At 43.2% G+C, this 122,402-nt stretch overlaps 1 protein-coding gene and 1 pseudogene across 2 annotated transcripts; both read right to left on the bottom strand.

The window, feature by feature from the left end:
• Window positions 1-2,323: 2,323 nt before the first annotated feature.
• LOC147453997 (putative inactive patatin-like protein 9) lies at window positions 2,324-74,528 on the bottom strand. Of its 2 annotated transcripts, none has more exons than XM_086516017.1 (4): window positions 73,281-74,526; window positions 67,630-68,059; window positions 20,722-20,853; window positions 2,324-3,033 (listed from the first exon to the last, which is right to left on the bottom strand). In XM_086516017.1, the coding sequence occupies exons 1-4, from the start codon at window positions 73,862-73,864 to the stop codon at window positions 2,806-2,808; spliced, it is 1,374 nt and encodes a 457-aa protein (XP_086372143.1). In that variant the 5' UTR covers window positions 73,865-74,526; the 3' UTR covers window positions 2,324-2,805. The 2 variants fall into 2 exon arrangements, with proteins under 2 accessions (XP_086372143.1, XP_086372144.1); XM_086516018.1 differs by lacking the exon at window positions 2,324-3,033 and adding an exon at window positions 19,491-20,135 and having other exon boundaries at window positions 73,281-74,528.
• A 29,176-nt stretch (window positions 74,529-103,704) lies between these two features.
• Window positions 103,705-104,724, bottom strand: LOC147453996 (uncharacterized; annotated as a pseudogene).
• Between the last annotated feature and the right edge of the window lie 17,678 nt (window positions 104,725-122,402).

The raw sequence follows: 122,402 nt of genomic DNA, 5'->3' as shown, positions 1-122,402 counted from the left end.
TGTGGGAGGACCTTTGTTCAAGGTACCATTCCGATATGCAATGTGTGGGAGAGCTTTCATTTGGCCATTTTTTTTAGTTTTTTGAAAGCTCCTCTAGGATTGTTCCTATGATGGTCTCCATTGGCAAACGCGATTGGACTGATCAATTTGGCGTTGGAAAGTGCATGGACCAGTACCCAGTTAGCTTCCTCGGCTCTCTTGAAGTCCTCAAGAAAGATATGGCTCCGATTGTCTTGGGAGCGCAAATCCGAAGGCAAGGGCAAGAGCTTGCAAAAGGACAAAGGCAAAGAAAAGCTTGAAAAGGATAGCGGTGATAAATTTTTGACAGAGGAGATCAACATGGTACATCTAACGACAGCTACATCAGCAAATGATGCCACATTTCTTGTCAGGTGGTCATTGCCATCTTTTGCTTCAGCCAGAGAGAGGCTTGTGAGCTACAAAGAGGGGCAAACAGTGCTCCTTGCAAATGATTTGGACCCATATGCTACAATTCAAGTTATCAGTGTTGGAACCCATGGCAAGGAACCAACTCGACGTATACAAAACACTATGGATGTGCTACAGACAATCCATTGTTCTTGGCCGGATTATAAATAGGATGTGTTCCAAAAGTTCATTGTCTAGGAAAGTGTTGTGTTCACAGTTCACGAATGGGGATTCTTGGACATAGGTAGTGTGGTCTACAATTCAATTTTCTATGAGGCAACTAGTGCTCAAGATGGCATCCTTCTAAGGTAAAAAATTGGTGGTAGCATAACCAAGGTATATCTAGTATCCCAGTCGGTGCTAGGGTGTCCATGGTAGATACTTCATCGACTTGGTCTTCCTACATATGTCTACTATGAGCTGCAAAGAGGGTGTTCTAGTTATGACATCTCAAGTGAATAGCCCAATATGATCCCAATATTTATTTTGGCTTGAGGTATTTATTTTACTTATTTGTCAAAGTATTGGGTAAGGCAATTTGTTGAGGGGAGTATATGAGCACACCCAATCCCGATTTGTATAATCACCTATTTCATTGTCCAACTGGTTGCTCGCTCTCTCTCTCTCTCTCTCTCTCTCTCTCTCTCTCTCTCTCTCTCTCTCTCTCTCTCTCTCGCGTATTCTCCCATATTGTGTGCTTCCTCATCGTCCACATTTTCAAATCCCTCCCCCCCCCCCCCCCCCCCCCCCCCACCCCCCCCCCCCCCCAAAAAAAAGAAACACATGCACACCCCTCCCTCCCTCTCGTCCACTTTTCCAATGATCCCCTTATTCCTTGTCCTGCAACCCCTTGTCTATCCACCTTTTTGTATCCCCTTCTCTCTCCCTTCTCCTACAACCCCTTATCTATCCACCTTCCACCACAAACCCATATCCATCCTCTCCTCCTCCCCTCATCACTATTTACTTCATCCTTTCCCCTTCTTTGTCCTTGAGAGCTACTTTGCCTCTTTTAGAGCTTTGAACTACATTGTTTTGGCATCATAGATCCAAGAAGCTTGCTTTAATAATCAAAAGGGAATTTTTAAATCATGCTTAAAGATCAAAGCTATTATGACTTACAAATCCATGAAACTGCAAGAGTTGCAATCAATCATTCTTATGCATGGTGGGCCATGGATAGGATCACCAACTTGACGTTCAACCATCACTTTTCCCAAGACACTCTTTTAAAGCTTGCGAATGTCGGTCCTTTCAAAAAGTGGTATCCTTAGGCTTTCTTGATAGAGACACCAATATAATCTATTGCGCCTTGTGATGATAAAGATCCACAAGGTTTTTAATATCACAAGGTGGCAGAAAAATTCATGTGAACTAGCCTTAGCAAACAAAGCATAGATGTCCTTTTCCATGACTATAACCATGTCTACTTGAGCTACAAGAAAGAAATGCATATACAAAGCATTCACAAAGTATCGTCCTGACTTGTGATGTCTATAGACATCACAAAATCGTGAGTGATGTCTAGAGACGGATAGACAAAATTCTTTGTGGTTTAGCACCATTTTAGCCTTGGCTGTAAGTTCTTCAAAATGTCTTTGGACTACTAATTTGCATGGTGCCTTGGATATAAGCTTGTTTCTTTCTAAACCTTTCATAGTTCTTGAAGCACATTTAGATGATCAATACAAATTTAAGAGTAACCGTTACTTTGGAGATGGCCAGCTGAAAACCACTTTTGCTTATCTCAAAAACATGACACATCCGAAGCATGACAAAAGTAGGTTAGGACTCGAACAAACTTCCTCAATGATGCAACACACTTGGTAGCCAGGCTGTGCGTGAACGTTCACCGCACAACAGGATATCATAACTCGTAAGCCTGAGAATCAAATTGACAAGCATTGTTTCATTGAAATAAACCTTCAAAGAAGGCCAAGAATTTGCACTTCTAAACAAGGAAAGCAAGGTCTTTTGGTGTAGAGGCCTTGTGCATTGGGCTAAAATAATAAATCAGTATCACATTTGCATGGTATAATCTCTTTACATACAGTTTAATGGTGAGGCATATGTCAGGAATTTACATACGTTTCTCTTTGATTGGAAAAGCATCTGCAAGTTGGCCTTCAATGATGTTATCGACATGTGATGTGCCTACTAATTTTTGTACTCATCTGTACTTTGAACACGGAAGAGGAAAATTACAATCAATGAATTTGGATACATGAAGAGAGAAAATTGGAGCTTTTGGGCTGTGTGTATACATGGCCCCCTCCCACAACCCTCCTCCCTCTCTCTTATCTCTGTCTCCCAGTAAGGGAACAAGAAGACCATGCCATATCCTCCTCGTTCTTTTTAAGTCATAGCTTGCTGCATCTAATCGGTCACACTGCTTACCCTGGACTTCCGTTCTGCAATGAGAAGGTCAACAAATGCATCCAAGCGCTTTTGATTGCTTATCTCAAGCTGTTGTTTACCCCCAAAAGGAACATGCTCCAAGCCAGGCTGGTTAAGCATGTCATCTGCAATCTTGGTCAACCGCCTCACATTAGAGGTGCTGGAATTATCCATCTCAGTTAGGCATCTGCTTGGTATTTTTGACACCTACCAAAAGCAACCTCGAGTCAACAAAATGCTTGTGCGATAAATGAGCATCACTATACAGAACACCCCACCCACCCCCCCCCCCCCCCCCCCCCCCAAAAAAAAAAAAAAAAAAAAAAACCCAACAAGCACGCTTGCACGCACCCATGTACCTTACGTCATATTGATACAATTTTTATAATTTTTCTGATAGATGCCTCCCAACATAAGTACAATTCAAAGCCTTGAATGGTTGGCTTGATGCTATCAAAACTTTGTAAATTGCACTGTTCCTGCATCTCTCATACCTTGAAAATCACTCCTTATAGTTAAGTAGCCCTCACTAAATCCTCGTCGTTAATCTCGCTCTCTGCACAGAGAGACAAGCACAGGTCCATTTATACCAACTGCAAAACTGTCAGCCCCTGTACAAGCTTCATAAACAATTCCCAATCCCCTGGCAGGTAGTGAGAGTGTTAGCAAACCAGGCCACCTTGGCATGCATCGCGCCTAGGAACAAAGAAAGTTCTTGATAAGCAGTTGAGTCTAGACCTATGCTGGAACTCAAGGAGATCCGACAGAAGGGATTGTGATTGTTTCTCCTTCGGAGAAAGGTTGCTATAGGGTTCACTTTGAGACACCAGATGAGGCTAGACTAGCATTGGCACAAAGTCCTTAAGCTTCAACAGAGCTTATTGTAACAGTTAAATTTCCACACCTATTCTCAGAGTTTCAGCTGCATATTACACAGATGAGCAATAATCTAGGTGTTATTTTGGAGTTAGGGGACAAGTCAATGAAGTGGCACCACCAAGTTCCAACCAATGGAGTAGATCCCGACCGTGGGGCCTAAAACCTACAAGAAGAAGAAGAAACAGAAGAAATCCCAACTTACGAAATCCGATCGAGTGGGCCTAAGTAATAAATAAGTTAGGATTAAAAAACGTAACCCCCAACAACTTACAATACCTTGGCCAATGGGCCCTAAAGAGTAAAATAAAGCGCACGTCCGCGCGCACACAGAGGAAATTGCGTAAAGTACTTGAGATCAAATGGAGCGGGAGAATACTTCACAAATGGTTCAATAGTTTTATGAAAAAGAATGGAATTCAAAGGCAATTTTCATGCAAGTATGCTCTAGACGAGATGAAATGGCTAGATTGAATGCTTGAAACAAAACGTTCAGTGTGAACTAAGTGTGTGATTCGTAAACTGCACTGTCTTGTGGAGTCTAGTACATGGGTACATAGAGTCGGGGTCTACTGAAGAAAGTTTCCGTCCTTTGGCTATTTTTCAGGTGCAATCGAGGACGATTACACGTCTTTAAGACATAACAAGTCAATGATGTGAAGAGTAACAAGAAGAGTAATCGAGGAGGATTACTCTTCTTTAAGAGATAAGAAGTCAGTGATGTGACACCACCAAGTTCCAACCAATGGAATAAATCCCGACCGTGGGGCCTAAAGCCTAGAATAAGAAGAAGAAACAGAAGAAATCCCAACTTATGAAGTTTGGCTGAGTAGGTCCAAATAATAAATGGATTAGGATTAAAAATCCTAACCCCCAACAAACTACAATAGCCCGGCCAATGAAGCCTAAAGAGTAATAAAGCTCGTGCACACACACTGGAAACTGCGTAGAGGAGAAGATGCCATGGAAATTGTACGGATGGCCCACGTTTTGCGGAGGTTGTTCCACGTGGCAACAACGTACGACCAGCCCCTTGGGCGCTTGATTTTGGGACCCTCAGCTTTTGGAGCCATGCTTTTCATGTACTACTTTTGAGTTAGGCCAAGGGCCTTTAAAGATGTATTGTAAGCTCTCACTAGCTAGACATGTTCCACCTACTTATGAGCAGAGATGAAGCCATTCCCTAGGAATGCCCCTCGCATGCCCACTCCCATGAGGACCCACTAGGATGGCACAATTGTTAGGCTCTACCATGCATCTCAAAAGCCACCGATACCAGAGGCACTAGAGCCACAAAGAAGCCCTCCCTCCCTAGATCTAGGTGGAACCTAGGAGATGACCTCCAAAACTCTATAGTTGTTTGGGCACTCGGACTGACGGCCTCACGATGGACGCGGAATGAGAGGCCACAGATTATGTAATGTCACGGATTATCCGAAATAAACCCTCAGTCCCACATAGTATTATCAGAGAAGCCACCCCACCGGGCCCTTTTCCAAACAGCATCGGATGAGAAAGTTACTGCATGATAGACTCTGATAGAGAGCCATGGAGCACACCCTCTCAGCCCCTGTAGTTGTTCTCCATGGACTTTTCACTCCTTACCCACCCCTGCATGATATCCTACACCCTCAGTTTGGTATGGGATAGAGCTAGCTGGATATGTGCAAATCATGATTATAATGATTATAATCCGCTCCAGCCCCTCATCACCCGCACACACGTATGTCCTACGCACCATGTAGTTCATTTTATTTTGTAGTACTTTTTTTCAGTACCTCTGTCCTTTTTGTGAATAGCCAGAGGGCCTGCCCATAATCTCCTTTTGGTGCAGAAGCAATACACCATTCTGTCCACCAATGGGAGCATTTTCAGCATTAATACAGCTGCCATAGATTCCCTATTTTCAACAAATATCAGCCCATAACCAACCGACCCCCCCAACCCCCCCCCCCCCCCCCCCCCCCCCCCCCCCCCCCCCCCCCCCCCCCAACACACAACAAAGGAGGCTGATTTCTATTACTTGGAAAGTCCCTCAGAATGCCGAAATGGTACCGATTCTGAGGGCGAGTACATCACTGATTACAAAGCAGACCCGAAGGAAATAATCTGGAAACTGTAAAAACTAGAATAACTAGCCACATGGAAACTGTAAAAACTGAAATCCGGGGTTAAAACCTCTCCTAAAAAGAGTAGAAAGTGTCCTGGCAAGCTAAGTGGCGAGAGGATGAAGGGGTCTCTGAAAGATGGGCACTTCCACCAAGAGCAACTCCTCTGATGCAAATCAAAAATTGGAACCATCAGAAGCCACTAGCTATGAAAAGGACAAGGAACATTTGCAATGGCAAGAGCTCGAACGTCGGGCATTGCCCGCCAACGTGGTCTGTACGATGAGTGTAAAACGAACCATTGTGGGGGTGCATAATGCCATGTGATGTTGGCATGATCCCGACTGAAAAGAACTAAAGACCTCGCCCATGTGTGAAGAAAGATGCATCGATGTTGCTCTGCAGCCGGATGAGCCGGCTCAAGAGTCCCACTAACAGCAATGAATATGCAGCAACTCAGTCCAAATGGCTGTCAAAAATATGTCAGGTGCAGTGGAATTGAACATGGTGAAGATCTAGGTTTTACACTTCCACAAATCTTTACTTCTTTCCTTGCGTTAATAATTGCTTTTAGCATGAATGATGGTTCCTTTTACTTTCCCTGAGGAGAGGGAATGAGAGAGAGCGGTAGAGATGTATGTGTGTGTATGTGGGTGTGGGAGGGAGAGAGAGAGAGAGAGAGAGAGAGAGAGAGAGAGAGAGAGAGAGAGAGAGAGAATGACACTCAACGGGGTCCCAACCAACCCTCTCGAGGCCCCCCACACCGTTGTTGATGTGGTATTTGCTTTACATTGTGTAAATGGAATGTACACACATGCAATACCTCAAGTGCAGACTCTACTGACTCGAACGGGGAACGTCACCACGGTAACTCCTCAAGACGAGGCACTTCCGGGGCTGATTTGATGCACCTTTGGATCCTTCTCAATGTGGGATTGCGGATGGCAACCAAGGGGTAGATCTAGGGATGATTTGCACTCCCGATGTGAGGAATGAACTGAAAACACAAATCTTGACGTTGCCGATGCGGGACAGCAATGGAGCACTTGATGCCGACGAGGGAATGGCCGAGGTGAGGCTCGATGGGCTGCCAAAGTACCAGACCGCAACGAGGATGCTAGCAAGCACAGATCCAAGCCGATCCGGCGAGGGAAGGGCTGAAAACTGAAAATGCTAGGATTTATTAATAAATTTGACCATGGGGTCAATTTCTGGGTGAAACTATCGCACATCTGCCCACCCGAGAATCCGATCAACGCGGGAAATGGCTCGGAGGATTCCTCTACCCTAGGACTACGTGCATGTCATGTCGGATGCCCACTGTAGTGTAACAACATCTATCAAAACGCGAGTACAAACCATTTATGCAAAAGAGGGTTCCAAAACTGAAAAACCTAATCTAATGGACTCATCCGGACATGCATGCCCTACGAACGGGCTCACAAAATTGCCAGTACTAATTGTTAGCAATGGGATCGTGCTAGCTAGGGTGGATGACAAAGAAACATAGTGCAAGTGTGTGAGTGTGTGTAAGCAAGATTATCACTCAAGTGAATTAGGTTCCAAGATAAATTAGCTTGGACTCATAAACACAATCTTGAGTATTGACTTAGCTTAGCACAGGCTCACCATAGACAAGCATGTAGTGCAAAATAGAGTTCTGTTTATTCATGAAATGAAATGAGCTTCAAGTAGCTCTACAGTCTTGCTCTACAGCATGTGGGATAACTCCATTTCTTCTCTCCTTGACTGACACTTTAGGACAAAGCTCACACTTTACAATCCTCCCCTTGAGGTTTGGACTAAGACAAAATACTGAAGATGCAATATCCACACAGGATGATAAGTTGGTATCCACACAGGATGGTAATATCCACACAGGCTGACGATATCCACATACGATGATAATAGTCCTCCCCTACAAGTAGAGAGGCTGCATCTTCAAAGTATGTCTTCATAAAATACAAGGTTGTTCTCGCCTTCGTCTTTTTCGTCTTCTACCATGTGAGCTGATCCTTTGTAGCTTCTGCTGTTGCTTCTACTACTGCTACTGCCTCCATTTGAGTAGCATCGAGAAGGAGGGTGTCCCTTCTTACCGCATTTGTTGCAAGGATTGTTTGTGTAGCAGTCTTTCGCTACGTGTCCCATTCTTCCACATTCATAACACTTTCTTCCAACTGATGATGTTGATGCTGAATATCTTCCCCTTGAGGATGTCGTGAAAAAAGCCCCTCCTTAAGAGGTTAATGTGTCACAAACTGCTGACGTGTCAAAGCCCTGAAGAATGGGGCCAACTTACATATGCCGGCCGAGGGGCCTAAACCCTAAAAAGAACAAGTAACAGAAGAAGAAGTCCTACCAACTTATGGGACCCCGTCCGATGGGGCCCCAAGAGACATCAAGGAATTAAAATAAAGCAGGACCCACACACACACAAAGGCTTACGCCAAAAATTGATGACGTGGTATCTGTACAGAGGTTCTGGAAATTCCGCTGACTGCTCACGTGGCAGAATTGTACGAATTTCCGATTTTTACGCTGGCAATGCTGATGTGGTAGGGCTGTACAGATTTTCGTGATTTACGTTGGCAGCTTTTTGGCATTGCTTTTGGACCAGAAGCTTTTGAGTTTTAAAGGCTTTTCACTGTACCTGCTTTTTAGGACAAGGGCCTTTAAATATGAGGCTAGGGCTCATTCTTTGGCATGCTTCAATACGAAGGTGCACAGTCTGGAGTACCGGCTTGTATTGTGTTGATGCAATATAAAGAAATACCAAAAGGGGCGCCAAGGTTTGGGGTACTCTTTGGGGTGGAATTCCGCCACTCCGTGTCACGTGTCGTCTCTCTCTTTCAATTAAGTTGTTATTGAAGTGCTAAAAGTTTGTTCAGTCTGTTCTTTTCTATTGGCACGTGGTGCCCCTCTTGTGATAGTGGTATCAGAGCATTAGGCATGTGCTTTTCTGAAAGCACACTGGTCCTACAAAAGAGCAGACAGAGCTATTGGAATTTTATTTGAGGTATCTTCGGCCTCCGCCCCCGGACTTATTAGCCACTTCCACCCTTACTTCATCGCGCATCGGGCGCGCTCCCGTCTTCATCGTTCTATCTTACAAGGCATAAGCCATAAAGAACCCAAGACTTGGAATTCATGGATTCAACAGAATATTTGCAGTTTCTGCTCAACGAACTTCACGACATTCTTTCGCAGCATCCTCAACAGAATCTTCCGATGCTGCAAAGTTTTCAACAATTTTTGAGCTACGTGTTACCCCCTCTGATGCCCCATGTGGTACCTCCTCCTCCGGCATCAGAAAGTACGAGAGCTTCCAACCGACAACCTACTCAGCCGTATGTTCCAATCGGGGGAGTTTTCAAGAATATGGTGCAGCCATATGACCCTGATCTAGTACGACCGCCTTTGCCACCGCCATTGCCCCCACCTCCACCACCACCGCCGCCACCAGGCTACAATGGTTGGAGCCTATATGGATACCCTTATTATCCATACCCGGGATATGCGCCTAACCAACCCAAAGATTTCAAAGATGGCGGCACGACAGTCAAATTTTTCACTTTTTCCGGGGTGAAAGATCGCAAGAAAGCATTGCAATTCCTTCAGCAATTCGACCACATCTATGCTTTAGGGAACTATACACAAGCATCCAAGAATTCTCGAGCAGCGGGAATTCTTAAAGATAATGCTATGCAATGGTGGAGTTCAATCGCGACACAACCGCATGCTCCAAGGACCTGGCAAGCTTTCAAGACGGTTTTTGCACGTAGTTACATGACTTCTATGTTTGAAGTCCGGAATTTGGCAGAGTGGGGCAACTTGAAAATGCTTGCCACCAAAACCATGGACGAATATAACCAAAGGTTTCTCGACGTGTACCTTTCGGTGTCCTTCTTTAGATCTATTCCCTTGGAGGCCCAATGCGAGCGATACACCATTGGACTACCATCACCATTGCAGGAATATTGTCTATCCAAGCAAGTCTCTACCATGCAAGAACTTATGGACCATGCCGCGGTCAGCTACAAACTGATGAAGGGAAAGCTAGAGTTTACCACAGAAGAATCTCCGGTCACTAACCACAACTCTCGGCAACAACGAACAAATTCTCGAGAATCTCGTGAAAATCAACCGCAAAGGCCTCGTTTGACGCCTCAACAACGAGACACCTTACTACAAGAAGGCCGATGCTTTGGATGCTTTCAAAAATCATTCTAATTGTCCCAAACGCACTGATAGACCAGAGGAGCCGATGCCCGCACTAACGGTCGGCAGAACCCCAGCGCCACCTCTTGCTAAGAGAGCTAGACCCGCTATTGGACTAGTTCCTGATATTTATGGCATACGCCTTGAGAGTACAAATGAATTGTGTCGAGCATATGGCAAAGTCAATGGCTTCAAAGCCCTTATTTTCTTTGATCCCAAAGCTACAAAGAACTTCATCCATCCATAATTTTTAAAGCAGATGTACTTTGATATGATGCAGAGGGTGGAGAAATTGAAGCCGAGCTAGCCACGGGGCAAACTCAGAAAGTAGTACCGCTCATTGGTGCTCTTCGAGCAGTCACTATTCAAGATTATCATGGAAAAGCTGATTTCCACATCATGAAGTTGGGCAATTGCGACGTTCTCTTGGGCATGCCTTGGCACGACAAGAATAATGCGACTCTAATGGTTCGGAATCGAACCATCACCGTGATTCAGAAGGACAAACCAGTCGTCCTCAAAGTTCGGTTATCCGAACAAAACCTCGAATGAACTCTCTCTATTTGTTTTTCTTTATAGCTAGAAAGTATTGTTTGAAAATTTGTTTGAAATGGAAAGTATCTGTTTTGGTGCCGATTTGAGATGTTCGACTCTGGTTTTAATACTGGTTTCAGTGATTGGTGATTTTACTCCCAGTGGAGTAGTGAGAAATGATGATTGAAAAGTGTTGTTTTTGACTCCCGGCCCGGACCTGGATGGTTATGCGGGAGGAGTATTAAGAAGTCTGAGCAGTGGTTACTCTCACCACCTCCAAATGACGCAGGCTGCGGTTTGGGGGGCGTTTGGTTGTAAAAGGCCTCTATATCTCCCGGCCCGGACCTTTTTAGGTTATGCGGGAGGAGTGATGAGGGAGTCGTTGAAAATCTCCCGGCCCGGACCTTGTTAAGTTATGCGGGAGAAGTGTTCATCGGTGACTTTATGTTTCTATGTCTTATAACATGCATATGTGAGCATTTGTTTTGCATTGTGATGTGCCAACCACTGAATATTCCTAATTGGATGAGATGGCCTGGGTATGTAATTTTAGTACGTCAAGACACCCGTGGAAGATCAGTACAGTCTCGGTATGATGGCTAATTGTACTACACCGGAATATCAAGAGTTTCGATCTGGACAAAAGGAGAAGCTAACTCCTTGATCAAAAGAGCCGACAGGAGAAGTTAACTCCTTAACAAAAAGAGCAAACTGATTATCCCTCGGAATGTCCCTCAGATTTGAGCTAACTTGAGTTGTTTGCAGATACCCTGTAATCGCGGACGATTACTCTCTTTCAAGAAGGGGAGATGTCACAAACTGCTCACGTGTGACGTGTCAAAGCCCTTGAAGAATGGGGCCAACTTACATATGCCGGCTGAGGGGCCTAAACCCTAAGAAGAACAAGTAACAGAAGAAGAAGTCCCACCAACTTATGGGACCCCGTCCGGTGGGGCCCCAAGAGACATCAAGGAATTAAAATAAAGCAGGACCCACACACACACACACACAAAGGCTTGCACGAAAAATTGATGACGTGGCAGCTGTACGGAGATTCCGGAAATTCCGCTGACTGCTCACGTGGCAGAACTGTACGGATTTCCGATTTTTACGCTGGCAGTGCTGACGTAGCAAGGCTATACGGATTTTCATGATTTACGCTAGCAGTTTTTTGGCATTGCTTTTGGACCAGAAGCTTTTGAGTTTTAAAGGCTTTTCACTGTAACTGCTTTTTTAGGCCAAGGGCCTTTAAATATGAGGTTAGGGCTCATTCTTTGGCATGCTTCCTGGAGAAGGTGCACAGTTTGGAGTACCGGCTTGTATTGTGTTGATGCAATATAAAGAAATACCGAAAGGTGCGCCAAGGTTTGGGGCCAATACTCTCTGGGGTGGAATTCCGCCACTCGGTGTCGTGTGTCGTCTCTCTCTTTCAGTTTAGTTGTTATTGAAGTGCTAAAAGTCTGTTCAGTCTGTTCTTTTCTATTGGCACGTGGTGCCCGTCTTGTGACATAATGAACCTTTTTGGTTTCTTTCTTCTGCTTGGATTGAGTTGATGACATCTTGGAAAGGTGGAGCCGGTTCTTTTTCTTCAAGAATTGTGACTAGGTGGTCATAGGAAGGTGGAAGTGCACTTAATAGTACGGCCACTTTGTCGTCTTTTGGTACTTCGACCTGGATGTAAGTAAGCTGCGTGACAATGCTCTTAAGCCTATTTACTAGGCTAGCAATGTCCTCCCCTTCAGTCATAATGATTTTGTAAAGTTGTCTTTTGAGACTAACTTTACTTCTTTTGGCCCTGGCCCCAAAATTGTTTTCTAGGACATGCCAGGCTTCATGTGCATGCTTAAATTCGTCTATGAAATGCACATAGTTGTCATGCAAGGAGGTGATGATGATTCCTAACCCTTGTTCATCTTTGGCCAAATTCTGTGCACTTGCTATGAGTGTGGATGTCCTAGTGTGCACTCCATCGGGTTCGGCTTGTTGCTTTAAGGCAATGCTGATGACAGACCACAAACTTTTTTTCATAAGGTATCCTCTTAATTTCGTTTGCCAGGTATGAAACCCTTCCCCATTGAATTTTTCTATTCCCTTGTCCCCCATTTGTGCTAATAGAGGGGTCTTAGCTTAGGAGACTCTCTCTACCTCTTTACACGAGCATAATTTCCTCTTCGAAGATGATAGAAAATTTATTTGCAAACTTTTAATCTTGGCTGCAAATGTTTAGGGTTCATTGCAAGATAGATAGAGAGAGAGAGAGAGAGAGAGAGAGAGAGAGAGAGAGATCCCCTTTTGTGAAGCTCCTCTTCACTAGAGTGAAGCCCCTCTTCACAATAGGTAGTGCTCTTTGAAGTTTTTTTGAAATTTGTGCTTGGAGAAGTTCTTTTGAATTTCGATGAGATCTTGAGGTCCGCCTTTGAATGCCTTTTGGAAGGCTCCCTTTTGAGGGCTCAATGGTTCGCTTTTGAGTGCTCTAAACCCCTTTTGATTGGCTTTGTTGAAGCTCAGTGGGATTAGGTGTTTAGGATTCTTTCTTTCTTTGAATTCTCTTTGAATCCCTTGAAGTTTTGATACACCTTACTGAGAGCAGGAATGCCCCTTTACTGCTTAGGTTGATGGGAACAAGTCTTTAGGTGCTTTGGAGGGTAGCACTTGATGGGAACGAGGTTTAGGTGATTTGGCAGGTAGCAGCGGGGCGTGGGAAGGGGGGGCCCGTAGGGGCGGACCCGAAAAAGGAATTCGATGCGGCTCACTGCTTATAGAGCCCGTCGGAGAGAGACGGTCGGTCGGTGTGAGGCTTTAAGCTAGCGGAGTAGCAACCACCAGACGCGCGAGGTTGGGGGGGTTTTCATCGATCGGTCCTAGTCCAGTCGGACCCAAAATCCTCTTGCAAAAGGGTTTACCGCCTCCTTCAAATCCACCCCATGGGCAATTGCTTGTGTGTGAGCGCCCCTTTTGGTGGCCTTTGTTTATCCTTTTATGGGTTCCACCAAAGTGGGGCCGTCCTTGGACTTAGTTGGAGCTCAAGTACACAGTGGGCATTGAATGCACACACACACACACACACACACACACACACACACATATACACACACAAGTTGAAGTTCTGCACAGCAAAGATTCTAGAGCGTAAGTTCGATTAGGCACAACTTAATTTGGGGTATTACTTCTTGAGACCTAACTCAAATTTGGCATGCATAGGCTCAAATGAGAGCTCTCGGGACAGGCTACACACACACACACACACACACACATCAATGGTAAATGCCACTTTTGCTAAAACAAGGGACAGATTTTGAATGCAAAATGCAAGTTCCTAATGGCAGATTAATGAACTCTGACGCTAATTAAGCTTCCAATTAGCCAATGAGTAGTGGCCCAAGAGTCTTTAGCTCAAGAACATGCTCATGCTAGCCAATGGAATACTAATTAGGCATGCATTATGCAATAAAAGAGCAAACCTAATGGATCTAGCTAATGATGATTAATGAATGCTAATTGTACAAACATGCAAATGCATAATAGCATACCTGAGCTCTGATACCACTTGTTAGGAATGGGATAGTGCTAGCTAGGGTGGATGAAAGAGAAACATAGTGCAAGTGTGTGAGTGTGTGTGTAAGCAAGATTATCACTCAAGTGAATAAGGTTCCAAGATAGAATTAGCTTGGACTCATAAACACAATCTTGAGTATCGACTTGCTTAGCACAGGCTCACCATAGACAAGCATGTAGTGCAAAATAGAGTTGTGTTTATTCATTCATGAAATGAGCTTTAAGTAGCTCTACAGCCTTGCTCCACAGCATGTGGGATAATTCCACTCTTCTCTCCTCGATTGACACTTTGAGACAAAGCTCACACTTTACACTAATCCTCCTAAGATTCTAGACATTCCTGTCTAGACTATCTCTGGAAGTCGATGAAGCATGTCCACGTGGCACACAGAGCCATGTGCACGTGACAACATACGGGAGGATTGTGAGTGTCGCAAACTGCTTACGTGCCAAACCATTGAAGACCAAAGACGACTTGCAAATCCCATTCAAGAGGCCTGAATCCTAGAATAATTAGAAGAAGTAGAAGTTCTCACCAACTTACAAATCCTCGACGAGTGGGTCAGATCATTAAAGTTTTAAGTCTCTAGAATTAAAACCAGCACCCACATAAACAAAAATCTTGCATAGAAACGCGATGGCGTGGCAGTAGTATGGACGTCCGCGATTTGCGCTAATGACTTGGCAGGCTTTATAAGAATTGCGATGGCAGATGGTAACGCGGCAAATTGTACTGATAGCCCTCTGTGCAAGCTTTTGGAGATCAGATGCTTTTAAAAGTTGGTACTGTTGTTGGACAAGCCCACGCGTGGCCTTTAAAAATGTGCCATGGCCTCATTCTTTGGCATGCTCCCCCATAGAGGTGCAGAGGATGGAGTACTGACGTACTACTATGTTGATGCAATATAAAGAAATACCGAAAGGGGCGCCAAGGTTTGGGGCCAGTGCTCTCTTGGGGTGGAACTCCGCCACTGCCCATCTCATGTGTTGTGCACTCTCTCTCTCTCTCAGTTCAATTGTTATTTGAAGTACTTAAAGTTGTCTCATCTGTTCTTTTCCATTGGCACGTGGTGCTCTCTCATTATAGTGAGCCTAGAATGTGGGCACCTCAAGCCTTCCACATGGTCCAAAGCATATCGTGGTGAAAATTGTTTCGTTGGCAGAAATCCAACCGGTGACCTATATCTAGGATCATTTGTAAAGTTCCCGGTCTATATCCTAAGGGAGACTCGATCTATCAGCAAGGCTCTCTCTCTCTCTCTCTCTCTCTCTCTCTCTCTCTCTCTCTCTCTCTCTCTCTCTCTCTCTCTCTCTCTCTCTCCACAAACAATGGTTGTATATTGCATACAAAGAGATTGCTAAGAATGCTCGAAGGCCTATCACCCAGAGGATGTACAAGACGGCAAGTACAAAGTGAGTGCTATGTATACATCAAGATGGCATGTAGAAAGAACGTAAAATGAACCATTGGGGAGATGCATAGTGCCATGTCATGTGTCCATGGTCCAAGTGAAGAGAACTGAAGATCCCGCCCATGTCTTGAGGACTCAGGAAAGAGTATCTACGTCTCTCCGCTTCCTTGGAGAAGCCCCCTGAAGTATACCACTGGCTACGAAGAGTATGCAGCGGCACACTCCAAATAGGTGTGTGGTCAATGTTGGGGAAGACTGACAGCCCAAAATGTGAACACAGCAAACCTTCCACATGCTCCATAAAGTGATGTTGCAAATTGTAGTAAAACCTGCATCCCTTGGAGAGAAATCCAGCTGATGGACAATATCTGGAACCATCTATACAGTACCTAATCTATATCCTAATGATGTAAGTATGAGGGCCCGATCTATCGAAAAGCCCCAAAAAAGAGTGTGTGACCTCGGAACTTGCAAAAGCCATGCAACTGCCCCTCGAGTCACAAATCCATCACGAACTCCCACTCTGATCAGCAAACAACAAACCGCACTCCACACTTGCTGAGCATACAGACAAACCCAACCTTAAGGACTCATGCTGCTCTCTCTCTCTCTCTCTCTCTCTCTCTCTCTCAAAAAGTGCTTGTATATTGTGTACTATAAGGTCTAGCAGAAGTGAATGTTGAACTTTGCTCAAAATGAGTGCTCCGAACTGTGCTCAAGGGTTCCTTTTACTTACGGAAGGGAGAGCCTTCCGTTTCTTAGTGAGAGAGTGCAAATGATCACAAACAAAGTAGACAACACTGTGAATAAAGGTACTAAGACTGAGAGGTAGAGAGGGAAGAATACGACACCAGAAAAAGTTGTCAAACCCTCCTCCAAGGGCCCCTCTCTCTATGGCGAGAGAGGTCTATGCTATTGATTGCACAAATCTCGTACAATGGTCTAAATGCAATGGACTTTCCGACGATGTCAACGACAATGAGGACGACGACGAGACGTCTGAAATCTGAAAACACTAAGGGCTGAAATTTGCAAACCTTGTATTTGCTGAATTCTGACTCTATGTCAGTGATGACGGCGATGACGACGATGCGACAATGGCGTGCTGAAAACGCAGATGCTGAAAACTGCAAATAGCGGGCTGAATCTGCAAACGCTGACTGATCTGACTATGCGGCGAGGATCTGCTGCGGGAAGGTGAGATCTGCGAGGTTTGGGGCTGCAGTACGGAGGCTAACTGCTGAAAATGCAAAACGCTGGTGCAATGATGCTGAACTGTCGCCGCAAACTGCAAACGCTAGGGCTGGTCTGCTGTTCCCAAAACGCTAGGGCTGAAAATGTATCTACTGTAGAAAATGCTAGGAGATCTGCCATCGCCAGGCTGATCTGCAAGTTGCAAACGCTGGGGCTGATCTACACTTGTAGAAAAACGCTGGTCCTTGGTGGCTGAAAACGCTAGGTTGCCTGCCGGGGGGGTCTTGCTGAGAAGGTGCATTGTCAGACTTGTGGTCTTTGTTGCCTCTTCTGCCAGAAAGTGCTAGCGCTAGCTTTCTTATATATTAACTTGCCAAAGTTGCCCTACCCAGTTTCCCAACAAAGTCACTTAATAATAATAAGTGAAAAATAGCTAAAATAGGGAAAATGGGTTCTATGCACTGTAAAATGCTCCTGATGGGTACTAACTGTAATCTGATGATCAAGATGTGTGCAACCAGAGGATACACAACTACTCTAAGTGCTTGGACATGCACGGCCTGCGCACATGCCAAGGTTGGATCAAAACGTACGTATTGATCCGTTCCGTACCGTGCCAACGTTATGTACGGATCCGTACCGTACGGAACGATCCGTACGCCTTTTTTTTTTTTTGGGTGTGGGAAGGCCGTACACTGCTGATTTAAAATAAAAATCCAAATCTCTTGCAATAGTTACATAGTATATGGTTGTCTTGTAAAACATGTCTTTGAATGTCTCTATAAGTTGTTGGCTTCTCTCTTGTTTTTTATTGGAAATGTCCTAGAAAATTTAGTACTTTGCGGTTTTTTTACAAAAGTACGTATTTTTTACGTACATAAAAAATTTTCCTGTACGGAACAACGTACAGTACGTACATATACGCCACGTACAGTACGTTTGGTACCACCTAGACACATGCTCACAAAGGTGGCAGAACACTTCCTAAGCTGACCTGAACCCTGGTCATGAAGTAGCTTGTCCACCTGCACATAGGGTTAGAAGTGCACGTGACATGTAAAAAGAGACCGTTGAGGAGGCTGAAAAGCTTATCACCCAGAGGATATACAAGACGGGGACGTACAATGTTAGGGCTATGTCCATATCAAGGTGGCCTTCACTAGAAATGCAAAATGAACCACTGGGGAAGTGCGTAGTGCCATGTGATGAAAAGAACTGAACAACTTGCCCATGTCTGAAGAAAAGAGTATCTACGCCTCTCAGGTGCCCTGGAGGAGACTGTTGAAGTATCCCACTAGCTGCGAAGAGTATGCAGCACCTCAATCCAAATAGTTGTCAAAGTGGCCGATGCAGGGGAAGACTACGAGCCTAGAATGTGAGCACAACAAGCCTTCCACATGGTCCATAAGAGTGATGCTACAAGTCATAGTAAAAATTGTATCCCTCTAATAGAGGTCCAACTAATGAATAATATCTGGAATTATCTGTATAGTGCCCATACTATATCCCAATTATGTTCCAGAGCCTTGCGTTCCCGTTCCGTGTAACTATGTGGAGAGGCCCTTGGTATCTCCAATTCACAAGGGATAGAGGCGCTTACCAGATCAATCTCCTTTATGCACAACTTATGGGATACTACCACAGATATGCCAGATCGACACGAGTTGGGCACGAAGATGGCCTTCTATAGGGAGCATCTTCTCCAATTCACAAGGGATGGATTTGTGATTCGACCCAATATATGGATTTGTGATTCAACACAAGGGATGGATTTGTGATTCGACCCAATATCTTCTTCAATTCACACCAGCTTGAGATTGAGACTGGTAGATTTAGAAGGATACCAGCAACTAACAGGATATGTCGCCTATGCCATACAACGCCAGAGACAGAGATGCATTATATATGTCAGTGCACGGTGTATTACGAGACACGGGGTCGCTTCCACTATTTATACAAAGAAGGCTTCAGACCCTTCTCCAGAGTCATGAGCTATTAGGACCAGAGATGTCTTGGATTGTATCTACTTGAGTTACACAGACAGAGATAGTTTACTGAGGAGATCTGGAGAGAGACAATCCCAGAGACAAAGTATTGATTTCTTCACACCAGACACCGGACAGATAGAGAAGCAGCCACCACTACAAAGCTCAGCTCATATTCACACCCACGGTACTCTCATTGACCGAGCACTCGAGCTAGGGAGATCGAGACGCCCACGACTAAGGAGAGGAGCTTGACCGCATCGACGGAGACTACAACAAACGATTCGAGCCATACTATCTCGACATCCAGAGTACAGATGAGGATGGATTCGTCACCCATTGTATCTTTCTCTTGTATTTGGGCACCCATTGTATCAATCATCACACGTAACCCACACAGTTCCAACTAGTAGCACTTCTAGATTCAATTTAGTATCTCTTTTTGTTTTGTACTCAGACATGGTATCAGATTCACCAGTTTGTAACAGATTGGTCTCATAGGTCATTTTGGCTTTTGATATTTCCTCTCTCTCTCTCTCTCTCTCTCTCTCTCTCTCTCTCTCTCTCTCTCTCTCTCTCTCTCTCTCTCTCTCTCTCTCTCTCTCTCTCTCTCTCTCTCTGTGTGCGTGTGCGTGTGCGTGTGCGTGTGCGTGTGCGTGTGCGTGTGCGTGTGCGTGTGCGTGTGCGTGTGCGTGTGCGTGTGTGTGTGTGTGTGTGTGTGTTTGTGAGAGAGAGAAAAGTGGCTATGTACTATGTACAAAAGAGATTTTTGGAGATGCTCAATGGCCTATTACCCAGAGGATGTACAAAACAGGGATAACAATGTGAGGGCTATGTACATATCAAGGTGGCCTGTATGAGGAATGCAAAATGAACCAGTAGGGAGGTGCATAGTGCCATGTGATGTGACCATGATCCCGACTGAGAAGAACTGAAGATCTCGCCCATGTGTGAAGAAAGGAACAGCTATGCCTCTCTGCTGCCCTTGAGGAGCCTGCTGAAGTATCCCGCTGGCTGCAAAGTGTATGTAGTTGCTCAGTCCAAATAGCTGTCAAAGTGGTGGATGTAGGATAAAACTCTGAGCCTAGAATGTGAGCACAATGAGCCTTCCACATGGTCCAAAAAGTGATGCTACAGATCCTAGTAAAAGCTCTCTCGTGCTGGTAGAAGTCCAATTGATGACCTGTATCTAGAATTATCTGTAGAGTGCCTACTCTATATCCCAGTTAAGTAAGCATGAAGAAGCAATGCCACTTAATGTGCACCTCAGCATTAATATATTCCATCTGCCCAATGTATAATACTCTCTTCCACATATGTACCGACATGCCTCGCACCGCCCCCTTGCCCTTTTTGAGAACCAGCTTTCTTGTCTAGACTCCTGCCTACAATTCATGTCACCGCAAAGGCCCACAATTCACAAATATCTGCAGCAAGGTTATACATAAATGATGTCCTGCTAATCACCAAGGCACAAATTTAACGAAAATCTACTCCTGATATTTTTTGTAAAATGTTTTGGGTGCTAGTTGCTCTTTCAAAAGTCCATTAAGTGGAGAGTGTTAAGAGTCTTTTGAAAACCTTGAGACCTAATTATCGGTTTCACACTACGAAAAGGTATGGTAAAAAGCTGATGGATGTCCAAAAATGTTCACATAACCATTCGTAAGTAAAACAAGGTGAAAGTTCAAGCTGGCGTTCTAAATTATTTAAAATAAAAGGGCAATAAAGTCATGTATCTATGTAAAGCTGTGTAAAATGAAAGGACCCATTGACAAACTAAAGGAGAGACATGAAAACAAAGGTCCAATCAGAGTAGGAAGTAATAAAAATTTGAATGTTCCCCTAGCTCTCTCCTCCTTCAAGGCTTGATATAAGACTCAACATGGGGCCTGATATAAGACTCAAATGGCAACAGATTACATTAAAATAGGATGTTTGAAAAAAATAGCTGTGAACGAAATTTTTATTTTCCTTAATTGTCACAATATGTTTATAAGCTCTAAGAATTACCTGAATACGGATGTAGTTGGCACGGTGGCTGGAGAATGCCATGCTCATAGAGTGATCAACCATATCAGAGATACCATCCAACACGATTTTTGCAATTGGCTTTGCCCATTGAAAGGCTCCCCACCTCCTCACCTGCTTCCCAGTAATCAGTTTATTGACAAGTATTTGGTTATGCTCAATACGTGACATGACCTACGCAAGAAGTAACATTTCTACTAAACGAAAAGAGACAACATCAATGTCTATTTTCTAATGTCATAAGGCCTACCACCCACATACAACCACCACAAATAACCGTTTTCTCTGAGCATCCTGATGACCATTCTCCCTTAAGCTGTTCATAACACATCCATCATGTCCAGAAATGCATGCAACCTGCTATCCAATATCCAATTAGGACCATGCCCATGTGAGCTGCAATATCCAGAACTGTGGCTGAGTGTGCAGACGTATAAACCCTGAATTGTTGTAATAAACAAAGGGTTTGTCATAACAAGACTCCATCGCATTGAAAAAGCAAGGCATGAGTACTACCCAGAAGAAATGGAAAAGAGGCATTCTTTGCCATTACTCTCCTACAATCCATAGGAGGATGAATCAGTTACTCTCCTACAATCCAGAGAGGAAAATTGTCCAATGTCCATCATCCTTCTAGAAAAGCAGGCAAACGAGAAGACTTGGAAGTTAGAAGATATCAGCCCTCCTCTCGTAACTCATTACCTACCACACAAATCTCCTCTTGCACTGACCATCTTATTTGGAGCCAAACTCCCAAGAAGAAGATCAATACTGCGGTCTTCAAGACACTCTAGAGGTAACTCTCCTGGTAAAGATTCAAAAAAGCAGTCAGCATACTCATGTCGAACATCACATCTTTTCTTATCTATGTGGCTTGCATTAGAGGCTTTCTTCTTTTTGTCGGAGAAAGACAAGTCTATTACTGAGTATTGTGGATCCTTGACCATTAATCTAGAGATGGTTATGGCCAATGCAAGAGAAAATTATTCTCCCTTGAACTTCACATACAAAATGAGCATCCTACCCCAATGTTCCAATGTGATCTTGTTAAACAAATCAATAAGTGCCCTTGGTCTTGTAGCACCAAGGAACGCCAAGAAAACATCATAATCATCAAGGGGCATAATGAAGAGCTACTACCAATCCACATAACCATGCACATGGAATCGCAGCTTGCCAATGAAAGGAGACATTGAAACCTTGTACCCTAGACAAGCAAGAGGCGATGTAGCATGAGCCCATCTCCTCAATGTAACCCAAACTTCTGGGCCAACTCTAAGCAAATACAGTTAAGAACATCCCCTTGCACCAGAAAGACCAAAAATAGATGATCTTGGATCTTACCCATGCCTTGAATAACTGACAACTCTTGGCACTCCCAAGAAATCTCGTAGCAGTATTGCCAATGGCTTTGGTTGTGTGAGGATTAGTGGTGCTAATCCTATAATAAAGACTTAAACTTCATACTTAAGATCAAACTGAGACTCAAGAGACTGAATGTGTGTTTGATTGATTGAATGAATGCTTGAAAACTGAGTACAATAGGCTCCTTATATAGAAGACGAAGATACACAAATGAAAAGACACGTCTCATGGTGAAGAGACACAATCTCAGTTGTGTTCTCGAGATGCGGAATGGGCACTCAGGTATGGGCGTCTTCCATGGCCGTGTACAGTACACAGGCAGAGGGAGACAAGAGGCCAACGCTGGGTGAGGGGATAAGAGCAACGTGCGGCAGTTTAAATCGCTCGCTTTTTTTGGCCCTTTTTTAATGTATAAGGGTGTTCACATGGGATTTATTATATGAGGGCTAACCGGCCAATTTTTTAAAAAAAAACCTTTGGCTGATTTTTAAAAGTTTCCACACGATGGACAATTGGGCCGGCCAAAGTGAATATTTTATAATAAGGTAAATCGTAAGTGGCTGGCTGCTAGCGTAGGAAAATCACCAGCGCAAAAGTGACCAACGTAAAGGCTTTGCCGTTTGGGTATTGTTGCCGCTTGCAAATTCAGCCAGCGCAAGTGCTTAGTCAAGCGATTCCAGCAATCCACCGCAAGGGGCATGCCGCCTGGGGAAGGGTGCGAGCGTGGAAGAAAAGGTGTGGCTGCCTGCCTGCCTGCCGGGTTCGTGCCCTTTCACATGATTGGGTGGGAGTGTGGGTTCGAAGAGGTATCACCCGAGGGAAGGGACACGTGAAGAGTCACCAGCACACATTCACCGGTACGCCATACAGACATATCTATGTTCTGTCTTTTATCTATAGAATTGGAGTGATAAAATTCAAGGTACCTCATATGTTGGTATGTACCATCTTTCTTCTGCTTCCATGCAACTCCGGGAAGGGGAGAGAGGGTAGCAGCGAGGGTGAGAGGCTCACAACCTTCGGGTCCGGGGAAAAAAATTTGCTCTGATACCACTGTGAGGATTAGTGGTGATTATCCTATAATTAAGACTTAAACTTTATACTTAAGATCAAACTGAAACTCAAGAGACTAAATGTGTGTTTGATTGATTGAATAAATGCTTGAAAACCGAGTACAATAAGCTCCTTATATAGGAGACGAAGAGACACAAATGAAAAGACGCTTCTCATGGTGAAGAGACCCGACTTTAAACGTAAAGACACATCCTTTCGACGAAGAGCTGCAACCATTGGACGAAGAGTCGCAACAGTAGAGCGAAGGGGTGTGACTAATCGTCGAAGAAGTGTGGCTTTTGGCAAAGAGGCATGTCTCTTGAGCGAAGGGTCATGACCATCCAAGCGTAGGGGTTCTCCTTGGCATTGCACTTTGCGCTAGAGAAAGATATGGATTGGCCTCCAAGGGGACAAAATAATCATACAAGTTGTAGGATATTATAAAAAAGGAGACGTTTCTCTCGGGGGATGTGATCTTTGATGAGAATGCAAGTTGGAAATTAGCCCCAAATTCATCTTTAGAGGCCAGTACTTCAACGCTCCTCAAGCGACAAGTACGCTCAAGCATACAAGACGGGATTCTCAGTGGATTCCCCTCAAGACTCTATAATACAAAAATATATAGAAAGAGAGAGACTTAAGGGGAGGTGTAATACACCAGTATGATAATTCATTTTTTTTATATCTTCATGGAGTTAATGAGAGGCCTTAGGTCAAGGAACCAGACGCTCCTCCCAACCATCCTTGTCTATCTTTATAGGTAGGCCCGTATCTGCAACTAGGAGTAGATGTAATATTGCAACATAGTCACAATCGTGACAGCTTGCTTGCCCTTAGGCTCCTCTTTTGCTTGAGTACTCGTCTCCTACTTGGCTCCTACTCTCTCTAGACACTCTACAATTCTCTTCCTTTCTAGTACTTAGAGCATATGTTCAAAGTCATTCTCTTTTTCTTTGAATTGCAACCTTCCCCTACAAAGACCGTCTCCTCTAGCCCTCAACACATACTTTGAAGGTGGCCTTGTCCAAAAGTGATGACGTGGCATGCCCAAACTTAAAGATGTTTGCCCAAGAGGACACTTGGGGATTAGGAATTAAAAACCTAACCCAAACAACTTGCAGATTCTGACCAAGTGGCCCGATGAGGGCTAGGGTTAAAAACCTAACCCTACCCAACTAACAGAACCCAGTCGAGGGGCCTAAAACCGTTAAAAATAATGCAGAACCATGATGATGTGGCAACACTGTACGGATTTTCGTGCTTTGCGCTAACTACTGACGTGGCACAATGCATGGCTTTCCACATTTTACGAAACAACCCTCATGGCGCAAGCTTTTGGGGCAAGAGCTTTTGGACTCCGTGCTTTTGGAACATAGCTTTTCATGTTACTGCTTTTGGCCAGGGGCCTTTATAAGTGTGTATGGATATGACTACTAAATAAGTTACAATGATCATGATTCTCATCTAAGATCTTGACGGAGATAATGATGTTAATGTGATATGAATATTCAATGATTGTCGTCTTTATGCAATTGCTAGATAAGTGTGGTCTAGTGCGTCGGTACTAAGAGCCAGTGTCTATTGAGCTAGTTTTTGTCCTATGGCTAGTTTGCAAGCATAATCAAGGACGATTACGATTCTTTCAATAGGGGGGTATGTCACAAAGTGATGACGTGGCAAGCCCAAACTTAAAGATGTTTGGCCAAGAGGACACTTGGGGGTTAGGGATTAAAAACGTAGCCTAAGCAACTTGCAAATTCCGGCCAAGTGGCCCAAAGAGGGTTAGGGTTGAAAACCTAACCCTACCCAACTGACAAAACCCAACCGAGGGGCCTAAACCCTTAAAACTAAAGCAACCCCAACTTGCGTAAATCGTGATGAGTGGCAGCGTTGTATAGATTTTTGTGTTTTGCGCTCACTGCTGACGTGGCATAGCATACAGATTTCCGCATTTTACGAAGTAGCCCTCAAGGAGCAACCCTTTGGGGTAGGATCTTTTGGACGTAGTGCTTTTGAAACAGAGCTTTCATGTAATTGCTTTTGGCCACGGGCTTTATAAGTGTACCAAGGCCTCTCTTCTCGACAGATTAGCTTGGGAGCACTGTGAGAGAGAGGACCCTCGAACATTGTACTCTTGCAAAGTAATAATAAAGAAATACCGGAAGGGGCGCCAGTCTTTGGGGCCAGTGTATCTTGGCTCGGAACTCTGCCGTGCCATGTCAACCCTCCTCTTCTCTCTCTCCCTCTTATTCAATTGTTTGCAGTTTTCTTGCGTATGTTGCTATAGATCTTTGGCTTGGTGTGTCCAACTCTATTACAAGCTGCCTTCAATGAGTAACCTAACCACCACATCATTGCATTCTCATTGAAAAGAAGCCGCTTGGGTGATTTTCATCGCGTTTTGATATGCTGCCAAAATATGCTTTTTAAAATGCTACCAGAATCTACCTTTTGATAAGCTACCACAAACTGCGTTTTGATATGCTGCCGAAATCTGCTTGCGGGTAGTCTGTTGAAGGTCGTTTTGAAACCCTAGCAGTGAATGAGGGCTTCCATTGAAGCGAGTTCAAAGACGTCTTGAGATGCAAGTTGGAGGCATTTTTAGATAGTGTAGAAAGTGGAGACGGGCAGGGCACCTTGTGGCATTGTATCTTGAAATGCTTTGCAAAGGCTTGGCTCCATCAAAAAGGTGAACCAAAAACAACCATCGGCTAAGGAAAGGGATTCGACCAGCACTCAGTTAGCAGCCTATGCACGAGAAAAGTTCTCAAGGAAGCCGTCAATCTGTTTGGCTGAGGATTATGAAGCCAAAAGGCAACAGCTTGAGCTCAGATTTCAGCCATCTTCATCTTCGGCGTTTTCAGTTTTCAGCCCATCGCTATCCTCGGTGATAGATCAGCCCACAGCCTCATCGTCGTCGTCGCAGTACCAAGCATCTCCAGCAGTACCCATTAGCACCTCAGCAGCACCGCGTACAAGTACCCCACATCGTCATCGTCGTCGTCGACGCGATACCCTAGCATCTAGCACCCCTTGCGTTTTGGCTTGGCTCCTGCCTAGCTCAACGTAGGGATCATCACGACCTCCGTGTCCTTAGCACCCAAGTACCTTCAGTACCCAGCACTACCAAGTACCAAGAACATGCACTACCAATCACCAAGTATCTGCAGTACCCTTCAGTATCTCAGTAATACCAAGCATCCAGATCAAGTACCCATTAGCATCTCAACATCTAGTCATTGTATCAGCATTGTGCAAGTAATAAAGCAAGTACTTGCTTTGGCAACAGAGCAAGGGGACCCTTGAGGGTGGTTGGGACCCGACATGCGGTGTCGTCTCTCTATCTCTCTCGTTCATTGTGTTCAGTTCAGTTTCTCTTTCAAGTGAAGTAAAGTAACAATGTGTTTGTGAAGAGTACTAGATCCGAGCTAAATCCTTAAAACCCTTCCGTTGAACCTGACATTGGTATCAGCGCTTTGTGCGTGCATCGGCTTCGCGAACTCAAGGGAAGGACCACCAAGAACCCAAGCAAAACCTAGAGAACCCAAGCAGAACCAAGAAACCAAAGAACCTCTCCCAGCTTTTTTTTCCTAAAAGAATCTTCGTGCCCCGATCCTGAACTTAAATAGGCACTCCCACCCTTAGTCCATCGCGCATCAGGTGCGCTCCCGTCTTCATCGCTATGCCTTTGAAGGAAGATCGACATCGGATACACGAAAACCCAGATCTTGAGTACCAAGATCTGCTTGGTACTCAAGATCTGCTTGCCTCCTATGCGGATATGAAAGGAGTTGGAGAATCCCTAATCCTCTTCTGCATTCGCATTCGCATGTAGCGTGCATCCACTTCCGTCAACAAGAAACCCTTGAAAATACCTCCGAGCACCCTTACCTTTCATCTTCACCAACAATGTTTTCACGACAGGACTATTCGCGTGGTAGTACTTGCTCGCAAGGTAGAGTCAGCACCAAGGTTGGTATTCTGCGACAATAGTAAGGCTACCTAGTAACTCAATTGGTCGATGGTTACATCACAACAATACCTCATTCCACAAGTTTGGAGGTGTTTTCATCAGTTTATGCATCCACAAGTGTCACAAAGTGATGACGTGGCGGACAGCAGAAACCCTAATTTCTGCCAAAAACCCTAAAATTCCTGCAAACCCTAATTTCTGCCAGAAACCCTAATTTTTCCGGAAATCGCGGAGGCTGAAAAAATTATATATATATATATATATATATATATAATGACGAGCGACGCGAATCTTGCTTTTTCTCTACGCCATGAGAAAGAGAGAGAACTTGCTTTTTTTTTAAAAAAAAGAGACTCTAAGAGAGAGAGAGAGAGAACTGATGCTTTTTTATTTTTAAAAGCTTTTGGGGCTCTGCTTTTGGGCATCCCTTGTAACCTAAATTAGTGGTGAGGACCTCACTCCTCGGAGTATTTGGACGCAGAGTCTGAGAGTGAAACCCTAGCCACTCTCTTGTACTTTGAACTGATTAATATAAAAAGAAATACCGAAAGGGGCGCGAGTCTTTGGGGCCAATATCTCTAGGCACAGAACTCCGCCGGGCTAGTGCAAATCTATTGTGATCTGTGAATTGTTTTGAAGTGGTTATTTGGTGCTGTCGCGATTGATTTTTGACTTGGAGTGTCCAAGTCTGTTACAGTGGTATCAGAGCACGGCCGATTTCTCTTCTACGGGAAATCCAATCCCTGATTATTTTTTTTTTCCGCGGTACCTATGGCTTCAGGCAATGATCAGTCGACTCCCTCTGCATCCGGAGATGCGGGCAAGGATCACAACGAAGATTCCGGCAGAGTATGGCCCACCTCGGCCTACTCAGGCGGAGCAAAGAGAGATGGAGCGTCGTCAATTGATTGGCGATGCAACAAAGATGATGCTCAATTTTGCCAAGGACCCGAAGATGGCAAAATATATGAACCAGACCTCTTTGGAAGAGGTACAGATGGAGTGGCAAAGAACCACAACACCACTCCCGAAACCCGCTCTCAAGAAACCTTCTGCCTCCAAAAAATATACGGAGAAGGAACTGGAGAACGTGGTTGATGCACGGATTGCTCAGCTTTTCGACGTGCAAAAGAAAGGCAAAAAGCACGACAAAAAGCAGAAGAAAGGCATTGACTTCCCGGGACATTTGGGTCGTCGGTCGACATTCGACAAGGCAAAGAAACAGAAGAAGCGTGTTCCATTTGAAGGGGTACCCAGTTCTTCTTCTTCTTCTTCTTCTTCTTCTTCTACCGACAGTTCTTCTCGCTCCTCGGATTCGAGCGAAGAAGACAGAAAAGATAAAAAGCGAAGCAAGAAGCAACGCTTCGGAAAGGGCAAGAGAAAGGCAAAGAAGACTAAATCTCGCCCAGAGACTGACAATTCTACTGAGGACTCGTCTACGGACAGCTCAGATTCCGATGACGGAAAGTTTTATGCGAACAAGAAGAATTTTTACAAAGCCAACCAGTATGACTTTCTCGAAGATAAAAGCAAGAAAGTCCGAGAGTTTAAGTAAGGTGGCCACTCGATCAAGTTTGATACTTTTCAGGATACTCATATGCTTTGAAGGCTTTGTCTTTTATACAGCAGTTTGACATCGCTTTCGTGGGAGGACGCTATTCAGAGCACTCCAAGATTCGGAGAGCTACCTCTTACCTTAAGGGGAATGCTCGTACTTGGTGGTCCACGCTTCTTTTAACAAGAGTGCGCGAGTTAAATGGCTGAAATTTAAGAAGCTTTTTATTTCTTCTTGGTTGACGCAAGAATATGAACGAGATGTACGAGCTGCTTGGAACCATCTTCGGATGACCAAGAAAGATACAATCAATGCAATAAGTGAAAGATTCTGGAGCTCTTTTCTACCCGCCTCTTCATTCAAGAAGATCTCGTTCAGAGAACAGATTGAGCGGTTTACCTTGGGTCTACCTACAGAGATCCGAGATCACTGCTTGGAACAGAAGTCAGCTTCTATTCAAGAGTTGATGAGTCATGCGAAGCGGGGCTTTGCCATTCACTCTGGCAGTCTAACCTACCCCACAGATGAGGCCATGACACAACGAGCCGAACAGACTTCTGGGAATGAAAGTAGAAAGAAAAAGAGCAACCCAAAGAAAAAATGATGCACGACCCAAGCTTACTCCTGAGGAGAGAGCTCGCTTCATTAGAGAGGGGAAGTGCTTTGGATGCGGGGAACAAGGACATATCTCCGCGAAGTGCCCTAATAAGGCACAGAAAGAACAGAATGATAAAGACCACGATAGGTCTGAGAGTTCGAGAGCAGCTGAGGAATGTGGCAAAAAAGGCAGATAGAAAAGCAGAACTGGTACCACATGGCGTGGGACCTGCATCGAATCTAATGAATGAAACTACAAACTTTGCCGCTTTTGGGGCAAAGTGAAGGATCAGGAAGCCAAGGCCAACTTCTTTTCACTTGGAATTGGCGGCTCGATTTGGAATTACGCCCAACAGACTGACGCCACAGGCAGAGGTAGTTCGACTGGCACCCGCATGGGATGTTGCCATTACACCGAGCATTGGCAAACTTTGTTCGCAATGACAGGGGTATTCAAGGCACGCGAGTGACGTTCTACTCAGGATCCCTTGGTACCACAAGAACTACGCCGTGGTTGACTACGGGCCGAGAAAGCGACTTTGATAAATGAAGGGCTTAGAGATTGTACTTGATGAACTTCAGTTTCTTACTCATTCTTTTGGGAGAGAACTGAACGCTGGATAAAGGTTGAATATGTTTTGACCTGATCAAAAGAACGCCAAGATTTTTCTCCGCACTCATGCCCATTGCTTTTCAGAGGGCCTGAAGATCAAACCAATGATCTAATACCTGGAAGCACGCCACCGAATCGGCCACCTTATCGTGTGAGCCGAGTACAGAATGAAAAGATTATGAACCCAATGAAAGACCTCTTGGAAAAGGGTCTTGTCCAGCCTATTACTTCACCGTACTGCTCTCCAGTGTTGTTGGTTTTGAAGAAAGACGGATCTTGGAGAATGTGCATCGATTATAGCGCTCTCAACAAAATCACCATCAAGAACAGATTTCCGATTCCTAGGATCGATGATATACTTGACAGGTTACAGGGATCCTCGTGCTTTAGCATGATTGACTTGAAGAGTGGATATCATCAGATCAGGATAGCGCCAGGAGATGTCTACAAGACAGCTTTTCGAACGACTTTTGGGTTATTTGAGTTTTTGCTGATGCCTTTTGGCTCTCTTTCGACATTTAACCGGATGATGGACAAGATTTTTCGAGAGTACAGGCTACTTTCTTTGACGACATCATTGTTTTCTCCAAGAATGAGGCAGAACACAGAGATCATCTGCTTCAAGTCTTTCAGGCATTACGAGATCACACGTTAGTGATTAATGCAAAGAAAAGTGAATTTTTCCTACCAGAGATACACTTTTTGGGACACATTGTGTCAGCAGCAGAGGAGTGCAAATGGACCCGGTCAAGATAGAGACTATCCGTGATTGGCCCGATTTGAGGAATGTCCATGAAGTTAGAAGCTTCTTGGGACTGTGTTCGTGCTACAGGCGGTTCATACAAAAGTTTGCAGAGGTTGCTTCCCCTTTGCATACCTTGACACAGAAAGGAGTACCTTTTTCGTGGGGACCCACAGAGGTGATTGCCTTTCGGACATTGAAAGAGAAATTGACTACGGGACCTATTTTGACTTTGCCGGACTTGCAGAAGTCATTTGAAGTATATTGTGATGCTTGTGGTCGTAGTCTGGGTGCGGTCTTGATGCAAGAAGGCCATGTCATAGCTTACGAGAGTCGTTTGTTCTCTAGGCCGGAGATGACAGCACAGATCTATGAGAAAGAGCTTTTGGCCGTTATCCATGCTCTTACTCAGTGGCGGCATTACCTACTCAGAGCGGATTTTACTGTCTTTACAGACCATCAGAGTTTGCGCTACTTCTTGTCACAGAAGCAGCTTTCGGAAAAGTAGATGCGGTGGGCGAACATCTTGTCACAGTTCCACTTCCATATTGTCCATGTGCAGGGACAAAAGAATGTGGTGGTAGATGCTTTGTCTCGGAAACCGTTGGTTCTGGCTGTTTCCGCGATACATCATAGGAGCTTCGAGGATATGGTCGATCAGTATGCCACAGATACAGATTTTGCAGATATTTTCACACGGATACGCGATGGGGAGACAGTAGCTGGATACTCCCTTCGGGAAGGCTACTTGATGAAAAAGACTATGTTGTGCGTTACACAGCCGTTGAGGGATAAGGTTATGACTGAATGCCACTGTCCACCTTTTACGGGTCACCGCAACATTGCTATCACCATGAAGGGGGTAGAGAGATACTTCTTTGGGCCGAGACTCAAAAAGGATGTGGAAGAGTTTGTGCGCAGTTGCTTGGTATGCCAGAAGGTCAAGTTTGACAGGCATAAGGCACAGGGATTGTTACACCCTTTACCCATACCCACCCGCCCACGGGAAAATATTGAAATGGATTTCATTTTTGATCTCCCGAGAACACAGAATGATCACGATGATTTTCCGATTACATGGCACGTCTGAGATGATTGTCTCTGACAGAGACCCCAGATTTATGAGTTTGTTTTGGAAGGCAATTTGGGAGAACATTGGCACGCAGTTGCAGTTCTCGTCATCGTTCCACTTGCAGACTGACGGGCAATTTGAGATTGACAATTCAGTGATTTTAGATTTATTGAAGTCTTGTATCTCGGATCAAAAGACTCAATGGGAAAAGAACTTACCTTTGGTGAAATTTGCCAACAATAACACAATACACTCTTCGACGGGGAAGACGCCAAGTGAGATTGTTGAAAGTGCTCCAAAGGTTCCATCCTTCCTGAGCACGAAAGATTAGATATTTCAAGCGGATGAATATTCGCGAGATTTGGATACAGCTTTTGCCAAGGTTCGCGAGACTTTGCAGGAGTCTCAAGAACGACAGAAAAAGGCAGCGGATCACCATCGTCGCGACTTGAAATTGAAGGAGGATGATTGGGTGCTCTTACTCTTGAGAAGGCACGCCTACGAAAGAAAAAGGGAAAGGAGAGGCTTTTTCCAAAGCTTAGTATGCGATACTACGGACCTTTCCAGATTACTGAAAAGATAAATGATGTCTCCTTCCGATTGAAACTGTCAGATACTTGGAGGATTCATAATGCATTGCATGTGAGTCTCTTGAACCCTGTTAAGGGTGATGTGCCTGATGATGGGGAGCCTGATGAGCAACCCGAAGTGGAAGAAAACGAGGAGATCCTTGTTCCTGAACAGATTTTGGCACATAACGATACGAAGAAAGGTAAAGTCCGAAGGCGGTTCTTGGTTTAGTTCAAGAACTTTCCTGCATTTGATGCGAAGTGGATGGAGGAGGAGGACCTAGCAGATACTCCTCGGATTGTGAAACTTTACCTCGATGTTTTGGTTTAGCATAGTCTACTCCAAACGGAACCCAAAAACTCAGCTTGGCCGAAGATCTGGTGCAGTGGGATGCACAAGAGGGGAGTTACTCCGCTCCTTTGTCAACAGATGCCTCGATTTTGATACTAAAGTCACTGATGTCTCTTTGAGCTTCACGGATACTGAGAGCTGACAGTATTCTCCTCGATGACTTTATGAAATGGAATTCTTGATAATGATACTGATTTGTTCTTGACTTCTTTTGAGTGTAGGAACTGATAGCCGAAATGACTGCAGCATTTTGGTCTGATTGATCTCGAATAGACATGGTTGCAATAGGGGTTAGTCAATCGGACATCGATGAGGTCTCGATTGGACCTAGATGTGATTGCTAGCTACATTGCCGATAAATCATGGTCTAAGATCCGAATGAATGTTGAATGTCATGTGATGTCCTGTGATGCCTGGTGATGTCCTGTGATGTCGTGTGATGTGGCTGTCGATTTTGTACATGTGCTAGATGTGTGTTCCTAGTACGTAGGTACTAACAGTCAGTGTCTGCTAAGACGGTTTATGGCTCTTGTCGGTTTTGCAGGCGTAATCGTGGTCGACTACAATGCTTTCAAGAGGGGGGATATGTCACAAAGTGATGACGTGGCGGACGACAGAAACCCTAAAATTCCTGCAAACCCTAATTTTTGCCAGAAACCCTAATTTCCGAAAATCACAGAGGCTGGAAAAAATAAATAAATAAATAAATAAATATATATATATATATATATATATATATATATATATATATATATATATATATATATATATATATATATATATATATATATATATATATATATATATATATATATATATATATATATATATAATGACGAGCGACGCGAATCTTGCTTTTTCTCTACGCCATGAGAAAGAGAAAGAACTTGCCTTTTTTTTTAAAAAAGAGACTCTCTAAGAGAGAGAGAGAACTGATGCTTTTTATTTTTAAAAGCTTTTGGGGCTCTGCTTTTGGGCATCCCTTGTAACCTTTAAATTAGTGGTGAGGGCCTCACTTCTCAGAGCATCTGGACGTAGAGTCTGAGAGTGAAACCCTAGCCACTCTCTTGTACTTTGAACTGATTAATATAAAAAGAAATACCGAAAGGGGCGCGAGTCTTTGGGGCCAATATCTCTAGGCACGGAACTCCGCCGGGCCAGTGCAAATCTATTGTGATCTGTGAATTGTTTTGAAGTGGTTATTTGGTGCTGTTGCGATTGATTTTTTATTTGGAGTGTCCAAGTCTGTTACAACAAGCATCAGAAGCATTCAGCATTAGAAGTCCAAAAAGCATCCACAGGTAAAAGTGCGGTAGTTGTGCCTCACCTTTAACGGGGGGGATGTCACGTGCGCATTGCACTTGCGTCACGTGGACAAGCTTCTGCTACAGTCTAGCGTCAGTCCTAGTTAGCACCAGTGCTTGGGCAACCATCAGATAGCGTTTTCTCCAACAACCATGAGCGTTTTCAGCCCTATGATCGCCATTAGATTTCAGCCCTCAGCGTTTTCAGCATAGCCTCGTCGCGGCTACAATCCGTGCCGCATTACCACCAGCGTTTTCCGATTTCAGCCATCTTCATCTTCAACGTTTTCAGTTTGAAGCCCATCGTCGTCCCCAGCTATAGCAGATCTGTGTTTGCATTGCATCTATGCCTAAGAACTACATCTGGGGATGCCTGGAATGTGACTGCATAGCATCAATTTTCAGCTCACTCAGTTTTATTGAGTTTAAGAAGCCAGAGGGTACCGGAACAACTCAAGTATCTCACGCCGAGCCAACTACAGACCTTCAAAGAGCAACGAAGGTGCTTCTACTGTGGTGAGAAAACACACATGAAGCCTGACTGCCCTGTTCGGTAGCAACGGCAGGAACAAGCATCTTCGAAGAAGGAACCAACTCCACCGAGCTTGAAATCCATTCCTGACGTGCAAGGGAATACAGAAACCGAAAAAGGAAAGCCTCAGTTCCTTAAAGGCTCGGGATCCGTGAATAACCAGCAGATGTTGATCCTCTACGACCCTGGATCGACAGACGACTTCATTTCACTGGAAACTCAAGAACGCTTGGCCTCACACCGGCTCAGCTTGGAACTCCAGTCACTTCCGGACCGGTATTCGAGGGGTTGACCACCAATGCAACTCCCGTGCAAGGACAACTCAATCTTCGGATTGGCAAGTACAAGGACCGCGAATGCTTTTTGATGGCACCCATCGAGGAATGTGATATCATCTTGGGTATGTCATGGCACTACCATATGCAATCGGTCGGTCCTTGATTATGTAGAAAAGACCCTCGCTTTTGAGCATGAGGACAAGATCATTAAAATTGTTTATGATGCAGGGGATTGGCTATTCCCTATTGTAAGTCATATCTCCATTAAAAAGGAAATAAAGAAGTGCGTTTCTGCTTACTTGATTTTTGCACGTTAAAAAGATAAAACTAATGAGGGTTCGCTCTTTAGTTTGGAAATTAAACGTTATCAATTTCTTGAAAAGTGTAAAGATTGTTTCACGGATACTCTACCGGACAAGCTACCTCCGAAACGTCCGGTAGATCATCGCATTGATCTCGTACCCGGTAGCTCTTCCACAAACCGACCCTCTTACAGGGTTAGTCTTGCTGAGCAAAAGAAAATTTTGAAGCAAGCCAGTTCTATTGGTGAAGAAAAAAAATGGCATGTTTCGAATGTGCATAGAATATCGATCTTTAGACAAGATCACTATCCAGAATCGCTCTCCAATTTCTCAGCTTGATGATATTCTCGATAAGTTGCAGAGTGCAAGCATCTTTAGTCGCATTGGCTTAAAGAGCAGGTATCATTAGATACGCATAGCCCCTGAGGATGTCCATAAGATTGCCTTTCGCACAACCCTTGGACTTTATGAATTTATGGTAATGCATTTCAGCTTGACCAATGCTCCTGCCACATTCAATCGAATGATGGATCAAATTTTCAACCCACACCGAGTTCTTACAAGAGTGTTCTTTGATGACATACTCGTCTTTTTGAAGACTAAGGAGGAACATCGGAAGCACTTGGACAGAGTGTTTCAGAAATTGCGAAAGCATGAGTTGCATGCGAATGCAAAAAGAAGAGTGAGTTCTTTCTCACTAAGATACACTATCTCGGCCATATAGTCTCACACAACCAAGTGAGTATGAATCAACGTAACCGCAAAACATTTCAAGGCCGAAACGTTTCACCCTGAAACGTGGTGTTTCAACATGAAATGTTTCGGTCCAAGAGTAGAGCACAATGAAATGTGAGACCGAAATGTGAGTTTAGCGACTTTGGAACTAAAACTATTGTTAGTGAAACGGGTTGTGTTTCACTTGCTGAGCGAAACGTTTCAAGGCCCGAAATGTTTCACCTGTCCCGATCTATCAAAAGGCGCTTCATGGTCGTATAATATCCATAGATGACAGACGCATTGTCTAGACGGCCTAGGGTGAATGCAGTTACTTCTATATATCACCAAGAATTGGAAACTCTTCCAGATTTGTATCCGAATGACCCAGACTTTTCCTCTATTTAGAGTAAGTTGCAGAACGGAGAGAATGAATATCCCTATTCCACTGGCTAAAAATGGTCAAAAATAGCCTTAAAAATGCTCAAATAGAGAAAAATGCCACATCAACGACGCTGGCGTTGTTGCTCAAGTTGTGTGGGAATTTTTAGAGCCAAGAATGAGCTCATTTGGGTACATGAGCAAGGAGATACAACCATTCCTCTACAGGGTGCTAGTGCAGTCCCGTGCTGCTTCCACTACATGGTTGAGGCTGTGAGGCCTCCAATTAGGGTTTCCCCTCCTCAAATAACTACTTGGGCTTCTCCAATGAAGTGCTGAAGCTTCCATGAAATGGTCACGACGAAGAATTGAAGCGTAAATTTAGGGTTTTTAACAGGTCGAATGAGCACTGCATCTGTGCAATTGGGAGCGAGGCTACACCTAATCTTCACACACACAAGAGTTTTGAGTTAGTATTGGTTCTTTTTCAAAGTGGAGCTTTCATGGCTGGAGTTTTGTTCTGTTTTAGTGTGTTTTTGGCTTCAAATCGTCTACGCCTTGCTTAATTTTGCTATGAATCCTCACAGTCAAAGGCCCGGCACTTTCCTAGTCGCACTGCGCACTTCTTGACACGTTTTTGGTGAACCCGACGCGAAGTAGGCTAGGGTGAGGGTTCAAAAGCTGCATTGAAGGTCTCAAAATAAAGTTTTAAAGCTATGGAGCAACAAGAGCAACAGAAGGTTCGGTTTGATCTAGTCACAATGCAAATGTTTCAAGCTTTTGCAGTGTTTATGCAGCAACAGCAAGCTGCAGAAAGGAGGGAGCTCTCCTCAACCAAAGCGCTTCAATCTGTGGTAAAGAAATTGGACCAATTTAAAGGTAAAGATGTAACAAAGTATCTTTGTGGATATGTAAAGGAGATGGAGCTTCATCGAGTGCCCGAAGCAGAGATGGTGCAAAGTTTTGAACTAGCTGTGGTTCCCAAGATCAGAGAGCATGTAAGGGGAATTAGAAATGAGCATGGGGCAACTTGGGAAGCATTCAAATTACCCTTGAAGAAAGAGTATTTCATGGAGGACTCCGAAAGGGTAACAAAGAGAACTTTTTTAGAGTGGGTAGTTCGGCCAAAAGAGGGGCTTTCGCCTACCAAACTGCTTAGGGAATTTGAACACCGATATGATCAATTGTCAAGGACTGAAAAGGCTACGCTAAACTCAGAGAAGACAGAGCTCTTTTTACAGGCAGCAGGTAAAGAGATTCAAGAGAAGCTAAAATTATTGCTTGAGGATAAGGATGCGGAACAAGGCTTAAAGACTAATTGGAATGAAGTTGAAGACGTCATTTCGCTGCTAACTAAGCGACAACGACGAAGAGACAAGATGATTGTCAACCCTACTCAAGTCCCAAGTGTTCCCGAGAGTCCTATAAAGCCTGTTATTGTGGTTCCAAAGAGTGACAAGTCCATTCTAGACGATATTGTCAAGGGAATGCAAGAGCTCAAGTTAAAGCTTACAAGGCTAGAAGAAAAGGGGAAACCATCGGGTCAATCTACAGGGCAACGACCGCAAACCAGAGAAGGCTTTGTCAATAGATGCATATGCTGTGATAGTACTGACCATGGAAGGAGCGATTGTGAAAGTTTTAAAGACGCTTTGACAAAGGAGCTCGTTTTCTTTAAAGATGGAAAAATTCACTTAAGTGAAACAGGTGAGCTCTTGGGAACAAACCTTGGCAAAGGTGGGATGAAGAAACTAGTTGAGGACATGGCTACTAGCCATGCCATCTCGATGGTTGAGGTAGCCGCCTATGGGTTGAAGGTGGATCCTATTAAGAAAAAAGGATCGATCAAGGTTGGAGAAGAGAAATCTAATGGTATTGGAGAGTTATGGCCATGCGCTATAGAGTCTGCTATGAAGGGTAAAATGACTACAGAGGTTTTACATGAAGCTGGGGATTGCATTCAGCTTGTAACAGGTTGGAATGACCCTGTGGACTCTTTGTCAGTGCATGCATATATTGCCAAATGTCAAGCAAATGAGGCCATTGTTGAAGAGAAACGTAGGCGTGAGAATGGGGATGAAGAGCCTTCAAAGCGGGCAACAAGGAGTGGAGGTAGAAATGATACAATGCCTCCTAGATCACCTTCCCCGCAACAGATGCCTGTCCCCAAAGTGCCTATGCAAGAAGCCTCTAAAGAAAAGAAGAAGGATGCAACAAAAACCAAAGCAAAGGATCTGGCCTACAAACTCCAATCCGATATAGAGGCAGCAACGGATCTCAAAAAGGTTTTGGAAGAGAGGATTCTAAACAGTAAGGTGGAATTTACCTTGGGCGAGGTCCTTGGTATAGCAAAGCGAGAATTCCACGAAGAAATAATTGATATCATAAAGAGAAAGCGGCAGTCTCTTACTGAATTTATCCATGTACAGGGTGAAGAAGAGACTTTAAATGCACAGGGTGTACAGGTCTATGGCGAGCAAGGTGAAGAAACTGTTGTTGGATGCTACAAGTCAGGAGAGGAGTAAAACACGTTCCCTTCTTGGATGATGCAGATAAAGTGGAGACCGCTCACAAGAGCTACTACTTGAAGAGTCACTGGGTAAGAGCAACTACTGAGACCCTGGTAAAAGTGGGAGACTTGGAAGAGCTATACATTGCGTTGATAGATCATGGGTCAGAAATTAATCTCATGTCAAAGAGTCTTTATCAAAAAAGGAAAATGGCCAATTGATATAAATCATGGATGGATGATTTGTGCAGCAAACAACTCATCAGGGGAGCTGTACGGAGCTTGTCCAAATGTTAAGGTGACTATAGGGGATGTGAAAGATGACCAGAATTTCTTTGTGCAGGAGATGTCTACATACCCTCTTATCCTTGGGCAACCATACATCACTGCTACTCGCATGGAAACCAAGGTGATGGATGATGGGTCAGCTTATGCAAGAATAAGGAGCAGGGATGGGAAGCGTGCAGTACAATTCCTTACTGTTTGTGTGGACCATGAAAGGAACCGTGAAAGTCTTAGAGAGCAACCCTTGCCAAAGACGAACAAAGAATTCAAGGACTACAGGGATATGAGGGGTTTTGGCCATGTATCATTGTAGAGCGGGATTGCAATGGTACAAGAAGAGAAAGGTTCTCGCATGATGTATATGCAAAGGAAACATTTTCTACAGGTTTTGTAGGATTATCAGACTATGGATCTATTGCTTTTACAGAGTGTGAGGACTTAAAGCGGGGTGAACGACAACATGTAAATAGTGTACAAAGAGGTTTGAAGATGGATGGTTTGCTAGAAGATGATGAATGCATTGCAGGTGTGTTTGATGAGTGTTCGTTTGTGGATACTATGCAAGATTTGGAGTCTTTAATGGATTGCAATTTGCATATAGTGAGGTTGTGAAAGTATGCTCAATAGAAATGTACAAGGTCATTGAGGATTTCAAAAATGCTCAAGGTATTGATGTACGAGTGGAGACTAAGTATAAGTCCGTGGCAAAGAAAGTGAAACCAGTGGCATTACCTCTACCAAAAGATTGCACAAATAAGATGGAGCAAGCTGCTTTGTAACCTAGCCTTCGTAACCCAAGCAAGATTGGACACAAGTTCACAAAGGATTCTTTGAAAGAGTTAAAGGTTGGTTGCGAGGATAGTTTGACAAAAGCTGAAAAGATATGCTTTGAAGACATGCTTGCCAAACACGGAGAAGCTTTTGCATTTGAGCCTTATGAGATAGGGTGTGTTGATCCATCCATTGTTGCTCCTATGGTGATCTTCACTATCCCTCATGTACCTTGGAACTTGAGACCTATTCCTGTTCCAAAGGCTCATTTGCCAAAACTCATTGAGTTGCTTAATGAAAAGATCAAGATGGGTATCTTGGAGCCTTCTTGTGCTCCGTATTCAAACAGGTGGTTCACAGTTCCAAAGAAAAATGGTTCTTTACGCTTTATCCAGGATATGCAACCTGTAAATAAGGTGACAATCAGAAATGTGGGTATAGGGCCAATTGTCGATGAGTTTGCAGAGGCATTTGCAAGAAGGGCAATATATTCTATGGGAGATTTGTACTCATGTATTACCTTGGGAAGATTGAATGAGTAGGGAAGACCTTCTTGCTTTGCGCATACAACAGTTAGAAAGAACGCCCCAAGATATTGAGATTGCAGTAGCACGATTAAAAGATGCAAGGTTAAAGAATAAGGACAGATTCGACAAGAGGCATAGGCTCAGACCTCAAGCTATTGAGGAAGGTGATTGGGTGTTGGTGTATGACAGTAGTCTTGAAAACCAACATTCAACAATAAGAAAGCTTTCAAAGAGATGGTTTGGTCCTTATGTGGTTCAACATGTACATGGGAATGCGACTTATACCTTGCATGAATTAGATGGGACAAAAATGAAGATTCCCATCGCAGGGAAAAGAATCAAGTTATTCAAAAGAAGAGGTGACACAGATCCCTTTGATTCACGGGAAGGTCAAAATGAAGACTCTGATGAAAATGGTATGGATGTGGATGAAGAACAAGAGGATGATGCGTTAGATTTTGTTGCAAGCGATGATGAAATTGACATGTATGTTGACTTAAATGAAGACTGAACCTGCAAAAGATATCTGTGGCACATGCCGGAGGATGTGCAGGTTTAGAGGGGATGGATGTCGTGCCATGGCACGTTCATAATGTGAAATTAAAGTATCTACCTCACTCTTAATGTTTATGATGTGTGGGACCAAATGCTACAATGTACATAGTGTGATATATGCAAAAATGAATGTCACAGTTGCAGTCGTGTACATACCTTGCCGGGTGGGCGAGGCCCTACACGTGGCACCATGGAATGATTTTACACATAAATATATGCCTAATTTGCTTTGGGAATGTACAAATGTCAAGTGTTTCGAAGTGGCACGCTCGTTTTGCCTAGAAAGTTCAATGCAGGCAATCTCGGCCAAAAATAGCAGGTTTCGTGCGCTGGCGTGAAAGACGTGTCCAAAGTGCTTACCAAGTGGGAAAATGAGGTTCAACATGAAATTTGAGCCCAATGGGATTTTTCCACAATTTAAGGGATTTTTCCCAGCTCGTTTGGGCCTTTTACGAACAAAAAGTGACATTTTTTGGCTAAAAATGGCTAAAAATGGTCAAAAATAACCTTAAAAATGCTCAAAATAGAGAAAAATGCCACATCAACGATGCTGACGTTGTTGCTCAAGTTGTGTGGGAATTTTTAGAGCCAAGAATGAGCTCATTTGGGTACATGAGCAAGGAGATACAGCCATTCCTCTACAGGGTGCTAGTGCAGTCCCGTGCTGCTTCCACTACATGGTTGAGGCTGTGAGGCCTCCAATTAGGGTTTCCCCTCCTCAAATAACTACTTGGGCTTCTCCAATGAAGTGCTGAAGCTTCCATGAAATGGTCACGACGAAGAATCGAAGCGTAAATTTAGGGTTTTTAACAAGTCGAATGAGCACTGCATCTGTGCAATTGGGAGCGAGGCTATATCTAATCTTCACACACAAGAGTTTTGAGTTAGTATTGGTTCTTTTTCAAAGTGGAGCTTCCATGGCTGGAGTTTTGTTCTTTTTTAGTGTGTTTTTGGCTTCAAATCGTCTACGCCTTGCTACGAGTCCTCACAGTCAGAGGCCCGGCGCTTTCCTAGTCGCATTGCACACTTCTTGACAGCGGGTCATTGGGGAATTCTCCCTACGACTTTAGCATTGGAAAGGTATTTAATTTGGCCAAGCCTTAAGCTGACAATGATCGATATGTCAAGGATTGTTTGGTTTGCCAAAAGATAAAGTACGATCAGCATTAGACGCCTGGGTTACACGTTTCATGGTCGTACAATATCCCTAGACGCGTTTCATAGGTCGTACAACCAAGTGAGTATGGAATCTCAGCGTAACCGCAAAACGTTTGAAGGCCGAAACGTTTCACCCTGAAACATGGTGTTTCACCATGAAATGTTTCGGTCCAAAATTAGAGCACAATGAAACATGAGACGGAAACATGCGTTTAGCGACTTTGAAACTAAAACTATTGTTAGTGAAACGGATTGTGTTTCACTCGCTGAGCGAAACGTTTCAAGACCCGAAACGTTTCACATGTCCCGATCTATCGAAACGCGCTTCATGGTCATATAATATCCATAGACGACAGACGCATTGTCTAGACGGCCTAGGGTGAATGCAGTTACTTCTATATATCACCAAGAATTGGAAACTCTTCCAGATTTGTATCCGAATGACCCAAACTTTTCCTCTATTTAGAGTAAGTTGCAGAACGGAGAGAATGAATATATCTATTCCATTCGGGATGGTTCCCTCTATCACGACCAAGCAATTTGTGTATTGAGAAAGAAAATGGAAGAAGCAAATGCTTCACCTTATGCGGGTCATCGGGGAATTCTCCCTAGGACTTTAGCATTGGAAAGGTATTTAATTTGGCCAAGCCTTAAGCAGACATTGATCGATATGTCAGGGATTGTTTGGTTTGCCAAAAGATAAAGTACGATCGGCATAAGACGCATGGGTTACGCGTTTCATGATCGTACAATATCCCTAGACACGTTTCGTAGGTCGTACAACCAAGTGCGTATGGATCAGCGTAACCGCAAAACGTTTGAAGGCCGAAACGTTTCACCCTGAAACGTGGTGTTTCACCATGAAATGTTTCAGTCCAAAATTAGAGCACAATGAAACGTGAGACCGAAATGTGCGTTTAGCGACTTTGGAACTAAAACTATTGTTAGTGAAACGGGTTGTGTTTCACTTGCTGAGCGAAACGTTTCAAGGCCCGAAACGTTTCACATGTCCCAACCTATCGAAACGCGTTTCATGGTCGGATAATATCCATAAACGGCAGACGCATTGTCTAGACGGCCTAGGGTGAATGCAGTTACTTCTATATATCACCAAGAATTGAAAACTCTTCCAGATTTGTATCCAAATGACCCAGACTTTACCTCTATTTGGAGTACGTTGCTGTCACGTGACACATCCCAACCCTATTGTCCGTGCACATAACAGGAATCAGTCAGTCCAATCAGTCTAGATTTAGAAGTGATCTCGCACTTTTGTGAATCTATTCGTAGACCGTGCATGCCCAGTCACTTAGTGTAGATACATATCCTCTGGTTGCACACAGCATGATCATCGGTATTCCCATCAGAATCCATCAAATTCCATCAAGGGATTTTCCAGTTATTTTAGCCTATTTTCCCTAATTTTGACATTTTTCACTTATTAATTTAAGTGACTTTCCAACAAAAGTGGTAGGGCAATTTTGCTAAGAAAATATATAAGCAAACCCAAGTTAGCACTAAATGGCAGAAGAGGCAGCAGGAGCACCTTGCTCAACAGACAACTTCTTAGCAGAACCCAAGGACTTCTAGCGTTTTTGCTTCACAACAGCTTGGCTAGCATTTTTGGACAAGACCACCGCAGATCAGCCAGTGTTTTGCTCTTGCAAATCCCTGGCGACAAGACCACAGCAGATCAGCCTAGCGTTTTTGCATTTGCAGAACCACGGCGACAGAAAGACCAATTTCAGCCCCTATCGTTTTTTATTTGCAACACAACCTCAATGTTTTTGCAAATCATCGCGACGGAAAGTCAAGGAACATCAGCGTTTTCAGTTTTCAACAGTTAGTACCCGCAGATCAAGTCCCGAACCTCGCAGATCTCACCTCCCCGCAGCAGTTCCTCGTCGCACGGTCAGTTTCCGCAAGGTTTACAGTTTCAGCCCAGAAAACGCAGATTTCAGCATCTGCATTTTCAGCGCATCGTCGTCCCATCGTCGTCATCGACATCGTCACCGACATAGAGTCAGAATTCAGCAGATAGAACATTCGCAGATTTCAGCCCATAGCGTTTTTGGACAGAAGTAGAAAGATTGCAGATTTCAGCCCTTAGGTCGACTTCGTCATCACCGTCGACATAGCCTAGACTTGCATCAGTCTCATGCATACCATTTGTACCAGATTGTGCAATCATAAGTAGACCACTCTCGCCGACGAGAGTGGGGCCTTCGGAGGAGGGTTTTACAACGTCTCTGGTGTCGTATCTCTCTTCTCTCTCTATCTTTCAGTCTCATACACTTGCACACACAGTGTCCATTCACTTTGTTGTGATCATAGCATTCTCTCATTAAGAACGGAAGGCTCTACCTTCCATAAGAACAAAAGGAACCTTGAGCACAGTTCGGAGCACTCATCTTGAGCAAAGCGCAAACTTTCATTCCGCTGCACCTAACAGTTGCAGAATGGAGAGAATGACTATCCCTATTCCATTCGGGATGGTTCCCTCTATCACCACCAAGCAATTTTCGTATTGAGAAAGAAAATGGAAGAAGCACATGCTTCACCTTATGCGGGTCATCGGGGAATTCTCCCAGCGACTTTAGCATTGGAAAGGTATTTAATTTGACCAAGACTTAAGTAGACATTGATCGATATGTCAAGGATTGTTTGGTTTGCCAAAAATAAAGTACGATCGGCATAAAACGCCTGGGTTACTCCAACTTTTGCATATGCTTGATCAACCCGGGGAGAGTATTGCCATAGATTTTATTATGGATCTCCCAAAGACTCAGACTTGAAATGATGCGATCTAGACCATTATGGACAGATTTAGCAAGCAAGCTTACTTTATTCCAATCAAGAAAACGATCAAAGCGGATCATATGGCTTAGATTTTTCTAGCACAGATCTTTAAGTATTATGGGATGCCTTAGTCTATTGTGATGATCGAGATCCTCGCATGACAGGAAACTTTTGGCGTGCCTTGTTTGATAACCTTGGCACGAAGTTGAACTTTCCTTCTGCATATCATCCTCAAACGGATGGGTAGAGTGAGATCGTTAATTCCACCGTATTGGATATGTTGAAATCTTATGTGTCAGAAAAACAGTATGACTAGGAGAAGTATTTGCCCGTTGTCAAGTACACGTATAACAATACAGTACATTTGTCTGCGGAGAAAGCACCTTTTGAGATTCTTTATGGTAAGCCTTTGCTTTCACCGATCCTGGTCACTAAGGATAAGATTTTTTTTAGCAGATGAGTTTGTCCGAGATTTGGACACGGCCTACGAGCAAGTTAAGAGAACAATTTTGAGCTCTCAAAAAAAACATAAGAAAGTTGCGGACAAGCACAGAAGGAATCTAGACTTAACAGTCGATCAATTAGTCTTACTCAAGTTTGAGAAGGCAAGACTAAAGAAACAAGCGACTCATAAAGGGAAAGTGGTAAAACTTTCCAATCATTATTATGGGCCGTTTAAGATAATTGACGAAGTGAACGATGTATAGAACTACCATCTAATTGGAAGATCCACAATGCTTTCCATGTTAGTTTACTCCGGCCGTATGTGTCGACTAAAGAAACAAGCGACTCATAAAGGGAAAGTGGTAAAACTTTCCAATCATTATTATGGGCCGTTTAAGATAATTGACGAAGTGAACGATGTGACGTCCCAATTAGAACTACCATCTAATTGGAAGATCCACAATGCTTTCCATGTTAGTTTACTCCGGCCATATGTGCCATATGTGGGTCCGCCTCCAAGTCAACAAAATGGAAGAAATACTTCAACCGGAGCATATCATTCATCATCAGGAGCGGCCACTCAAGTTCAGAAAGATTACACGAAAGTATTTGGTAAAGTTCGAGAATTATTCTACTCTAGACATCAGTGGATGACCGAGCAAGAATTAGCATCTTATCCCGAGATTCTGGCAGGATATGAAAGCACTACAATTGAGGACAATTGTTTAGAAGCCAGAGGGATGTTGCTAAATGGACTATTTTCTTTTTTTTTTGAGTAATTCCTTTTTATTGAAATTAGGATATTTAAAATATGTGCACTTGAACCAAGGTTAGGAACTCTAGATCTACGAGAATTATTAAAAGCCATTAGGAACAGACAACTCTGATGTGTCATATGATGGGTGACATTAAGCATCGGGAAGGGGTTATACCGTTAGTTCGGTGGGAGAGACCGGGAAACGGATAGTCCTGATCCGTCACATGATGGGTGACGGGAGCATCGAAAAGGGATATTTCGTTGGTCTTGCAGGAAACCTGAATTGAAAAAAGGAATATACACAAAGACACAAGCACAAGAATAAAGATGGGTTCTGAGAAGCTTTTTCTAAAGAGCGGAATATTTTTAGGTATTTTCCTAGAAGAGCGAATGCTTTCCTACGAGGAATCTGTGTTTGCATTGCATCTGTGCCTGAGAACTGCATCCGAGGACGCTTAGAATGTGATTGCATAGCATCAATTTTCAGCTCACTCAGTTTTATTGAGTTTTATCCAAGTTCATGTTTTTTTTTTAAAAACTAAGGGGCCGCCCACTTTAAAAAACATTAAAGCTTCTTTACAAAAAGGCGCTCATGAAAAAAAAAGGCCAACGATCTCTTTCTCTGCTCGCAAATCAGGCTATAGCCTCATGCCATCTCTAGCGATACCCATGGCCTCTATTCTGGCCGGCTACGCACCGGCACCAAGGGAGGAGCCTATACAAGCAACCAGCTCTCTCTATCAGTTACACAGAGGTACCAGCGCTAGTAGGGAGAGTCCACCCGGAGAGAGCCAGCAAGTGATCAAGAGATGCCATCACACAGAGTTTGCTTTCACGTGCTCAGAGTGACAGGTATCAATTTTTGTAAATTCGCAATTCACGTTGTTGTTTCTTGTTTGTGCTTTTGCAGGGACTCTATCACGGAGAAAGAGCACCAAGGCCTCGGACTATGCTCAGAGATTCCGGGAACGGAATCAGGAAAGCTTTTTCGTTCGGGGAACAGACGGAAACCGAATTGAGATCTTGTCTCTCGGGAATTCCCCACAAGGGAAGGAACTGACCTTCGAGTCGGAAGATCTGGAACGGAGGGGTCACTCCGGTTCTTGTGCTTGTAAAAAGATTCTCCCTAACAAAGATTCTCTTTAAGGGGGAGTACCAACACATCTTCTAGTCCCAATTACTGTGTCCATCGTGTCCCTCATCTCTTTTGAGTTGAAAGATTATTTATTTTCACCTTGTTGATTATTCGTGTGTGCTCCCGTTTGTGACACTTCCGTTGCACCTGATAGTTAGAGTTCAAGACACATGGATCTAGCAAGGAACAAACGCGACATATAAAAACACTATGTGTGTGCGCGCCAGTCCATCGTTGTTGGCCTGATTATGAACAGGATGTGTTTCAAAGTTCATTCTCTAGGAATGTTTGGACGTAATGTGTTCACAGTTCATTAAATGGAGATTATTGGACGTAGTGGTCTACAATTCAATTTTCAATGAGGCAAACAGTACCTAAGTTGTTGAGGGTCGATAGCATGAGGTTTTCATTGAGCTGGGGTATTCTCAAATGTGGAGATACCTTCGGTGATACAGGTAGCTGGAGCATCCCTTACGAGGCCTCGCCATAGGACATGTATAGAGTGGTATACGTGATTTTGACGCCGAGTTGGCGGTCTATGGTCAGTTTGACAGTTTATGCACCTCAGTTGGTCTCTATACAGTGTGCCTTTGAGAGACATTGCCCTCTTTTATGCTTTGTGAGTGACATACTTGGTCATTTTGTCTTGTATTTTGGTTGACATGGTCCGAAATACAAAAGAGACTGCCGAAATTTTCCTAGAATCTTTAAGTAGTTTTGTCACCATGTCTACTGTAACAAACTGCTTACGTGTCAAAGCCTAAAGAATGGAAACCCTAATTTCTGCCAGAAACCCTAACTGTTGAAACCCTAATTCTGGAAACCCTAACCCTAAAACTGCAGAAACCCTAACCCTAACCCTAAGGGTAGCGTGACAGATTTTCGAAGCCTAAAGAATGGAAACCCTAATTTCTACCTGAAACCCTAATTCTGGAAACCCTAACCCTAACCCTAAGGGCAGCGTGACAAATTTTCGAAAATTACGCTGGCATGATGACATGGCAGGCTGTACGGATTTCTGCGTTTTGCGCTGGCTGATGATGTGGCAGGCTGTACGGATTTCCGTGATTTACGTTGGCAGCTTTTTGGCTTTGCTTTTGGACCAGAAGCTTTTAAGTTTGAAGGCTTTTTACTGTAAACTGCTTTTTAGGCTAAGGGCCTTTAAATATGAGGTTAGGGCTCATTCTCTGGCATGCTTCAGTACGAAGGTGCAGAGTCTCGAGTACCGGCTTGTACTGTGTTGATGCAATATAAAGAAATACAAAAAGGGGCGCCAAGGTTTGGGGCCAATACTCTCTGGGGTGGAATTCCGCCACTCCATGTCGCGTGTCGTCTCTCTCTCTCTCAGTTCTGTTTTTATTGAAGTGCTAAAAGTTTGTTCAATCTGTTCTTTTCTATTGGCACGTAGTGCCCGTCTTGTGACAGTGGTATCAAAGCATCAAGCGTGTGCTTTTCTGAAAGCACACTAGTCCAACAAAAGAGCAAACAGAGCAATTGGAATGGATGTTCTTCACCCTTCAACCCGGACTTATTTGCCACTCCCACCCTTACTTCATCGCGCATCAGGTGCACGCTCCCGTCTTCACTTCAGTGTCTTACAGGGCATAAGCCAATTAAGAACCCAATACTTGGAATTCATGGATTCAGAAGAATATTTGCAGTTCCTGCTCAACGGAATCCAGGACATTCTTTCGCGGCATCCTCAGCAGAATCTTCCGATGCTGCAAAGTTTTCAACAATTTTTGAACTACATGTTACCCCCTCTGATGCCCCAGGTGGTACCTCCTCCTCCGACACCAGAAAGTACGAGAGCTTCCAACCGGCAACCTTCTCAGCCGTCTGTTCCAATCGGGGGAGTCTTCAAGAATATGGTGCAGCCATCTGACCCTAATCCAGTGCAACCGCCTTTGCCACCACCATTGCCCCCACCTCCACCATCACCGCCACCAGGGTACAATGGTCGGAGCCCATTTGGATACCCTTATTATCTATACCCGGGATATGCACCTAACCAACCCAAAGATTTCAAAGATGGTGGCACGACAGTCAAATTCGAAAGATCGCAAGAAAGCATTGCAGTTCCTACAGCAATTCGACAACATCTATGCTTTGGGGAACTATACATAAGAATCCAAGATTTCTCGAGCAGCGGGATTTCTTAAAGACAATGCTATGCAATGGTGGAGTTCAATCGTGACACAACAACATGCTCCAAGGACCTGGCAAGCTTTCAAGATAGTTTTGCACGTAGTTACATGATTTCGATCTTTGAAGTCTGGATTTTGGCAGAGTGGGGCAACTTGAAAATGCTTGCCACCGAAACCATGGACAAATATAACCAAAGGTTTCTCGACGTGTACCTTCCGGTGTCTTTTTTTAAATATGTTCCCTTGGAGGCCCAGTGCGAGCGATACACCATTGGACTACCATCACCATTGCAAGAATATTGTCTATCCAAGCAAGTCTCTAGCATGCAAGAACTTATGGACCATGCCGCGATCGGCTACAAACTGATGAACGGAAAGCTAGAGTTTACCGTAGAAGAATCTTCGGCCGCTAACCACAACTCTCGGCAACAACGAACAAGTTCTCGAGAGTCTCGTGAAAGTCGACCACAAAGGCCTCGTTTGACACCTCAACAACGAGACACCTTACTACAAGAAGGCCGATGTTTTGGATGCTTTCAAACAGGACATAGCTATTTTGGTTGTCCCCAACGCATTGATAAACCTGCGGAGCCAACTCCCACGTCGACGGTCGACAGAAACCCAGGACCATCTCCAACCAAACGAGCTAAACCGGTCATTGGATTAGTACCTGACATCTATGGCAGACGCCTTGAAAGTACAAATGAATTGTGTCGAGCATATGGCAAAGTCAACGGTTTGAAAGCCCTAATTTTATTTGACCAAGGAGCTACAGAGAACTTTATCCATCCACAATTCTTGAAGCAGATGGATTTTGATTATGATGCAGAGGGTGGAGAAATTGAAGTTGAGCTAGCCACAGGGCAAACTCAGAAAGTGGTACCACTCATTGGTGCTCTTCCAGTGACTATCCAAGATTATCATGGAAAAGCCGATTTCCACATTATGAAGTTGGGGAATTGTGACGTTCTATTAGGCATGCCTTGGCATGACAAGAATGATGCGACTTTCCAAGTTTGGAACCGAACCATCACTGTGATGCAAAAGGGCAAGCCAGTCGTCCTCAAAGTTCGGTTCTCCGAACAAAACCCTGAATGAACTCTCTGGTTGTTCTATAGTTAGATACTTTTGAACTTTGTTTTGTTTGAAGCTTTGTTTGAAATTGGTTTGAAATGGATGGTATCTATTTTGAGCCTGTCTTGGTGCCGATTTTAATTGTTTGACTCTGGTTTAATACTGATTTCAATGATTGGTGATTTTACTCCCGGGTGGAGTAGTGAGAAAAGATGTTTGAGAATGCTTGTTCATACTCATTGCCCGGACCCTTGTGGTTATTTGCGGGCGGGGTATTGAATGATTGAAAATTGTTGTTTTTACTCATGTCTGGGGCCTGCATGGTTATTTACGAGGGGAGTATTAAGAAGTCTGAGCAGTGGTTACTCTCAGTACCTCCAAACGACGCAGGTTGCGGTCTGGGGGGTGTTTGGTTGTAAAAGGCCTCTATATCTGATGGCCCGGACCTTGTTTAGTTATGCGGGAGGAGTGATGAGGGAGTCGTTGAACAGCTCATGGCCCGGACCTGAATGGTTATTTGCGGGGGGAGTGTTCATCGGCGGCTTTATGTTTCTATGTCTTGTAACATGCATACCTGGGTATGTAATTTTAGTGCATCAAGACACCCGTGGAAGATCAGTACGGTCTGGGTGTGATGGCTAATTTTACTACGCCAGAATATCAAGAGTTCTGATCTGGAGAAAGGAGAAGCTAACTCCTTTATCAAAACACCCGAAAGGAGAAGCTAACTCCTTGATCAAAAGAGCAGAAAGGAGAAGCTAACTCCTTAATAAAAAGAGCAAATTGATTGTCCCTCTGAATGTCCCTCGGAATGACCCTCGGAAGTTTTTGAGCTAACTTGAGTTGTTTTGCAGATATGCTGTAATCGCAGACAATTACTCTCTTTCAAGAAGGGGAGATGTAACAAATTGCTGACGTGTCAAAGCCTAAAGAATGGAAACCCTAATTTCTGCTAGAAACCCTAACTGCTGAAACCCTAATTTTGGAAACCCTAACCCTAAAACCTGCAAACCCTAATTCTGGAAACCCTAACCCTAAAGCTGCAAAAACCCTAACCCTAACCCTAAGGACAGCGTGACATATTTCCGAAAATTGTGTTGGCATGATGACGTGGCAGGCTATACGGATTTCCGTGATTTACGCTGGCAGCTTTTTGGCTTTGCTTTTGGACCAGAAGCTTTAAGTTTGAAGGCTTTTTATTGTAAACTGCTTTTTAGGCCAAGGGCCTTTAAATATGAGGTTAGGGCTCATTCTCTGGCATGCTTCAGTACGAAGGTGCAGAGTCTCGAGTACCGGCTTGTACTGTGTTGATACAATATAAAGAAATACCGAAAGGGACGCCAAGGTTTAGGGCCAATACTCTCTGGGGTGGAATTCCGCCACTCCGTGTCGCGTGTCGTCTCTCTCTCTCTCTCTCAGTTCTGTTTTTGTTGAAGTGCTAAAAGTTTGTTCAATCTGTTCTTTTCTATTGGCACGTGGTGCCCGTCTTGTGACATCTACTAGCAAAGACCCTGACATTTATGACAAAGAAGTTTGATGGCACTAATTTTCAGCTTTGGAAGAACTAAACGCATGATGTGCTTGTCCGAAAGAAGCAAAACTTGCCTATTGCCTATGCGGCTAGAACTAAAGATATGCACATGACTCAGTTTCAGTGGGAGGAGCTTGATGCGCTATCCAGGTCTACGATTAGACTACACCTTGGTGAGTCAGTGTACTTCTCAGTGTTAGAATGCGAGGCTGCTCATGCTTTATGGCAGAAATTATGTGACACTTACGAAAAGGATACAGCTAGCAATAAGATTTTCATGATGCGAAAACTTTTCGACCTTCGTATGAAGGAGTCAGCTAGCGTTGCCTGCATATTAATAATTTTGATTCTCTTTTTGCCTAGATTCGTGCACAGCGCATGACCATTGATGATAAGATGAAAGCAATCTTTTTGCTTTGTTCGTTGCCACCCTCTTGGGATATCTTTTGCACAACTGTTAGTAACTCTGCTCCTAATGATATGCTAAAATACGATGATGTTACTAGTGCACTTTTGTTCAGAGGAGATGGGTCAAAAGACCATGACTAGCTCGCATTATGGCGAAGCTCATTATGTGCAAAGGGATGATGAACAACGTAAGGGCCGTTCTTCGCAACGTCCAAGAAAGAGGAAAATAGAGATGCATCAAAGGGTAGATCAAAGTCTCGTGGTCGCCGCAATGTTCAATGCCATTATTGTGATAAGTTTAGTCACATAAAGAAGGATTGTTATGCTTGGAAGCGTGACAAAGAGAAGGGCAAAGATAAAGGCAAAGATCATGATGATAAAGAGAAGAAATCAAAGAGTTCGGTTAAGATTGAAGAACTGAACATAGTTCAGGATGACAGTGATACACAAGACATTAACATGTTGACTGAAAATAATGATGTCTTTTATGATGCACAGGAAACTCTATCTTTGCAGAGTTCTATGTGAAACCGGCCTGTTCAATCCAAAAAGGACGGTAGACTTTACTTCAAACCTTGATTTAGCTTTCACCCATTATTAGTCGTCTATTCTACCTGTACTTTCAAGACACAACACGGGGGAAAGGGATACAGGCTGCTAGAATGCACCTGTATGAGAAGATCGACAACAGATTGGCCCCTAACTTAGGCGCCCCTTTCGGTATTTCTTTATTGTTTAAAAGAGGGAATAAACGCTGTGGTTCCCTACAAGCTGCCCCGCACAAGCTCGGCTGAATTTCAACTGTTCCAGCCCGACTTCGGCAACATAACTATACTAGGACCCTTCACAATCAGTATTCCCACGCATTGACTGACTTTCCCGACGCATACGGGCACTTTACAAAACCTGGTGATAATCTGCAGCATGCTGAATTCTCTGTTTTCTGCCCCGAAAATGCGCCAGATCACTTGTACAACGGTCCCCTCGCGTCCCCGAACCTCCTGCGGGTATTAGGGACCGTTTAGGGCCAAAACCCTAAACCTGCAAAAATACACACCAGGCTGTAATTCACTGTTTCGGGCTCCGTTTCGCGTGCCCGTCGCATCCATAGCAAGTCCTCGAGCTCCCGCACCTGTAGGGCTACTTGCCCTTTGAATCAGACGAGATTTCTGGGGTGAAACTTCTCTGAATTCACCTGTACCTGCGGGGGATTAGCCGCTAGCTAATCCAGTACCTATGCAAGAGGCTCTTGCCTCGGCAATCGTGCATGAACCCACACAACTGTACATTGGTCAATTGAAAAGCCCACTAGAGGGGCATAACATACTACCATAGGGGAGAGAGAGGGCAGTGCGTAGCGTGCAGGGCATCACTCCTGGCACCGCACTGTACATAGGAGGGAAAGGAAGCACTCCATAGCTCTTAACCTGTGACACAAATCTGCAAATGAGCCCTTCTCCTCTCTAAAATCAGCGCCCCCTTCTCTTGCATGAGGAAAGTGCACCAAAAGGTGCCACTTGGCACATTTATAAGCGGTTGCCGCCTAAAAATCTCCCAACCGGTCGCCCAGTTGACTTCACGGCAGAGTAAGAAAATGTTCTCCTTGTCATTCCAGATGACGCAAACACATTTTCAGGTCCCAAAATAGCAGTTCCCTAAATTTTAAGAGATGCTGCCATTGTATCATTCTAGGTCATCTGACCCCCTTTGTACACTGCAGCCACACCCAAAACTGAAATGTAGCCTCTGTAGCAAAGGATTCCACTTTGGCTAGTCAATGACCCCACTTTGGCTAACCATAGTCTTTGTCCAACCTTAGTGCTCTCTTGCCCTCACGCCTGAACTCCCTCTGGAAAGTTCCACACTAGCTATGCAATGCAGGGCAGTTAGATTTCCCGAGGAGTGTTTCCAAAAAGTGAAAGTAAATAAATAATAAGAAAGAAATCAACAAAAAGGATAGATAGTAGTCACACGCTGGTGACATACCCCCCTCTTGAAATTTCAAACGTCCTCGTTTGCATCTATGTCGTACATACTCACAGTCAACATTGATGTATTCAACACCTGTCGACACATGTACGACACATACATGCTCATTGTCAACCCTCGTGTATTCAACACCTCGTCGACACATGTATTGCCTGCGTGTGAACCCTATCCCAATGACAGTGGTAGCTTCGCACTCTGCCATTGCTTTGAGTCACTAACTTTCCAATGACAAAATGGTAGCTACACATTTTGCCACTGTCTTATAGTACACGTTGGGCCCAGTAACACTTTCGAGCATACCCAAACCGACAGTTTAAGAATGCAGTTACACATGTACCCTTTGATAGAAGCAATTACTATATCCTTGACAAACTGACAAGAAATACTCACTTCTATAGCACTAACCATACTTTTGGACATTCCATAAGATCAATTGCCAAACTGACAATCTGTACAACTCTAACATTCATGTAACAGGTACTTCATTTGAGCTCACTTTAAATACCATGTACATCATTTGTTTCAGAAGCCGTTGTCACACTGACAATCCATGTAGCTTTGAAACTCAAGGGGTCAAGGTAGGTTGCAAATCGAAGGCTTTAAGGTAAAGTGATAACACAGTTGGTGACTCTGCAAGTTCACCTTCTTCCATCCACTTAGCATCCATTGGTGGATAGTTTCTGAACTTTACCAAGTAACGCCTAGCAACCTTGCCTTTCACTTTTCTTTCCTTATGTGCCAAAATCTGTTCGGGGATCAAGATCTCGTCAAGTTTCTCGACTTCCGACTGATCTTCAACTGGCATATCTTCTGGCACATCACCCACATAGGGTCTGAGAAGACTCACATGAAACGCATTGTGAATCTTCCAACTGTCAGGCAATTTCAGCCTATATGCAACATCACTGATTATGTCGCACACTTGAAAAGGCCCATAGTAACGCATGTTGAGCTTTGGAAACAGTCTTTCCTTGCCCTTCATCTTCTCTGACCTTGCCTTTTCAAAGTGTAAAAGCGCCCAATCACCAAGTGAATATACCACTTCATGACGGTGACGATCAGCTGCTTTCTTTTGCTTTGCCTGAGTCTTTTCTAAGGCCACTTTGACCTTCTTGTACATTTCATCCATGTCCTGAACATACTTATCTGCTTCAAATATCTTGTCCTTTGTATGAAGTACGGGAGGAACTTTCTTGCCACCTTCAACTATCTCAAAAGGTGCCTTGCCAGTTGATGAATGCACTGTATTATTGTATGCATACTCCACCAATGGCAAATACTGCTCCCACTTTCCTTTATGCTCTGACACATAGCACTTCAGCAGATCTAGGACAGTAGAATTTGCCTCTTCTGACTGCCCATTTGTGTGAGGATGAAATGATGAAGAGAATTTGAGCGTTGTGCCCATATTCTCAGACAAGCCTCTCCAGAACAAACTTGTCATACGTGGATCACGGTCGCTAACAATCGACTGTGGCATGCCATGATACTTGAAAATATTGCTCATAAACAAGCGTGCCATCTGATCTGGCTTTATCTTCTTCCTGACAGGAATAAAATGAGTCGGCTTGCTGAATTTGCAAATGATGGTCCAAATACCATCGATTCCTGTCTGCGTTCTCGGAAGATCAAAGATAAAATCCATAGCAATACTTTCCCATGGTTTATCTGGAATAGGTAGTGGTTGCAATAACCCTCGTGCCTTTTGCCTGTCAAACTTGACCTTCTAGCAAATTAGGCATTCTCGCACAAAGGCATCCACATCCCTTCTCAATGTAGGCCAATAGAAGAATGTCTCAACCGCTTTAACTGTAGCATCGATACCACGATGCCCCACATACGGTGGGACATGACTCTCTTCCATAACTTTGCGTCGCAATGGCTTTGTGACACACAATCTGCCATTCATCATCATGAACCTGTCTTTAAGAAGATAGTGTTCATGACGTTGTCCATCCATTAGCTTCTCGAAGACGCTTGGAAAATCTTCATCATTTGCATATTGTTCCCTCATATCATCAAGTTCATGATGATAAGGAATTGACACAGCTGAAATTTGTGGCTTCCTTGACAAGGCATCAGCCACAACGTTTTTCTTGCCTTCCACATGCACAATCTGAAAATGGAACATGGACAAGATATTTGCCCATCGCATATGCTTCTCAGATAACTTTGTATGTGTCAAGAAGTATCGCAAGGTCTGATGGTCTGTTTGGACAACTAAATCTGCACCTAGCAGGTAGTGGTTCCAACTTAAGAGCGCATGAATCACAGCCAGTAACTCTTTCTCATAGACCTGCATGGTCATCTCTAGCCCTTGCAAAATTCTGCTCTCATAGGCTACTACCCTGCCATCTTGCATTAGCACTGCACCAATGCTACTACCACAGGCATCACACTGGACCACAAATGACTTCCTAAGATCTGGCAACACAATGACTCGATCTGAAGTCATCTTTTCCTTTAAGAGATTAAAAGTTGAAATCTCTTTCTGTGTCCATCTAAAGGTGACTGCCTTCTTTTGAAGAGCATGTAAAGGTGAAGCAATCTCAACGAAATTTCGGATAAACCTTCTGTAATAGGAGCATAGTCCCAAGAAACTTCGGACATCGTGCACCGTCTTTAAATCTGGCCATGACTTGATCGCTTCAACTTTTGCAGGATCCATTCTGACACCATCCTTTGAGACAATGTGTATGAATCTCTTCCAGAAAAAATTCACTTTTCTTTGCATTGATGAGCAACCTATGACTGCGTAGCTCTTCGAACACAATGGCCAAGTGATGCCTATGCTCCTCTTCATTCTTTGAGTAGACTATCATGTCATCAAAGAATGTACCAACAAACTGCTGGTGTGGACGGAAAATTCTGTCCATCATCCTATTGAACGTAGCAGGAGCATTTGTGAGACCAAAGGGCATCACTAAAAATTCGTAAAGGCCAAACGTTGTTCTAAAAGCAGTCTTGTGCACATCCTCTGACCTAATGCGAATCTGATGGTACCCACTCTTTAGATCTATCCTGTTAAACATAGCTCCTCCTCCTAATTTATCTAGAATATCATCAATTCTAGGTATAGGGAACCTATTCTTGATGGTATTCTTGTTCAGTGCACGGTAGTCGATGCACATACGCCATGAGCCATCCTTTTTCTGCACCAACACACTGGAGAACAGAATGGGGATGAACTGGGCTGAATCAGCCCCTTTTCTAAGAGCTCCTGTACTTGGCCCATTATCTCTTTCTGTTGAGCCGCACTAACCCTGTACGGAGCTTATTTGGTGGGCTACTGCCTGGCACCAAATCTATCGCATGGTCCTCGGGTCTCTCTGGCGGTAATTGAGACGGTAATGAATCGGAAAAACAGTCACTATACTGTTGTAAAAACATTGACCTTTCTTTATCTAGCACAGATAAATTTGATTCATCACAATCTGACACTTCACGTGCAAAAACCAAGTACGCATAAAGATGCTTTTTCATTACAGAAGTAATAGCAGAAGCTGATACAGTGGGAATAGACTCCCCTTTAAGCTTTACATCCAGAATGTGAGTCTTTCCCCTGCTCTGTACAGTGATCTTTTTGTTGTAGGCATCCATGATTCCCTGTACACGAAACAACCAAGGAATACCTAACAACATATCACATCCGTCCAGTGGCATGGTATAAAATTCTTCAGCATCTACATAGGACTGGATATGTAGGCGCAACATTCCAATGATGGGTGTCAGCCTCTGTATGGCCAGGATATGCCAAACCTGCCTCTGCTATATACCCCATCTCTTCAGGTCTGATTCCCAACATGGAAGCCAATTCTGGGGAAATGAAGTTGGCTTTGGCACCTAGATCAAAGAAGATAAGAATTGTTTGATCCCCGACCTTTCCCCATGCTCTGCAAAGCTCATTTGCATCTGAATTTGGCTTGTCACCCACCATATCTGGCACTAGACCAGCCATGGGCTTCTTTCCTTTCTTGTCCTCCTCGTCTTCAGACTCAGCTAGCCTTTTCTTTGTAGGACAATTGTAAGCAATGTGGCCAGGCTGCTCACAGATAAAGCATTTGTTCTCTGACCTCAGGACCTTCTTTTGCTCTTCCAACTTGCGAGGAAAACGCCTTTTCCATTTCTTAAATGGTCCCTTTTCTGATTCAGCCGTAGCTTTGTCTTTCCTTGCGTTGGCTGGCTCCTGAGTCACTTTCGGAGCCTCCTTGGGAACATACTTCTTCGCTGAATTTTTCTTGGCTGATCCTTCCTTGACGCCAGTATTGAATTCACAATCTTCTCCCTTGAGCAAACCATTGCCAGTGTTTGCTACCTCGATGAGCTACGTCAAAGTAGTGACTTTAGTCTTCGTGCAGTACTTTCTCAATCCTTTGGGTAGGCCACAACAATATTTTTCAATCTGTTCTGTCAATGGCACAAACCTATAGGAAGTTACTGGAAGTAGAGCTTTCCAAAACTTTCGATTATAGTCATCCAGATTCTTGCAAGTGGCAGCATTAAGCTGGTGCCATTCTGTCATGACATCTGCTTCAAAGTCATCAGATAACCATGCTGCTGCAAAAATTTGCTTGAAGTAAATCCATGTGGACGGAGCTTGCCCTTGAAGCAATAAAGTTGTCCACCATTGTCCCGCATTCCCTGTCAAGAAAGTGGCTGCCTTGCGGACCTTTGAAGCCTCTGTAAAGTTTCCCTCTGCATAGGCCTTGTCAAACTGCTGGAGGAATGAGAGAGCCTTCTTCCTGTCATCAAACACTGTAAAGGTCGTGAAAGTCACACCTTTTCCACCTTCTTTGTACGGAGTTGGCCTCTCCAGTTGCGTCAAATCGTCATATGGAAGTGACTGAAACATGGGAACACTGTTAGGGTTCATTTGTGTTCCCTGACCGCAATTAAGTTGACCTAGTAATGCCATATTTGGCTGTTGATTTGTAATTCCAGCCATACCAAAATTTGCATGTGGCATCCCAAATTGGCCCTGAGTGCTTTGAAACCCTGGTAGCATGCCCGTGACACCATACATGGGGTTAAGCATCATCGTTTGAGCACCCCCGAACACTGTTCCTAGCATGTAAAACTGATTTCCAGGTGCATGTCCAGCCATGCTCTGGAATACCGATCCACCTCCAAAATAGCCAGGGTGTATTGAAGGTGGTGGGAAGACCTGTTGCATAGCCTGTAGGTTGCTTCCCTGCCCATTAGCACCAGCTATAGGCTGCTGAAAAGTTACTGGCTGAACTGGTACAGCTTGAAAGACTGGCATCTCAGCCACCTGTTCTTGCACCTTAGGCACAGGTTGTGGAGACTGCATGTTCTCCGTCCAGTGTACAGGTGTTTCCATTGACTCTGCAGTATGAATCACCTGTGTTCGAGCCTTAACAAGCTTTTGAATATGATCCAGTGACCCAACTTGCTAAGACGGAAGAGGAGGTTGCAGAAAGGCTAAAAACCTCGGGTTCTGCATTACTTGTGTAAACATAGCCACAGCAATAGCCAATTGGGTCCTGAATATATCATCATCCGTCTGTGGTGGTCTTGAAGACTCACCGACTTCATATGTCTGTTGACCCTGTGAAGAGAAACCTCTTCAATCACATCATCTGGTCTGTCAGCCATAATTGCAATTCCTTGTGTCTGGTCTATGATCCCCTGTGTCTTCAAGCCCAAATTGACCAAGGCTCACTTCTATGGGAAAAAGTGATTTAATCCTAACTTAGGCGCCCCTTTCGGTATTTCTTTATTGTTTAAAAGAGGGAATAAACGTTGTGGTTCCCTACAAGCTGCCCCGCACAAGCTTGGGTGAATTTCAACTGTTCCAGCCTGATTTCGGCAGCTGAACTGTACTAGGACCCTTCACAGTCAGTATTCCCATGCATTGACTGACTTTCCCGACGCATACGGGCACTTTACAAAACCTGGCGAGAATCTGCAGCACGCTGAATTCTCTGTTTTCTGCCCCGAAAATGCGCCAGATCACCTGTACAGCGGTCCCCTCGCGTCCCCGAACCTCCTGGGGGTATTAGGGACCGTTTAGGGCCAAAACCCTAAACCTGCAAAAATACACACCAGGCTGTAATTCACTGTTTCGGGCTCCGTTTCGCGTGCCCGTCGCATCCGTAGTAAGCCCTCGAGCTCCCGCACCTGTAGGGCTACTTGCCCTTTGAATCGGACGAGATTTCTGGCGTGAAACTTCTCCGAATTCACCTGTACCTGCGGGGGATTAGCCACTAGCTAATCCAGTACCTGTGCAAGAGGCTCTTGCCTCGGCAATCGCGCATGAACCCACACAACTGTACATTGGTCAATTGAAAAGCCCACTAGAGGGGCATAACATACTACCATAGGGGAGAGAGAGGGCAGTGCGTAGCGTGCAGGGCATCACTCCTATCACCGCACTGTACATAGGAGGGAAAGGAAGCACTCCATAGCTCTTAACCTGTGACACAAATCTGCAAATGAGCCCTTCTCCTCTCTAAAATCAGCGCCCCCTTCTCTTGCATGAGGAAAGTGCACCAGAAGGTGCCACTTGGCACATTTATAAGCGGTTGCCGCCTAAAAATCTCCCAACCGGTCGCCCAGTTGACTTCACGGCAAAGTAAGAAAATGTTCTCCTTGTCATTCCGGAGGTAATGACGCAAACACATTTTCCGGTCCCAAAATAGCAGTTCCCTAAATTTTAGGAGATGCTGCCATTGTATCATTCTAAGTCATTTGACCCCCTTTGTACACTGCAACCACACCCAAAACTGAAATGTAGCCTCTGTAGCAAAGGATTCCACTTTGGCTAGTCAATGACCCCACTTTGGCTAACCATAGTCTGTGTCCAACCTTAGTGCTCTCTTGCCCTCAGGCCTGGACTCCCTCTGGACAGTTCCACACTAGCTATGCAATGCAGGGCAGTTAGATTTCCCAAGGGGTGTTTCCAAAAAGTGAAAGTAAATAAATAATAAGAAAGAAATCAACAAAAAGGATAGATAGTAGTCACACGCTGGTGACACTATGCTAGCTGAACTCCTTGTTAGTGGTGAAGTATCCCATACATGGATTCTTGATTCGGGTGCTTCGTTGCATGTCACACCTCATAGGCATTGGTTTACTACATACGAGGAAACCATTGACTCTGTTACACTAGGTGACAATTACTCTTGTGACATTGTTGGCGCGGGTGATATTGCCATGGTTATGGCAAATGGGGTGAAGTTTATCATCCATAATGTGCGTCATGTTCCAGCCTTGACACGCAATCTGATTTCGGTTGGACGTTTTGATGACTTGGGTTACAAAGTCACTTTTCATCAACAGTCTTGGTGTGTTGCAAAGGGTCATCTTATTATATCCCATGGTTCTAAAGTCAGTTCACTTTATCCTCTTTATGTATCTAATAAAAACAGTGTTCTTTCTATAAAGCTGTCAACCGTTGCTTTGCGGCATATCCGGTTAGGACATATGTCAAAGAAGGGAATGGAGACACTCTCTCGTTTGGGCTACGTACCGTCTTTGTCATTTTCTGATTTTCCCTTTTGTGAGCACTGTCAATATGGAAAGCAAACACGGACACGTCAAACACATTCTTTTGATAAAGAAAGAAAACCCTTAGAGCTTGTGCACAGTGATTTATGTGGGCCTATGCCTTCTAAATCCCATGGTGGTGCCTCCTATTATGTTACATTCATTGACAATATACACGACATGTTTGGGTCTACGCCATGAAGTATGAAGATGAGACCTTTTCTTGCTTCAAGAAGTTCTTGTCTAGTGTTGAAACTCAGTCTAAACATAAGTTGAAAGCTTTGCGCTCAGACAATGGTGGAGTAGAATCGGCTCCGAGTAGGTAATGTCGCCACTAAGTAAGAGCATGGATAACCGTCAAAAGCTCTTTTCTCATAAATCAGTGTTGTCAATTCAAGCCTTGAAAACAATCGGCTCTCATAGGCAATGACATGACCTTCTTGCATTAAGACCGCACCCAGACTACGACCACAAGCATCACAATATACTTCGAATGACTTTTGCAAATCCGGCAAAGTCAAAACTGGTCCCGTAGTCAATTTCTCTTTCAAAGTCTGAAAGGCAGTCACCTCTATGAGTCCCTACGAGAAAGGGACTCCATTCTATGTCAAGATATGCAAAGCGGAAGCAACCTCTACAAATTTTCTAATGAACCGCCGATAGTAAGAACATAAGCCCAAAAAGCTTCTTACTTCATGAACATTCTTCAAATCGGGCCAATCACGTATAATCTCAATCTTGGCCGGCTCCATCTGCACTCCTGCTGAGACGATGTGTCCCAAAAAGTGTATCTCCACTAAGAAAAATTCACTCTTCTTGGCATTGATCACCAACTTGTGATCTCACAATGCCTAAAAGACCCGTAGAAGATGTTGTCTATGTTCTGTCTCATCCTTGGAGAAGACTAAAATGTCATCAACAAAAGATTTGTACTCTCTGAAAATTCTATCCATCATTCGGTTAAAAGTCGCTCGAGCATTGGTAAGGCCAAAAGGCATCACCAAAAATTCATATAAACCGAAGCTAGGAGATGTCTTGTAGACATCTCCTAGCACGATTCGGATCTGATGATATCCGCTTTTCAAATGATCCTGCTGAAACAAGAGGATCCCTATAATCTGTCAAGAATATCATCGATCCTCGGAATCGGAAATTTGATCTTGATGGTGGTTTTATTGAGAGCTCTATAATCAATGCACATTCTCAAAGATCCGTCTTTCTTTAAAGCCAACAACACCGGAGAGCAATAGGGTGAAGTACTCGGCTCGATAAGACCCTTTTCCAAGAGGTCTTTCACTTGGTTCATAATCTCTTCATTATGGGCTCGACTAACACGGTAAGGTGGCCAATCCGGTGGTGTGCTTCCAGGTATCAGATCAATAGTATGATCCTCAGGACGAGGCAGTGGCAAATCGCCTGGCATGCCCTCAGAAAAGCAATCGGCATGAGTGTAGAGAAAATCTTGGCATTCTTTATTTGTCCTGTGTTCATCATTTAACTCTTTCAAAAAGCTCAAGTAAACAAACAGACTGGATTTCATTAATTTCGAAACGGCCGAAGCCGATACAATAGGGACAGACTCGCCCTTCAATTTCACATCAAGTCAATTTTTCGGCCCTTCTCATTTGTCAATGTCGCTTTCTTCGCCCGATAATCAACGGCGTTGTTCTTATGGTACCAAGGGACTCCAAGGAGGACATCACAACTATCCAAGGGCATTATGTAAAAGTCCTCGTGTCCCAAATACCCCTGACAATGCAACCAAAGTTTACCAATGACAGGTGTAATGGCTACGTCTCGTCACGGTGCCGCTAGAACTGCCTTTGCTTGTGGTCCCATCCGATCGGGTGTAATCTCGAGCCGTGCCGCCAATTCGGGTGAAATGAAGTTGGCCTTGGCTTCTCCATCAAAGAAAATCAGGGCTTCTTGATCTTTCACTTTGCCCCAAGCTCGGCAAAGTTCTATACTAACATCAATCATGCTTGGGTCAATGCCCATGCAATCTCGAACCAGTCCTGCTTTCATCTTGCCTTTTCTACCACGTTTTGGCTTGTCTTCATTCTGTTCTTGCTGTGCCTTTTTAGGGCACTTCACGAAGACGTGCCCATGTTCCCCGCATCTGAAATACTTCCCCTCTTTGATGTAGTTTGCCCTCTCTCGAAGAGTGAGCCAGGGTCGTGAATCCTTATCTTTCTTTTCTTGGAAACTCTTTTTCTTTCTACTTTCATTATTAGAAGTCTGTTGGGTTTTCTGAGTCAAGATCTCATCAGTGGGGTAAGTCAGATTGCCCGAATGCATGGCAAAACCCAGTTTCGCATGACCCATCAATTCTTGAATAAAATTTGACTTTTGTTCCAAGCAATAGTCTCGGATCTCTGTAGCAAGTCCGCAACAAAACCGCTCAATCTGTTCTTTAAACGAGACCTTCTTAAATGAAGAGGCTGGTAGAAAAGAGCTCCAAAATCTCTCGCAATAAGCGTTCAGAGAATCTCCCTTGGTCATCCGAAGATGATTCCAAGCAGTTCGTATATCTCGTTCGTACTCCCGAGTTAGCCAAGAAGAAACAAAAAGCCTTTTGAATTTCAACCATTTAACCGGAGCTTCCTTTCTCAATAGAAGGGTGGACCACCATGTTCGAGCATTTCCCTTGAAGAAAGATGTAGCCCTACGAATCTTGGAGTGCTCTGAGTAATGCCCTCTAGAGAAAGCTATGTCAAACTGCTGTATGAAGGCCAATGCCCTCGGAGTATCTCGAAATCCAGAAAAAAGAGTCAAACTTAATTGACTGTCCACCTTTGAATTCTCTTACTTTCTTGCTTTTATCTTCGAAGAAGTCATATTGGTTGGCTTTATAAAAATACTTCTTCTTTGCATAAAACATGTGATCGTCGGAGTCCGAACTCTCTGAGGATAAGTCCTCTGTAGAACTGTCAGAAACTGGGCGAAATTTTGGCTTCTTTGCCTTTTCTTGCCCTTTCCGAAGCTTTGCTTTTTGCTTCGCTTTTTGCCTTTTCTGTCTTCTTCACTCGAGTCAGAAGAGCTAGAAGAATTGTTAGAAGAAGAAGACCTAGGTAGTCCTTCAAATCGTACACGCTTCTTCTGCTTTCTCGCCGATGCAAAAGAAGATTGACAACCCAAATAACCCTGGAAGTCAATTCCTTTCTTATGCTTTTTCTCATGCTTTTTGGATTTGTTGTTTGCGTCCAAAAGCCGGCTAATCTGTGTTTGAACCACCTCTTGTAATTCTTGCTCTGTAAACATCCTTGGAGAAGGAAGTTTCTTATTAGCCGGTTTGATGAGTGGTACTGAGGCCTTCTGCCACTAGGTGTGTACTTCGGTGAGAGATTGCTGAGTCAAAAATTTTGCAAATTTTGGATTCTTCGCAATTTTAATCATCTGCTTTGTTGCCTCGTCAAACAATTATCGACGTTCCATCTCTTCAATCTCGAACTGAGTAGGCCGAGGTGGGCCGTACTCTTCCTCTGATTGCTCATGAGAATCTTCTCCGTGATCTCCTCCCACATTCGCAGATGCAAAAGAAGTCGACTGATTTCTGTTGGAATCTATAAGTGTCGCAAGAAAAGGATCGGATTTCCCAATAGAAGAGAAATCGGCCGCGTTTTGATACCACTATAACAAACTTGGACACCCCAAGTCAAGATTCTACCGCGACAAAGCAGAGATTCACTTCAAAACAATTCACAATTAGGTTGACACGGCCCGGCGTAGTTCCGTGCCAAGAGGTATTGGCCCCAAAGACTGGCACCCCTTTCGGTATTTCTTTTTGTATTAATCTGTGTTCAAAGTACAAGAGAGTGGGTAGGTGCTCACTCTCAAACTCTGCGTCCAGATACTCTGAGAAGTGGAGCCCAGCCCACTAATTTAAAGGTACAAGGGATGCCCAAAAGTAGAGCCCCAAAAGCACTAACTCAAAAGCTTTGAATCTTAAAAGCAATAGGCCCAAAAGCTGCTACAATCAGCCAACGTTAATTCCGGAAATCCGTATGCAGTGCCACGTCAGCAGTGCCGCAAATCCCGAAATTCCGTACACAGCCTGTCAACGCATTCTGTGGGGGTTCCGTACTACTGCCACATGGCATTTCTGTCGCAATGTGTCTGTCTGGAAGCCTGCCACGTCACCAATTTGTGACACAATGCATGTGATGTATATTTACATTAGTGAATGCATGTGGTGTATCACAATAGTGAATTCACCTTCTGCATCTTTATTTCAGCTCTAAATAATTGATACTATACTAGGTGTCGAAATAATTGATTGCATACTATATGTGTCCTCGTTTCTCTTGTACTAGGTGCCAGTATGAAGTTCTCAAGACCTAGAAGATTGCAATCCAAGCGTCAATAAGCTAGGGAGAAAACTACAGCCAACTTATTGTCTGTATGCTAGGTCATGGTTTAAAATTACTGCATTGTATAAAGTTTGGAGCATGCAATGTGACATCCTTGCTCACAATCTAGAAATACGTCCCTCCTGCACGGCGGCATACCTCACATATATAGCAAGAAACAAAGTCAACAGAAAAATGAAATAGACACTCCTGCTATCCTCACTTCTGTATTATTGTTGGGCGCTTTGTCATCGGATGAGTGATTGGACATAAAAAAAGACAGGTATTATAATTATAGAGGAGATATCCACGTTAACCTATACAACTTTTTACCTATCGTAAGACAAAATATCAACGTAATAAGCAATACATTGGCAGATCCCTTCAACAACAAATGTGTTCTCTTGCTTGGTGATCTTGCCCAACTACCTAGTTTGTAGTCACACACGGGAGCTTTGTAACACATGCCATATCACAAGCTCGGTCCACTGTGTACATGCAACTTTCTATAGAATGTCATGCTCTATAAGACATGCAACGGACCCTAAATTGCTTCAGTTCTTGACCATTATTTGTGAAAGAAAACCAGGCGTAGATGAGATCAATTGTACCTTGGGTGCATGTATTATAGATGAAGCACATATGCATGACTACATCAACAACTCTACTTCGATAATCTATACTCACAGATCAGACGTCCAATACTATAACAACTTGGCCTTGAATAAGTTATGCAATAAAACTGACATTACAAAAGTTGAAATGAAGACGAATTGCGGTAGCATAAATGTCCTTTAGTAGTAGATCCTAGAACCTAAGTTCAACGAGCTAGATTTGATCGCAATTGGCGTGTGCTGCATGATCACTGAAACACCGACTTGACAATCGGTGTCGCAACGGTGCAACATGCATTGTCGATGCCATAATACAAAACATAGAAGGTGAGATTACATGTATCATTGTCCTCATTCATTGTACTGACAATAACTACAAAAGAAGAAAGGTAAAACACAAATATATCTAAATGAATCCAGGATAAGCCCAAATTCACCCTTAAAGGAAAGTGCAAGGTATAGACCCATGGTAGTCACCCCACAAGACAATATAATCACACTACAAAAGAAGAAAGACAAAACACACTCGACATCCACCTTCAAAAATGCAAGCAGGCGTTTTGTGCTACCAACTATTTATTGAAAAATTTCTTTTTGAAATACTTTCCATTTGCAAGAATTTACATGTAGCACGTATACTGAAAAAAACATTCATCAGTAGACAACCTCGCTTGGATATAATCTCAAGTGTAACCATCCCTATAATCTCGAATAATTGATGCACTTAACTTTGTCTCCTCCATAAACATTATAGCATTTTTAAAATGTATATCCTTTCACGCAATGCCACCCTTGCCAAATTAGTCATGCTCTTGTTCCCTTCAATGGTAGATACTAAATGTGTATGTCCTATTGTATTCTATAGATGTTATATAGCAAGGCCCTAGCTCTATTCTAATATTTAAGTGAAAAAAACAGCAGGCTCACCTTGTCAGCGTTGTAGGAGCAGTCAAAGAGGCCGGTGCCCAGGGAGAGCACAAGCACGTCCTCTACAGAGTGCACATACGGAAAATCCACGTCGTTATGCAGCGCGTGGGCGACAGCAGCAGCTGTGGGATTGTTCATGACAAGGCCCCCGTCGATACCGACGATGTTGGTCTTCCCGTCCACAGACGAAATCGTAGCCGGTCGAAAGAACCCAGGCACTGCCGACGTTGCCCGACAGATGTCTATCAGCCGGTAGTTGCAGCTGTCCGACGCCAGGGCGTACGCCCGTGTGAAAACGTAGGTGCTCGCCCGCAGTAAATCGTAGCACGGGATCAGCAGCGGCTTTAGAGCGTCTTTCAATGTCAGCTCATGTCCGTCCTCGCTCACCAAATGCTCCCTCAAAATAGCCTCCATGTTCTTCACCGAGTACCTAGCATCAAGCACAAAAAGTTAGCACCTTAACCTCCTTAAATAAATTGCCCTCCTTTAGATCTAAATCTAAACTAACACAATACGGCGGAAGGGGGAGCCCTTTACACGTGTCGAAATTTACGATATGGAAGATAAACTCCAAAACTTAGAGAAACCTTTGTGCACGCGATAAAGAGGGAGAGAGAAAGAGAGGCGCGCCGCCACCATAGGCGGTCGGCCATACTAGTGCATTCATAAAATGATCATCCTCCGGAGGGTTGATGTGTGTGTGCATGTGTGTGTGTGTGTGTGTGTGTGGAGAGGTCTCTCTCTCTCTCTCTCTCTCTCTCTCTCTCTCTCTCTCTCTCTCTCTCTCTCTCTCTCTCTCCATCCCTTTACATGCATTCATAAATACTCGTCCTCGTCCTCCGGAGGATTGGTGTGTGTGTGTGTGTGTGTCTCTCTCTCTCTCTCTCTCTCTCTCTCTCTCTCTCTCTCTCTCTCTCTCTCTCTCTCTCTCTCTCTCTCTCTCTCTCTCTCACACACACACACACACACTCACCATCCCTTTACATGCATTCATAAAATGAGTGTGACTCGTCCGATTGATCTCTCTCTCTCTCTCTCTCTCTCTCTCTCTCTCTCTCTCTCTCTCTCTCTCTCTCTCTCTCTCTCTCTCTCTCTCTCTCCACAGACACACACACACACAGAAGAATAGGTTCCAATCAGTGAGCCTTCACCAAAAAATGATGGCTCATTGTCGTTTGAGAGAGAGAGAGAGAGAGAGAGAGAGGATTGATAACACCAACATTCAAGCCCTTACACACACAAGCGCGCGTGCACGCACAAGTGGGAGAAGGTTCAAGGTGCTCACTTATGGAGGTGTTGATAATTACAATATTTGCTTTTTGGGAAGATGCCCTGAGTGTGAGAGAGAGAGAGAGAGAGAGAGAGAGAGAGAGAAGATGGTGTTATTATTGATCATGCTATGTCATTTTGCATACAATAAGGACACAAGATCAAATCACAAGGCCTGCATTTTCAATCTCTCAATTGTGTGTAATATAGAGAAAATACAACTCAAGGCTTCAAATCAAGTTTATAGTGCTTGTTTCAAAAGGTTTTGAGACTAAAATCCTAAATATAAACTCTAGAATTTACAAATGAAAGAGCTTAGCAATATAAAATACGAATTGTTAATTAAGGTAGGGTCGCCCTCATGTTAAGGGGAATATTGAGAGATCCTTTGGGTCTCAGGAGAAAGGGCAAAGTAAAGGCCATACTTTTGCTTTGAAATCAAAAGTTTCACAAGTTAAGTTGGTGAGGCTAATTTATGAATATATTTTTATGGAAGGTGATGTGGGGGTGCTCTAACGATGGGTGTAAAGATCCAAGAGAGAGGAATTGGATCAGATCGATGCTTGGAGTGCAGAATAGCTTGTGAGGATTAGAGGCCTGTCAGGGAAATCAATAAGGCGCTTCTTTGGGAAGTTTAGAATAAAATTCATTTTTGGTGGCCCAAATACAAATATTGGGAATTGCCAAAAAAAAAACATTTTTGGTGTCTCCAAGGGCAAGGCCCCGAATTGCTTCTATTTGGGCTATTTTATCAATTTGTTTTCGTGGAGAAAAAATCCCTATTGGTTGGTTATAAAAGATTGGGAAAATTACCAAAATACCCCTCTAGTTTGTGAAAATTCCCAAAATAACATGCCCATGGTGGATCGGTAGATTCATGGCCCCCGCCCCTTGTTTCTTGCTTGCCAAGAGCAAATTGCCCTCCTACCCCTCTTGTGGGGGATGGCGATCGGTGGTCTCTGTTCGGCTCGGCTTGGTGGTTTGCAAGCGTGGCTAGACTGTTATCCATAGTAGCCTTGTTGGGTCGTTCTCTTGTAGGCGCATGGCTCTCCTCAAAAGCTTGGATTAGTTTCCATATCTGTTGATTTCGCTCGGCTCAAACTCCTTCGGGAAGGAGATGGTTCATGGTTGCTGAAGTCTCCTAGGTTTGGTGATGGAGCTCTCAAGCTCCCCCCGTATTGCGTCAATATGCAGTAGCTTCTCGGTGTTCTTGTTTGGAGGATGGGTCCCTTATGAGCCTGTTTTCTTAAGACATGTAGTTTTCTCTTATGGTTGTGATGGGGTAGCTCCTCTGTTAGCCTTCAAAACACTATGTAAAAACCTGGGTACTAGTGCCCCCCCGCCCCCCAAAACACAAAATCACTTTCACTTTCAAAGCTTGCACTCAAAGTGTGTGACCTACAAATTTAATAATATATTCCGTGGCAATGTCAGAGATTTTTGGCCTTGTAATAAACGAGGTGAAGGCTCACTTTGGCATTTTTTAAAAATAAACTCAGTATATCCCTCTAATTTTGCAAGCAAGTCAAATTAGAGGGTATCTACTAAGATTCTTAGATAGCTCGGAGGGAAAAAAAAGGCACAACTGTCACATGGAAGAGAAGGCTCGCTTTGGCGTTTTTAAAAATAAACTCATTAGGCTTTTCACTGAATGGGCCATTTAACTTAGGAAAAACAATTTGAAACAAAAAGTGGAGAAGAAAGCCGTGAAGCCCTTGGTGAAAGGACCATTTACAAAGTAGAAAAAGGCATTTAAAAACGTGCGTGCCTCTCTCCTTATTCTCTAGTTTTCTCCTCTCTTTTTTGGCCAAGAAGGCCAGAGGAGAGTGGTAGAGAAAACGTGCAATTCTCTCACCATCCAATGGTTATATAAACTTACACTAACTTTGATAGGTGACATTTCAAGTTATTTCAAGCCTTAATATACTCATTTGAACATTTTCATTATAAAAATGAACGTGTGTGTGCGCTCGTGTATCTCTATCTCTAATCTCTCTCCATTAAAGTGTTCAAGAAAATTCATTTTTTCAGACATACCAAGTTTCTTTTCTTGATTTTTCCAAGAGGAAATTTTTAAAAATTAGATTTATATTTCACGTTTTGTACTATTTTTCTCTATTTTGGGACGACATTTATCCTTTTCCCCTTACTCTCAACTGACATTTTTGAAATTGAAAATGGCACGATATTCAGTTGAGAGACATTTTTCCCGAACACAAACCATTAACACGTCAAATGTGTTCTAACAATCATTTATTATAGTAAAAAATGATGCCTTCTTGAGACCAGTAGCAAGTCTTGACCTTGTTTTAGGACATGTTTTAGTTTAAGGGGAAATAAGTAAAAGAACACCATGGTCTAACAGAGAAGTCTCTCCCTTCCTAGGTTGTGGAAACACCAAACCCCTAGATACCCATGCATGGTATCTTACACCCTCATTTTTGTGTCAAATGGAGCTAGCTAGATCTATGCATATCATGGTTGTACACCATGAGCATAATTTTTTTATGCTTAGACTTAGACCTTCATCCCTTTATCACTCATACCGATACATGTGTGTTTTCCTTACCTTTAAGGTCCTTTTGTCGCAATTCAAATTGTACCTTTGTCCTTTTCTTGGATTGCCAAAGGCCACAAACATGCACATGGACCCATTTTAGCCTCTGGAAGACACTAGAGTCTAGACTTCCACAGAACACAAGCATGCACAGTGATCTCATAAGCCCATACGAGCCTCAACAAAACGCTCATAAAGCTCTCGCTCTCTCTCTCTCTCTCTCTCTCTCTCTCTCTCTCTCTCTCTCTCTCTCTCTCTCTCTCTCTCTCTCTCTCTCTCTCTATCTCTATATATATATATATATATATATATATATATATATATATACACACACACACACACACACACACCTACCTTTTTCAAAATCTGCACCATAGCAGCAACCTAGCTCCCACTCCCTTTGATGTGAGACAAGGCATTGGGGCATTCGAAAGAATTCTCTCTATTTATGCACATAGAGCCCCTTGCAAATTCAAGAGCTTGACCATCATCTCTTTTTTGGCCAAACATCCTATTCAGTGATTGCATGTGTCCCCTCTGAAAAAGAGAGAGAGAGAGAGAGAGAGAGAGAGAGAGAGAGAGAGAATTAGTCATTCTAAATTCCTTATGAATGGTTCTATGTCCCCCTTATGCCTCTTTATTCACTCACATGTCCTCACGAACTACTCTATGTCCCTCCTAAGCCTCAACTTTATTTGCCACGCGTCCCAACCATGGAATCAATGGTCCCCATGCAAAAGGTGCCAAATCGCTTAATCTCAATCGTTGATTACTCCGGATCAAAACTAAGCTTAGGATCTCAATATTAGTTTTTTTCAATTCATATCCTAACGTGCTAAGATCTATTTCAACAGGTCCAAAGGAGCTAGCTTGGTTGAGCACTCGCCCGCTCGAGGTATGGGTTTGAGTTCGACCAAGCGACTTTGGTAGCGCTCACGGATGTTTGCTTTGAGTCCCATGTGCTTTGTGCGATTGGAACAAAAAAAAAGAATTTATTTTGACAAAACACATGTGGGGGTTGGTTAAAGCGTTGGCAACTTGGGCTCTCAACCCAAGGTGAGTCCCACATTCTAGAGGAGGAGGTGGACTCCTTGAGACTAGACGTAGCATCCCATGATTAGGCTTTTTTTTCCTTTTTTTTTTTTCACCATCAGTGCGGGGAAGGTAGCAGGGAGAAACTTTACACATATCATGTATTTACAATTGTACATTGATAAACATTACATCCTTGGGGGGCAACCATGAGAACCACCCCCCAATAGGGGAGTAGAATACACCCAAGAGAACACAACCCGTGAGCCTCGAACCCTCAACCTTGGGGTTACATCGCAAAAGTCTCACCAACTGAGCTACGCTTTTTGGGTGTTTTTTCCTAATCATGACATCTCGAGATTAATTTACTTGATCAATAGCCCTCGTTCACCCAACGCACTAGCCTTTCAACAAGGATTGTTGCACTAGGTTGGGACCTGTGGGAGGGAGAGAGAGAGAGAGAGAGAGAGAGAGAGAGAGAGAGACGGATTGTAAAAAAGAAACGTTATAAGAGAGAGAGAGAGAGAGAGAGAGACGGATTGTAAAGAACATTATTTGAGAGAGAGAGAGAGAGAGAGAGAGAGAGAGAGAGAGAGCGCAAACAAAGTAATAGTTTTTAGAGAGAGAGAGGAAACAACCGACTCTCTGAACACGAGACATGGGGAGCCTATGGACTTTGATTCTGTGTGTGCGTGTGGGGGGGGGGGGGGGGGGGGGGGGGGGGGGGGGGGGGGGGGAGAGAGAGATCATCATCCGACTCATAGAGCTGACAAAAAGAGTGTGAAGAGCAAACCTGGGGGTCAAGATACCGCGCAGCTTGGCGACTGGCCGCTTGAGCAGAGGAATTTTGAAGATGCGCTTCCCCTTCTTTTCGAGCAGCTGCAGTCCTTCCATGGCGCTAAAGAGAGGCCGCCCCTTGCCGGCATCGGCGCACAGCATCGTCGCAATCAGGCCCCCAACGCTCGTCCCTGCCACCAAATCGAAATAATCTGCGATCCTGGCATCGGGGTTACCCGATTTCTTCTTCAAACTGCCCTCTACATAGCAGAGCACCTTGGCTGGGATAATCCCTCTCATGCCCCCTCCATCTATACTCAAAATGCATGCTTTCTTGGGCCTCTCTATCTGCTTTTCTTGCCTGCTCTTGCTATCATCCTGCAGCAGGCCCATTGATCCATTTTGCCTTTCATCTCCATCTCTGCTTTCCACCACGGTCGGCTCTTCGACAGAATGTATGTATGGCATCGGTCCTTCACATGGGTCGATGAAGAAATGGTAGCCATTTTGCATGTGCTCCTCCGGTTTGTCTGCGCATTTCTCCTCATTACCTGCACCTGCACCCTCCGATGGCATGAACTCTAACTGACTCATTTGCATGCAGATAAGATGGATTTGTTATGACAGGAAATGACATGCACAGTAAGATAGAGTTCTGTGTAGGTGAAGTAAAGGAGCGGAAAAATCTTGGTCCTTCTTGTTAGCTGTATGCCTTCTGCTGGACACAAAGGGAGCAAAAGTAGTTGAGACAACCCCTTAAGCCTAATATTGGCATCTCCTGCTGGGTGGGCTTTTAATTAGCCCCAATTTGCCCACGAGACAACAGTACTAGTACTCTTCTATTAAAGAGCATTTCTCATCTTTTCTAGAACTGTGGACCCTTATTACGGTTCAAGATTGGAAGCACTTTGGAGTGGGGAGTTGCCAATTTTCACATGTGACGATGCTTTCACAAGAAAAGATAGAAAAAAATGTGAAGGTACCTTGCCGAGCATGTGGACGCTTTTCTCACACTCACACCAGAGCTCGAGTGGGAAGGAGAGCAGGCCGACGTTGGTTGTGGAGGCTCTATTATTTGAGATGGATGTCATCCAAGAACACCTTACCAAAGCCTCGAATATGTATGTGCACCTTTTTGAAAGTGTTAAAGCCAACCTGTAAATGTATCCCAACATGTTTTGGATCCCGTATCTACCCTCTTTGTATCGTGCTCTATCTCTAAAAAAAATGTAATTCTGACTCCTTTTTAATATAACTCTCGCATATTTTAGAGAGAGAGATATATATATATATATATATATAGAGAGAGAGAGAGAGAGAGAGAGAGAGGAGGGCGAGAGAAAGTGGATTTACAGAGTCCGCTTTGGATCCTTTTTGCCCCTTCATGAGAAGGTTGAAACTTGAGAAGGTATATTCTACATAAATTTGAACTTCTCAACTAAAAAATCTTGAAATCCTTCTTCCAAAAATTGAGACGGTCATCTTTTTCTATTTGAATAGGTGTTGGATAGAACGAGCCTATCTTTTCTCCACGAGAGAGAGAGAGAGAGAGAGAGAGAGAGAGAGAGAGAGAGAGCGAGCAATTGGTAACTTCTAAGGTGCTCGTAGCTCAATTTGCATATGTGATGTAATTGATGAAGCCACAAAAGGGGAAAAGGGATTTTTTTTTTTTGGGGCGGGGGGGGGGGGGGAGCGCATTCGGTAAGAGTTGTGTCCCATTGAGCACTTGGAGGCCTTGCAACGCATTAGACCCTTATTTAATGCGCTTGAACAACCCTTTATAGCCAATACAAAAAGGGGAAGGTCTATGGCACTCAACACTGCAAACCAATGAGAGGTAATCAAAAGATTGGGCCACTCGTTGGACTAGTGAGTTGCACTACAAAATCTTGGAAAAACTGAGAGAGAGAGAGAGAGAGAGAGAGAGAGAGAGAGAGAGAGAGAGAGAGAGCACTAAGTAAGAGGTGTTTCACACAAGGGGGCAAGGTTATTGCTCGCATCAACAACATTGTCAATTTGCTGCTTGCTCACTGTGTGAGCGCCTCAATTGGGCAGGGATAGAGAACTCTAACCATTTTGGCAAAGTTAAAATACAAAGCGGGGGCAGGCTAACAATATGAGGTAGGGGTAAACTTCGCGTGGTGTGAACGGCCTCTAAGTTGCTTGAATCGTTCTAAAGGTCGAGAGTCCAACACCATTGAGTCTCCCCCTATTGATGCAAGCCCAGAAGGTGTTCAAGAGAATGAAAATCAAACCAGTGCATTAAAAAGGAAGAGAGAGAAGAAGAAGGTTCAAGAGGCTGATAGAGAGAGAGAGAGCACTTTTGAGCGACCTTATTTTTTTAACTTTGAATTGATTGCTCTTGTCCTCATGAGTCTCGAACCTTCTGGTGTTTCCTAAAGGCCTTGAGCAACCATTGAAGTGGTGTTGTTGCAATAGTCAAATGGTATGAAAAGCCAATTTCTCATCATCGCTTAAAAAGAATGACTTCTTGATTGGCTAAATATATCTCTATATGGCTTCAATAAAAGTATATTCACCACCTATATAGTGCAAGGACACGCTAAAGAGTTGTTATCACAATAAAACATTATATTTCTTGTAAAAAGTATAACAATAGCTACTTAAACTACAATATATTCCAAAAACATAAAAAACAATGTTTGCAAAACCACTTGAAAGCATTGTAGCAAAGTGAGAAAAACAAGGTGAAGAATCACGGTGGCGTGCTAAGGAAATGTAATGCAAAAGTAGATAAGAGTTGGGTTTGTAGGATATATTTTTTCACAACAAATATTTTGAAAGGTTGTATATTACAAAGGGAGTAATAGATATATGGCAAAAGGTGACTAGTAGGTGTAGGTCAAGTTGTTTCAGTAGTAAACATGGAGAAGTTACTTGTTGACCAAAATTGGCCGAACTTAGAAGTTTAGTTTGTTGTTTTTTGAGATAAATATTGTAGTGAACTATGTAAAGAAACCAATGTCATTATTTCAATATAGGTTGGGATTTTAGAATTAATATTGGCATTTAAATGACATCAAAGTATGATCAAATGACATGATCATTGCATTATAGAAACATTTCCAAAGGAATAATGGGCCTACATAATTTTTTGTAAAAATTTAAGTTAACATTAATAATATTTCATGAAGATGACACTAATTAATGACATTTTTCTTCTCGCAAAATTCACTTAATCAAGTATTACATGTGACATGTATATATGATTTTCTCTTCGAAATTTATTTTATCAACATTAGGAATGTCTAAACTTAATCACTAATAATGACACATGTTACACTAAAGTAACAAAATGACATTTGCCAATTGAAATCAAAAGTTGAAAAAATTTCTCAATTGTGAGAAAATTCTTTCATTTAAGGATAATTTATAATTTATAAATTTTTTCACAGTTTTCAATTCTTTCATTCTTAGTTGTGAAGAAATTCTTTCATTTAAAGACAATTTATAATTTTTTTGTTATAAATTGTCTTCAAATGAAAGAAAATTTTATGACAAAAAATATGTTTTAAATACAAAAAGTTTCAAAGAAAGTCATTAGGTTCTTAAGTGAAGGAGCCCATTAAAACTAACAAAGTGAAGGGTCACATTGGTATACTAAAAATAATTTATTGAAATGGACGCATGTGAAGCTCTTAAATTAAATGATTTTTATCAAATTAAAATATAAAAAATTCAATTGATTGATATATTTTATTTTTTTAATGAAATGGAGTCTATGCTCTTAGACGAAAGGACTTTTTTACAAACTAAAATACCAAAAAAGATAAAAGAGGACAAAAAAGATTGTGCGTGACCTTCCACAAAATTGTCAACACCTTCCACAAAAACCTTTTAAAAATATTAAAAAACAAGCAGATTATACATGTGTCCTCCATCCGATCGACTTGCATCCCCGGTCCACAATTTGCACCAAAAATCCACCTACCCCACTGTGGTCTTCTGCAAGCCAAACAGGTGAGAACAAGGAAGATTGTGTGTGAACCCAATATTCAATGGCCCTCTATAAAGATAGAGATACACAAATGTCGGCACCCCTCACAAAAACCTAGAAAAAATATTAAAAAGAAAGGTTTAAATGTCACCACCTCTCACAAAGACCTAAAAGAAATATTCAAAAGAAAGGTTTTTGTGCAGCAAACATGAAAATAGTGCAAGAAAATTCTAAAGAGAACAAAATGCTAAAGGAAATGTATCAATGCACACAATGCAAATTGAACCACCTCTTATATATGGGCATGGAAAGTCTCTTGACTTTCCACTCTCAAGAGGCTTTTCACCCTTCCCTTATGCACTTCATATATTTTGAAAGGATTTTTATTTTTGAGTACGAGGGACGCCCTCTATGGAATGCTGCCCTTCGTAGCCATGATCGTTGATGCTCTCTTCCAGATGCACACGTTCTTATGCACATGAAGTGCATCTACCCCACTATGCAATAATGCGGGCGTTCGATCCTTGGGCTGCATGCCCTCCTCTGCACCATGGTGATGCTTCTCATACCTGACTAGCATGAGAGAGAGAGAGAGAGAGAGAGAGAGAGAGAGAGATTTTCACTGGAAATCCCAACTAGCTATCGCTACTGGGGAGAGTCCTTTTCTCACCCTCCTTTTTCTCCTCAAAGGCTTAGGACAAGTTAAGAGCATCTCCCTTAGATTCCTACTAATCAACCCTCAATAAAAAATTGGGCATACCTACGAGCTACATTATATTAAAAAAAATAACTAGCTTTATATTGACTATTCACTTGAGAAGACATAATTTTTATATTTTGAACAATGACTGCAAAATACTCAATTTCACCAAACATTATCAACTTTCCAGACCATTCTCAGCTGTCAACTATGGTAGAGATGGAAAAGTGGGCTCTCTTATTAGTCCTCCCTTTCTAGCACTGTTGTCATAAACACAAGAAGACCCTTTTCTTTTTCATACAATAAGAAGACAAAATTACATATGGTACCTTTACCCGGCTTACAGTTAACACCATTGATTTTCCCTTCAAATCTCCGAGGATTTTAGAGTACTTTTTGCAAGGTAACTCACATTTACTCATAAAATTTAGGCAAACTACCCCTTCACTTATGCATTTGCGATGTTTCAAAAGGACTTTTGGCTTTCTAAAAGAAACCCTTAGTATTGTGTTGGGTTAGGAGACTTTCATTGTTTTCAATGCATGATGGAGACTTACCTTTCATTTCACATCCTGACATGTCTTTACTTTTCTTGCATTCTATTGTTTTAGAATGTTAAAGTGAAGCTTCACCTTATATAATTTTAGTAAATTTTACACACACATATGTTTTTTATTTCATTCTATTGTTTTAGAATGCTAAAGTGAAGCTTCACCTTGCATAATTTTAGTAAATTTTACACACACACACATGCTTTTTTTTTTTTTGCATTCGATTGTTTTAGAATGCTAAAACAATAGAATGCTAAAGTGAAGCTTCATCTTGCTTTTTTTTTTTTTTTTTTTGCAAAACTCACAATTGTGAGTGAATAGTATTAAGAACATAAAAAATATACACCAACCTCAAGCTCAGACCGAGCCTTGAGGGTCAAAGGATTACAAGTTTTCTTCTTGAAAGAGAAACCACAACTACTCCTAGGCTTTACTTATTACAAGATGTCATCATGACATGTTGTGTTCTAGACCAGTCCTCTGAGGCTTGTTTGCCTCCGATCATGTGGATCATGACTCTGCTCTCTTGTATGATTTCAAAAAAGCTTGCCACAGCTAGATCCCCCTCAAACACGCGGCGCTTCCTTGCTTGCCAAATATGGTGAAAGAAGTAGTACCTGATTATTTGAGTGCAGACTAGAAGAGCAGGACTTCTCAATCTGTTACTACCAAAGAACATATGAGTCTTGAAGAACTTAATTTGCCATGTCCTTTGAATCCACTTGCATATTTTCCCAGCCATGCCACTGATTGCCTGGCATCCCATGAAAAGGTGGGCTAGGTCTTCACTAGCTATTCTGCACCCCGAGCAACGATCGAATCCGATTCCTCTTTCTTGTATCTTTACGCCCGTCGATAGAGCACCCCACATCACTTCCACAGAAATATCTTCATATACTGAGGCCACCTTGGCTTCTAGATGTTCTCCATGACTCCCTCCCACCGTTTTTCCGTCCAGTGTCTCTTCCATAATTTGTTGAGGAGGCTACACCAATTAGCCTCGTGCATTAATGCATGGTAAATGCCTTTAGACTATGGTTTCCAAAAGAGGCTACTCCCGGGCCATCTCCAAGCGTCCCATTCAAAGTTGGATTCACAAATTGGCATCACCACCTTATCAAGCTCTTTCATCACCCTGTAGACTAGTAAGATCTCAAAGCCATTCATTTGAAATTGGATGGCTAAAGAGTCAACAATTTTCCAACACTTACTGTTGCCATCCCAGAATTGCTCTAGTCGAATGAGCCCCTTATTATTCATATTCCTGGCCATTGCTATCCAATATGGGCTTTGCGGCGGCCCCAATATTTTAGAGAGCTAAGGGGACCGGTGCAAAATGGAGTTCTTAAAGTATCTGGTTGCTTCCCCCCATTCCAAAACCTCAGCTGCTCTTTTGCACTTCCTCATCAGTTCCCCTGAGAGTCTACCAGATCTAAGATAAGACCACTTCGGGGCGAGAAGTTTGTCGTGCATCACAACCCCCTTCCACTTCCCCCTTTCGATCCCAGTTTTACTGCGTCAAGCATTTCCTTGGTCATGATAGCCCAAGCTTGGTCCTATGTAGCCAATGAGATCATAAATTTGGCACAAAGGGCCTCAACATCGGATACAGGGTTAAGAATGCCGAGCCCTCCTTGATCTACCGGGCGAGCAATTACCTCCCATCTAGCCCACTGCCATGGCCGGGAGGTTTTCATGTTGTTCTTCCAAAGAAACCTTTCACTGGTTTTAAGAATTCTTTCCAGTTACTCTTAAGCCATCTTGAGCACGGGGCTGAGGAAAGCAATATACGGGATCATAACAGCATTAATCACTATAATCCAGCTTTGGAAGGGGAGGAGAACAAACTCCCATCTTCTCATTTTTGAGCTTATTTTTTCAAGGACCCATTGAAATCTTTGCTTGTGGGCTATGTCCACCCCTACGGGGGCTCCCAGGTGTCTGAATACACTCCCTTTTGAGATAATCTCTCTTGTCCAGACTACAGGGTCAAAAGAGTCGTTCTTCGACAGGGAGATAAGTCTTGACTTCTCTATATATGCACTTGGATCCCAAGGCCACGACAAATGTTTGCACAATCTCCACACTACAAGAGGTTGTGTGCTCTTGTGACGCTGTTAGCGACGGAAATACACTGGGTTTTTATAACCCCCGGCGGCGCTAAAATCGTCGCTACGAGAGCGTCGCTATATGCGACGCTATAGGCGTCGCTATATGCCTCGCTATAAGCGTTGCTATATAGAGACGCTCATAGCGACGGTTATAGCGACGTTTACACAGAACTCTATAGCGACGCTCCAGAGCCATAAATAGGGACGGTTATAGCGACGCCCGAGAGAATTTTTTTTTGGTGACAGGGCATTGAATGCCCTGCCACCCATCAACCATATTGTACTTGATTCACTTTTAAAAAAAAGTGCAAGGGTAGATAATAGACCCAAAATAGTCACCCACAAGATGCATTGTTTGCAAAATTGACAAGCGTAAAATTGACAATTGTACCACTGTCTCTGCTGCGGTGACAAAGAAGAAAGAAACTCCTCATCATCCATACCTGCATTAAACACACGAATATTTAAACTTAATATTGAATGAATAGAGTAGACAATAACGCAAAGACCATTAAATACAATGACGTAATGACGCATATAAATACAATGACGCAATGAATTGAGTGATAGAAGAGGCAAGTCGAAAACTCAGAATTTTCAATCAAAAGATGTGAGCGCGAGTAGAAAAGAGCGTTATACACCATGGAAGGTACTTAGAGAGCCAGAGCTTTTACAACACGGAGCAAAATTGTTCAAATACAATATTTGTGGCTTTAAGAGATCTCTCTCTCATCCTCGCATAACTCAGCATAACTTCCTATATCTATATAGAGCTCTCCGTTTTAACACATATCCTCTGTTTCATTTTGTAGCTCCTCTGCATGCACCCCATATAGAGTAGTAGCATCTTGATGCTCGTCTGGCACCACCGCAGCGGCTTCTGATTGAGCATCTTCTCTGATCTCCTCCATTGATGCCGTTGTGATTGGCACATGGTAGCCTTCATACGTCCTTGCACTACGAGGGGCTACCTCTATGACGTACCACCAGTTTGATGTAGACTTTGTAGGATGAAATATTACCTGCCAGAGCCACATAACTTACATGAGAGCTTTCAAGCACATAACTTGTAAAAGGGGGATGTTAACTATTTACATACTTACTTGTTCACAATTCTCGGGTAGTACGAAAGTGTCTCTTAGGTCAGTCCATTTCTTAGTAGAATCCACCTCAAGAAAACCAAACTCTCCTCTACGCACAGTAGCGTTGCGACCCTCCATGATTATCTTGAACCATTGCACGTCGAACAAGTCGATAAAAAATCCTCTGTAATCGATCCTCAAAATCTCTTGTAGCGTGCCGAAGTAAGTGAGTTCCGCCACCACAGGATCTGCATTAGAGGAACGTCGTCGACTAGACTGTTCAAATTTTGCCATGATTCCACAATCTTGAGTAAAACGCTTTTTGTCGATCCGTTCCACCCTAAAATGTCGACCTTTACACCATGCTGCTGTGTATGACTTATACTACAACGAACAAAGATTATGAGTGGCCGTTCAAACGTTCAGAAATAAAGTCACTAGCTATTCGTACATTGCAAACTTACCTTGGTCGCGCAACCCCGAGAGTACTCCCACTCTTCCTCAGTCACTTCGTCACCGCATTGTTGTGTGCTTTTCAATTGGTTGTGCAACCATCTTAAGCTCATGAATGTTGGTAGGCTCTCCAGACCCGTTGGATAGTGCATCGGTGGTCGTCTTCCCCGTCTCCACTCGATTCGTGCCCTTTGTCGCTCTTGCTTTGCATCCTCATATTGTGAAATCCACTTTTGCATCACTGGATTGTGAAGCATGCAAAATCGGTTGATTTTAGCCTCTAGATCTTCCGTCATCTTCTTCTCAACACCGAGATTGCACATGACAATCCCAGATATGCGCTCATCATCTATGGTTCGCCATAGCGTGTCCCGGGCTTTATCAAATCCGTCTAGCCACTCTCCAATGTACACTAGGGACTCTGATACCAACCAACCTTCTGCCATGCTACCCTCTGGACGTGCCTTTTGACGCACATATCCCTTAAGCGTTTTCATGAAACGTTCTAAGAAGAACATCCATCTGGAATGAACTGTGCCAGCTATTTCCACCTCATCAACTATGTGAACAAGAAGATGCACCTGAATGGTTAGCATGGTAGTAGGAAAATGTTTCTCAAACATGCACACAAGCTCCACAGCATTTAGTTTGGCGAATGGTATGGAGTCTACGTTGATCTCCTTTTGTGAGATCCATTGCACCAGCTTTGCAAGTTTGTAGATTATGTTACGGATGTCGAGAGACAAACATCCCTCAATGGCAACCGGTAAAATAAACTGTAAAGTATGTGCAACAATGATATTAAAGTCCACATTTTATGAAATGATATTAAAGTCCACTATGAACGTACCTGACACATTTTATGCCAATCGTGTGACTTCAAACCGGTAAGCTTTCCTTCTTTAGTAAAACACGTTCGGAGCGAGTGCATTACGCTAGTGGGGGTCCGCAAAGATCGAATGGTCTCTTTTACTTTGCGTTCTTGGGCTCCTGTGAAAATCCATGGTGCTTTAGGGAGTTTTATCGATCCATCAGACGTTGTTTGCGGCCAATATTGCTCCATACGATCCACATTTCTAAGGTCAACTCTGGCTCCCAAAGTATCTTTCTTGCCGGTTAGATGGTCCCATAGTAGATTACCCACATTCTTGAATATGTGCATTGGATCGAGCAAGTGATTGATCATGAGTCAGGGCCAATATGGTAACTCGTACCATAGAGATAGTCTCTTCATCCCTGGAGGCAATCCGTCATCGCACATCTCCTTCTGCTCTAACCATGCTTGTGCAGACATCCTTGGTGGCTCTCTTCCCAAAAAGCCGTCGCGTAACACATGATTCTCTGGAAGATACGCTTGATGAACTTCGTAGATTTGCTTCTTCAGTGAGGGCGCCCTACGTGCATTCAGTCTAGGTCCACATGTGACACATGCTCTGTATCCGCTTTTTTGAAGCCCTACATGTATACACATGATAATAGATCAACTATGGGAAAAAACAAGATTTACAGTGTCTGAGTGAGGAGTGTCAATAGATCACCTGAGCATTCTGTTAGCCTGGGATAGTCATGCATGGTCCACATTAGAATGCCTCTGATCAAAGCATTCCGTCGTCCTGTGTGTCGGCTCATATCCACCACCTCTATGCCAATCCACAATTGTTGTAGCTCTTCCAATAGTGGACGAAGATACACATCCATATTCTCCACTTTATATCGCCCTGGCACAATCAAGCGTAGCCATAGGTGCCCCTTCTTCGTAGTCAACCACGGGGGAATTTTGTAGTTGACGATGACAACGGGCCATACACTGTAAGATGTTGATCTTTGACCAAATGGATTTACGCCATCCATAGCCAGGCCTAAGCGCAAATTTCGAGCTTCCCTGGCAAAATCCGACCATGTTCCATCTATATGTTTCCAGGCTGCGCAATCTGCAGGAATTCGTAGCACACCATCCGAAGATTTATTCTCCTCATGCCATGATGCTAGGGCGGCCATGGACTTACATTCTAAGAAATGCTTGATGCGAGGAAGCAGAGGAAAATGTCGCAAAACCTTTTGTGGAATTTTTGTCCCGTGGAGATCTACTCGATATCTTTCGGAATCACATTTCAGACACTTCTCCATGTCTATGTATTCCCCTCTGAAAAGAATGCAGTCATTAGGACAAGCGTGGATAGAATTGTAATCCATCCCCAAGTTTCGCAAAATCTTTCTTGCTTCATCTCGGGAATCTGGCATCACATTGTCAGCTGGTAGTATGTGCTCTTTAAGCAATCTACACAACATAAAAATACGATACAGTCGTGTAAAAATCTATCAGATCATTATACATTTAGAGTTTTATTAAAGTAAACTAATTGTAATAGATCACCTGAAAAGCGCTTTGACGCTAGTGTCACTCCATCCAAACTTTGCCTGCATGTTGAGAAGAACCAGGAGTGCTTTCAATCTAGACATACGTGCTCCATTATACAATGGCGTATCGGCTTCACTTTTCATATCATCATAGATAAGCCTTTCTGAATCCATGATCGTCTCGATCATTTCATCAATCTCGGGCTCAAACATTGCCTCGTTGGGAATGTGCTCTGCATGATCATCCCCCGAGCTGTCAGAGGCTACATCTTGTGGCCTCACATATGCTGCTTGACCAAAGCGCCTGCGAACACGTCTATTGGGTTGCAAGATTGCTGCTTGTTGGCCAGCGTCAGAGTCCGACGAGTTATAATTGGCAACAACTTGATCTATAATAGATGGATCGAACTCGCCAAATTCGCGAACGTGCTGCAAAGAAACACGTCTTGTCCGTCGCACAACATGCTTGCATTGATTACAAGGACATAAGACCCTCGTTGAGAGATAGGTGTTTCGGTTGGACGGTCCCACATCCTCGTCACTACTCATAATGAGGATAAAAATCTTATAACCTGGACAACAAATTTAATATTCTATTGGCATTCTTCGTCTTATCTCTCTCTCTCTCTCTCTCTCTCTCTCTCTCTCTCTCTCTCTCTCTCACACACACACACACACACATTCTCTAGTCATGTCCAATCCCCGCACACCTCGGTCTAGAGGTGCACGGAGATCAGAACCATCGGGTTATAATCTCGTCTTTATTGGTCAATACCTATATTTGTGGGTACAAGAAATCTACAGATCCACGTCTACATGATACTGCATGTAGTGGACAAAACCCCTTTGCCTCTTCTCTAGCTGTAGCACTTCACCGCATCTTAACATCTTTTCAAAGTAGATCTTTTCACTGTTCGTCTAACTCTAAACCCTAAACCGTAAGTAATTCTTGCGTGGACTCGATCTAACGTAAATAAGCGTAAATCTAAATAAACGTAAATCTAACTAAAAATAAACCTAAATCTAATTTAACGTAAGTCTACATCTAACCTAATCTTTAACGTCTTTTGGGATAGTTTCCTACGACGTTAAAACTCTCTTCTTCTTGTGTGTGTGTGTGTGTGTGTGTGTGTGTGGGTAAACCTAAATAAACCTAAGTCTAATGTAATATAACATAAATCTAAATCTAACGTAAATTATGTTATATTAAAAACAAAGAACTAAACTAACAGGGATTATAAGAACCTTAAAACTGATTTAACACATAATTTTTCACATAACTCGGCAAGAGTTGGCATTCTCATCACTAAAGATGTGAGAGTTAACTTTCGGCGGTGACGCTGCCTCATCTCCATCCACATCTGACGATAGCAATTGGCCCTTTGGACCGTTCTTGCTCTTGTTACTAACTTTGAAGTTGCTGTTGAATGACTAGAGGTTGTCTAGATGGTCATTGTCGGGGATGTAGTGACTCTTGCCGCCCTGAAGATCCACCTTCTTCCCTATCTTCTGAAGACATTTCACCAGTACTTTTGGATCGACGGAGCCCACCATGAGTGAAGGCAGCAATACCCTATATTCCATTGAGGGCTTTCTTCACCCGCTTCATGCAGGCATCGCAGTCTATGGAGACCTAAATCTAATCTAATATAATGTAAATCTAAATCTAGCGTAAATAAACGTAAATCTAACTAAAAATAAACATAAATCTAATCTAATTTAACTTAAATAAACCTAAATCTAATTTAACGTAAGTCTACATCTAACCTAATCTTTAACGTCTTTTAGGATAGTTTCCTACGACGTTATAACTCTCTTCTTCTTGTGTGTGTGCGCGTGTGTGGATGTGTGTGCCAATAAAAAGAGATAAATGGTATAACCTTTCTATCACCCATGCCAAGTATGATAGATTGGTTATGCCATTTCCCTCTTGAATAATAGGTCTTGAGTTCAACTCCTCGTCGGCTAGATCTTTAGGTCTTTTAATTTTAATTAGTTTCCTACGACGTTAAATTAGTTTCTCTCTCTTTCTCTCTCAATGTGAGTGCGTATTTTTTTTGTTTATGCATGTTTTCTCTCTCTTTTCCTCTCTCAATGTGTGCGTTTTTTGTTTATGCATGTTCTCTCTCTCTCTTTTCCTCTCTCAATGTGTGCGTTTTTTGTTTATGCATGCTCTCTCTCTCTTTTCCTCTCTCAATGTGTGTGTGCATTCTTTGTTTATGTATGTGTGTGTGCGTTTTTGTTTATGTTTGTACTCTTTCTCTCTCTCTCTCTCTCTCTCTCTCTCTCTCTCTCTCTCTCAAAAACACTATGTGTGTGTGTGTGTGTGTGTGTGTGTGAGAGAGAGAGAGAGAGAGAGAGAGAGAGAGAGAGGGAGAGAGAAAGAGGGGAAGGGAACATGAGAGTGAGGAGAGGGAAGGAGCATACCTGGCTCTCCTTCCTCTCCTCGTGTGTGTGTGTGTGTGTATGGAGAAGAAAGAGAGAGAGAGAGAGAGAGAGAGAGAGGGAGAGCGTTACTTGCTCCTTGCTTGAGGGCGCCGAAAAAATCAGATCTGAGATCTGAGTTTTTGGGCGCTCTCTGTTATTTTTTTTAGCCCAGCCGGCGTCGCTATGAGCGTCGCAAATTTACTTGTAAATTTGCGACGCTCATAACGACGCCGGGATTTTTTTTTTTTGAGCATCGCTGTGTGAGCGTCGCTGATATGAATAGCCTCTTGTAGTGCCACAGCTCTCTTGACAATTTGAGGGCATGCCTTCAAGACTAGGAGCGAATCATCTGTGAACATTTTGGCCAGTAGCTGGTCCTTGCCCGATAATGCTAGACCTTGAATCTCTCCTTGTGCAGCACTAGCTTCGAGCATCTTAATGAAAGGATGCGACCCGATGGCGAAAAGCAAGGGGGCCAGGGGACATCCTTGCTTAATAGACCTTTTAACCTCAAAAGAGCCCACAATTCTGTCATTAAACAGGAGCTCTGATTGGCTGCCAACGCCTAGTGTGCGTATGAGGCGACAAAGGCGAGGCCCAAAGCCTAGAGCTCCCATGACTTCTTCTATATAGGACCATTCTATTTTATCATAGGCTTTGTCGAGGTCCAACTATAGCAAGATGCATTCTTGCTTGGAGAATATGCATACTCTATTCCTACCATTGTTGCCAAGATATTGTCATATATAGATCTCCCTTTAACGAACCTGTGTTGATGGGGAGAAATGATCCGACTCACGAGGGGGGTAAGTCTGAGAGCTATCGCCTTGGCAATAATTTTGTATGCTACTAACATCATCGTAATGGGACGCCAATGTTCAAGTCACCTTGCATAATTCTAATAAATTCTATACACACACACACACATATATTAATTAGTTCTTTTTATTTCACCTTTCATTTCACAACTTTGCATGGCTTTACATTTCTTGCATTTTATAGCTTGATTCCAATCAGTGTAGAAAGTCTCTTTTATTAAGCGGCTGCTGATCGAGTTTCCTCCTCACAAAGAAGAAAGTTGGAAATACTAGCAAATATTTTGATATTTGCAAAATTTTTGGACGACTTCCTCACATATTTCATTGGTTTTTCTTTCGTTTACCATGGTTTGCAGCTAGCTAGTCTCGATTTTCAATCGGCTCAAGACTAAGCTGAGGCAATCCTTTCCCAAACACTGATACTAGTTTAATTCAACCTAACAATTTTATCACTTTCTTATTGTTTTCGAAAGCCATCGTGACCCTTTCACTTGTTTTTTTAACAAGATTGGGCCTGATCTAGCTTATGTACTAATTTCTTCGTTTATATCAAGATTTTCTTACATAAGCATTGCAAAATTCAAAAGCACATGAGATTTTTGCTCTCTCTCTCTCTCTCTCTCTCTCTCTCTCTCTCCCCCCCCCCCCCCCCCCCCCCCCAAAAAAAAAAAAAAAAATCTTGTGTTCCTAAGTGTATTAGATTAATTATTTGGATAACAAGTTTTGAGTTCTATATATTTGTAGATAGATATTTGACGTTTCTTAGGGTAACACACACACATAAAGAAACATACATGAGTAGATTCAAACACGAGTTTAGACAATTTACTACCAAAATATTTCACGCTATGTTAAGATTCTATAGTAGAACAAAATTATTATGGTCGAACAAGAGCTTGATTGTTGAGAGCTAATCGCACGCACATGCGTGTGTGCATGTGTGTGTGTGTGTGTGTGTGTGTGTGTGTGTGAGTGAGAGAGTGAGAGAGAGAGAGAGAGAGAGAGAGAGAGAGAGAACTAGTTCAAATTCAATATGTTTTCTATCCAAAATCTACACCTTCTATATCTAAGCATGCATTTCGATTACCTTTTGTTAATTGACATTACTATATGATTGGTGTTGGCATATGAATTTGTCCATGTGTTGCAAAGACAACCAAAGAGGTGGGGGACAGGGTTTTCTTTTTGCTAGCCTTGAAGTGTGAGTTTGCATTCAAGTATCCTATTATTTGACCATTTTTTCCATATGGTTTAGCACCTATGATGTTATCGGAAGAAACTTTTTGGGTACAAAGGGTATGATAGTAAAATGACCTAACAAGGTGCACATCATCAACCCTTTTCATGACTTGCTCCACTCCATAAACCATCACATTGCCTAGCATGGAGCATCCTATACAACTCAAGGGTACCTATGTACACACGTATCGCATTGCCTACATGAGCATACTATACAACTCAAGGGTACCTACGTACACATGCAACAATTGAATTTGTTACGTTGCAATATTCATGTGAGCCATTTCTATCATGAAAACAAGATGGAACCTTGCTTCTCCTCTTCCATTGCTCATACATAGAAATGCCATACTATTATCCACCAAACAAACTCCTACATACCCCTTTAGCTATCTTAAGTTCCCTACCATGACCTGTGGGCTCGTAGCCCCTTGCCAAGGACCCCTGTCCCCTTGGAGAAGAGTTTTGTCCTTGAAAACAAAATCAGAAAATCATTTTGTAACTATACTAATGTTCTTCCAAGTGGAACCTTCTTTAGGTTTGTCGTTTCACTTGACAAAAAACTTCATAAGCGACATAAAAGTACAGCCTCCATAAATAGCGATATTGATTGAGAAGATGTAACATGTAATACCAAATGATAATACTCATTGTGTAAACAGTTTATAACTTGAATGTCTTGATGCACCTGCTGAAAAGATCAATAGGTAAAGATCCCGTAAAAATGACCAAAGTGTGCATTCATACCATACAACCATTCATAAGGATGTCATACTTTCTTAGCTTACCTTTTTGGCAAGCACAATCATAATCATATCTAAATAGACAACTTCGGCCATGTAATTGTCTAAAAAGAGAGTGCCATAATGATCTCATAGAACAAGATGACCAACACCTTAGGACCTGTCGTGACACACATAAGAAGACGGCACTAGTGTCACAGTCCACCATGAGAACTCGTACTCGCCACATGTGGAATACGTTTCATATTCATGTCAGTACATCGAACATCCATGTCAATCTCCTTTGCAAAAACAAGAGTTTGTATTTATATGGCTGAAATGACTCCATGAGTTTGTAGACCACATTATCCATCCTTGTTGATAGATAGCAAGTGCCATAGAAAATATATTTACCCTTGTAGTCATGGGATCTTCAATCTAATCTTACTTTCAAGATGTTGGAAAACACAAAAGTGTTAATTGAATACTTGTTTGCTACCTTTGTAGCTATCTATGATCGTGTCATAATTTTTTTTAAAGAAATTCCCTTCGTGTGAAAATTGGGAGTGAAAACGGTAGGTCCTTGTCTACAAATTGAGCTATCTTAACAACTTAGAAACATTTTTCATGGCTAAGCACCCTTGTCCTCATCATAAATCATCATTTAGATCTTAACACGTGGACCTACATTATGTCATTGAATCACATATATAGTGAAATACATGTCATCCATGTAATAGAGAGCCTAGCAGTAGGATGCTTGATTGTAAAATCATAAAGAATCGGCAAAATAAATGCCACCTGACTGGTTCCTTATGGTCCATAACCATGCTTAATAAGAAGAAGATATATCATGTTGCATGAATATAAGAATGATAAAACCCAATCATAAATGAGTCATTGGTCATCTATAGAGGCAAAATAAATGCCTAAAATATTATCCATATCCAAAACATAATAAAAAATATGTATAGGGAGAAATAAATGTGGATCATAAATCTTGTATGCACCCTTATGAAGATTCCATAAGCATCCTCATGCAAAAAAATCATATCTTAAAATGCAAAAAGGCATACCTTAAAACGTGTGTACTTATGAATTGTGCCAACTTTGTATATCATCATTAGAATCGACCTTGTCCATCATTAAGAAATAGTTGACTTTGTCGAGCATGAAATTATTGAACTTCGACCTAGTCAAACTACTGTTGTGTATATTGATGGAATTAGGGTTGCAGGAAAACACACACAGCTTGGAAAGGACAAAGGAAGCTCAAGGCACACAAAAAAGTGTGTATTACTTAGTGTGAAATGGAAAGATAAGATAGCCCTAGAGTAATGGGCACATATACAATGCACGGGGAGGGAACCTCCTAGTAAGGGGAAAAACACCCCGGTGGTCCTAAGTGTGTTCACACACATCACTACTACATGTATATGGTAACAAATCCGAGAGGCTTCATTACATAAACTTCCTCAAATATGTCACCATTCAAGAAAGCACTTGTCTGATTGATGTACATCCCAACCAAAATGAGCTGCCAATGCACATAGAAAATGCAGAGTATTCATACGACAAGTGGAAGAAAAAGTCTCTTCATATGCCTTTTTGTTGTTCATAACCCTTTGCAACAAGTCGAGCCTTATAACAATCAATCTTGCCATCTGGCCTAAGTTTCAACTTGTAAACCCACTTCGTACCAATGGCCTTTTTTCCAGAGGCAAATCACATAAAGTCCATGTATCATTTTTTATAAGTGCATCATATTCAGATTGCATGGCAGCTATCTCTAGTACAAGACAACAAAGGCTGAACAGAATCTTCCACATAATATCCCAAGAAACCAAGATACGCTTTGTTTGTGGATGATACAACCTGTAACCTTTTCTTTCAGCACTATAACCAACAAAAATGCAATTGGTAGCCTTATCATCCAATTTTCTGCACTGCGTTTGTGGCAGCAAAGCATAAGCCAAACAACAAAAAACGAGCATGTGCTCAATAGAAGGCTTTCTATCATGACATGCTTCATAAGGAGTCGTAGACTATAAAGATTTCATAGGACACCTATTAAGTACATAAATGGCACACATAATAGCCTCAAGCCAAACCAAATGTGGTAAAGCTTGACTTTTGACCATACATCGTGCCATTTCTGTAAGAGACATGTTTTTCCTCTCATCAACACCATTTTGCTAAGGTGTATACGGCACTGTACATAGGTGTTTTATCCCACGACTAGCCAGGATTGCATTAAATTCATGATACATATACTCCCCCCCCTCGATCAAAATGGAGGGTGCCCATAGTACATTTCAATACATTTTCAGCCATAACCAGAAATTGCTTGAAGCACAAAAACACTTTGGACCCCTTAAGCGGATACACCCATGCATGCTTGGAGTAATCATCAATGAAAGTCACGAAGTAAAGGTAATTTCTCAAGGATGGAGTTTGGGCCCATAAACACCGCTTTGCACAAGCTGCAACCTGAGGTGCTTCAAGGGGTGGCAAAGAAACAACCACACCAAATTTTTGCAAACGCACAAATTGGTAAAATTCAGATGCCCAAAACGTGCATGCCAAAGTTTTGCATATGAAATAGCCTTAGAATCCACAACTGCATTTGCAAAATTCTAGTCATACAAAGTGAGCTTATACAACTCACAACATAAAATGCATGATGCAACAATCTCATCACTAAAACTGAGATCATGAACTGTACATCTGTCATACACAAATTTCACAACAAGACCAAGTCTAGCAAGTGCAAAGATTCTTCTTCATCCCATATACATACAATGCATCAAAAAGTGTGAAAGAACTGCCATTTGTAGTAGTTAGCACAATCTTTCCAAGTCCCTTGATCGGATAAGAGGCATTGTTGGCACAAGTGACTAAATTCCTATGAGGCACATCCTTGAGAGACGTAAACAAGTCATGATGAGAGGTAATCTGCTTTGTAGCACCACTGTCAAAGTACCACACATGAGCATCTGTAACAACTGACATACATGCATCATGGACGGAAGGATCATAAGTGTACTCTACACTAAAAGCCCATTCTACATCAACATCATCATCACAATATCCTCTCACAGAAGACTCAACAATAGCTGCATTTGTAGTGGAACCAGCCTCTTTCTTCTTAGCCTCTTTTGTCTTTAATTTCGGACACTACTTGATCAAGTGATCATTAGCTTTACAATAATGGCAACGCATCTTCTTTTTACCCTTATCACCAGAATTCACAAACAAAGTGCTACTAGAAGAAGCATTAGGAGCATAAGATTTTCCACTCACAAAAGAACCATGAGAAGTGGTTACATTGTTGTTACCACCTTTTCTTTGAGCATAAAAAAAGCATGTTCAACTGCACGCTGTTTAGCCCCCTTTTTTTTTAAAGTGACTCTTGCAATAGCAATGTGCATAATGCATCAAACTTGTACGTTGCTTCCAAGAATGAACGAAAATTTGACCCAAATGATGAATAGACTCTTGCTCTTCAAACTTTGACATTTTTGAAAGACTAGAGTCAAGACAAATCTTTCTTTGAGACTCAATCAATCTTCTCATCAAACTCTACAAATCAATCATAAAGAATCATCCAAAATAATGCATCTCTATCAATTCCACAAGAAAAACTTGCTTCATCTACATCTTTTTGGTTTCATCATCATCAAGTCTCAAAACTTGATCCAAACACCATGAAACATGGATCAATGAGTCACAAAACTCATCATCTTGCTTCTCCAAAATCAAATTACCAACTACTTTGACCCAAAAATAAAAAAATGTTCACTGCAAGATCAACAACTTGATCATCAAAAACTCCAAAATTTGCAATATTGAGCTTTGGGAACATGCTCATAAAGCTAACAAACATTTCCATAACAACCACTAATGTGATGCAAATAATGCTTCAAACAATCCACTCTCTGCTTTAAAGTTATGTAAAAGAGTCTCAATGATAAAAAGAGACTTTGCTACTATCCAACTATGTTTCTTTAGCATATCCAGCATTTTTGGACATGAATCCATCACCTTAGAATCAACCGTAGGCTGAAAATCCTCAAAAGATAGCTTTTCTAGCACGTTTTGATCATTCTTCATAACTTGAGCAAACTTCTTTACTTCTGCTCTAGGGGAGGGGGGGCAGGGGGGAACTATATGTAAAACCTATAGATCACGTTTGTTCAAGGACTATTTATAAAATCCTTAGTTGAGAATTTTTCATTGATAAAAGGGGGCCTTTTCTTATTCAATTTGTAAATTTACTTTCAAGATCATTTTTTGAACGCCCTCTCGTATGTGAAAATGTGAGAAAATATAAAATAAAATAATTCCTAAAGTTGAATCCGCTTGATAGGAATTTTATTATTATGGTGAACCAACAACACCCCCCCCCCCCCCCCCCCCCCCCCCCCCCCCCCGCGCGAGAGCTTCTACTACATTTTGAATCTATCCAAAGTTAGAAGACAATAAATGAGAACCATCTTGATAAAGTTTTGATAAAAAAACTTCAATTTGCAACATTTTTTGCATAGCAGTCTCAACAAAGTGAGGACAATCAAATTTCAAATTTCAAATTTCACAAATCTACCCACATTCCCCCTGCTATAATGTCCTTGGGAAACACATCCATCACATTAGATTGGTCATTTGCTGAATTTTCAATCTACAGGTTAAGAAATTATCCTTCATTGCAGAATGAGAAAAACTATGCATCAAACATCATCCATTTGTACTTCAACAACTTTTGGCTGAGCAAAAAACATTTCTTCCTACATGAATGCATCAAGGACATTGTCATTAGGGAAAGTTTAAGGACATTTTTTGCCTTTTAATATTTATAGAGAGAGTGTTTTGTTGCAAAGATAGATGTAAATGTGTTTAGAACAATGATGTCAGCTAAGTGCTTAGACACAAAAGATGTATTAGAATTTGTAGATGAAGGTTGGAATTAGAAAATAGTGAATGGAATCATTTCCAAAGTGCAATGTGGCTCCATTACATGTAATTACATAATCCATAATCCAAAAATTCATTAAATTTCATTTTTGATAGTCGGTGGCATCATGTGCGGAGTGAAGTGGTCCCTTTAGATCAAAACATGGATGATTATCATGGGAATCCCATCTAGGACATTGATGTATGGATGAGCACTGAACACCTCGCCACTTTAAAGATAACATCCATGTGCACATGCACCAAGTGAGGTAGGATCTACACAATACCACTTCTATATTTTCGTCCTATAGTTAAGCCAATGCTACATATGATTTGGATATTTTTTAGTAGAGCCACATCAAGGCTGGTGGAGGCAATTGAGCAATGTCCTCCCATTCCAAAGCTCATTGGATGACATGTAGTTCTTAAACATGAAGGTATGGTGTTGTTAGGCTATAAAGTAATACTAGTTTGTAAAGTTTAATTCTCCTCCTTGTGTTTGTATAGCCCCCCTTGCAAGATAAGTCTTTCTTATGTGGGTAGATAGTGGTCACAAAGCACAACTAGTGGTTGACTACACCTATTGCATCCCCAAAAAGAATATCCGAGGAAGTATGTAATCATATTTATATATCTTTTTACTTAAAATACTCTTGTTGGAGCTAACATATTGATAATTCTTGCTCCATTCTTGGGTAGATCAATAGGAATTGCTACAATCACAACCATGTTTGGTGGGTTAGGACCAAGATGATTAGATGTATGGTTAATGTCCATATGCCACTACCTACAACAACACCAAAGCCACATACAAAAACAACAAACCTACCAAAGACAAACCCAAAGGGCCAAAGAATCCAAAGGAAGAGGCCAAGCACCACAAATACTAGCAATAGAGTAGGGCTCTAACTAGGGAGTAGGCTTTAGCTTGGAAGAAGATGCACAATTTCTCCTGGCACTTCTTGGCATAGAGATTTCTTTTCAGTCCTTCTTGGGACTTGCAAGACATATTATAAGAAAGGAAATTAGGACTGTGAATAACAAAAGCAAACAATGGCAGAATGAAAGAAATCATTCTCTACACACCTTCTTTCCATCTATCTGAAATACAAAAGCAGGCAAATCTATCTCTTCATTGTGTAGATCCTACCTCACTTGGTGTAATGTGCACATGGATCTTATCTTCAAAGTGGCAAGGTGTTCAATGTTCATCCATACATCAATGTCCTAGATGGGATTCCCATGATAATCATCCATGTTTTGATCTAAAGGGACCGATTCACTCTGCACACACATGATGCCACCAAAATGCAAAAGCAGGCAAATCTAGAGCATAGAACATTTATAGCCTATCCATTCCATGGTGGTCCTCAAGGGAGTTCAATATGATATATGGTTTATCAATAAAGTTAATTGCTATAAGACTCTAGTGTGAGCTATGACAAGAGCAACTTTGTGAAAAGCCTCAATGGTGCCTCTCTCAAATTTAAATAGGCTTTGCAAAAAAAAAAAATCTCCATGATAGGGGTAGATGAAAAAGAGAGAGTTTAAAAAATAAAAAAAAAACTCCCTAAAGGAATTGCACGGCCTATGCATATCTTTAGGGAGGTTTCTTTTATTTTTTAAACTCCCTCTTTGGAGTGCTTTAAGCCCGGGGGATTCACCATGGAAAACTTATCGCACCACGTAAGTGCAGGGGAGGAGGGTATTTTTACAAGTTACATAAGCGTATAAGTTAGGGGCAGGCCCCCAATAGTTTTTCTCCCAAGCTTAAAAATAAGGGAGGGGGTATCATATTTATGGGATAAGGAAGGGAAAAATGAGAGGAAGTTTTTGTGTTTCAAAATCATGGCTTTCCGAAAGAGCCTTCCCTCAAACTTGTGAGTCAATAGCTAGAAAGATACATGCAAGAACTAACACTTCTTTGTATCAATTTTTTGTTTTGTGATTATAGTTCATTTGTTGAGGGATGAAAGCCATAAAGAGCTTGTACAGATGCAAATTTACACAGAGAACCTAACACAACTTTATAGCCATGTTTTTTGAGTAATTTAAATTGGTCCAAATTGGACAAGTAGCTAGAGTGCAGGCTGAACATGCACATAGTTTGAAAGTCAAACTAAGACAATTGAGGGTACATCTAGGTATCAACAGAAGTGGTTCCTTTGTACATTGCCAATCACTATGCTACATGCTCTTTGACTAGTTTTACTCAGTTAGATCATGTGAGACCTAAATTTTATATGTAAGATAGGGGTATGATAGTTTTTTGCATTGATTATCGTATAAGAGCAAAAAAGGAGGTCATATTCCCTAATATGAGTCGTATATAGGGGTTTTATCAAAGTTGTCCGCTCGCAGGTGGCGTCCCATTTTGTATATAGAGTGAATCCCCTAGGGCTTTAAGGAGGCTTAAAAAAATAAAAAAACTCTCTTGTAGTTTGAGGTTAATCTTTCAAGGTGTTGTAGTTGAGCTTACTTTCTAAGGGTCTTAAAGAGTTAAATGGAAGGGGGTTTTCTAGGTGTCATCCAAGCCAATGCAGGAACGAACAGATTGAAGGGCAGGTGGTGGTTGAGGAGTCGAATAGCAATTATGCCATCGCATGGCACGTGAGGTGCTTGGAGAACCGGGTGGTGCACAACGAGGCCAGAGGCAACATGGAGGCGACGGAAAAGGTGGCATTGAGTAGGGAGTACACATGTTGTTTTAACACGAATTTGTTGGAGATCCTTTGAAGCGAAAATGGGCAAAAAGTCAATGAAGGAGAGAGGAAGATGCAAGGGAGGACTCATGTGTGAATGGACGAAGTCAGGGGAGGGAGAGAGTTCCAGCTCCGCACGGCCACCATTTGGAGAGGGGGGGGGGGGGAAGGGGGTTTGTCAATTGGCATGTGGAAGCCATGACTGTTGCGAAATAGTATTTGGCTTTTTTTAACGGGAATATCAAGAGATGCCCAATTTGTCAAAGGAAAATCTCTTTGAAGAGTTAAAGGAAAATGCAAAGTAAAGCAAATGAAAGGGACAAAGGAGGGGGGGGGGGGGGGGGGGGGGAGGTGGTGGCGAGGAGCCCTTGGCTGGCATAACACGAAGCAGCGGGGCAATAGCAAGAGGTGCCGAATGGCAGTGTGCTTGTTCGAGGGAGGGTGGGATAGTGAACCGCCTTTTTTCTAAGATCTTGGCGATGCGTTCGTGATGAGCAAGTGCTAGTGCACCCATGGCTTATGGCAGAATGCCCTCTATGATAGTCAAGGTCCCAGGGTCCACCTGCACAACAGTAGGGGGTAGTTTTGGGTTGGAGTGTCCACTCTAGAACGAAATCTTTGGAGATTCTACTTAATGTAATAAAGATAGAGGAGAACCCTTTTTTTTGAGCAAGAATCTTGATGGATGCCTTGGGAATGGAGGTGGCTGGTGGCGAGCCAAGCCTGATCAAAATTGCAAGTGGTGGATTAAGAAGTTACCAAGTGTTGTCGAGTGCTGGAACACGGACGTGCGCAATGGGAGGCGAAAACATAGCCTTTTTTTAAAATATGAAGGCGCTCAAACAGTTAGCAACTAGGCTATTGCGACGGCATGGCTCAGCCAAATGGTTTCTCTTTAGTGGACACAATGTCTTGTGGTCGACCGCCGTTGATGGGAAATTGTTGCGTGCCTTTCTAAGTATCTAGCCAGATTCGAATGGGATCTTGAGTGTTAACCCTCACGGACACCCTATCACCTACGATGGACGCTGTATTATTTATTTGATAGAGTCATGGATCGGGCTTGTCGATCCAATAGGTGTGTAGGTGATCGCCAATGAGAGGCACACCACTTATCTTATTTTTAAAATATTTGTACAACGACGTCCGACCACTGTGGATGTCCATATGTGAATGGGACAAACTCTTATAAAAGGTCCACTTGACCTAAAAATCCCCATTCTTTGAGGTGTAAGCTAAGAAGTGCTCTTGCTCCATCTCTGTCTCCTTCTCCTTTGTGTATGTGTGTATGTATGCCAGAGAGAGAGAGAGAGAGAGAGAGAGAGAGAGAGAGAGAGAGAGAGAGAGAGAGAGAGAGAGAGAGAGAGAGAGAGAGAGAGAGAGTATTGCAGTGATATCGACGACGGCAAGGTGGTAGAGCGCGGCATCGGCGGTAGCTCCTTCTCCTTTGCAGCACAAGATCCTTCACGATGGAAGCATTGAGAGGTGAGTGACACACCATTGTTCTTTGAGCTTGCTAGGATTCTCTAGCTATGTGTTTGCAGCCTTTCGAGGCTCACACACAGTGCACATGCAAGTTCCTAGCCTTTGACACGTACGGCAAAGCGTACATTTTTGGCACCGCTGCCGGGGAAAACCTTGCATTAAGCTTGAGGAGCACTCAGTGCTACCTCTGGAAGCCTTTCTTTCATCTGTTTTTCTGCTTTTCGTCGAGTTCTGCGAGAACTGTTAAGTGGCTGGAATGGGTAGATGAGTAGGTTTTCTGTTAACTACTGTTAAGGGACTGTAATGTGCAGTTTAAGCAGGTTTTTGTCAGATTCTATTAGTGGCTGTAACCTCTATTAGTGTTGCATTTGTGCTTGTTTTTGTTAGTTTTGCAAGATCTGTATTGTGCAGGAGTTAGTAGAGCTGTTAGTGAGTGTAGACAGTGAGAAGTAGAGTAGACAGTGAGCAGCAGAGTTGATTGTGTGTGAGTGTGCAATTATGTGTTAGACAATTAATTAGCTACAAGGGGGTTAGATAGAGCTCATAGGAGCTGTTGTGTGCGCGTGGGAGGTCGGTGTCCACGCGGCCACATTATCCTCAGGAAAAACTTTTTTTGAACAAGAAAATATTAAAAAACAACGCTCGGGAATATTGAGACAAAAAAGAATTTTGAAAATTAAATTTAAAAAAACCTTATCCTAAAAGGAAGGGATCGGGATCATCCCTCGAGCCCCGAGCCCGATGTCAAGAAGTGCGCAATGCGACTAGGAAAGCACCGGGCCTCTCACTGTGAGGATTTGTAGCAAATTCAAGCAAGGCGTAGATGATTTGAAGCCAAAAACACACTAAACAAGAACAAAACTCCAGCCATGAAAGCTCCACTTTGAAAATGAACCAAGATCAACTCAAAATTCTTGTGTGTGTGAAGATTAGGTGTAGCCTCGCTCCCAATTGCACAGATAGAGTGCTTATTCGACCTGTTAAAAACCCTAAATTTACGCTTCAATTCTTCGTTCTGACCATTTCATGGAATTTTTAGTACTTCATTGGATAAGCCCAAGGAGTTATTTAAGGAGGGGAAACCCTAATTGGAGGCCTCACAGCCTCAACCATGTAGTGGAAGCAGCACGTGACTACACTACCACCCTATAAAGGAATGGCTGTATCTCCTTGCTCATATGCCTAAATGAGCTCATTCTTGGCTCTAAAATTTCCCACACAGCTTGAGCAACAAAGGCACCATCGTTGATGTGGCATTTTGAGCTATTTTGAGCTATTTTTAGCCATTTTTGCCCAAAAATACACCTTTTTGTCCGTAAAAAGTCCAAACGAGTTGGGAAAAATCCTTGAATTTGTGGAAAAATCCCATGGGGCGAAAATTTCATGTTGAAACTCATTTTTCCACTTGGTAAGCACTTTGGAAACGTCTTTTACGTCCGCGCACGAAACCTGCTATTTTTGGCCGAGATTACTCGCATTGAACTTTCTAGGCAAAACGAGCGTGCCACTTTGAAACACTTGACATTTGTATATTCCTAAAGCAAATTAGGCATTCTTTAATGTGTTAAAACATGCAACGGTGCCACATCCCCGGTGTCGCCTGCCGGGCAAAGTATGTATACGCCTGCAACTATGGCAACCGTTTTCCCATATATCACACTATGTACATCATAGCATTTGGTCCCACATAACAAAAGCATTGAGAGTGAGGTAGATATTTTGATTTCACATTATGGACGTGCCATGGCACGACATAAAAAATGTGTCAAGAAGTGCGCAGTGCGACTAGGAAAGCGTCGGGCCTCTGACTGTGAGGATTCATAGCAAATTCAAGCAAGGAGTAGATGATTTGAAGCCAAAAACACACTTAAAAAGAACAAAACTCCATCCATGAAAGCTCCACCTTGAAAATGAACCAAGATCAACTCAAAATTCTTGTGTGTGTGAAGATTAGGTGTAGCCTCGCTCCCAATTGCACAGATGCAGTGCTCATTCGATCTGTTAAAAATCCTAAATTTACACTTCGATTTTTCATCGTGACCATTTCATGGAAGCTTCAGTACCTCATTGGAGAAGCCCAAGTAGTTATTTGAGGACAGAAAACCCTAATTGGAGGCCTCATAGACTCAACCATGTAGTGGAAGCAGCTCGGGACTGCACTAGCACACTGTAAAGAAATGGTTGTATCTCCTTGATCATATACCCAAATGAGCTCATTCTTGGCTCTAAAATTTCCCACATAACTTGAGCAACGAAGGCACCATCATTGATGTGGCATTTTGAACTATTTTGAGCTATGTTTAGGCTATTTTTGGCCATTTTTGCCCAAAAATGCCCCTTTTTGTATGTAAAAAGCCCAAACGACCTGGAAAAATCCCTGAATTTGTAAAAAAATCCATTGGGCTCAAATTTCATGTTGAACCTCATTTTCCACTTGGTAAGCACTTTGGACACGTCTTTTACGCTCGCGCATGAAATCTGCTATTTTTGGTCGAGATTGCGCGCATTGAATTTTCTAGGCAAAACGAGCAGGCCACTTTGAAACACTTGACATTTGTACATTCATAAATAAAAATAGGCATGCTTTAATGTGTTAAAACATGCGACAATGCCACGTCCCTAGCCTCACCTACCTGGCAAAGTATGTATACGCCTCCAACTATGGCAACCGTTTTCCCATATATATCACACTATGTCATCATAGCATTTGGTCCCACATAACAAAAGCATTGAGAGTGCGGTAGATATTTTGATTTCACATTATGGACGTTGGAAAGGGGAAAATGCGAAAATCACCAACACACAATCTGAATGCCTCTCTATAGCCCAATGATTTCACAACACCCCTATCCCCTAGCAAACACACACCTCGATACACAATCTGCAAACTACTATTGTGCACTCATAGACCTGAACATTCCCGGCTACCCATACCCAACCACCCAGCATGCTAGCATAGAGGTCCTTCTTAACCCTTCATAGTACCTTATACCATGGGTAAGCTATCCACTATCGGTCAATATACACTAATGCTTCAAACAACCACTAGCATACCCACAATTCCTTATACAAGCTTGCTCTTTGGATATAACACTCACACAAGAAACATTTATCACTCGCACAACCCTTCACTCAAAGACATGATGAGAGAAAAAAAGGACGCCAGTTTGAGAATAGAGTGGGTAACAAGCACGGCAAAAAATTCTTCAGCAAGAAGGTGTACAATGATGGATTTTTATAAGTAAAAATGCCTTTCTTTAGCTTATGTCAGGCCTCTTGCTGGCTCAGTTGCTTTTGCTGCTTTGGAAATATCTGTCACTTGTTGGCATCGATTGTCCTTGGAATCATCTTCCTTCTTCTCATGCGGCCTTTTATCACCAAACCCTGGCGGCCCCTTTATTGGCCACCCTCTCTAGTGTTCCAAGCCACACCATCTATGGCGGCCTCTCTCTTGTCACGGCCCAGGTGGCTACAATAGCACCCTGTTTTTTCTGCTCTCTGGCGCTCCCTCCTTTGATGGCACCCCTCTCAACCCCAAGTCGACTACTCAATGACCCCTCTAGCCAGCCAAGGCTAGCCCCTTGTGATCTCCTAGCTCTTGCTCACGAAGCTTCTCTTCAGCACCCCTAACCTCTCTTGGCCTCGCCCTATGAAGCCAGCCTCTGTAGCCCCTCCAACCTGCAGCTCTTGGCCCTCCTGTGCTCTCCCCAAGGGCAGCTCCTCACGAGCCCTGTTTGGCCAATAGAGACCTCGCTATCACCCCCTCAGCAAACTGGCCGACTTCCTCCCCTATGGAACTGCTGTGCTCTCCTTTTCTACTCCCATATGGCAACCACCTAGATGGCGTCGCCACCCCATGCAGTCTGCAGTGCGCTGCCACCTTCATGCATCGTTTTTTTTTCTGTTCAAGTTAAAGCTTAAAAAAGCTATGGGTTTGGCCCCCTTGCACACGCCATAAACTGCCGAGGCAACAAAGCTCCATAAAAATCATCTTTAGACGAGTGTCGGCAATCTTCAACCCGCATCCGATTGGGCCGCTCTTAATCATTGGGCTTCATGCATCCAGAGAGCTTTGAAATCACCAAGAAGTACACTTCGAGCACTCCTAAACTTCCCTGACTAGTAGAGCTAAAATTTGTCCTTCAACTTTCTAAAATCCACATTTAGCATACACACCCTGGCAAGTAGAGCGTCCTGCAGACATCTGATCAAAATCTCATATCACAAACTTCATAGCATTTGCATACAGTATCCCTTGCCTCGTTCCCGACCTTGTGATATAAGCATTTGCTTCTGTCATCTGTGATAGCAAAAAACACTTGCAGTGTCGACTAGCGAGTGCTCCATCTTGATGTACCTCTCTCCTAGCACCATCAAATACCTGCCCAATGTCCCTGTCACTTGCCTGCAAACTACCATGCTTGGACTTCTTGCACTTCCATAGGTTGACACAGTTTGGGTGCACCATCATTGCCCACCCCCTCGTTGAGCATTCATGCTCAACCACAGTATTATTTAGGTAGAATAAGCATGTATAGAGAGTATGATATAACATAGATATATAGTGACTATATAGACAGGATATAGATAGAGAGAAAGTTGTTTGCTACTGCATCACCCTCCAGGGTCAAATGGAAAGCTTGAGGCTTTCCCAAGCATGGTGTAGAGCCCACCTATAAGATTAAAAAAAAAACATTTGCCGTGGCCATCAACCTGTAAAGCATGCACATTGAAGCCCCTCTTTGCACTTGTAGGCCAATAGACACGCCACCCTTCCAACTCTTTATAGCATGGAGCTTCATCACCCTGCACCCATAATCCTTCTTGTAAAGAAATCTCCAATAACACATGTATCCGTAGCATCGCATAAAGTAGCAAAACCCTTCAATTTGCCTCCACCGGCTGCATAGCCAAGCAAACATGTTTTCCTTGCACACCTGCATCCAAATCCATTATAATAGGCACTGACACCAACTCTTCATATCCAAGAGTATGACCTGCTCGAGCTTCAACCTGTTCTTCAAACACCTCATCACCAACAAGGTTGGCGGCACCTTCCTCTCTGCATGGAGTCTAGCTCTCATAGGCTGCATCTGCATCAATTTCCATAGAGTCATCTGCTGGAGCTAGTTCTCCACGGCTACACACAAACTCTGAAACTATATCATGCACCTCTACATGCCCATCAAGGCAAGGTTGCCCCACCCCCTGCATAGATAAATCACTTCGACATACGTTTGCTTCTGTTTCTACCTTCTGCAAGTCATCCTCAAAAACCTGCTCTTCAACTAGGTCTGATGCACAATCAAACCATACCTCTTCCTACAATAGGGACTCACCACCACAAGACACAAGAGAAGGCTGCTCGACTGGCCGGTTCACACAAGGTATTTCCACACTTGCACTATGCTTCTCCGAGATCTCGAGCTGGCTGATAGACAGCTCGTATACATCTTTCTTAACTTCATCTACATGAAAAACATCATAAGTTTCACACCTAGAAGACATAGATTCTGTCTCCCACATGCTATCTATGCCCAAAGCACTGCTAAAGCTATGGGAACTTTTGGACCCCTCTTCTGAACTTTCGGATTCTTGCACCACTACTATCCTTCTTGCTGCTAGTTCTGGAACCAACACTTCTTCTTTAAGATCTTCTATCACCTCATCCTCTTGAGCAAGAAAACTGGGTGGCACTCTGAATATGCCTCACTATATCTTTTGAGACCTGGTTGGCACTTGTTCTACCTCCTCTAGCCTGGCATCAGCTTCACGTGCTTTGATCAAATGCAGATCAAGAAAAGGAGCTTTTACCTCTTGATGCTCATCCATCTGTTTGCGCTTAGGTCCACTGGCTGCCGTGATTGTAGACTGTAGCAATCCTGCCTCCATCTTCTTCTTCATCTTTTGATTCTTTGCTCTGGCGACTTTGACAACTTCATCAAAGGTCCTTGGATCTTCATAATCCACTCTCTCACGAACATAGGGATGCAAGCAAGATAGAAACCTTTCCAGCTTAAAATATCCCGCATTGGTTGCTTGGGTAGCAGCCGCAAAATCCCCCCAGTACGCTTCAAATTTATCAACAAAGGCATTGAAATTTTCACTTACGTCCTGTTGCAAGCCTTTGATCTTTGCATCTGCTTCCAAAGCCGACACCACCTTTTCATACTTTTGTATAAATTGCTTGCAAAATCCGATCCAATTCTGCTTGTAAGCATCTTCTAAACCATCGAACCAAACTTTTGCTTTACCTTGCAGCACCAAAGGTAGAGTCTAAAGCTTTGCTTCATCACCTGGCATCCGCAGTACTGTCAGCATAAATAGCTCAAAATCGCCAATCCAATCATCAACATCTTCATCTCCTTTGGACACCGCACCAAATTCTTGCTTCATCTTGATTCACAAACACTTGGTTAAGAAGCAATCAATGGATCCTCCGTGGGGGCACCACAAGATGGAAAGGGGGAAATGAGAAAACCACCATCACACAATCTGAATGCCTCTCTATAGCCCAGTGATTTCACAACACCCCTATCCCCTAGCAAACACACACCTTGATACACAATTTGCAAACTACTATTGTCCACTCATAGACCTGAACATTCATGGCTACCCATACCCAACCACCCAGCATGCTAGCATAGAGGTACTTCTTATCCCTTCATAGTACCTTATACCATAGGTAAGCTATCCACTATCAGTCAATATACACTAATGCTTCAAATGACCACTAGCATACCCACAATTCCTTATACAAGCTTACTCTTTGGATATAACACTCACACAAGAAACATTTGTCACTCGCACAACCCTTCACTCAAAGACATGATGAGAGAAAAAAAGGACACCAGTTCGAGAATAGAGTGGGTAACAAGCACGGCAAAAATTCTTCAGCAAGGTGTACAATGATGGATTTTGATAAGTAAAAATGCCTTTCTTTAGCTTATGTCAGGCCTCTTGTGCGCTCACTTGCTTTTGTTGCTTTGGCAATCTCTGCCACTTTGTTGGCATCGATTGTCCTTGGCATCATCTTCCTTCTCTCATGAGGGCCCTTATCACCAAGCCCTGGTGGCCCCTTTATTGGCCACCCTCTCTAGTGTTCCAAGCCACACCATCTTTGGTGACCTCTGTCTTGTGACGGCCCAGGTGGCTGCAATAGCGCCCTGTTTTTTTTGCTCTCTGGTGCTCCCTCCTTTGATGGCGCCCCTCCCAGCCTCAAGTCGATTACTCAATGACCCCTCTAGCCAGCCAAGGCCATGCCCTAGTGATCTCCTAGCTCTTGCTCACGAAGCTTCTCTTCATCACCCCTAACCTCTCTTGGCCACACCCTATGAAGCCGGCCTCTGTTGCCCCTCCAACCTGTAGCACTCGACCCTCCTATGCTCTCCCCAAGGGCAGCTCCTCACGAGCCGTCTTTGTCCAATAACGACCTCGCTATTGGTCACCCCCTCAGCAAACTGGCCAACTTGCTTCCCTATGCAATTGCCGCGCTCTCCTTTTCTACTCCCGTATGGCAACTACCTGGATAGCGTCGCCACCCCATGCAGTCTGCAGTGCGCTGCCACCTTCATGCATCGTTTTTTTTCTTCAATTTAAAGCTTTAAAAAGCTTTGGTTTTGGCCCCCTTGCACACGCCAAAACTGCCGAGGCAACAAAGCTCCATAAAAATCATCTTTAGATAAGTGTCGGCAATCTTCAACCCGCATATGATTTGCGCGCTCTTAATCATTGGGCTTCATGCATCCAGAGAGCTTTGAAATCACCAAGAAGTACACTTCGAGCACTCCTAGACTTCCCCAACCACAATAGAGCTAAAATTTGTGCTTAACCTTTCTAAAATCCACATTTAGCATACACACCCTGGCATGTAGAGAGTCCTACAAAAATCTCGATCAAAATCTCATATCACAAACTTCATAGCATTTGCATACAGTATCCCTTGCCTCGTTCCTGAGCTTGTGATATAAGCATTTTCTCCTATCATCTGTGATAGCAAAAAACACTTCAAAACTCAACTAGCGAGTGCTCCATCTTGGTGTACCTCTCTCCTAGCACCATCAAATACCTGCCCAATGTCCCTGTCACTTGCCTGCAAACTGCCATGCCTGCACTTCTTGCACTTCCATAGGTCGACACAATTTTTGTGCACCAACGTGCCATGTCATGACATCCACCCCCTCAAAACCTGCACATCCTCCGACATGTGCCACACATATCTTTTGCTGGTTCAGTCTTCATTTAAGTCAACATACATATCAATTTCTTCATCGCTTGCAACAAAATCTAACGCATCATTCTCTCATTATTCATCTACCTCCATAACATTTTCATCAGAGCCTTCATTCTGACTTTGCTGTGAATAAAAGGGATCTGTATCACCTCTTCTTTTGAATAACTTGATTCTTTTCCCTGTGATGGGAATCTTCATTTTTGTCCCATCTAGTTCATGCAAGGTGTAAGTCGCATTCCCATGTACATGTTGAACCACATAAGGACCAAACCATCTCTTTGAAAGCTTTCTTATTGTTGAATGCTGGTTTGTCAAGATTATTTTCATACACCAACACCCAATCACCTTCCTCAATAGCTTTAGATCTGAGCCTATGCCTCTTATCAAATCTGTCTTTATTCTTTAACCTTGCATCTTTTAATCGTGCTACTGCATTCTCAATATCTTGAGGCCTTCTTTCTAACTATTGTATGTGCAAAGTAAGAAGGTCTTCCGTACTCATTCCATCTTCCCAAGGTAATACATTACATGTGGGAATTACATCCTCAATTGGCATTATAGGTTTTTGACCATAGTACGATCAGCCCATAGAGCATAAGGCAATAACCTAGGCCACTCTCCCATTTTACCTTTGCACACCTTAGCCAAAGCTTTAATGATAGGACGATGTCCACGCTCCAATTTACCATTTCCCTCAAGCTTATATGCAGTAGTGAGAGAAAGTTTAATGCCCAACCTAGAGAAAAACTCCCTTGCTTTGTTAGCATCCAACTCACCCTTGTCCGTTGTTATTTTTCCAACACAACCATACCGGCTAATTACATCATCCAAGAGGAACTTACATACCCCTTCTGTGTTTTTTGTTCTTAGAGCACGACATTCAACTTGGTTGGTTAAGTCTTCTCGTGCAAGCACTATGTATCTCATTTTCCCTAAGCCCAATGGCATTGTAACCAGATCTACTACCCACTTGTAATGCATGGCCAATGGGTAAGTAGGGTGCAACCCATCACGATGACATTGATAGACCGCTTTTGGCCTGTACAAAGTAGCATTTATATGCATGGTCATATGTACAAAAAGATGTAAATACATGCATTTGGGAGCTTTGCAAAGTGGTTTCAAGTTCAAAAAAAGATGCAACGTGTACACATTGTGAATAGACAGGTTCGCGTGCTAGCAGTCATACACATGTACATGGCCTTATAGGGTATCGGGGCCTTGGATATGGTTCTAGGTGGCTTATTTTGCTCTAGAGAATGTGTTTGAGCTTTCTAGAATGTAAATAATGCAAGCGACAAGTATGGGTACTCTCATCCCGCTCGAGAAGTGTGGGACATGCAGTAACTGTCTATCTACGGTGCCTGATGTGCGGTGATGCGTGCGCCTCCCTAGAAGTGGTAAAAAATAGAATGTGGGGATGTGTAAAAGTGTTTTGGGTATTGAGGATCTAGTGTAAAAAATTTGGTGAATTCTGGAGTCCGTTTGGGGTTTTTCTCGCGAAAAATGCCCGCCGGGGGTCAAAATTGACCAAAACTGGGTCAAAAAAGGTCAAAAAATGACAAAAAAACGATGTGAAAAGGCTTCAATTTTCCACACCAGTCACAGTTCTGTCAGTGTTCCAGCTGAGGGAGTATTTTTGAAGCCAAATCTTTCCACATTCACCTCTTTGTGTGGGGAAGGAAGCAGGGGTCCTACAGGTGGTCTAGTGCAGTCCTCTCGCATTCGCGTCTTGTTTTCGAGTGTGTGGAGGAGTGAATGAGAGATTTCTCTCTTCAATTTTGCACTTGGGAGAGTCTATGGAAGTTTTGAGGTTTCCATGGATGTGTGTGTGCGAGGAATTAATGGAAGAAGGTGCGACTTTCTGCAAGACTATGTGACCCTGTATCGGTGCCATTAGGGTTGGCGCTACTCCAAAGAGTCCAACAAAGTAGAGTTTGGTGAAGCTATTGCAATGGTTTGAGAGAGGCCTTTGTGGCTGGAGTTTTTGAGTTTTTGATGCCTTTTTGTTGTATATTTTAGTCACCATCAAGTGTGATTTTAAGTGTTGATCAACTCGACTCACCTTGTAGTGTCTGCGTGCAGGCAAGGGCTTGTAGGTCAAGGCGTTTGGAGTTTGAATTGAGCTTGTGGGTAGTATTTTTATTGCGCTCTTGAGTGGTGGTGGGTGTGGGTTGGAATTAAAGTAAATTTCTTGTGTGGTGTTGAGTTGTCTGGGTGTGTGAGTGTGCGCACGACGTCTTTTGCTCCATCATCCTTTGGCGATCATGCTGGGGAGTGGAAATTTGCCGGTTGTGCACCTAGGTGAAGTGGTTTTGTTGTGAAATTCGAGCTTCATTAACAAAAAGTGGTGGTTTGGTTGAGGTGCAAGAATTCAAATTTTGTAGAGTTACTCACGCAAGGGAGAAGCGACTCTGAAGAGATGGCTTATAGTCGGCCAGTGTTCACAGGGAAGGAGGATGTAAAGGACTGGATTGCGGACTTTGAGTGGCATACGCTTGGTATGCACATTGTGAATGACAAATCAAAGCTTTATGTATTTCCTCTTGCGCTCAAAGGAGAAGCTCGGGAGTGGTTTGAAGGTTTAGAGGAAGAAAAAAAGCAAACATGGGAGTAGGTGAAGCTGGCAATTTTGACAGGTTTGGAAAGAAACTAACCGCAACAGAAGCGACAACAAAATTGAGAGGTTTGCAGCAAGATGTTCATGCTAACTTTAAAGAGTTTTTGCAACACTTCAATGGACTTTGGGTTCAATTAGAGGCGGTATCCCAAGTACCTCCAGGGGATTTCTTTAAAGTGCGTCAGTTTATGGATTGTCTCCATCCAAGTGTAAGCGAGAAGATCAATCAAGATGAGCCTGCTACATTTGAAAAAGTTGTGGACATTGCGGAGGCCAAGAGCAAGAAGATCAAGAGAAGGTGGGAGCAAGGTATGACACACGTTGAGCTAGTTGTGGTGCAACCAATGGGTCCTGTGGCAACGGATGATAGAGTGGAGCGAGTGGTTTAAGGTCAGAGATCCCGTTACGGCCCGGGTTTTGCATGATCTTGCCGGTCAATTGCAAGAATTATGAATTAACATAATGAATAGGGACCAAAGAGAAGAGCGGCCAGCTGGGAGAGGTAGGGGATGAAGGCTACAAGGTAGATGCTACAATTGTGATGAAGAGGGTCACTACGCCCCTGATTGTCCTGAACCACCAAGAGAGAGAGGAGGGATATACCCCTTAAATGGACGTGGTCAAGGGAGAATAGAAGAAAATCATCAAGAGCGAGCACTAGAAGCACCACCGCCGCAACAACAACCCAACCATTGCCTGGAAATGGAGAAGGTAGAGCTATGAACATCATTGAGCATCAAGATGTGGATGTTTTGGCCAATAAGAGAGCTAGGCATGATAGGAAGAAAGAGACAGAAGAAGAGAGGGAAACAAGAGCAAGGAAAGGAAAGGCTAAGGTAGAAGACAAACCAGAGAGTAGCAAGAGGTGGAGAAGAAGGAAAATTGGTCCAAAGGACTACCTCCTTGGCCAAGGTGTTGAAGACTATGATATTGTCGACGACATACAAAATCAAAAGGCAAATATATCTTTTGGTCAGTTGGTGGCTTTGAACGCTAAATTGAGGAGGCAGTGGACCAAGTGTGTGAGTACGCGGCTTCCTTCCAAGGAGGAAAAGCATCAAAGCATGGTGTCATCTTTGCGGGTTGGTCACCCGGTGGATATGGTGCCAATAGTTGAAGCTATGCTGGGAAAGAAGACGGAAGTGCAAGCACATGTGGATGGTGGTGCCCAGGTGTGTGTCATGATCAAGGCTATCATGAAGGAAGCAGGCGTTAAGATGTTAGTGAATGCTTCGATCCGTATGAGGATGGCCAACCACAAAAAAGCAAGGTGTCTTGGGATAGCTGAAGATGTGAAGATAAAAGTCTTGGGGATTGAGTGCTAGGTTGATTGCTATGTGATGCAAGCGGGTGAGAATGCTTATCCAATCATTTTAGGGAGGCCTTGGCTTATAACCCTTGGGGCTAAGCAGGATTGGGGCACGGGCTTGATCACCATCCCCGACAAAGAGAAAGGAAGGACCATTGTATACAACATGAAGACACACAAGAGCCGTACACAGCCCCTATTGGAGATGCAAGATATAGATTCGACAGAAACTACGTCATACTATAGTGATGCTTCGTCTACAACATCAGAAGAAAGTGTAGAGGAAGGCTTGATGCAATTATGTCCTGATCTTTTTGGGGTAAGTGTTGAAAAGGAACCATCGGTGCATGATGTGAAGGTCAAGCAGGAGGAGGATAGTCCAAAAGAAATTGTAGAGCCTGCCAAAGTGAACGCAAGGAGCATGCTAGGAGAGGACTTGATAGAAAAAGAAAAGAAGGAGTATGAAGACATGTTTATAGAGTTTCCAAAGCTATTTGCCACTGAATATATAGAGTTGCAAGGATTTAAAGGAGTCGAGCATAGAATCAATCTACTGAGAACGTGCCAAGCCAAAGGTTCAAAAGCTTAGGAGGTTGGGGGTCATTCATGAGAAGGCACTGACGAGAGCAAAGCGAACCCCGAACCCCGATGGCCTCTAAAACACCGGGGACCGAATGGCGCGCCTCGAGCCTGTCATGGTAAAGCAAACAGGGGGCACCACCTAGCTTCAGCGGCTAGGACGCAAACAACACACCACCATAACAAAGTTTTCATCCAAGAGAGATGGATGCTTGGGAGTAATGATGAAGAGCAAAGGGAATGAGATCAAGTGAGAGAGAGAGAGAGAGAGAGAGAGAGAGAGTGAGGGAGGGGGTATAGCGGCTTAGTACTTAGGCACCACAAAAGGATGGTGAATCCGCACACCCTTCACACATACACAAGCTCACTCCAAACACAAGACTAGGTGGCGATTCTGCACACCTCACATGGGCAAACCATTGCAAGAAAACATACTCACAAAACATCAAGCTTTATTTAGAGAATAAGGCGATGAAATGGGGAGCATAGGGTAGGGGAATGAGAAGGGAGAGCGTGGTAAAGCACATGGCGGATAGGTGGGAGTTGATGGCGAAGACTCACACGAGGGTTATGGCCATCATCCTTCATTTAGTTTCCCTTCATCTTCCATAGCCCAAGGGTGTAGAGGTCATGCTCAAGACGAGCATGGTGATTGCGGTGATGGTGATGGTGTGGGTGTGTGTGTGTGCACTAGGCACACACAGTGCATAGTGTACTCTTGGGTGATGGTGTGTGTGTTTTTGTGTAATGGTGACCCCTCTTTATATAGGCGAGGAGGGGGGGAGAAATTCTAGAATTTAGAAATGAAGAAATCATTATCTACATAGGCCATGTGACTGTGGGCCCCACTTGTCTGGCTGTGTGAATATGTGCCAGAACAGCAGTCTCATGAGAGAGAGACTAAGAGAGAGAGATGGGTTGATGAAAAAAAAGCGAGAGGTGACATGGAGAATAAAGTAATTACAAGAGGGGAGAGAGGGGAGTGTGCTCAGAGGTGAATCTGTGTACAGATGTGTGTGAACACAAGAAAAATCAGGTAACCACCGGGTAAGGATGGGTCTGTGGGCACCTTTTTCAGTGAAACTGAGTGTGTGTGAGTGTGGGGGAGGTTATTTAGCTACAAGACAAGAGATATGGCGCCCTTTAGAGAGAGAGGGGGGTATTTGGGTCATGGGATATGATAGGAGAGAGAAAGAGGGGGTGGGGTATACTATTTTGGAAGATAGGATAGGTTGCATGTGAGTTAGGGTGCATTATTGGTGAGTTATAATGCATTATTGGTGAGAGGTGGGGTAGCTTGAGGGGAGAGAGAAAGGAGAAAGGACAAGGGGAAGAGAGAGGGGGTTGACCTTTTGAGTGGAGGAGAGGAAAAGGGACACACGACGGGGCAACAGTGAAGAAAAAAAGGAGGCAAGGTGGGGATGGGCTACCCCGCAGGCATGAGGTGGCCTATTTTACCTTTCTTATATATTTACATAATCATACTTTATTTTTTTTCTTACTTTTTCCAATGCCTTTTATCACTCCCTCCCTAAGAGGGGGTTTTCATGGGGTGGGGATGAGAGAAGAGGGCTATGGGAGCTTGGCTTGTGAAAAGCTCCCATCATTAGCCCTCCCCTTTTGGCTAGAGGCATTCATGTCTCTAGCTCATCTGTTTGATCATTATCGTTAGAGGTGGCGGCTGATGGTGTGTCCTCATCTGGAATGTCAATTGGTGGAGCCTGGTCAAATCGAAGAAAATAAGGTTAAAGTCGCCAACCATTTACCCTGGTTTTATGAAGTTTTCCATCAGCCTCCATAAGCTGGTAGCTTCCATTGGCATACTTTTTCCTGACGATGAAAGGACCTTCCCATCGGAGTAGGAGTTTCTTATCCTTGCGCGTGTCGAAGCGATTGTCGTAGCGGAGCACCAACATTCCTTTCTTCAATTCTTTTTTCCGGAGATGCTCGTTAAAGCTAAGCCGTCTATGCTCTGCTTGTGCTGCATAATAATTTATTGCTTCTTCTCTGTCCAGCTGCAGTCTTTCCAAGTTGATGATGTGATCTCTCAAATGCATGTTGGGCTGTTGAAGCTGGCTTGCCATTACTCTGAGACTTTGTAGTTGCACTTCAATGGGCAAGATTGCTTCCTTACCAAATACTAGATGATACGGTGTGAATCCCAAGGATGTACGAAATGAAGTTCTGTAGGCCCATAAAGCTGGTAGTAGATACTTATCCCAGTCTCCAGGATGATTGTTTACCTGCTTGGTAATAATTTTAGAAACCATTCCATTTACCTTTTCAACTAGGCCATTACATTGAGGGTAATATGGTGAAGAGTGCCTCCTTGTAATGCCCAGTTTCTACATTAATTCTCCTACCAAGTCTGCTCTGAAACCTGGCCCTGAAACCTGGCCCTCTATCAGAGATGATCTCTAAAGGTGTACCAAACCTACAACATATGTGCTCGTAGATAAATTTAGCTACCTCTACCGCTGTGATTCTAGTGGTGGCTGTAGCCTCTGCCCATCTAGTCATGTAGTCGACCCCCATGATAATGTAGAATTTTCCTGAGTTGGCCCTAGGTAATGGCCCAATGGCATCGATACCCCATTTTTCAAATGGGCCATATGAGAGAATAGGTGTCTGTGGTTCAGGCATAAGTGACCTAGTGCCGGCCTTTTGACACAACTTACACGTTTTGCACTAGTGGTGTACATCACGGTTGAAGCTAGGCCATATGAAGCCTGCCTGCAAGATTTTCCTACTTGTTATGTCTAGGGCAAAGTGACCACCACAAACCCCGTCGTGACAACTAGCAATTACTCCCGTGATTTCCTGAGAGAGAGGGACCTTCCTGAGTATTTGGTCCTTACCCTTACAGTACAAACCGTCATTGATGAGTCGATACCTTGTGGCCTTCCGCGTCAGCCATTGCTTCTGTCCCTTTGTTAAATCTGATGGGCATTCCCCTGTTTCCAAAAAATGCATGATGTCAGGCAAGGCATCACTTCCTTGAAATAGAGGGAGCTTTAGTTTTATTGCTCCAACCACCACTTCCTGTAGTCTTTCACTTGCTAGGGCATCTGCTTCTTGGTTTTGAGCCCTTGGGATATGGTGTATTTGAACTTATTCAAACTTACCCAACAAGGTTTTTACACCACTTAAGTGAGTCATTAAACTAGGATTCTTGCATGTCCATGCTCCATTTACTTGCCTTACCAGAAGTAGAGCATCCCCAAATACATTAAGGCGTTGTACACCTTGCGAGACGCACCATTGTAGACCCTTGGTTAGTGCTGCATACTCAGCTTCATTGTTAGAATGTGAATCTAACAATTGGCCCAACGAAAATACCTTTGTCCCTTTGTCATCAAAGACCACTATGCCTGCAGCTGCTTTGTCGGACGCTCGCTTGTAGGCTCCATCAAAGTAGAGAGAGTATGCTCCTTCTACCATCGGTGGTACTGGAGGTAATCTGACTTCTCCTTCCTTAGATTGCTTCTCCTTCCCTTCAAAGACTTGGTAGGTCATGAGTCCCCCCAAACTTGCCCTTGTCGTTCTTTCTACCTGTACCGTGTAGTCAAACTCTTGCAGACGAACTAGCCATTTAGTAATTCTAGCAGACACATCCATGTGTTGTACAACATAGGGAAATATTTCATCCGTGGTTAGAATCACAAATTGCTTAGGCAGCAAATATGACCTAAACTTTGTAGTTGCAAATCTAAGAGCTAGGACTAAGTGTTCCACATGGGTGAAACCTTTCTCTCCTATTGTCATCATTCGACTAGAGAAGTAGATTGGCCTCATGAAAGATGTCGTCGTATCCTTTTGGAGTAGCACAGCCCCCAATGAGTCATCACCAACACTTGAGGTGACATAGAATTTTTCATCCCACTTAGGTGGTGAGATAGTTGGCAGAGTGGCTAAGACCTCCTTTACCTTGGTGTAGTGATGTTCGCTTTCCTCGTCCCAAGTGAAAGTTGATCTTTGAGTGAGTTGTTGCAGTGGTAGAACAAGTTGTGATAGTAGATGTATGAATCTACTTAAGTACCTCACCTTCTGTAGAAAAGAGACCAGTTGACGTGCGGTTGTTGGTGGAGGTAGGGCTATGAGTGCGGACACCTTACTTGGGTCAGCGTTGATACCTCTTGCTGAAATTTCATGGCCTAGTAGAATGACTTTACTCTCCCCAATGTGACATTTATCCACATTTAATTGCCCACCTAGGCTCTGCAACCTGGCCAAACCTTCAGTTACCTTTTCTAAATGTGAAATACGGGAGCTATATATACAAAAATCATCAATGAACACTCTTATGGATGTTCCAAAGAACGGTTGAAAAACATATGTGACATATCTTTGGAATGTGGCAGGTGCATTTGTGAGACCAAATGGCATAACCCTGTATGCAAAACAACCCCATGGCGTGATAAAAGTGGTTTTTAGCTGATCTTCCAAGGCTATGCGTATTTGAAAGTATCCAGAATAACCATCACAGACAGTATAGCATTCAAAACCCGCTACTTCATTCAGAATTTCATCCAAGAAAGGGAGAGGAAAGTGGTCTCTCTTTGTAGCTGCATTTAGTGGTTTGTAGTCAACACAGACCCTCCACTTACCATTCTTTTTAGGCGTCACCACTACGGGTGACACCCATTCTGAGTTTTCTACAGGATAGATGAATCCCGCCTCCAGCAATTTCCTTACCTCGGCCAAGAGTGCCTTTTCTTGTATGACCCCCAGTCGTCGTAGCTTTTGCACAACTGGTTTTACCCCTTCCTTCAGCTTAATATGATGTTCCACCACTGTAATGCCTGTGATTCTTTCATAGTTGTCAATAAACTGGTTAGGAAATCCCATCAACATTTTCAAAAAACTATCTTTCTCCTCAAGTGTTAATTCCGTAGACAACATACCCTTCAACCTACTTCCTCCTAGGCCAGGTGATTTGCTCTCCTCTTCATTGGGTTGCCCTTTTGGTGATGGATCACCAGTTGTGCTTACCCTTTGTGGATCCTTCATAATGATACCCATCACATCAATGGAACTGTCACTTTCGTCGGTGGATGTGGTCTCCTCCTCATAACTGGAAGATTCGCTAGTGGTTTCATCTGCCGATGTTTCCAGATTCATTTGCTTCTGCTTGCCAATCCTCATGTCGTAGTAGATTGTCTCCCCTTTCGTACCGGTCATGCGTAGAAGGCCAGTACCCCAGTCCTGTTTTTCCTTCATGGCCATCAACCATGGCCTTCCAAAAATTAGTGGATAGCCCTCCCCCTTAGTAGGTATTACAAAAACATCTACCTCTACCTCAGTGTTGAAAGCTTTGATTTTCACGTCACTTACCACACCCACACACTTTACTTTTGCGTTGTTTGCCATCTTTGCCTTGCATGGAGAAGGCCTGTCAACCTCGAGCCCTAATCGAAGCATCATAGCTTCGCTCATTACATAGATTTGTGCACCTCCATCAATGTAGGTGTTTCCAACCCTCTTTCCTTTTATGTTTACGTCGACCATTGGAAGGATGTCATCCATGTTGCATCCTGAAATTGCTCCGGCTACCTTTGTTTTGGAGCGTCTTGTACTTACCATTTTAGACCATTGTCGCCTTACTTTAGGTACAAGATGTAGCAGCTGTGGCCATGTAATCTTCGGTCCTTGCTCTGCCACATCCAATGTTAGATCATAGGGCTTAGAACTTTTCCCTAGCTGGAAGTCGGTGATGCCCAATTTCCGTCGTGGCCTGGATGGCCTCTTGCTAGTTTCTCCTCTCATGCTTCTCTCATGATCTGATTGTGTAGCCTTCTCCCTCCTAGCTCTTTTCACAGTCATGGCCTCAAGTGGTTCTAAAAAGGTTACCTTCTCCTTTCCCTTGTCCCTCTCCTTTGCTCTGGGTGGATCCACTACTACGGCTTTTCCTTTCTCTTCTAGCCTTATGATGTTTATAGGGCGATCAGGTGGTGGGGCTGGTGGAAGAGGTGGGATGGATGCTTGTAGTGGTGTCTGGGGTGGACGTAGAATTTGTGTTGGTGGGGGTGGTGCTCGGGGTGGGGGTGTTCTTTCTCTAGGGGTGACAATTGGTTCCTCCTACCTCCTCTATTATAGTTTTGTCGTGATTTGGGACAGTAGTACATACCATGACCGTCTTCTATGCAGTTGTAGCAATGATACTCCCTGTTTTGTCGTCGTGCTCTTCCAGGGTCTTGATCTCTTTCTTGACTCCTCCCTTGTTGTATTAAGTGGACAGACAAATTCTGCAGTTGGTCAGTAATATGGGCCAACATATCTTGTTGGTCATCTCTTACCCCAAGAGCCGGTGGTGGTGGTATGGTGGTTGTCGTAGTTGCTGGTCGACGCGATGTTCCTGCTTCTGTTGACTCGGTTTCTTTGGCTTTCATCGCAGCTTCTTGTCCTTAAGGCGAGCAATCTCAACGGCTAACTCGTACGTAGCCGGGAATCTACCTTTCACCTTCTCCTTGAGAAGCGGCCATAAGCCATGCGTGAACCGATCTTTTTTTAGGAAATCGGGTGCGGCTTCCCCCCTTGCCAGTGACTCAACCCACTGTTCCCACAAATCCACAAATTTGGACTCATAGGTGGCATATTCTAAAAGACCCTCCTGCTTCAAGTCTCTCAACTTGTCCCACAACTTTTCTGAAGTGGTACCTCCCCCAAAACGCCTCTTAAAAGCGGTTTTTAAGGGTTCCCAGTCATCCTTGGTTGCTTGTGGAAGTGCATTGTACCATGATCTAGCTTCTAGCTTCATGAGATGCTTAAAGATTCTAACCCGAGATTCATCCGTATCTTTGTTGCTCACTACACATGCTACTTCAAAGTCATCTAGGAAGTCTGTTACCAAATCCTCCCCCTTCTTTCCTTTAAATGTTGGAAATGCTACACTTGCCATGATTACTGAGAGAGAGCTAGAAAGACACACTGCTTAACTTGCAAAAGTTTTTTTCTTCTTTACAAGGAGGCGTATATACCCTCTTATACTAGGACATAGATTAAAACTTCAAACGGTACATTGCCTTGTACCAAAGGTAGAACAAATGGTTGATCTGATGCAAGAACCTCAAAAAATCGCTCCCCACCCAGCATAGTGTCAATGACGTGCTGGTAGTGAGCCTTCAAATCCACTATTACCTTGATTGAGCGTACACGTGTTGGTATGTGTGATCTGTCTTGAGGTAGGTTGTACTGATTCATGTGAAGCTTAGAGGTGCTTAGTCACTGTCCAAGCTTGTGGGAGAGGGTGGTGTTCTTTCCTGAAACAAACTCAGTAGATCCCTAGTTTCTCTAGTGAGAGTGTGAGCCAATGATTCCGTTATCTGTGCTGCAGCATCAGGTGCGACTTGAAAACTGACTGTGATAATTACCTCGGTGACTTGAGTTACCCGATTCTCAAAGTAGAATAGTGTTGATTCTCTATTGTGTAGAGCTCCTTCCATTTTGTTGTTGTGGGTTGGTTGTAGGTTGCGGACATGGTTTCGACCTTCTCCTTCTTCTTCTTGGCACTTGGCCTATGTATATCCACTGGGTTTGGCGTGTTGGTTGACTCTCCCACTGCAAATCGATTACCGTTACGCCTGGCACTCGAGCTTCGATGGAGATGCGGAGTTCGTCTAGTTGTGCTTGAAGCTCTTCTTCTTCTGTCGTCCAATTAGCAAATCCTGCTAGCCATTCATCCATTCACAATAGTTTAGGGGTTTCAGTCTTATAAACTGAAGGGTTTCATGAAAAGATCCTCAGTGGGGGCACCAAATGACGGGAGCAAAGCGAACCCCGAACCCCGATGGCCTCTAAAACACCGGGGATCGAATGGCGCGCCTCGAGCCTGTCATGGTAAAGCAAACAGGGGGCACCACCTAGCTTCAGCGGCTAGGATGCAAACAACACACCACCATAACAAAGTTTTCATCCAAGAGAGATGGATGCTTGGGAGTAATGATGAAGAGGAAAGGGAATGAGATCAAGTGAGAGAGAGAGAGAGAGAGAGAGAGAGAGTGAGAGAGTGAGGGAGGGGGTATAGCGGCTTAGTACTTAAGCACCACAAAAGGATGGCGAATCCGCACACCCTTCACACATACACAAGCTCACTCCAAACACAAGACTAGGTGGCGATTCTGCACACCTCACATGGAAAAAAAATTGCAAGAAAACATACTCACAAAACCTCAAGCTTTATTTAGAGAATAAGGTGATGAAATGGGGAGCATAGGGTAGGGGAATGAGAAGGGAGAGCGTGGTAAAGAACATGGCGGATAGGTGGGAGTTGATGGCGAAGACTCGCACGAGGGTTATGGACTTCATCCTTCATTTAGTTTCCCTTCATCTTCCATAGCCCAAGGGTGTAGAGGTCATGCTCAAGACGAGCATGGTGATTGCGGTGATGGTGATGGTGTGGGTGTGTGTGTGTGCACTAGGCACACACAGTGCATAGTGTACTCTTTGGTGATGGTGTGTGTGTTTTTGTGTGATGGTGACCCCTCTTTATATAGGCGAGGAGGGGGGGAGAAATTCTAGAATTTAGAAATGAAGAAATCATTATCTACATAGGCCATGTGACTGTGGGCCCCACTTGTCTGGTTGTGTGTATATGTGCCAGAACAGCAGTCTCATGAGAGAGAGACTAAGAGAGAGAGATGGGTTGATGAAAAAAAAGTGAGAGGTGACATGGAGAATAAAGTAATTACAAGAGGGGAGAGAGGGGAGTGTGCTCAGAGGTGAATCTGTGTGCAGATGTGTGTGAACACAAGAAAAATTAGGTAACCACCGGGTGGGGATGGGTCTGTGGGTACCTTTTTCAGTGAAACTGAGTGTGTGTGAGTGTGGGGGAGGTTATTTAGCTACAAGACAAGAGATATGGCGCCCTTTAGAGAGAGAGGGGGGTATTTGGGTCATGGGATATGATAGGAGAGAGAAAGAGGGGGTGGGGTATACTATTTTGGAAGATAGGGTAGGTTGCATGTGAGTTAGGGTGCATTATTGGTGAGTTATAATGCATTTTTGGTGAGAGGTGGGGTAGCTTGAGGGGAGAGAGAAAGGAGAAAGGACAAGGGGAAGAGAGAGGGGGTTGACCTTTTGAGTGGAGGAGAGGAAAAGGGACACACGACGGGGCAACAGTGAAGAAAAAAAGGAGGCAAGGTGGGGATGGGCTACCCCGCAGGCATGAGGTGGCCTATTTTACCTTTCTTATATATTTACATAATCATACTTTATTTTTTTTCTTACTTTTTCCAATGCCTTTTATCACTCCCTCCCTAAGAGGGGGTTTTCATGGGGTGGGGACGAGAGAAGAGGGGTATGGGAGCTTGGCTTGTGAAAAGCCCCCATCAGCACTTCGTGAAGAGGTGACGAAGCTTTTGGAAGCAGATTTCATCTTTTGAGTGGAGGAGTCTGAATGGGTCTCTCCAATTGTTCTTGTGCCCAGAAGAACGGAAGATTTAGGATATGTGTTGATTTCAAACCTGTGAATGCTGCCACAAAAAGGTATCATTATCCACTACCCTTCCTAGATGAAATACTCAATCAGTTGCAGGTCATGAACGTCACTCAATCATGGATGGATTTTCTGGCTACTTTCAGATCTTGATAGCGATTGAAGATCGATTGAAGACGACCTTCATTACTCCTTGGGGTTGTTTCGCCTACAAAAGAATGCCTTTTGGGTTGGTTAATGCATATGCTACCTTCCAAGGATGGATGAGTAGAGTGTTTGGTCCCTACTTGGGTAAGTTCATTCGCGTTTTCATGGATGACATTGGGTGTTATAGCTCAAGGGCCACACACTTGGAGAAGCTGAGGTTGAGTTTTAAAAAGCCTTCAACAAGAGGGTGGACAACTCAACCCAAAGAAGTGTAAGTTTGCTCATGCCAGAGTCCATTTGCTAGGACATGTGGTTTCCCAAAATCGAATAGAAGCTGACCTGAGAAAGTTAAGTCTTTATTGCTTATGGATCCACCCAGCAACACAAAAGATTTGGCATCATTTGCTCATAAGCTCAGGTACTTGTCACATGTTTTGGGTTGCTATGTCAGTATGTGTATCCTCTCCAAAAATTGAGTCAAAGAGTTCAAGGGTTTGAGTGGAGTGAAGACATGCAACAGGATTTTGATAGAACTGCGTATAAAGTGTCAACACAATTTACACCATATGAGCTTATTTATGGAAAGGAAGCTCTTATGCCCATACAAGTGCAGTTAGATGCCTTGAAGTTGTTGTGCAGATTGCAAGGTGAGCATAATGACAAGCTCCAAGAAAGAATTCTTTCTCTAGAGTTGTTGCAAATGAATAGAGAGAAAGCCAATGATTATTATCTTCAACAAGCAGAGACAAAGATGGAGAAAATGAATAAGATGATGCTAGAGAAAGAGATCAAAGAGGGAGATTTGGTGATGGAGTATGATTCTCGCTTGGATTTTAATTCTCAAAAGAAGTTGAGGGACAAATGGTTGGGTCCATACAAAGTGAAGCATGTATTTCCTAATGGCACTTATGAGTTGAAAAAATTGTCTGGTGAACATTTGTGCTACATAATAAATGGTTAAATATTGAAGAAATATTTTGCGAGCGATGTGGTTCCAAATGCAAATAGTCTCTTGGTTGAGCATAAATGCTCTACATAGAGGGTGGGCAATGATGATAGACCGCTTTTGGCGTGCACAAAGCAGCGTTTATATGCATGGTCATATGTACAAAAAAATGTAAATACATGCATTTGGGAGCTTTGCAAAGTGGTTTCAAGTTCGAAAAAAGATGCAACGTGTACACATTGTGAATAGACAGGTTCGCGTGCTAGCAGTCGCACACATGTACATGCCCGGATAGGGTATCAGGGCCTTGGATAT

The sequence above is a fragment of the Adiantum capillus-veneris genome, chromosome 7 (assembly GCF_014529385.1).
Source record: "Adiantum capillus-veneris isolate H3 chromosome 7, ASM1452938v2, whole genome shotgun sequence".
In the NCBI taxonomy this organism is placed as follows: domain Eukaryota; kingdom Viridiplantae; phylum Streptophyta; class Polypodiopsida; order Polypodiales; family Pteridaceae; genus Adiantum; species Adiantum capillus-veneris.
This window is presented reverse-complemented; position numbering and strand designations above follow the sequence as displayed.

Bases quoted from the DNA above. Each gene is read 5' to 3' on its own strand.
- LOC147453997 (XM_086516017.1), bottom strand. From the start codon at position 73,864: ATGCAAATGAGTCAGTTAGAGTTCATGCCATCGGAGGGTGCAGGTGCA. The intron at 68,060-73,280 runs GTTTGCTCTTCA...GCTTGATGCTAG, and splicing joins CGCGGTATCTTGACCCCCAG to GTACTCGGTGAAGAACATGG. The intron at 3,034-20,721 runs GTAATTCTTAGA...TGCTTTTGGTAG, and splicing joins CCAACTACATCCGTATTCAG to GTGTCAAAAATACCAAGCAG.